General features: G+C 35.1%; 1 protein-coding gene and 1 long non-coding RNA gene across 3 annotated transcripts; both read left to right on the top strand.

Moving 5' to 3' along the window:
* The first annotated feature begins 37,115 nt into the window (after positions 1 to 37,115).
* On the top strand, positions 37,116 to 117,100 carry LOC111512606 (uncharacterized). 2 transcript variants are annotated; one of them, XM_023168747.2, is made up of 4 exons: positions 37,116 to 37,635; positions 86,532 to 86,664; positions 111,584 to 111,672; positions 114,006 to 117,100. In XM_023168747.2, exons 3-4 carry the CDS (start codon positions 111,590 to 111,592, stop codon positions 115,876 to 115,878), a joined length of 1,956 nt encoding a protein of 651 aa, XP_023024515.2. In that variant the 5' UTR covers positions 37,116 to 37,635; positions 86,532 to 86,664; positions 111,584 to 111,589; the 3' UTR covers positions 115,879 to 117,100. The 2 variants fall into 2 exon arrangements, with proteins under 2 accessions (XP_023024515.2, XP_023024516.2); XM_023168748.2 differs by having other exon boundaries at positions 86,532 to 86,668.
* Positions 117,101 to 131,766: 14,666 nt separating this feature from the next.
* LOC141485450 (uncharacterized) lies at positions 131,767 to 137,073 on the top strand. The gene is made up of 2 exons (XR_012467216.1): positions 131,767 to 132,220; positions 136,794 to 137,073. It is a non-coding gene; the product is annotated as an uncharacterized lncRNA (long non-coding RNA).
* The last annotated feature ends 7,106 nt before the right edge of the window (positions 137,074 to 144,179 follow it).

Here is a 144,179-nt window from a genome sequence, read left to right as displayed (position 1 = left end):
TGTGCTTGGCAATAAAGTCACCAGCAGCAATTGTCGGAATATGTTGCTTCCCATCAGCAGTTCATCCAGTGATTCTGGGAGTAATTGATTGTTCTAGGGGTTATAAACCGAGATTATTCTGTGACAACCCCTGCTCAGCTGAATTTCGACACCTACAGCCTCAGTTCCGTGTAATCGGGTACTGTCAATGCCGTACTGGACACACTGAAGGGATCGTTTGACAAAGATGCCAACTCCTCCTGCAGAGCGTCCATCACGTTCTCTGTGGTAGAATCTGTAATTTGGAATGACAATGGATTTGTTTCTCAGATGCGTCTCTTGAACGAGTGCCACATCGATGTTGTATTCGATTAGAAAATTCTCGAAATCGTGTCTTTTGGAACGAATTCCTTTAGCATTCCAAAAGACTATCTTCAGAGATCTAGGCAATGTTGGTTGTCTGGAAATTGACAGTTCTGGTTATCACGTCGGTATTCACCCTGAACATTTTCTATAGCACGGGAATTGTACGAACAATTTTTCCATCTGGTCCAATGCGGCACAAATGTCTGAGGTGAGGGCTCAGGTTGAGAAGGGGTGGGCTTTGCAGTACTGCTGGCACCCTTAGCAAAGCTGACCCCTTGCTGGACGCGTCTAGACCCTATAAGTCTTCCTGAAGGGGTTGGCTTCCTGGCGGAAGATTTTCCTTTCTGCTGTACCTTCGAGTACGCCGGGCAGCCACGGTAGTTGGCGATGTTGGCCCCTTTGCAGTTATTGCATTTCGGGGGTCAGTCATACCTTTTTTGCTGGCACTTGTTAGATGCCTGCCGGCGCACTTAACGCAGATGGGGCCTGCTAGGCAGTTGCGTTGACAGTGGCCGAAACGTTGGCATCGGTGGCACTGACCCACCAAAGCTTTTAGATGTTGGGGCTCAAGCTGAACATTCATGCTCAGGAGGTCTGTGACATCGAACATATGCTTTTGGTCCCTGCTCAACAGAACAAGGACCATTTTGGCATGGGCTTGTCGAAGCGCTTCATGCGCGTTACTGACGCGAGGTCACAGCCTCTGTCTTCAAGCTCCTCACGAACATCATCGGTCGCCAGATATTCTGGTACGTTCCTGAAAACGGCAGAGAGCGAGTAGGTGTGGTGAGAGATTTTTTCCTTCACCAGAAGTCTGGACAAGCGACGATAATCATCAGAAATCTCAGGCTAGACCTTAATGCCGTCATGCAGGTTGACGGCTTTGGAGAACTTGATGTTCTCTTGAGTCCTACTGTAGTCCAACAACTGTTTGGTATCAAGCTTCGAAGGGTAAATAAACACCTTGGAGTGAGCCACTCCTAGAAAATTCTGCCAGAAGTCCATAAATCTTCTTGCCATCCAGGTGTTCAATCTTTGTTTGGCAAAGCCTACAGCGAAGCCAAAGACAGGTTCCGATTCGATGGAGCTGCTTACAACACCATCCTTTGCAAGAGAGTCAGAAGCCTCATTGCCTTCCAGGCCAATATGGCCAGGAATCCAAACCAGAGGCAATCTGTTACGTCTTCCTATCGAGGGGAGTCGTTTTTAGCAATTTGCTACCAATTTAGACGTTGCTCGGTAGAAGCCAAGAGCTTTCAACGCCGCTTTACTGTCCGAGAATATTTTAATTGACTTGTGTATGAGGTTGGATTCTTCCAATCTCTCCGCACACAACTTAATAGCGTCAATTTTCGCTTGAAATACAGTCGTATAGGTTCCTAGAGAGATTGATATCTCTTTCCTGGGTCTGCGACTGAAAACACCTGCCCAGAACCGGAAGGTGTTTTTGATTCATCTGTGAACCAACAACTATCTGCTCCTAATATTTCTTTCTTTCAAATATAATACATAATAGAGTAGAGCATTGAAGATCCAGGGTGAGGTCATTGATGAACAAGAGGAATAAAAGAGGTTGGTGTTATTAAAAGAGCGATATTCTTGGAATTCTACATATTCTCGCCTATCGAAAAGATATAACTCACATAAAGACAATAGTTCAGGGGAGTTTCCTAAAAAGATTAACTAATAAAATTTCCAGGTCAATTCTGTCGAGGGCTTCCTATATATTCATATAAACAATATCTACTCTATGGTCCAAGATTTCGCAGACATATTCATTCATACAAGAGGTGTTTGTCACACAGGACTTTTTATCAACAATAAAACAAAATAATATATAAATCCAACAATTGTTCGAAATCTTGTTTCAATATACACTGCAAAATTGTGTTTTTGAGGAAAATGATCATGTGACATATTAGACCACACCCACTTATGCATCTCTGTGAAAGTAAGATCATTCTCAATCCTTATCAACTACTGAAAATCCATAATTATCTTACCAACTTCTCGCACACATAATTATCTTGAAATTGCTTGTATGTCACATCTGGAGACACGTAGTTCGAAAAAAATATGACTGAGATTCATATCATTATGTTTAAACAGTAAAATGAAATTTGCATTATCTCGAATCAATTGTTTCGAGACTCGTGAATATGTTTGGGTAAGATCCACATTATTTTGATGACCCATACTGAAATATGATCGTATACAAACCTATTAATCACACAAAACATCATCAAAAATGAATATTAAATATCACAAATTTCATTCATTATGACATCAGTATCGGTATCGAAAGCTATGAGAACCAAATGAATTTATATAGTTTCAATTTTTTACGTGAAGATACATCAAGGGATGAGTCTGAAACCAGATCGTCACCACGTGAAGAGATATTGGAGAAACAATTTGAAGCATTCAACATTTTGGAGTGGGAGGACCCCAATATTCTGGTTTATTGATTGATATATTTGATTGAAGCCTATGACCCTCATGATGAAGAAATCACTGTGATTATTACTGAACTTCAGAATGCTGATATAACATACCGATCTTTGAATAAACAATGTGAAAAAAATTCTTCGTCTTTCATTTCACGTACGAGAAGGGCAACATAAGTCTAAAGGTGGTAGACTTTTGATATTTCCAACAGCTAAATCGTGCGAGATAACTACGAAATAAATCATAAGATTATTCTCAGAACAAATGAAGTGATTCTTTGAATGAACGCTAAATATAGGAAACTGCTATCAAATGGCTTTATTAGCAAGACATTATGAAAAAATATTTTAAAAAGTTCATTTCAAACGGCATCGATGATAGGATATGATTCACTTTGAACATTACACAATTGACATCAGATTAAAATGATATTCCTTCAAATAATCAATCAGTTATCAATCGGTATTCAAATGTACTCCAAAATAATTCATTTTTCTGTTACAAGAAATTATAATCATCTGAAACCATATAGTTTAGACTCCGAATTGCATTCAAAAATTCTCAAATTGATTTCCTTCAAAATACATGTGAGCTTGAAATAATTCCTTTCAAAAATAAGAAGCGAGTTTGGATAGAATTGAAACCACCATAGAAATTAATAAACTCACTCTTCGAAATGAAAACAAAAACACCATAAATCTTGACTATTGTTTGTATTGTTCGTATTATTACTAGCATTGGATGCAACTGATTGCGTCCGGACCTAACGCCTATGACCTTTCAAATTTGAGGAAGGTTGAAAGGTTTTATTTTTAAATTACCGGCCAATTCTAGATACGCATTGGAAGCGGAAGTGATGCAAAATTTTGCTTCTCTCACTTTTATTGAACTAATTAATTCGGCAAAAAATGTTCAGAAAAGGTGGCGCCTATGCATATTCAAGATTTGGTAGCTACTTCTGAACAATTACTTTCTGTTTTATCGCCGCCTCGTCCAAAGCCTACTTGTTCAAAGTGTGCGTTTCGAAGTCTACATGGGAATGCACAGGGTGTCTTATAAAAAATAGTTTCCATCAATAATTATTGATAATTATTGATGATCATTTGAAAAAATAAGTTTTTATAGCATTGAATTCTACGTAAAAAAGTGCTTCGGAAATGTTTTCATTGAAACAAGATATCTCTGACAGGAAAAAAGTTACAGCAACTTTTCGAAATTGCACATTTTTGAAAAATATGGTGTAACTCAGAAACGATGATAGATATCGGTATGCGGTTTTCACAATTGAGTTTGACGTAAAATTCAATCCCCAGACACAGTCATCAATTTTCATCTATCTAGTTTGAAAACAAGAGTTTTCCTTCAAAATTGTCCAATTTGGTCCACTCTGTACAAACAACCATCCCAGAATAGCAGAAAATGTAGGAATTGACTACTATATTTCCACCGGAAATGTATCTTATTCTGGAGGAAGTTATGAGAAATTCATCAATTGAATCTATCTACAATTTCTTCTCGAACTTCGATTATTGCTTATCTTGTTATCGAGCAAAACAATTTTTTGAATCAATCCATTTTCCTTCTAATTTTGTTAGTTTCTCGCAGTAAGCCAATCGCTCAACAAGATGATAGAAACCTACGTTTTGATTACTTACTTATGTGTTGCATATTATTCTACTGGCTCAGAGCAGGTTATGTAACATTCACTCGTGAATTCACAGGTGAATTTATAACTGAAATCTACTTTTTCATTTCTCGATATGAAATTGTCTACCGAAAAAATAATAAATATGATTTACATTTTGGGTCAATGTGACAGGAATTGTAATATGATCCAGTAGAGTGTATGCTGTTCGATATCCTAACTCAAGGTCTATACGAGAGTTTTTGGAGGGTTACAGGAAGATTTGAGGAAACTGACAGTATCAAGCATTAGAGAAGGCAAGAGGCAAAATTGCACCTAACCTAACCTAACCTAACCTAACCTAACGATGAAAATGAATTAGCGGTGATGCTTTCAACAGTTGTATATTTCAATATATTGAATGTGAAACCTATTTTTGCACTACATCAAGTTTTCTGACAATATTCCAATGTCGTCACATGCATCTCAAGGCCAAGTCATAGGCGGAGACTGAAAAAGGGATTTCATGGTCAAGTCAGTGTGGTATCAATATTGAAGAGTATGTGAGAAGGCAGGACCCTAAGGAAAGAATTGCATTCACGAAATAACCTGAGAAAAAAACACTCGAACTGGGTACATAGATATTCATGTACCTTCGACAATGAGTATAGAGCATTCATATACACAAGTATTTACGAATGAAACCGTTATCGACAAATTATCAACTATGGAGCATGGGTGCCCAGAATCGAGTACATCGCACCTCTTGCTATCAAAGTGGCGAAAGGGACACTGCAATACATCCTTGCATCACTGGATCCTCGTTCTGACTGAACGACTGAACCCGGCCAGACTACCCTATCCACATTCCCCAACTGCCTGATGAGTGAAATACACGCGAGGCCTAGTTGGGTACCAGAAAAGGGCCCAGCGCGAACAATAACACAACAGAAGGGAGATGTTCCACCCCCGAAAGTGGCCGCCAACGTCAGACAGCGATCTTCCAGTCGAAAATGAAGTCTCATTCTCACGGCGGGACCCAGGACGCCATTTCCAAACCACCTTTCATTGATAGCGACAGAACCCGACTCCACAATTAGACGCAGATAATGAAATCACAAAATTGAGCACTCAAATATTATGGACTACCTGAAATACATTACCTAATATCAAACTGTGTACCTATTATTTCTTCCATCGATACTTAAAATAACGAAATTTCCCAAATGATTACTGAAATTCTTACTAATGCTCATAATTTTGAAAATTATTTCTACGAGTATATTGAGGATGATTTCTATTTTTCCAATTTTATAAATGAAAAATCATTACCACCAGGTTAAATGCGGATTAGCCTTGAAACTATTTTACTTTTCAGCAGTATACCTATAAACCTAGTAGAGAAAGGTATTATCAAGAGATGGAATGCTCAAGTTATTTATCTTTTGAAGGAATACTATGAACAAATTTTTGTACACCAATGGAGTTATTATTTCTACTATTATCGTTCAATACATGATAGATAATCTTATTGAAGGTACACTTCCTAAGCTAAGTTTTGAAATCCCTCATTTGAAGAAATACGTTGACGATGTCATTTGTGCAATACATTATGACAAGTAGAACACAGAGAATAATGACACTTTTCCTTTTCTTGATACAAGAGTCAACCGTAGAACTGATAACTCCCTGGTCACTGATTGGTATATCAAACCTACTGATTCATACTGTGTATAGCTCTCCAGTTTCCTGAAAGATCATTCCCTGCAAGTGGCTGTCTATGGATATCTTTCGAATACTTTCATCATCAACGCTGGTGTTTCCCAGGGATCCATATTGTATTCAACCCTCAAGGTGGTTTGTAGTACACCATACTTTATTGATGTCATGCAATCTTGAGTTGTGAATATACTTTGATAAATTTTCAAGTAATCAGCATATAATAGAGTAGAGCATTGAAGATCCAGGGTGATTTCATTGATGAACAAAAGGAATGAATGAGTTTGGTGTTGAAAGAGAGATATTCTTGGAATTCGACATATTGTCGCCTATCGGAGAAGATATGACTCACATAAAGACAATAGATAAGGAGAGTTTCCTAAAAAATAAGCTTTCGTAATAAAATTCTCATGTCAATTCTGACGAGGGGGAAATTCGTGGACAGAACACTCGAAAAATAGGGGCAAACCGCGGACACGTGTTTCTGGCTATTGGCCTCATCAGCGCGGTGCAGCCAATTGCAAAGATGGACAACTGGTTACCAAAAATGAAAACCATCACATATGCACGGTGTCACCAACAGGAGCTAACCGCACATTTGTGGTTTCAATTAGAAGACCTAGAATTCCCAGGCATCATCTAACATCACCACGTAGGCAGCTATAGCTACCTGCGTGACTTCCGGGTCCAAGATATAAATACAGAGATATAAATTTTAACGAGTGTGTATGATATAAATCAAAAGGGGGAAATTCGTGGACAGAACACTCAAAAAATAGGGGCAAACCGCGGACACGTGTTTCTGGCTATTGGCCTCATCAGCGCGGTCCAGCCAATTGCAAAGATGGACAACAACTGGTTACCAAAAATGAAAAACATCACATATGCACGGTGTCACCAACAGGAGCTAACCGCCTGGGAATTCTAGGTCTTCTAATTGAATACACAAATGTGCGGCCAATAGCCAGAAACACGTGTCCGCGGTTTGCCCCTATTTTTTGAGTGTTCTGTCTACGAATTCCCCCTTTTGATGTATATCATACACACTCGTTAATATTTATATCTCTGTATTCATATCTTGGACCCGGAAGTCACGCAGGTAGCTATAGCTGCCTACGTGGTGATGTTAGATGATGCTTGGGAATTCTAGGTCTTCTAATTGAAACCACAAATGTGCGGTTAGCTCCTGTTGGTGACACAGTGCATATGTGATGTTTTTCATTGTTGGTAAACAGTTGTTGTCCATCTTTGTAATTGGCTGCACCGCGCTGATGAGGCCAATAGCCAGAAACACGTGTCCGCGGTTTGCCCCTATTTTTTGAGTGTTCTGTCCACGAATTTCACCCCTTTTGATTCATATCATACACATTCGTTAATATTTATATCTCTGTATTTATATCTTGGACCCGGAAGTCACGCAGGTAGCTATAGCTGCCTACGTGGTGATGTTAGATGATGCCTGGGAATTCTAGGTCTTCTAATTGAAACCACAAATGTGCGGTTAACTCCTGTTGGTGACACCGTGCATATGTGATGTTTTTCATTTTTGGTAACCAGTTGTTGTCCATCTTTGCAATTGGCTGCACCGCGCTGATGAGGCCAATAGCCAGAAACACGTGTCCGCGGTTTGCCCCTATTTTTTGAGTGTTTTGTCCACGAATTTTCCCCTTTTGATTTATATCATACACACTCGTTAATATTTATATCTATATATATGTATATATATATATATATATATATATATATAATATATATATATATATATAATATATATATATATATATATATATATATATATATATATATATATATATATATGAAACAGTTAGTGGACACAACACTAGAAAGGTTAATGTAGTCAAGCTGCTGGAAAATAATTAAATGAAAATAAAAAAATAAATAGATAGGTGGTTCCACTTATGTTTCGCTTGCGTTTACGCAGCTATTTTTATCAAGTACTTTCTTGGTTTTTCTCATTTTGTCTTCAATCGAGGACCGCCTGCCCGGTACTGACGATGCCCAATAGGCTGAAACAGCTGTCTACCGGTGGCTCATAAATTGAAATCAGTATGGGAATGATCAAAAAGTACTTATCTATTCATTCATATATATATATATATATATATATATAATATATATATATATATATATATATATATCTGTAAATAACATCTACTTGACCTCTGTGGTCCAATATTTCGCAAACATATTGATTTATATAAGAGATGTTTGTCACACAGGACTTTCTATTAACAATAAAACCAAATAATATATGTTTGTTTGAAGGTGGTTGACAATGTTTGGTGGTGTATTTCATCAGTTCGGACTTCCATCAATTTATATTATATTAGACAATGGAAGTCCGAACTGATGAAATACAAATAATATATAAATTGTGTTTTCGAGGGTGATGATCATATGACATATTTAAACCACACCCACTTCCGCATCAAACCTACTGATTCATACTGTGTATGGCTCTCCAGTTTCCTGAAAGAACATTTCCTGCAAGTGGCCGTCGATGTATATCTCTCGAATACTTCAACCATCAACGCTGGTGTTCCCCAGGGATCCAAATTGTCTCCAAACCTCTTTTTATTGTATACCAACAACTTATTGGAAAAAACCATGAATCCAATATATTGCTTTGCTGACGACAGCACACTTGTCTCGTCATTCCATTTGGATTCTACGACATCGGCTACGGAGGCACACCTTCACCGGCAACAAGAGGTTGCATATCTAAATAGGGATCTAGAAGTGATTTCGAATTGGGATGATAATATCCAGGTTCAATTCAATGCCACAAAAACCCAGTCATCGGTGTTCTCCAAGAAGACACATTCTCCAAACTGGATATAATAATGGCAGGTCAGACAATTCCGCTTTCTGCTTCGATAAGTTTGTTGGGGATTAAAATGGACATCAATATGTCTTGGCACAATCATGTCGCTGGAATTGCAAAGGCTGTTTCTCAAAAGCTTGGAGTTTATTCAGAGATGTTGTTTGTCGATACGTTCACACGACAAGATGTGTTTAATTGTGCTTTGATATTTTGAGTTTAACAACTGAAAAACTGTTAGTGCCATTTCAATTTCTTCTCCATTGGAAGGGTAAATATAATCCACATACTAGCAACCAGCTGAAAATGATAATAGTCGAATGTGATGATCAATCTAAATATTTACTTGAAATTAACCAAACAAATTCCTATCGGAAATCCTTATCGGAACTCTTTTCGTTGAATTCATAAAGGGGACCACACACTTTGACCACATCTTTGATGAAATTATCAAGTCCAGAAATGAACTAAAAAATTTGATTTGAGCAACTGAAACACGACTCTTGTTGAAAATAGAGGAGGAGAAACAGAAAATAAACAAACTTAAACAGAAAAACGAAAGTTTGAAGGGAAAAGTAGAATCACTTGAAAGAGAGAGTAAAAAGAAAAATCTTATAGTTTTCGGATTGCATAAGCCAAGTAAGGACATAACGCCTGAATTCATTATCAATAAAATAAAACAACTAGTCGACGTCGAGATCAACCAAAGTGAAATTAGCGACCTGTACACAATAGGAAAAGGAAATAATCCTCCAGTGAAAATTGAACTGACTGATAATTTTCGAAAAGGCTCAATTTTGAAAAATTGCTTCAAGCTTAAGGGTACACACATAAAAATTGCGAAGGATCTCACAGTCAAACAAAGAAAGGAAGGACAAATACTGAGAAAACACCTCAATCTCGCTCGCTTAGACGGAAATAATAGGAACTGCTTTATAAGGAGAAACAAACTTATTGTTGATGGTAAATCATACTCATCAGAAGAACTGGAAAAAATCGAAACTGAGGAAGACGCAGCTCACTCAAAGCCAAACAGTGCTTCTTCTACGCCAATCTTTTCCAATAGGAACAGCAAAAAAACAGCGGATCAACCAGTACTAAACAAAACCAAAAACAGAGGTGAAACATCCACAAAAGTTACAGAAATGCCGAAGATTACGAAACAGGTAAAGGAAATTCGTCCCACCGGTATTCAGAAGGCTACTAGGATCCGAACTAGATCCACCACTAACAGGTCGTAAATAAACATTGTGCTCGAACATATTTGTGTCCTATCTGCAACTCTAGTATATAATTTAGACCAGCAGTCTCCAAACCTTGAAGCCTTCGGGCCATAATGATTTTTCAGTTTGTTCCAAGGACCAATTTCAGCCCTTATCTATATTTCTAGACTAGGATGGTCGCAAAGTGCGTGACCTAAGCAAACTTACGCTTTTTTTGCATTTCAATTATTATTGTGTATTGTGACACTTAACGACATCTAGTGGCGAGTAGTGGTACTATGTTCTATCTTTTTCAGCTACCCGCTAGGTGGCAGTAGGCGTATTACGATTTGGAATTACCGCGTTGGTTCGAGAAAGTTCTGGTTCTAGCTAGTGTATTCCGATCACCTCGAGATGGCAGTAATAATTGTATATAAAAAGGCTAGCGGCGCAACTGCGAGTTAGTCTGCGTAGGAAAGGCGAAGGAAGCGAAACTGTCCATTGTGAAATAAAGTAACACCCGTCAATAAAAGTATTTTGATTTGACTTATTGTATTTATGTGTGATTTGTTAGCATGGAAAAGAAGTGAAAAATAGACAGTGAATGCAGAACGTTCCAAGAAAAATGGAACTTTCAGTATTTTGTCATTAAGTCCAGTAATAAGGCGCTATGTTTAATTTGTAAGACTATAACATTAAACGACACTATGAATCGAAACATCTTCAAAGTTACTCCAAGTATACAGGACGTTTACGGAAGGAAAAATTTGAAGCTTTGAAACGCGGAAGCAAATCGCAGCAATCTTTGTTTACCAAAGCGAATACTGAACAAGAGTCTGCAACTCGCGCCAGCTTTCGTGTGGCTCTTGAAATCGGAAAACGTGACAAACCATTCACCGATGGAGAAATTATAAAAGAATGCTTGATTGCAGTAACCGAAGAAATATACCCCTAAAAGGTAAATTTATTTAAAAGTGTCAGTTTGTCAGCAAACACCGTGGCTCGGAGGGTGCAAGACATCGCAGAAAATGTATCATCTCAACTGTCTGACAAAAATGGACATCATGAGTGGTTTTCTCTAGCATTGGACGAGTCAACGGATGTGTCAGATACTGCTCAGGTGTTGATTTTTATTCGCGGAGTAGATAAAAGCTATGAAGTGTATGAAGAACTTCTTGATATTGATAGTATTCACGGCACGACAACTGGGGCAGGTATTTTTAAGGGTGTTGAAAATGCCATTAATAAAAAGAACCTTCGATGGAGAAATTTGAAATCTATAACAACTGATGGAGGCAAAAATATGTATGGTCAAAATAAAGGAGTGGTTGCACTTGTGTCAAAGGCTGTAGAAAATGATAGTATCAGTTGTTAACTTCATCAGATCCACTAGGCTGAATCACCGACAATTTCGCGAGTTTATTCAACAGATTGGAGAAAATGATTTACCATATCATACTGCCGTACGCTGGCTTAGTTGCGGAAAAGTCCTTAAGCGCTTTTTTGAATTTCGAGCAGAGATCGACATTTTTTTAAATGAGAAGCAGCGCTCTTTTGCCGATTTAGAAATAGTGAATGGATGTGGAAGTTAGCCTTCTATGTCGATTTGACAAATCATATGAACGAACTGAATTTGATATTGCAAGGAGAAAATCAGCTTCTTCCTGATTCATACACCAATATCAAATCCTTCAGGCAGAAAATAATACTATTTCACTCGCAATTACGTAAAAAATGTTTCACACATTTTGAAACATGTGAAATATTCAGCCACACTACAGAGACTGAATTTCCCGTCAATTTTGCAATCGAAACTTTGAGTGCTTTGAAGATAAATTTTGATACTCGTTTTTCAGATTTTGATGTCATTACGAATGAAATTAAGTTTTTTCAAAATCCTTTCGATTCTGACATTGAAACCCTGGCTCCGGAAGTCCAAATGGAAATTATTGATTTACGGTGCAGTGATATGCTTAAGAACAAATATCAAAATTCATCTTTGTTGGAATTTTATAAGAGTCTTCCACTGGAACAAATTGATAATTTGCATAAATTTGCTCGTGGATTGTTTTCTGTTTTTGGTACTACTTACTTGTGTAAGAAAACGTTTTCCAAGATGAAGTACACAAAGAATGTTTACAGATCTCAATTAACCGATGAGCATCTTAAATCTCTCTTGATAATTGGTACAAGTAAAATTGATCCACAACTACAAAGTATTGTCGTTGGAAAATCAAAATTACATAAATCTCATTAGTGTTGTTGTTTTACTGTGAATCATTTCAATTATTTGTTAGTTATTAATATACTCAAACTTAGATACTCAAGTCATCATTTCTGTCGTTAAGTTTTACCTTGCAAGTAAATAAAACCGAGTAATTATCATTCTGTTTTTTCTTCTTCAACTTATCACAGCAATAGTAACAACAATTAGGTAATCATTGGCTGTCGCGGTCCAGATTGATGACAGTAAATCATTGGCTGTCGCGGGCCGGATTGATGACACTGGCGGGCCGGATTTGGCCCGCGGGCTGTAGTTTGGAGACCCCTGATTTAGACTATAACGAATAACATGAAATTATTATAATAGTGAAAAACTTTTTCTCTTTAAAAAATATGAACCAATATATAAATGAAGTTACTGATGAAGATCCAATTACATTAGTAGCATCAAGTGTAGAAGAATGTAAGAGCCATTTGAACATCAATGCCTACAATAATAAATTTTCACTAATTCACTTCAACATTAGTAGTATAACAAAACACTTTGACGAGTTATTGGTATTTCTGAATGAATTCAAAAATTATTTTGATTGCATAGTACTAACAGAAACCTGGGAAATAAAAAATAAAAACTTTTTTAATATACCTGGATACGAAAGCATTTATAGTGGAAATTCAGTAAATCGAGACGATGGGGTAATTGTATATATACACAAGAAACATAGAATCGAAAACGATATTGAGGAAATTGGAATTCTGAGAGTAGTTGAGACAAAAATATTTTCATACAGGAAGCATATAACTATAACAGCAGTGTATCGACTACATTGTGTAGATAAAAACGTATTTATAGAGGATCTTGAAAACTATTTACAAACACCTCATAAATCTGATATTCAAATACTAGTTGGTGATATAAACATCAACATACGAGAAACAAACCAAATAGTTGAAAATTATCTAAATGTTCTTTCTCAGTTTGGATTCAAATCATACATAAATGAGCCGACACGAATACAAGGGTAAACCAAGACATGTATTGATCATATATTCATGAAAAATAATTTTGTTTAAGATAATGAGGTGGAAGCCATGATAATTGAGTCAAAAATAACAGATCATTATCCTACAATCATTAATTTCAAAGCGTCACAAGAAAAAACGCAACAAACCCAACACTTATCTATATGTCGAATATAAAATGCTAGAATTATTGGCAAGAAGGGAGGACTGGAGTAGTAATTTCAGTCAAAATACCAATGTTGATAATAGGCCTGAAAATTTAACAACAAAAATAAAGAATATAATGGAAAGGGTCACACGACAAAAAATATCACCAATCCTACATAGTAAAAGACCATGGATCACCTCAGAAATGATTTTATGGATGAAAACAAGGAACAAACTATTTATGGAACATACAAAATTTCCTAACAATGAAGAACTGTTTAAAAAATATAAAACTCAACGCAATAAAGTCACAAATACGATAACAAATGAAAAATACAAGTACTATAAGAAGAAAGTATCAGAGAATAGAAATAACTCAAAAAGTACTATGGTCTACTGTCAATGGAATTTTCAGGAAATCATAAAAATAGTCTAACTGTCGAACTGAAAGAAATAAAAACAGAAGATAATTCAATAATCACTAACAAACTTGATATTGCTAATGTATTTGTTAATCATTACTCAACCGTGGGTGAAAAAATGGCTAAAAAAATCAGACAAGAAGCACATGAGGTAATAACTCAAAATGTGAATACTGTAGATGAAACTATCTTCCTATAATATAATATAATATAATATAATATAATATAATATAATATAATATAATATAATATAATATAATATAATATAATATAATATAATATAATATAATATAATATAATATAATATAATATAATATAATATAATATAATATAATATAATATAATATAATATAATATAATTTAAGAACTAAAGACAAACACTGCACCTGGGTATGATGGAATTTCTGTGAAAGTTATCAAAACGCTATTTTGCCACTGGTATATGCCCCTCGAACTTCAAAATAACAATTGTTAAACCTGTATTTAAGTCGGGCGAAAAAAAGAAAGTAAGCAATCATCGCCCAATAAGCTTAATATCCAATTTGGCAAAAATATTCGAAAAAATCCTCAAAAAACTTCTAAATGACTTTCACAAAGAGACATCATATAATTTCAGATTTCCAATTTGGTTTTCAAAATGGAAGATCAACCTCTGATGTCATAGTTAATTTAGTCACACAAATATATGATCACTTAGATAAAAAACGACCATGCCTGGGCGTATTTATCGATTTGGCTAAGGATTTCAATACCATTAGTCATGAAAAATTACTATCGAAATTAAATAATCTTGGTATCAGAGGTCTGGCAAATGATCTAATCAGAAACTACCTCAATAGAAGAGTACAGATGTTTAAAATAGACGGTGTACTGAGCGACCCATCAGAAATTAAATACGGAGTTCTCCAAGGCACTGTTTTAGAGCCAATCCTATTTGTATTATATTCGAAATATATGATATTTCTGGAAAATGGTCTCATATGCTGATGATACAGTACTAATAATTGATTGTGCAATCTGGGAAGATGTAATATCTCATACAAAAAACGATATTGACACTATAGTAAATTGGCTTGATGATAGTTTACTGACAATAAATATTGAAAAAACATCTTACATTTCATTTTGTAGTAACAGTCATGGTTTTCCCAATGCACAAAACATCAATATTCATTTAAGTAGTATGTTTTTCGAACACTTAAAAATATATTGAGTATCAATGATTTGCGCAGTATATATTTTTCGTTAGTTCAGTCAGTATTAATGTATGGAAATTTAGGATGGGGAGGGTTCTATAGTACAACTGTACAACCGCTTATGGTACTACAGAAACGATTTCTCAAAATTATCTATGATTTAAATTTTCGTTTCCCATCGACACAAATATTCCAATATTGTGATCTGATGAGTTTGAGATATCTTTATTTTAAACAATTACTATTATTTATATTTCACAACAGAAATAAGTTCGGAAACCATCAACATGGATATGGTACTACAACCGCTTATGGTACTACAGAAACGATTTCTCAAAATTATCTATGATTTAAATTTTCGTTTCCCATCGACACAAATATTCCAATATTGTGATCTGATGAGTTTGAGATATCTTTATTTTAAACAATTACTATTATTTATATTTCACAACAGAAATAAGTTCGGAAACCATCAACATGGATATGAAACCCGACTCAAAGCCAGTAACTTAGATATACCGACAATGAACAAAGCTATTGGATAAAGATCAATTACATATATTGGACCCAAATTATTCAATCTTGCTCCAGATCATATAAAAACGGAATATGTGTTTAAGTTTTTCAAAATTTCAGTGATCAAATGGCTCAAAAATAAAATATAACATTATTATAAACAAATTCTACTGAATTGATGTATCAATTTTTCATATATATTTTTCATACCTACCTAGCATTTTGAATACTTTTAATTTCAGACGAGTTCGTTTTTTATATTGTAACATTCATATTTTTATACGTTTACACATTTGAATTTTTACGTTTTATATGTTTTACATAATGAACACGTTTAGAGATTTTATACTTTTAGATTTTATATTCAATGTGTCTTTTTTGTAATATACTGAGAATATTATTCACTTCTTTTTAGGAAAAGATAATATCGACATTATAAATACTATTTATGAATACAAGCACTAAAATGTTTTGCGCGAGTTACTCAAAATACAATATATCTTGACCATCTTCAAAGGAAATAATTTCGATATTGATGTTTCGCAGACAAGTTTTCCAAAAACTTAAGCGAATCATCAATACCTATGTTTCCTCAGATAAAAATTCAAAAATAAGACTCGCTTTGACAAACCTTTCCTTATATCTATATTAATCGCCAATTTGTTTTCTATTGTATGCTTTTATAAATACATGTAATTTGGTGATTAATAAACTACTACTAACTACTACTACTACTGTCCCGAACCAGAAAACTATACTATACCGAAAACTATATAATATACTCAACAACTTTTGATGCTTTATAAAGCTCAGATCAGACCTTCTTTGGAGTATTGTTCTCCTGTATGATAGCCTGGAACATCGAAGAAAGGTTGGAGATTCGTCTCTCTCCTATAGATATTTTCTTGTGACTTGGCACATTTGATTCCACCAATAGCGGTACATATCAGAAATACTAGACGGACTGTGGCCGCTCATCGTTTTGAGGTTCAGCTCAGTACACCTCGAACCTCACTGTTTAAGAACCCTTTCATCTAGAGAACTGCGTTTATGTGGAATAAACTTCCTGAGAACGTTTTTCCAAATGCATTTAATTTCCAGTGATTCAAATCCAATGTTAATCGCTATTTTCGCACAGGCAACGCCCTGAGAGCGCCTTAATGATTTTCCTATAGTGCTTGTGTTTTACCCTTAAAAAAAAGGAAGACATATCAATCACCATTCTTTTCATAAAAAAATCAATGAATATAAATTTACTACTCTGAAAAATAGAATATTTCCCTTTTGCTTCCCTTAAGCAAAAACAAATCAAACTCCTTAATGATATCTTGATTTTCACCAATCTTTTTCATAATTTTTTTCAATGCCATATTTCACTTCTTTCATCTGGAAAATCTCAATAAAATCCGTTTTAAATCTGTTTCAAATCTGTTTTTTCGTGAACCAGCTGTCGCACCTCTACGAACGACAATCCTCAGAAGTCAAAACTTGTGTGAGCTGAGGATTAACGAGGTCTCACCTTTTAACGTGTGATTCCTAAGTGATATTTTTTTTACTTTGACATGTCTCTTACTACCAAAAAATTTCGAAGATATTATGCTGTTCATTTTTCTGTGTCACGAAAAAAATCGAGTGAGTAGTTATTAACTAAGAATAATATAGCTGTTCTCACACGTTCACCTTTTCACTTGTATTAAAAGTTCAGAAACTATCACTTCCTTTTGAGATTTTCGAGATAAATGAAGAACGGAATTAACAAAATAAGGATTTTTGAATAATTGCAACTTCTTTTAAAATAAGGGAGACTGGGTACTGTTGAAATAATTTGGCTTTTACCGTTTATAATTTTTTTGTTAGCAATCCAAGTCACGATTATGATACGTTAAATTCAAATATGAAGTTTTAACTACGATATGGCTGTATCATCATAGTTTCCGGGTAACTGGTATCAATAAGACAGACCTTCCTGATAATACGTATATTTTGAAAACTACGGAATCGGTTTTGATGAAAATAAAGCAAAGTAATGAAAAATGATAGTCACAATACAACTATAATTTTCGGGGAAATGCGTGGACAAACATACACGTGGATAAACATGTACCAGATCCATTCTGAATTCATCAATCATCTTGTATGTGTGTAGTATAATTAGGTCATCATTTTTAATCACCCGAATGTCTTCACTTGAATATTCAGATTCGTGAGGTATGATGTTATTTTCCCGTCACATTTCCTAAAGCAATGTATGGAAATTTGAATATTAGAAATCAAATTTATGGACGAAAACGAAGAAGATAGCCTAGTTAAAACCGAATTTATATGAATTTAATGAATGGTGTTAGTACTTATCGTTATTTTTCTTGTTTACTGTCGATGAACGTGACACAGAATTCGTTTTCAATGAGTGTCATCGAAATTTTAATAAGTCATGAGTTAAATACGTTTTCAAAATGATGCAACATTTCTCTTCTTCTAAAAACAAGCATTTTTTCTAATGATCAGAAATGCAACACTCTTCTCAACGCGCCTATCACTAATCAAGTTGGTGTCTTCAGGAGATAAAGATAACTACAAAACAACTACTTCCAAAAATTAATATTTCATTATACGTGAATCACTTTTTTCATCTGTATGTCCCCTTAGGTGACACTGGGTGACATTAACTGAATATGCATATTATATTGGGCTGGAAAAAAAACTGTTTTGTTAGTTTTTCATCTCTACTTCTTCTGGATAACAGGCTGGCATGCCCGACCCATTAGGATCTTCATTATGGTAATTTTTTTATAAACTTTTCCTTCAAACCATCAGATATTGCAGCAGCAGAATATGCCCCCAACTATGATCTGCAAAAACTTTTTGAAATATCAAATGAACATTTATTGAAAATCAATACAAAAAAATCCATGGCTATACTTTTTGTAACGATAGAAACAGAGAAGAATTACAGGCATCTTTGGCAACATTAGTATGGCTAATGAGATTATTTCTTTCAGAACATCCGCTAGAAATCCGAGTTTTATAATTGACAATAAACTCAAATTCATGGAGCACGTCACGTCAAAGTTGAGAATTGGCTATGCTAATTTGAAAATGATCTACCCCCAGAGAAAATTTCTAAATCAGAGCACAAAGAAAGAACTATATGATTCAATTGTTCTCTCACACAAGAATTTCTGTGATAGTATATATGGGCTGTATTTAGATAATAGAGATTCCGTACGCATGTTTGAGGTTGATTTGGTATAAGATGAAGACAGAGAGTGTCGCATAAACTGAAGGAGATAAACTGGATGAATATATATAATCGAAGACTACTTTATACAACCTGTTTCTTCTATAAACTTTTGAAATACGAAAAACCTCCCCATTTACATGGAAAAATTATCTTTAGAAGCCATGTTCATAATGTCAATATTCGTAGAAGAGGAATTATAACTATACCCTCCCAAACGTTCCTTCACATACTGTACGGCAAATCTTCTGAATAAATTTCGGATCACTGACTTCATAAAATCGATGGCGACATTCAAAAGAATAATAAAAGAGAAGCTATCTCAACATTAATATATTTAGTACTCAACCGGCAGTTTTCATAATATTCGAAATATAATAATCTTAGTCGATTTCCATTTACTTAGATATTTGCATTTTCCCTCTGGGCCTCAACAACACCATATCAGAAAGCTGACAATAGGTCAAATAATCTGTATATTACAAAATATATGTATTATCATTCTGGTCAGGTAATTGTGAAATCGGATTAATAAACGTCTCATTATTTTTTTTCACCGTAGTGTGCGCTGGTCAGGCCCTATCCCCCGAAGTCCCGATACATTCGGGAGGGCGCGCCAGCATTATCAACCAATGACCACTCCCCACACCGTGAGGTAAGTGATCATTGGGTCCGAGAATCATGTGCCCTAAGCAAGCGCAGTGAGCCAAGAATGACAGCCTTCTGCCTCTGTGCGGCTAAGATTTCTGCCTTAGTGCGGCAAGCCGGTATTATTTTAAGATTGGCGAGTCGAGAGGGCATCATTCCACCAAGGACTCCAATAATCAGAACAACCATCTTGACAGAGTGATCTGGATAGAGTCTGCGGAGTTCTAAGAGAAAATATCGATATTTTATCCGTTTGTCCTCCTCTCTTCTGACGATATTTGTTTCGCCAGGAGCTGAAAACTCCACGACAAATAACGTTATTATTATTATTATTTTTTTTTTTCACCGTAGTGTGCACTGGTCAGGCCCTATCTCCCAAAGCCCCGATACATTCGGGAGGGCGCGCCAGCATTATCAACCAATGACCACTCCCCACACCGTGGGGTAAGTGATCATTGGGTCCGAGAATCATGTGCCCTGAGCAAGCGCAGTGAGCCAAGAATGACAGCCTTCTGCATCTGTGCGGCTACGATTTCTGCCTTAGTGCGGCAAGCCGGTATGATTTTAAGATTCGAGAGTAGAGAGGACATCAATTCACCAAGGACTCCAATAATCAGAACAACCATCTTGACCGAGTGATCTGGATAGAGTCTGCGGAGTTGGAAGAGAAAATCTCGATATTTTATCCGTTTTTCCTCCTCTTTTCTGACGATATTCGTCTCGCCAGGAGCTGAAAACTCTACGACAAATATGGTTTTGCTCTGGTGGTCGAGAAGGACCACATCAGGCTATTAGCTTGTATGAGCCTGAGGGTGGGGAACGAATAGTTCCAATGAATTTGGCACTTCTCTTTCCCCACAACGGATTCAATATCCCCCGGAGCGTAGGGCAACACCGGTGTCTCGTCAATACCGTAAGAGTGCCGTAGATGGTAATATAGCACTCTTAGGGCCGCGTTATGTCGATGGATATAGGCCGAGACCGCATATGCTGGACATGCTGATAGCAAGTGTATCAGCCCACCCGACCTGAGAAAAGCGAACGTCAGGCGCTTTGATAAGTCAAGTTCTCCGATGTTATTGAAGAAGACCCCATGCATTGGCTTATCCTGGTGTCTCCGCAGAAGTAAGGTGATCTTTGCGGCGTTTATCTGAGCTTTTTGTTGAACGGGTTCCAACTCGGTGACAGAGTTGTGGTCACCTCGTTCAGAGTCGAAAACTATACCAAGTTCATCAGCTGCTCGAGCAGCTGCCCTAAAGAGAAATGCTCCAATTCCTGCTCTCTCATGGTCACGGATCATGCAGAGAAGGAGATCCGAACTCCTGACGACTTTACAGGCTGTATCCAGTACCATTCTGTCATGTAGACACTCCAAACTCAAAAGTCCATGGCCTCCCTGTTGTCGGGGGAAGTACAACCGTAGAACAGACGATTTGGGATGCAAACTTCTATAGAGATGCATGATTTTTCGGGTCTTTACGTTGAGTTGATACAGCTCCTCCCGAGTCCACTTCACTACTCCAAACGAGTAGAGTAAGATTGGAACGGCAAACATATTCGTTGCAGCAACTTTGTTCTTCCCCGACAGTTCTGATGACCAGATCTGTCGAAGTTTGTGCTGATACTTGCCGCATCGAGAGTTTTTCACTACTGTTACCTCTTGTGAGTGGCGTTGTTCCACCCCGAGGTAAGTATACGTCTCTCCGGCATCTAGATGGTGTAGGATGCTTCCATCTACGAGCTGCACATCCTCTCCGTAGTCCCCGCATCGTCCTCTTTTGAGATGTACCATTGCACATTTGTCTATCTCGAATTTCATACCGATAGCATGCGTGTACTCTTCCACCACCCTCAAGGACTGATGGAGATCCTTCTCTCCAGAGGCATAAAGTTTAAACAGATGGGTGACCTTGTGCCTCCGGTTTCCGGGGTGTCACAGTTAGGCCCTCGAGTATTTCTGAGAGCAACGGATAATGGCAATAGTGAGATGCAGAAGAGAAGGGGACTGAGGGAATCACCCTGAAAAACACCCCTTCTGAAAGTGACCCACCCTGTTTGAACTCTTGCTTGACCAGATGTTATGGTGAAGCGAGTTCGCCAAAGTGGTATCAGTTGTTCAATGCATCTCACTATGTTGTCGGGTACCGCAAGGCATCTGAGCAAATGCAACATGAGCTCATGCGAAATCAAATGCCTTAAGGTAATCGATCCAGGACATAGAGAGGTTACGCTTGTATTGTATCAAGTCCTGCGTTACACATCTATCGATGAGCAGGTTCTCTTTACATCCAGCGACTCCTCTCTTCGACCCTCTCTGCTCATATATCCGTTCGAACACTCGGTCAACTGCGGTGAGTATTCGTGTGTATAAGATGCTTGTAAACAACTTATAACACGAATTCAAGCATGTTATCGGTCTGTAATTCTTAGGAATCGTCAAATCTCCACTTTTGGGGATGAGAACGGTCCGCCCCTCGACAAACCAATCCGGAATCGGCTGGTCTCCGTCTAGCCATTAGTTGAAAACTCTGGCCAGATGGCGGTGGGTACTTGGTAGTTTTTTCCACCAATAAGTGTTCAGCCCATCTGGGCCTGGAGCAGTAAAGTTCTTGGAAGCAACAAGGGCCCTTCGAACGTCATCCAGGATTATCGGGTTGAGCAGTTCATTGAGCTCAGGCTGTCGAAACTCTCTGTTGAAAGCTTCGAACTGCGCTAGGGCTGGAGTGTCTAAGTTGAGTAGCTGTGGGTGTTCATAGATATCCTTTCAGAAGGAATCCACCTGATCAGCGGTCGGCGGATTATCCACAACACGTGGAGGCTCCTGGAATAAGCGAGAAGGTTTCTCGCGGAACCTGAAGTTTTCCGCGATACTTCTCGCTCGCCTCACTAGTGACTTCTTAGCAGCCACTAGCATTCGTGTACTATCAAGGCAGTGCTATTTGGTGGTCAGCAGCACGCTTTGGCTTAAAGTGTGATGGATACGTCGTAGTTTGGCGGCTATTCGCCGCACTGTGGGCGTGAAAAACCTGTTAGCCGCCCTGTAATCCATCACACATTGGATACGAGACGCATGTTGTCTCGCCGACGTGATCTTAGCCTTCATCTTGTGTACACGCCGTTCAATCTTCCGAACCGCAAGGCCGGGATTTCGTCCTTCCGATTCTGAAAGCGATTGGACGACGTTATACACGGCGGTGTTGATTTGCCAGATGTCAGCCTCTTCTGTTAGAACACAAGGAACCTTCGCATTCAAACGAGCCAGTTCTTGTGGCTTCAGGGGCTTAATCCTGTGGAGCGCCCTGCGTGTTCTGATTGTCGTCTCCATTGGTGATATGATGCGAGTCTCCTCTCCAGCTGTGCCAACGGGTGGTAGAACTGTCACTTCTATCACTCCGTTAGCAGGCTGGGAAGGAGTTAAATAGCCCTGCCGCCGAAGATAAGATACATAATCCCTAAGGTTTTGGGTGGAAAAGGCGGCATGCTCCGGATGTGTTTCACACCACAGAACATGCAATCTCGCCATGTACCCTCTTCGCGCAGGCTCACTACTCTCGTAGCAATGCATAAGGCTATCTCTTAGCTCATGCGTCCACTCAAAACGTCCGTTTTCATTGCCAGGGTTGTCATCAGTAGGCAAATCATCGTTATGGGCCCCACCACTTTGCCTCTGACCCCTCCGAGCGGGTCGATTGTGGGGGCCCCTTCCTTGATTATTGGAAACCAAGTGTTGGGTCCACCGGGTGGTTAGCCCTGTGGACGTTTCTCACGTCTCGGTCCTCTTCGCCATCAAATTTTTTTTAACGGAAAATCATTTTGAAATGTTTTTCTGTAGATATTGGCAATGTATATCAAGTAGATTCTAGGCTTTTTGGGGTTTCCTCAATATCTAGTATTCCAAACCGTTTCATATATATGTTGGCTGTGAACGGTAAGAGTAGCGAGTTCTCTGAAAGTCCATCATTTTCGGGAAAAATTCGTTCCTCAGCTGGCAACAGCAGATCCTGATGAAGCATTTTAGTAGCTGCATGACTTTTTCATAATAGCAACCCCCGATCCTCGTTTTGTGAAGTAGTTTCTCGATATGAACTTTGGTGTATAGACTTTCCACGTGTAACTAATTGGTTGACTTCTATTTTCGTCGGTAACCCTAAAAAGTGTTCTGAATAACCAAAAAAGTAATTTTTAATGCCAGTGTTATCGTAATGAGGTGAACGTTTTCTTAAAAGTTCATATAACGCCCACCAGGAGATTGAGAAAATAGAAATCAATGGTTTTGTCATTAGTGATTTCAACTTACATAAAAGGGTTATTGAGCATCTGCATTGTGAAAATGTTTTCCAAAACGTACTACATCCATTGAAAGACATTATGTTCAATGAATTATCGATTGCAGTTCAACAGATTTTAAACAGATTTAAACAGATTTACGTTATTACCGTAACTTGTTTCAATTTTTATGTTGTTTAGCGTGCGGAATATTTTGTTTGATCTCGATGTTTTTTGTTATTCGAATTTTTTTGCTTTGGAGAATTCAATACAATTTGAAACAAACAGTTGAACAACATGTTCATATCATTGAAACTTTTTTTTTCTGGCTTTGAGAGCCACCTGAGCCTCATGAGTATCAACATATCTACTCAGGTTGCGCTACGCTTAACGATTTTATTATTTTTGTATCGAATTGGTGTGAAAGTAACCAGGTTCAATTCAGTGCCACAAAAACCCAGGCATCGGTTTTCTCCAAAAAGATAAATGTCTCCAAACTGGATAAAATAATGTCAGGAAAGACAATTCCGCTTTCTGCTCCGATAAGTTTGTTGGGGATTAAAATGGACACCAATATGTCTTATCACAATCATGTCGCTGGAATTGCAAAGGCTGCTTCTCAAAAGCTTGGAACACTGTGCTGAATGAGAAAACTGTACATACCTAAGCATCTTTTGATGCTTTGTAAAGCTTAGATCAGACCTTTGGAGTATTGTTCTCATGTATGGAGCTCTGTCCCTAGCTGGATTCCATCCAGAAAAGAGCCATCTCCCTGTTTGCAGACGCGAACATCACTTGCAACCTTGATATTCTGGAATATCGAAGAAAGGTTGGAGATTCGTCTTACTTCTATAGATACTTTCACAAAAAGTATTCAAGTGACTTGGCACGTTTGATTCTACCAAGGGCGGTACATGTGAGAAATACGCGACGGACTGTTAATCGTTTTGAGGTTCAACTCAGTACACCTCGAACTTTACTGTTCAAGAACTCTTTCATCTGGAGAACTGCGTTTGAGTGGAATAAACTTCCTGAGAACGTTTTTCCAAATGGATTCAATCTCCAGCGATTCAAATCCAACGTGAATCGTTACTTTCGCACAGGCACCGATCTTAGAGCACCTCAAGGATTTTCCTGTAGTGCTTGTGTTTTGTTTTAAAAAAATATTATCAATACTGTATTTTGCTCAGGAGAATGGTGTGATGACTGCTACCTAGGACCTTCCGAATTATTTTTCAACTTTTAGTACATTATCTACATCACTATCATCTTTTTCTTTCAATTAAACCGTTCGACATATATTTTTTTGCTTATTTTATTTTTGTTTGTTTTAGTTTTATTATTATTTACCATGTTGTTACCACGAGGCATTATATACAACAAAATGTACCTAAGTCTTGAGGGGAAAACGCTAACAACATATCATTTTTATCATCCCTAATTCCACCCAGTTCTCGGCACGTTTTAACCTTTTAACTTGCGTGGTTTAACGACGTATCATTTTTAGCCACCGTAACGCCACACATTCCTCGACGCGATACAAAATTTCGACTTGGATGAGAGATCCATGCTTTTATCCCGATTTTGAGTCGACGAAGTTCTTTTACTCCAGTTATTTAAGGTTTTATGCGCAAAAATTCCTACTGAACTGAATTTTGGTATACACCTTCATTATAACGTTTTAATGAAGATGTGCAAAATCGACATTGATATCGTGTCGGCTAAAAAAGTTATAAGGGTCAAAAGGTCACGAAAATAAGTTTTTCGGGAATATCTCGCTACCTATGGCTCGCAGGTCAATAAAGGTCATTATGAAAATTATTCCTCATACGATTATCTACAAAAAATGTCTGTAAAGTCAACCGTTTTCGGACTAGAGCGCTGAGAAAGCGACTACATTATGATGATGCACTCGTTTCCGCACCACCTTTGAGGTAGAATGCAAGGCGCGTTTTTTTACATGGTTTTTTTCCGTAGGCATAATCCATGAACTGTAATAAAAGTTTTTTTTAATTTTATGCTCAATAATTTTTTATCTGTACATTGAAAAATAGGGAAAAATTTTTTGTGTATACTTATAATTTTTTTTATATTCATTCGTCGTCGATGATCTCAATTTCAACTTCATCAAAAGTTGCTGGCAAAACATCGAGTGGACTTATTGCTGTATTAAAATCAACATCTTCATCATTTTCTTCACTAGTGGACTCTGCGTTTAAGCATGACTGACCACAACAATATCCACAAACTTTAGAACATCTCAATCCAATTTTTTACAAGCACATTTGCCGCCACAACCTTTTGTACAATTACAAAAGATTGTGTTTAGTAGATCATCGGGTGCTGGTGGCAATAAATTTGTTATTGTTTGTTATATATTATTTTTCAACTCCCAACCCCACTGTTCTGGATCAATTTTTTTTCCTAGCCAGGTTTGTATTTGCTAATAGACTTGATAAATATGCTGTTGATCTGCTGAAGAAGTGGGTTGTGATAATTGAAATTTCACAGCTGTGCTTTGTCTTGTTAGTTTAGCAAAGCTGCAGTATCTGTAATTGTCAATTGAATTTTTTGATTTTGGAGCACCGTACATTGTTAATAGAAAATGTATTCCGGCATTGACAATGGCATCTTGAGCGCAATTTTCTTATTGGAAAATTTCTGCAGAATTGTGTAAATCGGGTCTTTTTTCAAACATCTTCATGACTTTGATTTTTCCTTTCCCAAAAAGTGTTGAAGTTGTGTCACATCCGATCATAGCATGTAGAAACAGAATATTTTTCTTGCAGTGTGGATACTTGTTGAGGCTCTCAGTCGAGTGTATTTTTGTTTCAAGATTGCTTTTTCCTGGTTTCTTAAAAAAATGGATGTAGGTTGATCAAGTATTTGTGTGCGTGCTATGAGAAGTACCAATAGATCTATGTCTTCAGCAACGATAATTGTAGTATTATTTATTGATTTTTCAATTGCGGTTTCAACTATTGAGACGTCAGCATCATCACGTGATTGTCTTGTAGAAATACCAACTTTTTCGAAATTCACAATGAGCAATCCAATTAATTTTTTTTTGTTAAATCGATTCATTGAAGTGCACTTCACAAGGCGTAGAAACGGCTGCGGTTCGTCTTAGTTGTTCCATCGCTTTGATATATTTACTGGTATCGGAGTAACCATCAAAGATGACAACAGTATTTCGACCAAAACTGTTTGATAAATAATTGATATATTTGTTAATGATAATATTGAATGTATAATTTTTTTGCCATACAACACGATGCATAAGAAATCCACCATCAATTATCTATGTTGCATTATCACAAACCAATTGATAATTCATTGGTTCCAAGTATTGATATATTTTTGATTTCTGATTTCTAAATACATTAATAAAAAGCAATAGAGTTACTCGCTTTCTCAGCGCTCTAGTCTGAAAACGGTTGACTTTACAGAAAAATTCAAGAGACATTTTTTTGTAGATAATCGTATGTGAAATTTTTTATAATCACCTTTATTGACCTTCAAGCCATAGGTCGCGAAATATTTGCGAAAAACTGATTTTCGTGACATTTTGACCCTTATAACTTTTTCAGCCGGCACGATATCAATGTCGATTTTTCACATCTTCATTAAAACTCCATAATGAAAGTGTGTACCAAAATTCAGCTTAGTAGGAATTTTTCCGCAGATGAAGGCTTAAAAAACCTAAAATGACTGAATTATTTGCATAGATTATATTGGATTTGCATCTTTTTCATAGTGTACTACTATTCTAGTCAAGTCCTGCCATTTTATACCCATATTGAGGTAGTTTGTGAAAAAATATGCAATCCGCCATTTTGTAGCTGCGATCATCTTGGATTGACAATGATATAGAATCTACTTGTGATGCACTGTTTGTAGATGAACACCTGGTGATTGAAACACGTGTCGAGGTGTTAAAAATAACTGTTTGGTGTTGGGATAGAATTCCAGTAACATTCGATACGGAATTTATTAAATTGTATTGTCATCAAAACTAAATGTGTGTACCAAATATTAGATCAATCTGCTAACAAAAAGGGGTCAAAATTCAATTAGTAAATTTGACCCAAACAAACAGGGCAAACTGAATAAAAACGTTTAAATAGCTGAATCGAAAGTAATATATATATAAGTAATTGTTTCGAAAGGCCATTTTCTTCCAGTTTGGGTCTGAAAGTTACTTCTTTGCATGATCTACACATCTTTGTGAAGAGTTTATTCTGAAATTGATTGCTTTCTTCACTTTTTTGGGAGATTCCCACATTTTTGTAAAGAGATGAAAGAGTATAAAGCCAAAACCTTTCCTTTCCCAAAAATATACCGTTTTGAATTTTAATCTCTGATGTTTGATTTATCCATAGTATTCTACAATATTGAATATTTCAAATAAATCAACTGGCTACTATTTATGACTTCCTGTATTTCAAGAATATTTCTTGAGGCCATAACTGTAATATAGCAACCCGATTACACCGAAAGATTCCTGATAGCGTCCGATAGAAAAACTTTCATCTCAAATATGACATTGCATAATGCTATTAATTTCAAAAGTAACGTTCTTAAGTATGGTAAAACTTGAGCACGTCGAACACCAGTTTCCACGAGAAAGTTAAACAAACAAAAATATACAGGTGTCGGAATATTTACTGTTATAAAGCATCAGATTGATACAGCAGGATATTCCAAACACTAAGAGTTAGGTCAGGGCTTCAATTAGAATCTTTATCAAAGAAAAAAATATTTTAGCTGTAATATTGGCACATTACAAAAATCTGAATTCACCGCTACTTTAATTTCCCATAATATTAAATAATTCATTGACAACTTTTGAGTTTATTTATACTCTTTTTATGAAAACCCGAGATCCGATGAAATACAAAAAGACCAATTTATAAAAAAGCCTGAAACCAAAATTATGAATTCCTTTTTCCCAGAAAAAAACTGATGAATCTGAAGTCATGCAAGTTATTCAGAACTTGAGAACAAAAAATCTTCCGTGATTGACACTCTTAGAGCTGATAGCAAAAGAACTAGCAATACCATTGGCATACCTAATAAACTGGTCATTCAGTAGTGGAATATGTCCAGCTTCATTCAAATGTACTGTTATTTCACAAATATTCAAGTCTGAAAATAAAACAAAGTGGATAACTACCGCTCAATATCCGTAATCACAAACTTTTGAAATCACGCATTGAAAAATACCTAACCTAAAAGAAAATCAACTGAAGATGCAATAGCACCTTCACCAACAAAATCAGTATATATGTAGACGAAAACTTACCATCACTATGTATATTTGTTGACTTGAAGAAAGCATTTGATACTTGAGAGTATTGGATTCAGAGGAACATCCCACCAACTTATCTTCAGTTATGTCCACCAAAGGAATCAATCTGTGAAAATAAAAGACACTCTCAGTGAATCTCGAATAGTAAATGATGGTAAACCCCAAGGAACAGTTCTGGGTTCAATTGTCTTTGATATCTACTGAAACGATATCTTTGGGCTAGATGTGAATGGGGACATAAGATTCGCTGATGACACAATAGGAGCTGTCTGAAAGAAAGACTTGAAAAAAAATTCAAAGCTATAATTCAATGGTTTAAAAGTTAACTACTGAGTAATATTATATTTCACATCACCTTTTCATCTTATGCTAGTCATTTACCAAGTTTCATATTACTACTGTGATAATGTCAATCTCACTATTTCTCCAGTAAATAAAATGTCCCTTCGAAATGGGATGCACATATTGACTATTTGGTGAAAAAAAATTACGTAGTGTTTACATATAGATTGAAATACATGACAGATATAGCTCAAATGCGGATGATATACTATACCTTAATTGAAACTCATCTCTCCTTTGAAATAGTTGCCTGGGAAGCAGCAAGTTCTTCTCATATAAAAATCTTATAACGAATACAAAAATTAACTCTGAAAGTAATCACGAATAAAAAAAGAACTTACCCCATAGAGGCGCTATATGAGGATATATTGACTTTAGTTATAAGGCCACTTTAATTCCTCAAAACTGTTATGAGGCAACACAAAAATAAACATGAACTTGAAGAAATTGAACACGATTATGCGACTCGCCACGAAATGAATTCAACCTATGTGCCAAAATCACATAAAGACACTTTACAAAAGTGCTATATTTACTCAGATCCTCGGCTGTATAATCTTATTCCAGCAGATATCAAAACTATCGTTGGCATTAATATTCCAACATTGCCCTAACATTGCGCAATGTACCTATTGCGATTGTTTTATTGTATAACCTAAATGTTTTTATTTATATTAACTATATGTGATTTTGATGTGATATCTTTATACAATTTGTCTAGTGTTTGTTTTCGTTCATACTGAAAGAAACTTATTTTTATATCTCATTCATTATAATCTATTGTATATTAATAATGACACAACTCACGCACAGGTTTATCCTTCTGTGGGAACTTCATATTTATTTTTCGTTAACTATATATTTCAAATTGAATGACAAATAAATATTATTATTATTATTAGATCATTTATTTTTATTTGAAAGGATCACTTTTCAAATATTTTCAATAATATAACTTCTACTTGTGATGCACTGTTTGGAACCTTTGGTGTAGTAATGAATATTACTGGAGTTTTTTCCCAACACCAAATCGTTATTTTTAACACCTCGACACGTGTTTCGATCACCAAGTGACTTCTTCGAGAGGAAAACCTGGAAAAACTTGCAAGGTTAACCCTATTTATTTATACAGGTGTACCATAGAGTGGTATGTGTGGTATACCTGAAGGGTATACCACACATACATAATTTTACAATTCGCCTTATGTATTAATTTCACAATATTGCCTATCTACTTGTCCTAAATTTATTTTTACAATGTGTCCTTAAGTAATAGTCAGTAAATCTAATAATATTATTTTAACAAGCTATCTAGTATTCTATTTGGTATTGGTTCGATATTGTTATTCATAATATTATTATGTTTACTTATTTCTACACTCTCATAGGCTTCTAGTTGCCTGTTGTTAACTTGTCTAACTAATCTTAATGAACTGAAGTCTATGGAATGGTTTTGTTGCAAAATATGATGGGCGACTGCTGATTTTTCAGGTCTTCCATATTTTAAGTGTGCTAAGTGTTCCTTACATCTTACTTTAATAGATCTTTTTGTCTGTCCATAATATTTTGCATCGCAGTCCTTACATTCAATTTCGTAAATTCCAGACTTTGTCTATTGGACTTCCCAAAAGGCTCTGTAGTGTATGCCTTGTTCTAAAAACCACCTTCATACCTAGTTCCTTGAAAATCTTTCCAAAGTTCTTCGTGTATTGGTGGTATGGAACTGAGATATATTTATCTTGGTTTTTGTCCTTTCTGAAAGTCGAGATTTAGTTCATGCTGAACCTAAACTTCTTCTTCCTTATTATGTCATCTACAATACCCTTCGAGAAACCGTTTATGGCTGCTATTTCCTGTATTGACCGTTTCTCTTTTGTGAACCTATCATGTGTTAGAGGGAAAGTTAAAGACGATGCACTAAAAAATTCAACCCAGCTCGTTCACAGTGATGATGTCAGGAATATACATGTACGTGCTTGTTTCTTTTCTAAATATGTCGTATGCTAACTCTTCATATTAGTTCCTCATTACCAAAACGTCGAGAAATGGTAGTTGCCCTTTATCTTCTAACTCATACGTGAATTTTATTGATGAAAATCTATTATTTAAAAAGAAAACAAAGTCCTCAATATTCGATATTTTGGTATCGAATATCGCGAAAATATCATCCACATACATACCTTAGCCCTATCCTAGGAAAATACTTTGACTTTTCTTTGGTTTCAATTTCGAATCTGTTCATGAACAGATCTGCCAGGTAGGGGGACAAGGGGTTACCCATGGCCGTTCCTTCCTGTTGTTCATAAAAGCAACCTTTTACCTGGAACCGATTTTGTTTCATACACAAATTAGTTAAAGAAACGAAATCATCGATTTTGTTGTTATTAAAATTATTCTTCTCTTGTAATTCTCTGAGGGATTGCAAGGTCTGTGGAATTGGGACGCTAGGAAATAAAGAACTAACATCAAAAGAAACCAAAATCTCACCTTCTTGCAGAACGATGTTTTTTGTATGTTGTATGAACTCTAAAGAGTTTTTTATACTAAAACCTGGTTTCGCAACAGACAAGGTTTCAAATTCCTTAGTGAGCCACTTTACTATATAGTAGGTAGGAGCTCCAATAGCTGACACGACACGACACGAAAAGACAAGGAAAATCCAGCTGAAACAAGTATTTACTACAAAACTAATTAATGCAGTTTATTGTATGATTTTCACTATAAAGGGTTTTACAAAAATCGCGACACGTGTTTCGCTATACAAAAGTTTTCTCAAGCATGAATTAAAACAGATCTATTCAATTATTTACATTTTAAGAATATTATTTTTTGAAAACAAAAGGTTTTGGCTTTCTACTTCTTCATTTCTATACAAAAACAGTGAGAATCTCCCAAAGGAAGGAAGCAATTAATTAAAAAAAAAACTCTTCACCAAGGTGTGTAAATCATGGAAAGGAATAATTTTCAGACATAAATTGGAAAAAAGTCTTACACGAAAAAAAAACAGTATTCCAAAACAACTACTTGAATTATACAAAAACACTTTTTTGTATTCATTTTGTACTCCAAACTTTCGTTATGGAATTGAATCGGATATCATTCACAGGATTGGTACACAATGCAATATATGAAAGAGATAAAATTTGACTCACACGGAATGCATCTTCATAATCAATCTGGACAAAATTGCACGAATTTACGACTTGATGTCACGAATGAGTTGAATCCACTCATGTTATTGATGTTAGTACGCAATGATGTTAATTCGCTTATTTGATGTGATCCCAGCCATAGAAATCTTTTTTACATTGAAAGAGGTATAATTTTAGGAGAGATCAATTTTTGAGAAGAAGAGGTTTTGGTTCTTTACTCCTTTATCTCTATACCAAAACTTTTTTTGGATATTTTCCAAAAAAAGGAAGAAAGCAATTAATTTCAAAATTAATTGTCACAAAAATGTGTAGATCATGCAAAGATCAGCAAATATCTTTCCCGTGTAAATTTTCCGCTCTCTCTTTATATTCTTCCAATCTCACAATATCTTGAATAATTATCTATGAATGTGACAAAGGGGCTTCTTCTCTATTGAGACTTTGTTTTGGAAATGGAATTTGCCTCAGCTTTCCTTGATAGCAAATGGTACAATTTTCTTCGATTTCGTCACCTTCATCAGAGTTTTGTATATTTCCATCTTCTCTGAGCATTTTCTTAACAGTAGGAATATTCAAATGAGCGAGACGTCTATGCCATAATTTATTTTCTTTAGAAATGGCTTTATTTGCAGAAATATTAGCAAATGGCTCATGTTGTTTCGTATTAGTATTATTCTCTTTTATGTAAAATAAATCGTTGATTTTGATCGATTTTGCAACTAGTTCTCCACTTGGTGCAATAATTTTCGAATGATTTCCCTCAAATATTATTTTCAGGCTTTTTTCAGTTGCTACACTCGTCGACAATAAATAAGTTCTCAGTTCCGAAACATATAGAACATTTTTTAAGTACTATAACGGATCCTCCATTTTCTTCGTCCAATTTCAGTTCAATATCTCCAAAACCTGTTGATAGGATCGTCTTTCCACTAGCTATTTCTACAACTGTGTTTTGTTTGGTGAAATTTAAAAATTTCTCAAAATTTGACATCATATGATCGGTAGATCCACTGTCTGGTATCCAAGTAACCCAATTTGTTTTATTATTCACCAAATAAAAAAAAATATGTTCATTTTCTTTTTTTTTCCTTCGTATAGCACTGAATGCAAATTTTTGAAGTTGAAGCGTCTAACTTTTCCAACTCTTTGAAAGCTATGTATGGTTTCGTTTCTTTTGCTGTAGACAAAGGACACATTTTTCCAATGTGACCTATCTCCAGACATCTATAGCACCTCAAATGTTCGTGTGAATAACTGGGTTTTGTGGTATCAGTAGTATCTCCTCTATTCCGGTTCGAGTCTGCTTTGTTGAATAGCTTTCCACGTCTAGGTTTGAAATTTTCACATTTAAAATTTATCTGTGTCTTTTGCGTGGCAAATACTTTAACTACATGTTTTTCTTTTTGTCCATTCAGCTTACTTTCGATTCGTCTTTCTTCTTCTATCAGCTTTTACTTCAAATTGCACATATTCAGGTCATCTTCATCGGATCTCAGATTCCTTGCAAAGTGTTCATATTGATCAGGTGAACCTAATACCATGACTCCTGCTTGAACTTTCTCGCTAAATTCAAATCCAGCATTTTTAATTTTATGATATAACCCGTTTCGTCTATTCAGGTACTGATTGATCTTCTCGTCTGACCTTTTGGTGGTATTGATAAAATCTTTGAGTAACAGTAAGTCATGCCAAGTACCAAATTTAGTACCAATGGATTTTCTTCAAAGTTTCCTATATGTCTTTAGCTGTTTTACAATGCATTATGTCATCAAGACTGTCGTTATTCACCAATAGATAAAGAACAGATTTTGCACTATGATCTTTCTTTCTGTTTTCTTCAACTCTAATTTCATTTTCGTCAAAACCATCAGGATCAACAGCTTGCCACAGATTTTCAACTTCCAGGATTCCTTGCGCTCTCATCGACCAATATCGATAATTCTCGGAATTCAGTTTTTCCATTTTTAAGTCGCCCATGCTAAATGTCAATTCACCTCTGCGTCTAAATTGCTTCGTCGAAATTCACAACTCTCGTCGTCGATATATTCTTTCGATTACAGTCCTGGGCCCGTAACCTGTTGAACTTTTTGTAGCAATGGTTCAACTGTTTGTATATAATTGAATACGTTCGTAATCCAAAGAGGAAAATACAGTTGCGTAATGACTTTTTATTTATCAAAATTGACTACTTCAAAACAAATATTAACATCTAAAACACGTCTATAGGGCACACTCAAAATTAAATCAACCATTTCTAACAGAATGTTTTGGATAAAATCCATGTTGCTGTTCAGTAATGAAGTGTTTTGATCGGATAATCATGTAATCGTAAATATCACTTTCAAAGATTTTGCTGAATATATGATCGGCATATTTTCTTATAAAATAAGCCGGCAGGCCGTCTGACCAACCACCTTTTTTACCATCAATAATATTAAGTTCAGTATATATTTCATTTCCAAAGAAGAGGACTAACTGAAGGATATTATTATTGAAAATTTTCAAAAAGATAACATACATTGGTACCATTATTGGCAGTTACATTATTTTGGATCATATTTTTAGGAATACCACCATCGCGCTTGTGATTTGAGGCATATCTTCAAAACGTTTTGTGGTTTAACGAAAATTATTTTTTGTGGAGGAAAATCAGGTTTTAATCAACTTTTCTTGGGAATTTTTACCTTTGCTAGTCTGAAAAATATGAAAATAATAATGGAGAACTTTATAGAAGTGTAAAAAGTGCAAACTTTTTTGTGTATTCCGATAAGTTACTGCGTCAAATCAAAGTATTTTTCACAAAGAAAAAAATTCTATTCATCAGTAACTTGTCATATTTAACAATTTTGCCTATCAAAAAAAATTGCTAAGAAATAATACAATACTTATCTTACAAATACAAATACATTAAAAAAATTCAAATATATTTGCCGTTATTCCTTTGCTGATAATTTATTTCTCAACTTCTTCGATAGATCTCAAAGGAGTTTTGAAATGTGAAATTATGTCAATGTTGTTGACTGACAACTGAAACATTCGATGTAATACAAGGTGCTTTTCGATATCAGTCTTTTGTCATTTCGCCACTATCCAAATTTTCCTTCAAAATGGGTAGCCAAGTACGGCCTATTTCTAAGGAGCTGTACGAAATACATTTCTCCCCATATATGGTTAGGTTGTGTTAGATCCAAAGTGAGTGGGCCTATTCGACCCTCCACGGCAAACCGCAAGGGTTTACACTTTGGCTCACACATATTCACACTCGACCAAATAAATCCAGCTTCTTAACTAAGCCGGTTAGTTTGTATGGTTAGTGGTCTTCCAGGTCAGAAGGTAAGAGTACGGCCCTGCCGAACTCTAAAACCTAATTCGGTCCCCAGAGGGGCAGGCACAAAGTATGTGCTCTGCTGTTTCATAATTTTCCAAACAGGCGACACACACTGTCTTCCGACAGTCCGAGTCTCTGTATATGATAATTCTGCAGATATGAGAATATACGCTGATTCTTTCAGCTTACGTCTCTTAAATAGAGGCTCATTGATAATCATTCTTGTCTTGTTCCATTCAACTTGATGTTCAGCGTCTGATTCTAAAATGTGTTTTGGCAATTTAGATCCTGTCCATGGTCTATTTTTTATGTAATCTCACGTTTATTCTCACGCACTTTCAATGGTCTCGAAGTTTCACCAAAATAACTTTTACCACAAAACAAGGTATCTCATAAATGCACTTTTTTGTTTTTTCTTCAGTGTTGTTTTGTTTGTGTGAGTACAGATCTCAGTGTATTTTTTGTTTTGAAAGTAGTTCTAACATCATTTCTATTTTCAATTCGTCTTATTTTTTCTGATAGTCCTGGAATGAAAAGTATAACGTTAGGTATGGTTATCTTTTATATCTTCTCAAACTCTTTCAGATATAGCATATAGTAACACTAACATTCGTTTTTTACACCAACGTCTCAAAACTCCACTTTTCTGCATTCAATTTCGTTTTATTATGCATTTCATAGAAGCCATATTGGGATAGGGTGGAGAATTCTGGTTTTTGAGGAGACTTTTGGGACAAATAATTATTTAAGATAGTACTGAAACCAATTCGTCTATATCGTTGGACAATGAAAATTCATTCCAAAGAATGTTTTTCAAGTATGAATTGAGTTTTAAATAGTTCGATTTTTTAGTGTAAAATTCTGAAACTGACCTTTCCAGGGGGCTCATTACAGGACAAGCAATAATTAGATATTTATCGAGACACGAAACTCTTCTTTTTTGCGTTCGCTGTATTTCCGGGAATTCTGAAAGGAGTGACGCATTTTTGGAATATGATGCTATAAATTTCCACTGGCTTTCTTTAACGAGACCAATCTATATCAAACAGCAATAAAAACGTTCATCACATCGGCTCGGGTGAAAAACTTTCACATCTTAAAAATCCTTGCCTGTGGTTACAAGAGCTGCTGTTGTGCATCATCATCTCGGAGTGTCCCCACTGATAAGTTGAAAACTCGGCCAGGTGCTATGTCTTCGGTTGTTTACTGTGCCATGATCAGAGCTCGTCTGCGAAATATCCCATTCTCCGCGATTTCTCGTGCTCAAACTTGAATCAAGCAAGCGATACGAATAATAACAGTAACATGCTTCATACTCGTTGTTTTAACATTCAATACGTTTTGTGACACTAATAATTTCACACTCATCTTCTATACAAAAAACAGACAAGTGTGTGAGGAAGCCAGTCGAAATAATCGTGCTGAGTGTGCCAATTTATTGCAAGATAAGATTTAATAGTCAAGAAAGGTAGAATCAGGAATTTTGATGGTCAATGGGATAAGAAAATCGTTGAAACGGAGGTTGATTGACCAACCAGTGCGTTAAGTTAACAGTGTCCTTTAAAAATCATTATTCTTCCGGGAGTATATGTACAAAATACTGGAATATCTATGCATGAGACAGACTTGTTTATGGGAATGAGGTGAGTTATTGAATAGAATAATTTCAAAGAAGTGTTGACTTTTTTCACTATAGGTAAGTTCTCATTGTGAAGTTATTTCTGATTGATGATACTTTTACGTTCAGTGTTCAATATGTGTCAAACGAAAACTTAATATACTTTTAAGTTTAGCTGTGGATAACAATAATAACAATATAATCGTTAAATTACATCTCAAAAATATTTTGGTTGCTAATTTTGAATTGAAGAAAACTCACAGAATAATTATTGCTTCTTAATTATACTTACCTACTCAAGATTTCAATATAATGTTTGGTTATTTATTAATTATTATCTTCAGGTTTGTTAATCATAAAATTCTGTACAGAATAAGGATTATTGTTTCTTTCGAGAAATCAACAATTTCATTGAAAACCACGTCAATATCTTATAATAGAAAGTGATTCCAATTTTAAGTAGGGTACCTACGTGGTAAAAATCGAGGATGAACTATTTATGATATTCTTCATCATCCTCAACCAATTCGAACTTTAATTTGTAATTTGTGACCAGTGTTAAAATATCTCTAGCAACAATGAAGAGGATACTTCAATTGATATAGTGATGGACCTGCACTGATAGAACATTTCTTTTAGTTTCATTTTAATGATTTCCGAAATATTTTAATTTTTAATACAAGCGCTTAACTCTGTTATTAGGTGAGAAACAAATCTTGAAATTGAATTGAATTCCGAATCAGTTCACCTTGACCGAATGGGCAGACATTTTACATTTATTTCTCGTCATAATGTTTGATTATTTTAATTCCACCATTTTGAATGGCGGACGCTTCAAAATGGCAATTCATAGTTTTTAGATATGGGGTATGAAATGAAAGGATTTGATAAGCGAAATATGATGAGTGAAGTGTCGTCATTTTGAATCAATCGTGACGGACCTCCTAAATGACCCCTATGCTATGGAAATCAAACGAAATGATTTGATAACCGCAATATGATAAGCAAAATGGCGTCATTCTACAGATGTATAATGTGATATTGAACATGTATGTGATTCAAAGTTTTGCTCAAAGCTCTTCACGCAAATAAATATAAAGTGCATTTTTTCAATGTCTTCCCCCGTTTTTTATTTTTGAACGGTTCAACTCAAAAAATAGAAATTTAAGATAATGAAATTAATGCATGAATGCTTTATTTTGAAGTGAAATTAACAGATGAAACTCGCAAGATGGCGACTGGGCACCATGTAGGAAAAAAAATTGAATATACAGGGGGGTTTTATGACCCCCCTCCCGACAAATGCTTCATAACCCTAGAATATACTGTAAATATACAAGTATAAGGCCATCATCAACTGATGGCCTTGTACTGTTAAAACATGTTTCACCTTTACAATTTTTGCATTAAGATGAGCAAGGAAGCCCAGATTTTTCACATCCACATCTATTAGTACACTCTTTTATGCAGGCACAATAAACCAGCTAAAGCAAGTCGTCAGGCGCCAGGTTTTCCATTGTTTTTATTGGCAGAAACATTATTTCAGATTTGATCCAACCCCAATCTTCCGGATTCAAATTATAATTACCAATCCAAAAATGAGCTTGGTAATACGTTCTGAATGAGTATAAATGTGTTGCTATTGTTGTTGAAGATAAATTCGCTAAGTTGATCGCAGTCTTTGATTTCGCAATCATACACGAGAAACACGACACTGGCCTGATATTGTTGATGAGGTTCAAGGATCATCACGATAAGAAAATACAGAAGAAACCACAGATGCCACCACCACCACTAAAACGATCTAAAAGATTACAAAAAAAAATAATAAAAATTATTGAAAAACTCTCAACGGTACTAAGCATGATTTAATAAATTTCAAAATAACTTTCAGTACGTTTTTGATTTTGTAAATTCCCTGAAAATTTGAAAAACATTTTTTTTAAATAACAATCAATAATTAAAAAAATAATAGGGCTACAACTTCAGTAAAAAGCTTAAATTGAAGACTTGAAGCATATTTGTCTTATCTGCAATAGTTTAAAAGTTATTATGATTATAAAAGCGGAGGAGCGGATGAAAAAGACAAGTATCAAGGTAAAACAATATTAAAAGTTTTTTAAAAATAGAAAAGGATAAAAAAAAACATAGCTACTTTTATTACAGAATGGAGAATTGAAAAAGAAAATGAAAAAAAATTATTTTTTTATTACAAAACATTTTTCAAATAAATAATTAAAAAAAGAAAGAAATTTTTTATTCGAAAATTTTAAGAACAATAGAATTTATGATTTAAAAAAACAGTTTTAATATTTAGTCACAAAAAACAATTGTTAATTAACAAACGCATTTTTTAGCAAAGAAGAATTTTTTTTAAGGAATCAGTGTTTTCTAAAAATCATGATTTTTTTCAATTACCATGATGCATAAAAAAATTCGAATTGCTTATAAACAATGTATTTGTTTATAATGAATTTATTAACAATAGCAGTAAAAAATAAAAAAAAATTATCAAGTAGTTTTTAACCATGAGACATTGACACAATAAAAATGAAAAAATGTTTAAGTTTTTTTTTTAATTTATAATTTTTAATTGTTAATAAAAAGTAGAAAATAACAATTTTTGTATTTTGACAACGGTGATCTATTTTTTAGCCTATTAAGAATAATTTCACCAAAGGAAAAAATGCCACGGTTTTAGTTTAATAATTATAGGGGTTTTTATATTAACTTCCAATTCAAAAAAAAAATTATTAATCAACAAATGCACAATTAAAATTGAGATAAAATGTTTTCGACTGCGGATTATTGTTCATTGATGTATCCCAACATCACATGAATTTTTTCATTCCCTAATATTCGCCATTTAATATGTTTGAATAATTTTTTTTGTTTTTATGTCAGAGTGACGGAATGCGCGCGGCTCTATTTTCAGGACTCTGTAAACATTATAAATAATTGAGATACAGTTTCGGGAGTCGGGACTTTTTTTACGCAACTTCTTTGATCTTTTCACATCTTTATTCAAATTTCCAAAATTTTGAAAAGTTTTCGAAATATTCAAACAAAACTGAAGCCCTATTTTTTTTTCACTTAATTGTTTATGACTTTTGTAATTTTTTCAGTGCCTTTTCGGACCTTTCCTCAAACTTTCTAGATGGAAATACGAATCCAATGACACCTTGGTAGTAATTTTTGAACCCGTCTGTAAAATTTCACAAAAATAAGCAAAAAAATGTACTTGTCAACCAGACGCTATATTTCAATCACTAGAACTCAAAAATTGGATTATCTGAACCTGTTTACGGAAACAAATACTACAATAGCTGGTGAATATGATAATTCTAGATGAAAAATTCGGTGTTTACCCGTTCACTGTCTTGGTACCTACTGAAAAAATTGTTACCATTAATTTTTTTTTGTCAGTCACGTCCTCTTTTGTGGACGGTATAAGGGGTTATTTTTGTATATTTCAATTATACCAAGGAACAGTATATAGTGCGCGGACGTAGTCTCCCATTTGTCTTAACTTTTGAACGGGGCAAGTCATCAGAATCGGACAAAATTTTGGTAAAATCATTTTCAGTATGAATTTGTGCTAAAGCCAATAGTGTGACTTGCCGCCAATAGAGCCGATATTGTTTTTTTATGAAAAGGGCGGTCGTCTGAAATTTCGTATTATGAAACGTATTTCAATTCTTAATGACTTTCACTTTTTCAATTTTGTTAACCAGTTGCGGAGTTGTTGATGTTTGAATTAGGGACTGGGAATGAATGAATAAATAAATGATTCTTGGAAAGAGAAATGAATTAGTAACGTATTATGTAATAGAATGGATAAGTAATAATTTCAAGGCAAAAAACGATAGCATTTTGTTTCAACCTCGTTATTATTGATCTCATTGAAAAACATTCGAAGAAACCTCCAAAATGTTCTCCTTGAACTATGTGACAGTAAAACAGTCGAAATTATTTATGACATTTTGGGGATTTTCTGGGGTGATGCAAGCACAAGTTTCCCAGGATACCTAACACCAACTTTCGATTTGATCAAATCCCATGTAGAAGCAAGCCATTCCAATGGACCACGCCTACCAATCCACATGCCTGGGTATGTCTGATCTAACCAATCTATTACAGGCTAAAAATGTGGGGCGCACCATCTGGATTTTCGAGTTCATGTTGATTGTTGACCACAGTTTCTTGAATCCGTGGGTGAAGGAAGTTTTGGAGAATTCCCAGATATAAATAAATTGTCAGATTTTCCCCTAAGATATATGGGACCGAAAATATTATTTACCAATATTCCCACGAAGACATTTATTTCATTGGGTATTTGAGTATGAGCTTCTGAAAAAATATGTAAATTTATGTCTGACCATTTACTCACAAAATTGCAATCTTTCTGTCACGGTCATCTTTATTCAATTCATGTAATATTCTCAGTTCATAGGGGTTGACTTATATCTTTTGAAGTATTTTTTGACGTTGGTTGTTAAGACGTCATTCTTTCGAGCAACTGTTGTGGATTGCAGGGTTTTAACCCCGAGTTATATCTGTTTCTCGCCCGAGATAGATTTTCTTGCAGCTATTCTAGCTCTGGTTACACTTCCAGTTGTTTGAAAATTTTCAACCAATTTCCCGAAATATTTTCGCAGATCGGAATATCAAGAAATCTTGCATTGGACACCATTTCTGACTAATGAAAAATACGATCTGCAGATCTACGATCTGCGTAAATAAGGATTGCTTTTGTTTTTTCTTCTGAAGATCTGATGCGAACCATTTTTGAACATTTGAACGTAATGAAATGAAGTGAATTCTCAATATCAATAGTGAGAGCTGTTAAGCTAACACAGTATTCTCTATTACTAGGGTAACACGGTGTGGATTCTTATCTACGTAATCGATCACAAAAAATCGAAAAAACACAAATGCACTTCTTATTTAATTTCGAAAAATATTCAATGAACACCTAGTATGATGTCCACACACTGAATGAAGGCTAGTCCGGTTATGGTTACCCGTATAAAGTTAATAAGTAAGAATCTCTCTGACCTTCGTGCATGACGCGCATTCGAATGAAATCAATTCCGGATTCCGATAGAAGCGTTTCTTGTTTATTCAAGTGCAGTTGGTAGGCATGATCCACAAACATTTCACGAGTGTTCATGGTTGTAATCTGAGCCAAGGTGAAGAACATTCTACCAACGCATTTCAAGAATATTGAACGAAAGTCATTTTTTGTGGAAGAAATTAGAGCTTTTTATGAAAAGTTCTTTGGATTTACGCCGTAATTCATTGAATGAACTGGAGAGTTTGATCATTCTACAAGCTTATGATGTTCTCTATTACAATTCTCATATTTTTCAGATCGTGAAAGGTGAAAATATTTCATAGCTTTCATGAATTCATTACAAAAATTATCCTGATTTTTACAGGATGTTTAATAAAACATGCGGCAAAGATGAAGGGACTATTCCTTGGATTATTCTAAGGATATTTTGATAGGGCGCTTTGTTTTGAAGATACGGGTCGAAAAAAAATTTCAACAATAACATTTTCAGTAATTTTGAAATTATTAACGTAGCCGAGAAACAGTATAGCGTACTACACTGGACCTACCAAGTAATAAAAATCTCACAAGTCATTAGTTTATACTACTCCAGTGGAAGATGTGGAAGATTTGAGGAATCGGATAATTGCTGGCTGTAACGATACTGGTGTTTTTGAAAGAGTTCGGAAGTCGATGAGGAGAAGATTGGTTTCTTGCATTCGAACAGCGGCGGGGGGGTGGGGTAGTCATTTTCAACAGTTCTTGTAGATGAAAAAACATATTGCTGTTTTCATAGACCTTAGGAAAGCTTTCGACACCGTCGACCACTCTATCTTACTGAATCTTCTGGATGATATGGAAATTAGATGTATAGTGAATAATATTTTCAAAAGTTATGTTTACAACAGAAAACAAAGGGTTAGAGTGGGAAATCATATAAGTGGAGAGAAAATTATTACATGTGGTGTGCCCCAGGGGACGGTGTTAGGACCGATCCTATTCAATATTTACTTGAACAACCTTTTTTTACAAGACATTAACTCCAACATTCTGAGTTTTGCCGATGATACTGTGTTGTTTTGCGAAGACAAAAACTGGTTTAATTCAAACAGAAATTAGAACATGACTTTCATCACATCAAATTATGGTTCGACCATAGGCTCTTATCCATTAACTTTGAGAAAACCTATTACTTACCATTCAGTAGTTATGACAACTTTCTACCAGAATATGACATCAAAATCTTCAATACGAAAGTTATCAAACCCACAAAGAAAATAAAATATCTTGAAATAATTTTACATAGCAATCTCAGATCAGACCAGCACATAGACCACATAGTTGAAAAATTACGTTGCATACTTTACAAATTTAAACGAATAGCAAACATACTCAATCAAAAACAGAAAATTATGTTATATAAGCCCCATCTGAGATATGGTATAAATGGTTGGGGTTAAGTATCGAAAACTCATCTGCATTCTATTGAAGTTATGCAAAAGAGATTTATCAGATGTATCCTACGGAAAGGTTACGACCACCTTAGCGATCTACTTTATCCAGAATCTGGAATATTTGATCCCAGACAACTGTTTTTTATAAATATTACTGTTTACAGCATTAAAACGAAAAAGAATTAACTACTTATTCCCACAAATATGCTACACGTCGGAATCATACCATTAGTGCTCAAATCAGTTGGGCGGAAATTCTACCGGTATTTAGGACCAAAACTTTACAGTTTCCTTCCTGAAAATTCAAGATAAGAATCAAATCTCAAAAACTGTATGACAAAGATCAAATTATTTGTTTAGAATATACCACGAGTAGAGATACATAGACAAATATAAATTTAAATACTTACTTCCTCGATTGTAGATATATACTGTGTATTAATTTGTTTTTATTCTGGAATCATTATGATTAAAATCACCTTCATTTCATAATTCTATTTTATCAATGGTTTACTTCTGTCATGGATCCCTATACCCATTGATGGTTTTCATTTATTTATATTCTGTTCAAATGTGTCCAGTTCAAACTTATATTTTCATCCATACTTAGATTGGTTTATTTTTGATTATTCATATTCTGTTCAAATATGTCCAGTTTAAACTTATATTTTTTATTTATATCTAGTTCTTATTCCAATACATTGCTTGGTTTCATTTATTTATATTCTGTTCAAATGTAGCTATTTCAAATTTATATCTTAGTACTTAATTTAATGCATGGACTTCATTCAATGTCAGATTCAGTATTTTATTTGTTCACTGTTCATTTCTATATGCACATGTAGTTTTACTGTAATCAATATCAAGAAAGTGAATGAATACATATTATTATTATTACATTAGTGTCCGACCGAAAGTTCGGTTTCGGTTTCGGTCGAGTTTCGGCAAAAAAAACGGGTTTCGGTTTCGGCGGCAAACCTGCCGAAACTACGACCGAAACCGAAACGCTATTCGTTTTCGGTTTCGGTCGTAAAAACCAGTTTCGGTCGGACACTATATTAAATGTACTTTTTGCTAATAAATTGTTATTGTCGAATTTTTTTACTCCGTATCTTCAAAACACAGCGCCCTATCAAAAATCATCAAAGGACAAAATATCCTTAGAATAGTCCAAGGAATAATCCCTTGAGTTTTTGTTGCTTGTTTAATGAAAACCCTGTATAATTGTTTGTGAAAAGTTGTCAGTACATAATCGTTTCATAAGAAGATCAAATAATAATGTATACAAAAATAATATCTTGGAAGCCACTTTTTTCAATTTTAAGGAAACGTGATGTGAAAGACAGTCGATTCAATATCGAGATTATTCCACTGTTCCGTAACTTTCAAAACGTAGGCCAATTTCAAAATGAAATATGTAAAATGAATATTTATTGTACTGTGTCGGGGTATCTATTAAAAAAATATGTTTTTTTATTAACCAGCTGCCACCCCCCTACGAAAGACAACTCTCAAAATTCGAAACATGTGCAAGCTAAAGACTGACAAGTTCTTCCCTTTCAACGTGTAATTTCTAATACGATATACTGATTGATAGAGAATTTTGAACTCTATACACTGATGCTGTTCTTTTTTTTCCAAATTTTACTTTTTGACCTCTTTTCAGCTTATTACGTTTTTCGAACAATTTTTTTCTTCGAATTCAAATTGAACCAAAGCACTGTCGAAACAGCCCCAAAAATTACCCAGGTATGAGGCAATGATAATGTCAATGAACGCACTGTTAGACGTTGGTTTGCGAAATTTCCTTTCAGATATTTTAGCCTCGAAGATGAGCTCCGAAAGAGTGAAATGAGCTTCATGATTTGAACGATCTACAGAAATTGTCACGTTTCGAGGTATGTTCTTCTTTGATTTTTTCCAACCAAAACGATCCTTTTTTGGATTGGATCATCACGTGTGATGGAAAGTGGATCCTCTATGATGGCAGTTCAGAACAGTGGTTGGATACCAATGAGCCACCCAGGCACTTCCCAAAAGGCAAAAACCTCCTAGAAAGTCCATGGTTACTGAATGGTGGTCATCAGCTCTTACGATTCGCTATAACTTTCTGCAAACGGACTAAGCCATAACAGCAGAGTCCTATTGTGAGTAAATCGACGAAATGTACCGAATACTGCGTCAGCAGCAGCCGGCACCAATCAAGAGAAGATATCGGATCCTGTTCCATGACAACGCCTGTCCGAACATTTCACAAATCACCGTCTAAAAATGAAACGAATTGAGCGTCGATGTTCTACCTCACCCACCATACTCTCTAGACCTCTCGCCGACCGACTACCATCTTTTCAAGCACTTCGATAACTTTTTTACCGGTAGAACATTCGTCAATCAAAACTAGGCAACAACGGCCTTCATCCACGTTATCGAATCTTGAGCACCCAATTTTTATGCTGACAAAATTAAACGACGAAATAACGTTGGCAAAAGTGCTCTGATTCAAGTGACATTTATTTTGATGGAATTGAATAAGTAGTCTCTGAGAATTACTCAGAGAGACTCATAAAAACGGACAAAACTTTTGAAACAACCCATTATTTCATATTCGAGGCCTTTATTTCCAAAGAAATAATTTAAATGAAAACTTTTCACGACTGGCTGACCGGTTCCCAGAATATTGCTTGTCCGTCTGTATGATAATAGGAATAATTTTTTGTATAGCACAAGTTGAAGTATTTTGAGCAAGGAAGTCACTTTAACAGCAAAGATAGATACAGTACTTTGATTTTATATTGAACTACAACTTATTCAGTGAAAAAATTATTTCATACTTTCGACTTCACTCGGCTTCGCAAGGGTAGCCAAACATATATCTCAACATATTTTCATATCCATGAAGAAAGATCCCGTTTTCACCCGAAAAGCGTGCTGCTTATGAAAACATCTCAGATCAAGCTAACCTAACGTTACCTAACCCAAAGATGAAAGAAATCAAATTTTAGCATTTTAGAAAATTCAGAAAAGTCCAAGACAATCGATGGAATTCGCGAGTATTCAATAGAATCACAGATTTTTCTGGAACATTCTGGAGTGTCCCAGACTATTGACAGTTTTCACAAGTTTTATTTCGCAGCCACAGTCCGTCGCATATTTCTGATATGTACCGCTCTTGGAGGAATCAAATGTGTCGAGTCACTTGAACACCTCCCGTGAAGTAACTATAGAAGAGAGACAAATCTCCAACCTTCCTTCGACGCTCTAGGCTATCGAGGTTGCACGTGATATTTGCGTCTACAATCAGACGGATGGCTCTTTTCTGGATGGAATCCAGCAACTTCAGGGTATGTTTGGGGGCAGAGCACCATATATGAGAGGTATATTCCAAAAAAGGTCTGATCTGAGCTCAGCATCAAAAGCTGCTGAGGTGTGTATAATTTTCTGGTTCGGAACAGTGTTACAAGCTTTCGAGAAGCAGCCTTTGCAATTTCAGCGACATGATCGTGCCAACACATATTGGTGTCCATTTTGACCCCCAACAAACTTATCGAAGCAGAAAGCGGAATTGTCTGACCTGACATTATTATATTCGGTAAGGAGACATTTATCTTCTTGGAGAAAACCGATGCCTGGATTTTTGTGGGATTGAATTGAACCTGGTTACTTTCACCCCGAAACAGTTCTTGATTATCCATGTTTCTCTATTGCTTTATTCAAAATATGGGTGACATACGATAGAAGGTCGCCTGTTGATCTTTGTTAACGAAAGCCATATTGATGATCGTTTAAGATGTTGAAGGCTTCCAACTATTTGATAATATGGTAATTTACGACTCTTCCATGATTATTGATATCATTGATACTAAAGCGACTGGTCTATAGTTATTTGGAAGATTTTTCTTGCCCTTTTTAGCAATACACCACCCAAGTTAAAGTAACAGGTTGAAACGTGCCGAGATCTGTGTGGAATTAGGGTGGATAAAAATTCGAAACCAAAAAATTTTAAATTAAAATAAGTAATAAAAACGGTTTCATTGACGAATGTACGAAAGCGTTGAAGGGCCACACAAAAATATTTTTTTCGATTTGTATAATTCTGACTTTCATCTCAGAATTCTGACTTGTAAGTCAGTATTCTGACTTGTATCTCAGAATTCTGACTTGCAAGTCAAAATTCTGACTTGCATCTCAGAATTCTGACTTGCAAGTCAAAATTCTGACTTGTATTTCAGAATTCTGACTTGTATCTCAGAATTCAGACTTGTAAGTGACTTGTGTGTGCCAGTCTTCACTTACCTACACAGTAGTTCAATGGAGTGAGATCGTCAGAACACAACTACTCCCCTGGCTAATACTACGAAAGGCGTGGGATTGTATCCGATAGGTGTCAGTGCAGGATTCTTCGCAGAAGAAATGCCTGCATATGTTTTTGGCGATATCGCAATTGTATCTCCAGTTATATCGAAAGAAGCGATTCAAACAATGAGAAAAATTTTATAATCTTCATATTTTGATAAATGCAAAAAACTGCCTAATACTGAATGCATCATTATTATTCCCTGAGATACAAGTCAGAATTCTGACTTGTATCTCAGAATTCTGACTTTGTAGTCGACTAGCTTTATGCCTGTATCGTTGTCCGAGTTGATCTGTTATTCAACAGATAAAACGTCCTACCATGGTGTTTATTATAGTATTTAGAATCAGTATTTATTACAGTATGTTGTTCTGGGTAGGATGCCAATCATCACTCTCAAAAAAACATTTAGTTCTGTATTTGAGTTTGAAAGTGTAAGTATAAATTAATATTTTTCATTTATACTGTAAACCATTGAATATCTTATTAATAAATGTGCTTTCCGATTATTGATTTCTTAGTGATGCCGACCTAGACAACGATATTTTTTGAAAATGAACCAATAAAACTACAATGGAAAATCCTCAAAACATTACGAGGGGGACATGCTGAATAGCCAGTTTAATTTTCATTTACAAGGTGATCAATGGAAAAGTTAACTGTATTCAATTTTTATTTAAGCTATCTCCTAATTTGAAAAAAATAATACAACGTTCTTTATGTTTCTCCAACACCTCAGTCGAATCTAAGTCATAATAGTCCTATTTATCGACCTTGTCGGATTGCCAGTGAATATCTTGTTACAGCAGATTTATTTTTTGACGCAATCTCGATATTCAAAAAAGATATAAATGATACTTTAAACAGTGCGAGTCTCTAACATGGAACAAATTCACTAAATCAAAGGTGTTGTTTCTTTCGGAAATATGCTCGGACACGTCGATTAGTATTTTAAAGTGCCCTTATTTCAATGCAGCAAAAATTATACAGTGTGTCTCAAATATGAAATATAACGTCATCGATATTTTTTTTTAATGACAACCCTTTTTTTAATCACTTCAACAAGTTGCACATGCCTGCCAAATTTCATTTTTTTACTCCTTGGCCTTTGAAAGATATTCAACAAACATTATCTAATTCAAAAAATGAATTCAAAATCAATAGTCTTTCGTTAACAAGTGTTCAAAATGTCCATTTACTAACTGACATTCATAAGGTCCTCTTCTGCCAATCCATCTGCCTGGATATACATCATTCAGGTACTCACGGACAGGTCTTGCAAAATGAGGGGGCGTGCCGTCCTGTTGAAACCAGATGTTTCTATTTGGCACGTCAGCTTCTATAGGACAAGGGAACAAAATAGCCAAATTCGGAACTAGGTCCTTCTGCAAGAATTCTAAATATCTTGCTCCAGTAAGATATTCTTGGAAGAAAATCGGTCCTATAACTCGATCACCAACGATCCCTGCCCAAACATTGACTTTTTCTGGATGTTGAGAGTGGCCTTCGCTCATCCAGTGTGGATTTCTGCCTGCCCAATAACGACAATTTTGACGATTTACCACACCATTCAACAAAAACGTTGATTCTTCAGAAAATATAAGTTTTCCTTATGTACAACATTCCTGTCTAGTAGATCCATCATTTTTTCGCAAAACTGAAGTCTTCTATCTGGATCAGTAAGTTCCTGGAGGATTGTTATTTTATATGGATGACATTTTGCAGCTACAAGAACTCTTGCCACTGAAGACTGGCTAATTTCGAGTTCCCGAGCTATCTGCCTAGTGGGGACATGGGGATTTTCTTCGACAGAGAGAAGAACATTTATTTTGATCTCTTCACTGAGCGCACTCCGACGATGTTCATTTGTTTTTCTTAAATGCCCATTTTCCCAGAATTCTGAGATACAAGTCAGAATTCTGAGATACAAGTCAGAATTCTGAGATACAAGTCAGAATTCTGACTTGCAAGTCAGAATTCTGAGATTCAAGTCAGAATTCCGACATGCAACTCAGAATTCTGAGATGAAAGTCAGAATTATACAAATCGAAAAAAATATTTTTGTGTGGCCCTTCAACGCTTTCGTACGAATGTACTAAAAACTAAAAAATAATTCGGAAGGTCCATCACACCACTCCCCTTAGCAATCTACGGTATTGATCAGATAAAAAAGTAATAAAATCGTTCGGTTAGTATTTACATATTCACTCAGATTACGATATGCCCAACGATTTTATTATTTTTTCATTTGATCGATACCGTAGATTGCTGACGAGATTGGTGTTATGACTGCTATCTAGGACTTTCCGAATTATTGTTTAGTTTTTGGTATATTTTTCAATAAAAACGTTCAACATAAAAAAAATAAATATTTTACTTATTATCAAATCATTATTCGTGTGGTTAGCGGCTGGGTTGATTCACTTTCAGTTGATATATTTATCATCTCAACAATCTGACGAACTTTCAGTTTGCGGTTATGCGACTCGATTTCCAAAACGTTCCTAATATTTTTTCGGTGTTACTGTAACAACACATTCTTGAAAAATCCACGTGATTGAACTCCAGCCGGATAAAAAAAAAATGTGTTACGTCGTTTCGACAACCTGCCTGGGTTTCTTCGTTTGCATTCATTTATTCGATTTTTTAACATTTTAATATATCAAGGATTGCGCAATATGCATTTAACGAAGGTCGTCTATATAATCGTTCGAATAATCGTGTGAAAAATATTCGACCTACTTCTTTCTATAGGAGAGAGTATACCTAAAGAAAGAAATTTTTTGAGCTCTAATATTACTTGTTGTTGCCCGCGGCTTTGCCCGCGTAGGATTTGGTTTGTTACATTGGGTTTCCTGACAGACTATTTCAAACAAATAGTTACAAAAAATATTACTGGAGTTTTATCCCAACACCAAATCGTTATTTTTACACCTCGACACGTGTTTCGATCACAAAGTGATCATCTTCAAGAGGAAGATAAAACAGTTTTATCTTCCCCTTGAAGATGATCACTTGGTGATCGAAACACGTGTCGAGGTGTAAAAATAACTAACGATTTGGTGTTGGGAAAAAACTCCAGTAATATTCATTACTTCACCAAAGGTTCCAAACAGTATATCACAAAGATACAATAACTGAAAGATATGCCAACCGCACTAAGTAATGAATAGCTAATTATGTTACCTATAAAGAAATTCGCAAAACTAACACAACCGTCAACGACGTCTGTCCTCACGCGTCTGCCCGCGTTCGTGTCGCGTTCTAGGCGTTCATTGCTTAGACCGCCCTTCCACCCCCGCGCATTATCCACGGGACACGTAATGGCGTGCTGCGTTAATTTTATCGTGATAACTTCTAAATGATTGGTCCAAATTATTTAGTGTAAGAGACAAAGTTTATCCATATTAAATACGCAAATCGACTATTGTCTCAATTTTTATGAGAATTTGACAGATATTCAAAAAAGTGTCCAATTTAATCGTATTTATGTATCAGTATTTTGCATATAGTGGCTACCACATAAGAGGTTGATATATGTTGTCGCGGACTTTTATTTGGAACTATTTAAAAAAAGCATCCAAAACAATTGTATTTATGGCTCAGTATTTTGCATATAGTGGCTACTACATAAGAGGTTGATATATGCTATCGCGGACTTTTATTTAGAACTATAAGATAAACAATCTTACGGTAAATTATCTGCATGTACCTAACTCCAACGCTATAGGCAGCGTACGTCAAGATAGCTCTGAGGGAGCAAGAATTTTTTCGACTTTCTCAATACTTATCCTTATATATCACCAATATTACACTAAACCTTTGTAAATTTTAGCCTATATGTTAGTCTGATGTATAAGCTCTATTTAAGTAAAGTTTCATCTAAATCCGTTCAGTCGTTTAGGCGTGAAAGAGCCACGAACAAACATCCATCCTCACAAACTTTCAAATTTATATTAGAATAGATTGACATATTGTGATATTAATGGTGGAATGATTTCTTCGTCTTGATGTTGTACAAAACGGTACTAATGAGGTGATAACACAAGTGTCTTGTACGTCAAACGTCAAAGTGCACCATTGATGGTAATTGTATTCTATATAAATGACATCTCATATCAATAATATTTCATATATCACATTATGTAGCGTTCCTATGTATGAAATCAGTTTAAATTCCGTAACAAATGTTGTGGTATAAATCGTGCAATTCAATGTTCATGTGAAAATATTTTTTTTGAAAAAGTGTTTTCTTCCAGTTTATTTGAAAGAAACATCTGTGTATGTAGAAAGCCATAAAGCTTTTTCACAAAAACTATCTTCTATCTATCTTCTATAAGATAGCAGTTTTTGCAGTTATTCAATAGGAAAAACGTCTCAAATCGCTTTTGCGTAGACTTTCTTGCCAAGCATTTTGTTCATTAATTGTTTACTAAAGTTCTCTATTGAAATTATCTATTGAAAGAGTAACATTGACTAATCTGTGAATCATGCTATTAAAAGCTGCTACTTTGTATTGATAAGGATCGTAATGTATAGTAATATCCGTATAGGACGGTTTGTGATAAATTAAAAAATGATGTTTTTTGTTCCTTCTACTAATTGCTAAGTCCAAGAAATTGATTGAGTTGTCTGCTTCTATTTCGATAGTGAATTTAATGTTTTCATGAATTTTGTTAATATCCATATGAAAAGTATCGAATTGCCTCTTAGTACCTATAAAACATACCAAAACGTTATCCACATATCTATGCCAATACAAGAAATTCTTAATCAAAGGATGTTCAAAGATCGGCTTCTCTAGATTATCCATGGAAATTTCTGCAAGTGAGGGGCTTAATGGATTTCCCATAATTAAACCTTTTGAGGAGGAATACATATTGTTGTTGATTTGAAAATAATGTTGTTTGAGACATAAGGACAGAAGGTCAATTATTTCTCGTTTTATGACTGGGTTCACTCTATTTTCATCTAATAAATCTATTACTGAAGTAACAGTATCATCAGGAGGTATGCTGGGAAATAGATTCTGCACATCAAAGGATAGTAATTTTGCGTTGTCTGGTAGAGGTATCAAGTAACGGCCGAATCAATCAGAAAACTCTTCAGTTATGATTACCTGTAGCATATTACCTCACTTCTACAACAAAAATAATATTTCCTTGGTTTTTTAAGAAAACAAGTTCAATTATGTTGATCTATTTAAATCCAGTTGGTCATTCATTAGAATGTTTAAATTTTTAAGTTTATTAATTTCCATAGCTTCCAAATGATTCAGTTTCAAACCTTTATTTTCTATGTGTAACTATATGGTTTTCTTCTAAAAGATGATTTGAATATGTTGAAATTTTCTTATTTACATAGCTCATATGATGTTCCTGGATTCGATTCCTAAGTGACCAATATATACCTTAGGACACGTTCCACACTTCAATTCATATACTCCTGATTTCTTGAATTTCGATGTTTTGTCTTTATTATTTTTAACTAGCTTTCCCAACGTAATAATTGTTCTATATGCAATTTTAATATCTCGTTTCCTCACTATCGTTCAACCCAGGCTAGAAATCACACGTTAAATGGTAAAACCCCGTTAGTCCCTAACTCACACGAGTTTCGACTTCTGACAGTTGTCGTTCGTAGGAGGGAGACAGTTGGTTAACGGAAAAACAGATTTTAAATAGATCAATATATTTTATGAACATTATAATGATGTCTCAAATCAATTGATACAGGGTGTCAATTCTAAAACGCACCACCATCTACAATTTCTTTCCTTTAGACAACCTGAAATTATGCAAAAACACGTCAAACTAATTTTTATGGGAGGCACTTTGTAGGGCCGTTCACGATTTATTACATCGAAGAGTACTCTAGCGGATGCGGATATAACATCTAAAATCTTGAATAGAAAGGGGGATTGGATGATACTTCATTCGAAAGGTCGTTCAGCTACCTTTTTAAAAATATCATATAGTTGATCTTTGTCTTTATAAACTTTGGAAAAATAAAACCTTGAACATATTTAATTATGGAGTATTTTGCAACAAAACATAAAAAACAATAAAAAGTAGTTTATCATAATAAATGTTCGAAATGTTGTTCATTATTTTCTGAACAGTGATGAACTTTGCATTCAAAGTTTTCTCCAACATTCCGAAAAACTTCTACCTGAAATTATCTACACGCAACTGTTATTCTTCTCTTCAAATCGTTCAAGTATCGGGGCTATGCTTTATGAATAATCGATTTTGGATGTTTCCATAAGAATAAATCTAGAGGCAACGAGTCGGATGATCGTGGTGACCATTCTATTGCTCCTCCATGTGCCAGGAAATCTATCATTTAGCCACTTTCTAAGTAGAAAAATGTGTTGCCATAAAACTCCATTTTGTTGGAATTAAATAGAATTGTCCTGCAAAATTATGTTACCAGCCGCTTCAATTCTATTTTTCAAACTAGTGGTTATAAATGAGTCTATTATTTCTTCAAGCAGATTTAAGTTTCTCGTTGGAGTGTAAACAACGGTGTTAATAGTTATTTATATATCAAGAGCCTAGAGTAGGCTTTTATGGACTGCACGCCTAGGTCCATAAAAGTAAATTACGCCCGAAATACATACAAATTTTTATGCACGACCGGTATATTTGATGTCATGTAGTACATAGTTACCTCTTTATATCTAGAACACGATAGAAATACATCAAGGCTGCCGTGGGGCTGTATATTCATATCATGTCAGAAACGGAATAGATCAGGAAGTGGTGGAATTAATGTTACCTAGGCAACTCAATCAATTTTTCGAAATGAGATTATATAGGCTAATAGCCATATTTGCTGTCAATTTTTGTGATCACAGATAATTTATTATTGTTTTTTAAATGGATTCAAGCGAAGAAGAAATTGTGAAATTGTACTCCACCAGAAATAAGTAAAGCAGCTGAGGATGCGAAATTGAGTTCATTGCCAAGTAAATCCAAGAGAATATACGACAAAGTGTATAAAGAATTCGTGAGGTGATCTAACGGGAATAATGTAAAAAATAAGAACTACACAGGGTGTACGTCTTGCCTATTTTCTGAAATAATCTAAATATTGTAATACCTCTTCTATGTGGTCATATTATTCCATGCTGAAAGCTACTTTAAATGTACATGATAATAGAGATATCAGTAGATACGCAATTTGCCATATTTTTTGGTATGGATAATTCATTCAAGACTGCTATAAAAAACAATTGAAATGTTTGTCATAAAAGTATGCAGCACTTTAAACATCCTGATGTCGAATCTGACGTTCTACTGTATTTGTGACGTAATGCCAAATCGTGGATTTCTCTCTCAAGAAAATGCGATGTTATTCATTAGTTTTATTTCATTTCAACCACTGTGACGTTGTTTATCATTCATGTTTAGACAACAACGACAGGTGACGCATTCAAACAGTTCAGAATTCTTACATCAGGTTACTTTTTGGTATCAGAAGAAGTTCTTGAATTACACACAATTTAGCAGATTTGAAGTGGTTGAATATGTTTAATCGGTAAAGTTTTCATGCAGCATGCACCATTTTTAAAATCATCAAAATCATAAAATCTAGGAGTCCTTCCTACTTATATGAACATTTGTCTTATAGAACAGGTCATAACCTGAATTGACATCTGTTCAGCATTCAGAATAGCTAGGTTTGCGGCGAGAATCCTGAAAAAGGTTTCAGCCATTCATATATCTCTATATCTATATATTCTCTTTTTTCTTTTTTCTTTTTTTCATTCCTTATCTTCAAGCCCTAATATAATATTTTATTTTTATATATTTTCGGCATTGGTGGAAGAGCGATCTGAACCAAAAGTAATTTGGATTTCAAATACAAAGTGTTTTTTTTTATTTTTGATGGGCAATAAATTATTATTATTGTTTTATAAACCTAAGTTTCCGCTGGTCAGGCCCTATCCCCCAAAGCTCCTATACATTTGAAGGGCGCGCCAGCATTATCAACTAACGATCACCCCCCACACCGTGGGGTAAGTGATCATTGGGTCCCAGAATCATGTTCCCTGAGCAAGCGCAGTCATTATAAAGCTTACAGTAAATTCTACATTAAAAATTATGCCTAGACAGAGACGGACGTATAATTATTATCAATGGACGCTATCTGTGCCACAGATTAATCTTGTGTGGAGGGACCTAAGCAACATGTGATAATATTATTTGGACTTTTTTCACAAAATGACTGTATTTGACAGTTTTGGATGATTCCCGTTGAAAATGGTATTTTATTTACCTGGCTTCACATAAAGAACAACAGTGTTTCGACCATTATTAAGGTACAAGTAACTACGAGTTTGAAATTAGATTTTGTCCAATTGTTCTGAATTAGTAAATTTTTCCTTTAATGAGTCGTTCAGAACACATTTTTTACAGCAGTTTCTTTTTTGTTATTTGTGCTATAGTTCTGCCAGGTTTTTGAGATTTTTTGGTTAACTAAATCTATGAGATTCATTAGATTTATTGGATTTATTCAAGTTTTTAAATTTTATTGGTTATAGGAAAACATGTATTTATTGGATCAATTGAATTTATTCAATTCAATGGAGTTGAATCCCTTAAATCCGTACTTCCTATGTAGATTGAATTATGTGAAATTTTTTGGAACATACTGTTTCAAGTATATTTGAACATTACTGATTCCAAGATATTTTGGCTTTATTGGATTTGTGTATGGTAGCTCCAGAGACACTAGTAGAGAAATGTTGTTGGTTTCATTCATGGATCCCGAGGATAAACCCCATTATTTTGTTATTTTAATGTTGCCCATTTTTCAATTCTGGAATTCAAGCAACCCAGTGATATATTCACAAATGTCTATCAAAAAAAAATATATTTTGCGATACCTTTCTAAATCTTCCTAATAGACCATCTTCCTTGTTTTATTCTTGTGTTCTGAGTGCTTTTCGTTATAGTGCAGGCAAGTTAATCTTCAGTGATGAGAATTGAGAAGAAATTCCTTTGGTAGTGTAACCATTTTCGATATTTATGATCGAACTTCCTGAAAACTCATTAGATGGATAATTACCGAACTGCGCCTTTGCCTCCGCCATTAGACCTAGCTTGTTCAATAAAAATCTCACGAATGATTTGTCTAGGCCTCCTTTTCTACGATATGTGGATTATTGTATTCAACTTGTGAAATGTGGTAGAATAGGTAAGACGACCAAATCAGTAATTGACGTTTATTTCTTCATTTCTTGACAACTCTTCAACTAACTTGTCATCCGTGACTACCGCCACGGTAAATTACATTTTTTCTAATAATGATTTTCAACGGAATATTATACTTCTTTATTATTTTGATTGATATTAAAAGTGAAAATACCTTAAAAATTTACCATTATGTAACACGTGTTTCGTCACGTGTTTTCATCCGCTTGAAAACGCTTGAGAAAACTGTTGAATAGCGAAACACATGTTGAGGTTTTGTAAACTTCCTAGAGGAAATCTTACAATAAATTATTACTTGAATTAATTATATATTTTCGTCAAGTATCGGCCAATTCCATTATTTATCGAAGCAATGATTTTTAGAGTTTATATATATTCCTACACGCATATCTGAAAAATGACTTGACCGATTTTGTGACTGGTTTTCACTAGACATTCATAATTGAAAAAGTAGTCAATTTAAAAAATCATGTATAACATTTGTTGAAAATGATATAATAAAAATATTGTTCATTCGATGACCTTCGGTTTACATGAGAACTATTTGCTGTTGAAAAATCTGGATAAACCCAAAATCTAAGGTATATACAAAATAAGTCGTCGGCAACAGCTAGCGTAGACAAAGAACATGGAATGAATGGGAAATATTGATTTCACAAAAAATGTAAATGATTTGTTCAGGATTGTATTCTGAGAAATGTTTATTCAAGGTCGTTGATTCCTGATGTAATAAGAATAGGGGCCCATTGAGGATCTAACTGTGAATTTATGAAATATGTGAGTAATTCGTGACATGCTCCACTTCAGCATGAAATAGCGTCCACAATACTTATGCTCTAAGTTTGCTTAATCTATTTAAAATTGTGAAATGATGGGATTGTTTAGCGCAAAATAGGCAACGTTTTTTTTCAACGTTTTGGAACAAATGTATCATTATTTAACAGAGCATGATTAACAATAGTGGAACTCGCTTACTTAGAACCTAATTTTTGACGCTACGAAAAATGTTTGTGTATCAATTGTTTCACATGCACGATAACTTCAATTGAAAGTACATGACGATGGATTATTTGAATATTTTCATTTTTGGGATCATCAGTAAATATTTTACAATATTGTTACCCCTCTTCACTCTAAAGTAGAGCTTTATTAACGTTTCGTCTTGTGAAGGGAAAACTCAAAAAAGTTATTTTAGGGGACATTATGCTTATAGTGTATGATACATACTTGGGTTGAAACATTTCGAAGTTTCAAAGTGTTAGATTTGTAATAATATCTCAGTTCTGCCACTTGTCTTCCATATTTTCACAAATTATTTTAATAAAGCAAATCGGAAAATTCTTTGCTTTAGTAGAGATATAATAAAATCAACAAATTTCTGCGAATGAGTGAAATATATTTTAGTATATAATTTTTTATGTCCAAAGGTATTATAGGTAGTTTTTTCAAGACAAAACACAAGCACTATGAGAAAATCCTTTAGACGCTCTCAGAGCGGGGCATGTGCGAAAGTAGCGATTCACATTGGATTTGAGTCGCTGTAGATTAAGTCCACTGAGTTAAACTTCAAAACGATGAGCAGCCTCAGTCCGTTGCGTATTTCTGATATGTAGCGCTCTTGGTGAAATCAAATGTGCCAAGTCACTTGAATACCTCCCGTTGAAGTATCTATAGAAGAGAGACAAATTTCAAACCTTTCTTCGATGTTCCAGGCTATCAAGGTTACACGTAATGTTTGCGTGACCAATGGTATGTTTAGGGGCAGAGCATGAGAACATTATTTCAAAGAAGGTCTGAGCTTTATAAAGCATCAAACATTTGCTAAGGTGTGTATAGTTTTCTGGTTCGGAACAGTTTTCCAAGCTTTTGAGAAGCAGCCTTTGTAATTCCAGCGACATGATTGTGCCAAGACATGTTGGTGTCCATTTTAACCCCCAACAAACTTATCAAAGCAGAAAGCGGAATTGTCTGACCTAACATTATTATATTCGGTAAGGAGACATTTATCATCTTGCAGAAAATCGATTCCTGGATTTTTGTGGGATTGAATTGAACCTGGTTATTTTCACCCCAATTCGAAATCACTTCTAGATCCTCATTAAGATATGCAATCTCCTGCTGCCGGTGAAGATGTGCCTCCGTAGCCGATGTCCTGGAATCCAAATGGAATGACGAGATAATTGTGCTGTCGTCAGCAAAGCAATGTATTGGATTCTTGGTTTTTTCCAATAAGTTGTTGATATACAATAAAAATAGGATTGGAGACAATATGGATCTCTGTAAAACACCAGCGTTGATGGTAAAAGTATTCGAGAGATATCCATCGACGGCCACTTGCAGGGAACGTTCTATCAGAAAGCTGAAGAGCCATACATAGAAATGATCCGACAAGCCATAGCATCGAAGTTTGGCCAGCAAACCCACATTCCACAAACGGTCATAGGCCTTAGAAATATTAAGCGCAACAGCTCTTGCTTCTCCATATTTCTCGATTGCTTTATTTCAAATATGGGTGACATACGATAGGAGGTTGCCTGTTGATCTTTGTTTCCGAAAGCCATATTAATTATAGCTCAAGATATTGAAGCCTTCAAAGTATTTGATACTTTACGATTTTCTCCATGATTTTTAATATCACGGATAGTAAAGCGACTGGTCAAGAATCATTTGGAAGATATGTCTTGCCCTTCATGGGAATAGGCTAAACGCGAGCGATCTTTCAACAAAAAGGAAAACCCTTTTTTTATAAGACTGCAAAATACCGGTTCAAGTTCATTTCCGCACCTTTTGAGTACGATGACGGGCACTTCATCAGGGCCAGTATTCTCACTAGCAAGTGAACCCAGAAATACACTATTCTGTATTCACAATATTCAATGCCAACGTTTCAGCGATTATTCCAGCCTTCTTCAGAGCTGCGATAAAAATTATATTGAAAAATATAATAAAACTGATCGATACTTGATAAGAATCCATCATAACTTATTCAAAAAACACACTTCAATTACAGATTTTTACTTGAAAGTTTACAAAACCGCAACACGTGTTTCTCTATACCTATAATACGTTAACCAGCTGTGGCACCCATACGAACGACAACGAGGTTTTACCTTTTGACGTGTAATTCATAACACGGGATGATGATAGAACTGATCGATAGTTGTTGAAAATCCACTATAATGTATTCAAAAAATACATTGCAATGTGAGATTTCCAGTTGAAAGTTTACAAAAACGCGACACGTGTTTCGCTATACAATAGTATCTTCGGGCGTCACAATACACGAAGATGCTATTGCATACGGAAAAACGTGTAGTGGGTTTGTAAACTTTCAAGTAGAAATCTCACATTAAAGTGTGTTTTTTTGAATACGCTATATTATATTCTGAATCGACTAATGAGATTTATTTTGATTTTCTTTATAATATGTTTAAAAAACCGCGACACGATGTTCAAGCCTGTCATCATGTACACTTCAAGCGTCTGGGGACAAGCGGCTCCGTCCAACATTTCCATTTTGGAAAGGTTGCAAAATAAGTTAATTAGGATGATTGTGAATGCTCCTTGGTTCGTGTGGAATGAAGCCATCTGCAGAGACTTGCAGCTGCCTTCCATTCGGCAGTCCATTCAGTCGAGGAATGAGAGAGTTTTCGAAAAAACGGAAACTCATGAAAACCCGTTAGTTAGGGAAGCCACAGATTATGCTGTAGACGACCCCTCCCAATATAAAAGGCCCCGACACTCTGTCGAATGAGGCCCTCATGTCCCCCGTTAAAGGATGAATAACTTTTTCATCCATCCCACCCCAGCCAGGTAGGGGTATCCCGTGAAGGGCGGCACTGATGTCTAAGGACTTCATACCGTCATCTATCAGTTGTGTACCCATTGGTCCCTCTCAAGGCCAATAATCAGCCAAAAGGGTAGGGGAGCTGGTCTCCAAACCTGGACGAAATCAGGATGACTCGTCACGTTTTCGCTATGCAATAGCTTTTTCAAGCAAATCCTTCTTCGTACATCTGAAATAATAATTCAATCATTTCACGAAGCACCGTGTTAGGAATCACACGTTGAAATAACTGTATCCTTAGCTTGCACAAGTTTCTCAACTTCTGAGAGTTGTAGTTCGTATGGGGGCGACAGCTGATTAATGGTAAAACACATTTCAAACAGATTTTTAAACAGATTCGTTATCCAACACGACACCGCGCTTTTTCGACTTGACATCAGTGTCATCAGTGGTGCTAGGCTAAACAACGACTGTATTATTGGACTCAACTGTTTTTCAAGATTGGGTCTGAGTATGAGTAAGTATGGGAATTTCTTCTTGTCAAAATGCTATCTATGGTATCATCAGAAATCCTTGCAAGTCAAGATAAACAAAGGACAGTTTGAGGATAGTTGAATTCATTATTGCATTCGTGGCATTATTGTAAGACCTATGAAAATTCGAAGCAGTAATATCTGTTCAAATTGAAAGGGGTATATTTTTAAGATAGATTAGTTTGTGAGGAAGAACGGTTTTTTCTTTCTACTTCTCTATACAAAAAATGTGGGAAACTTCCAAAAGAAATCATTTGCCTTCTTCCTTCCCTTGGAAGTTTCCCACATATTTTGTATGAAGATGGAGAAGTACAAAGCCAAAACTTTTTTTCCAAAATCCCTAACTGATTTTGGGCTCTAGTTTATCTAACTGTCTTGCAGTTGAAGTTATAAATAAATATATGATGTAATTTATTAACTGTTTGTTGATGAAGCTTTGGTTTGCAACAAAATGCATGAGGAATCCTGTTCATTTTCGTGAGGAGACATGTCCTTGCTTACTAATACTCAGATTGATACGATGATTAGGGAGTTGATTCATATAACATATCACACTACCAAATAATCAAGTTAACGGCTGGTTTTCATATCTATTCCTTTCATAAAAAGTTCTCATCCAGAGTTTCGGAAACTCCTAGTTCGCATTCAACTTCAAAGCTTTTGGGCAATTGACTCAGATTAACAATAATTATTTATTTGTGTATCAGAAAAAATATTATTTTCATGGGATTTTCTGTAAACAAGATGTCATCCGTATACGAAAGATGAACCACAAATATCAGAACTTGTTCTCACCTTTCAATATGCATGGGTAATATGATTATCCAGTGAACACATGTCATCATACAGTTGGGATTAAACCAACGTTCACAATAGCATGGTTGATGAATTTACCAGACAGCTACCATATTGACCAGTCTGGTTAATAAACCATTAATGGTATCAGTTACCTTTGAATTTTTGGTTGAACTAAAACTGAGCCATCAATTTCGTCAACTGTCTTGAAAATGTTCAATCTATATAATAATTTTGTACAAATACTAATAGTTCAGCTTCCAAATTCCGAATCACTTAAAACTTTGAGCGATAGCTCATTGGATTCAAAATGGAATGTAGGAAAATAAATTTCAATGATTTTGAAGCAGACAACAAAATTAAAATTTGGATCTACCTTTTCTAGTATTTGCACCTTCCACAATCTGAAAACAGTAAAAATAATAGTTATGGAGAACTTTATATAGGTGTAGAAAAGGCAAACATTTGAGTTCTCATCGATAAGTAACTATGTAAATTCATAGCATTTTTCACAAACAATGATATTGATCAGTAACATGCCTTATTTGATGATTTTGCTAATCAAAAAAGAGCTAAGAAATTGCACAGATACTTACGTTTCGGAGACCAAATAGGTCAATAGGGCTCATCGCCTTGTAGTCTTTAATATATTGGCTACGAGACGCATGTAGTATTACCAACTGGATTTAAGCTTCCATCTTATGTATTCGCCATTCAAATTTCCGAAGAGACAATCACCTTTCCGGGTGGGAAAGTGTTCCAACGGAGTTATAAACAGCAGTATCAACTATATATCAGCCTTGTCTGTGAAAACATCATTAACATCTACATTCATCAGCTGTTCTGGCTTCAGGTGCCTGATTTTGTGAAGCTCCTTGCGTGGTTCAATTGGCTCCACTAGTGGCATGATGCGAGCGTTTCCTTCAGTCACTAGTACTACGTCAGTAGGTTGGGGAGGACCTATCGAAGATAGGTTACATACTAGTTCAAATTTTTGGCGGAAAAGATGGTATGCTTCGGTTGTGTTTCACATCATTGAGCATACATTCTCATCAAGTACCTCTTCGCTTGGGTTCCCTACTCCCGTAATGAAGCACTAGGCTATCTTTCACTTAGCCTGTCCACTCAAAGCGTCCGGTGTCATTACGGTCGCCAATAAAAGGAGGAAAATCGTCAGTTTGTGCCCAACCATCTTGCCTCTGACCCTTCCGAATGTGTCGGCTGTGGGGTCCCTTCCTCGTGATCTGGAAACCGAATACCGGGAAGTTAGCCCTGTAGACCAACAGCCGGTAGCGGAAGAGTTTCTCTCCCAGATATGCCTTAGCTGCCGACACGCTTCTTACTATTTAGTAAATGGTTACGCACCAAAGAACTTATACATTGAATGGTCAATCCTGTTATTTAACCAAAAAAGGTTAGTGTATGAAATTTTCATATCATCAGTTTCGTACATAGATGTTTTTATCATAAAATGAATCGGCAGGGAGATATTGTCGAAACTGATTTCAGTCGCCATTTTTCTAATACGACGGCGTGAACAGCGCAAAGATACGTGATGGCTAAGTTGGAATTCGACAAGGGGACATTAGAATTTATGAAATCTTCCGAAGAACTGTCCAGGTAATCTTAATTTTTAGCACCAAATGACTGTACTAAATATGATACTGAAAAAATTGTGGACTGAAGTGTGAATCATGTACCGATGATAACACGCAAAGATAGTAGGCCACAGTTAACATTCATTAGTGTTTGATTTTAATTGGGCTACTTAGCAATAATATTTTCGTTTTGATGTGATAGTCATGTGTTCCATCAATAAGTGTTAATTTTAATTTCGTTTCCACGGATGTAGGATTTTATATATTTATCTATGAGCTAATCATTGTTTATCATTGGTTCTCAAATAATTTTAAAGTTATCGAAGGTGGATGTTTTACTTCGTTTTATAATTGCAATGGTAGCCAAGATGAGAAACCGTCTAAACATTTTTTTCAAAAGATTGTGTTTTGAACCTTTATATTCCAAATGTCATATTATGCCATAGTCATAATTGAACTCATGCCCCTCTGCCAAGTGGAATTGGTCGTCACATTTAAGAAACTACTCCTATATTCATTAATTTTTAGGGAAAAGATTCTCACCGTTTGGCCAATAAAAAGTTTTGGGCAAGAATAACAAATCCACTTATACACTCCTGATCTATCCGACACTGAAGTTTTGTATTTATTTTTTATATGAATTTGTTACAATTTGTATTTGTTATATAAGCCACGTCCGAGTCTTTCTTCTTCAAAAAACGAGCGATGTTATTGGTGGGTTTACTAAAATATGTCAATGTCCTATAACGCTCATCATCGTTTTTTGAAGTGGAATAGACCTGGTGAATGGCTTGTTTTTGTGGTTTCTTCTTTTCTCTGAGAATTTCTTTTCAACAGGGTAATATTCAATAGTTTGTGAAGCATACTGAATGTTGTTGATGAGTATGTATTTAGGATGACAATGTCCCTATAAGATGGTTTGTGGAAAATTACAAAATCATGTTTATCATTTTAGGCTTGACTATAACATGAAATAGAATTTTTGTTTGGAGGTGATTGACAATGTTTCATGATGAATTTCAGTAGTTCGGACTTCCATTGTCTAATACATAAAAATGATTTGAAATCCCTATGGAATGCCGTTTTACGTTTTATTGTCACAAAAATCCCTGAAACAACTTAAAAAGAAGAAATAAAAATGAATAACTGAAAATAACTAATATATTAAGCAAAAATAACCTGAAATGAAATAGTAGTGAAATAAAATACAAGTAAAAATAGAACGATTGAACAAAAATTAAAATTAAAGAAATAAAAATGAAAACCATAATAAAAAAGTTAAGAGATTCCAAACCACGTTAGTTCACGACGTTTCGATTGTTAGTATCTACAATCGTCTTCGGGTGATGACTGGACTGATTCCTCCGAGAGATGACTATTTATGGGTCGTTCGAGTACTTTCACTTATCCCTGCTTTCCATTTTATCCGCTTCACTGGTTCAGTGGGAGATGACCGTTTGGCGGGAGTTGGTATTTTTCGCTTGATGATGGGTTTCCATATGTTGCGTATCTCTACGCTAGTGTGCTCTCTACTTCTCCACTGTGAAAGTGATGGAATGTCTTACGCTGTTGATGGAGAAGGAATGGAGAAGGAAATCCATAACGAATTGCCATTCTTAGACGTTCTGGTGAAGAGGACCGACACTAAGTGGAGAACATCTGTATACCGAAAACCCACTCAAACGGGACAGTATCTGAACCACGAATCCTACCACCATCAATCGACTAAAAGAGGAATTATCAAGACTCTATTAGACCGTGCTTTCAGGCTCTGTAATACGAAGGAAGGTCTCGAGAAGGAACTAGACATTATCAAAAATGATCTTCAACGGAATGGCTACTCCGAAGCGATGGTAGAAAAAACTTTGGCTAAAAGACAGCAGGAGCCTCGCAAGGAAGAGAAGCCGTCACAACCAGTACTTGCACTTCCCTACATCAGAGGATTATCGGAGAGGATAAGAAGAATCGGTTCCAAGTACAACATCAGAACCTGCTTCAGATCCGGTAACACTATCCGTAGCAGCCTCTCGAAAACCAGACCACCAAACGCGGACTGCGATTCCAAGAATTGCATCTACCGGATACCCTGTGGGTGCGGAAAATCCTATATTGGTGAAACTAAGAGGTAATTGAATGTTCGCATTGCTGAGCACAAGAAACACACACAGCAAGGGGATACCAGCCAATCAGGAATAGCAGACCATGTTTGGACCCATCAACACAACACCGAGTGGTCCCAAGCTGAGATCATACACAGAGAGGAACATTGGTTTAGGAGAAAATTCAAGGAAGCCGCATACATGTTGTCCAACAACGTATTCAGCCAAGCTAGCGTAGAGATACGCAACATATGGAAACCCATCATCAAGCGAAAAAGGACCAACTCCCGTCAAACGGTCATCTCCCACTGAACCAGTGAAGCGGAAAAAATGGAAAGCGGATATAAGAGAAAGTACTCGAACGACCCATAAATAGTCATCTCTCGGAGGAATCAGTCCAGTCATCACCCGAAGACGATTGTAGATACTAACAATCGAAACGTCGTGAATTAACGTGGCTTGGATTCTCTTAACTTTTTTATTTTTATTTTCATTTTCATTTCTTTAATTTTAATATTTGTTCAATCGTTATATTTTTACTTGTATTTTATTTCACTATTCATTTTCAAATCTTCTTTTTTAGTTGTTTCAGGGATTTCAAATCATTTTTATATATTAGACAATGGAAGTCCGAACTAATGAAATTCATGAAATAGAATGTGAAGAAAATCGAACGAAAAGTTTTCAGTTATTTTTGAAAAATTCAAAATTTGGGATGTCGCTTATTCAAATCAAACCTGTTTTTGGATATTTCATAACATATACTATTAAACATTACAAGTACTGAGGAAAGTACTCCATGGGCTGAAAAGTCTCGAGCCTAACACATAGATGGCGCTAGTCTTATTGCATTCACCGCTTTTTCAGTTAGTACTAACCTTCAAAAGAAAACTTCTGAATTCTCTTCTCATAAGTTTGTGAGTTATTGTGCTAAGAGTGACACTACAGGGCGTGCTAAAGTTACTATTTTTTCCATTATGCATAAAAGTGGTCAAAAGTTCATTGTTTCAAATGAAACCCCCTGCATATTACTCGATGAATTGAAAGATGATGAAAAATGCTTCAAAATGATAGATCATGTCCCTATAGGTACCTAGATTATAAAGTTTTCTCAATAAAGTCACTTCTTCTGGGATGAATAAAAATAACAATACAATAAATGCTTGAATTATTGTCGATAACATTCTGAACATTTTAAAATGTTTATTGTATGCGAGTTGCGGTTGCCTTTTCAATTTCATGGGGATCCAGATCTTCACCGTCGCAGTTCTTCTTTGGTAGGCACTAGACTACTGTACACCCTTTCTTTTAAAACACCCTATAATAAGTCAAGTGGCGTGAGACTGGGTGATCTCGGTGGCCAATTACACGGCCCTAAACGCCTAAACCAACGATCGTCAAACATTTCGTAAAGTTCCCTAGAAACTTCCTGGGTGGAATGAGCCGCCGCTTCGTCTAGTTGAAACTACGAATTCCTACATACTGTGAAGAAAGATTTTCGAGGAAATCGGCAACAGTCGTCCTCAATATTTGAAGATATCTCTCTGCATTTAGTGAGTCTTCATAAATAGAAGGGCTAATTTTATTGTTCTTGAAAATACAGAAAACATTCATGTTTTGACCCACGATTATTTTATCGTGAGTATGAATGCTTAATGCACACAAGAGCTCTTATGAAAAAATAGGATAAGAAAATTAACTGGCAAGATGTACTGTAAACAAGACAAGATTCAATTCTTACCATACTCTTACAAAGTTTGAAACGTAATGGCTGAATTTTACAAAATACAATGTTTCACATCGGTAGTTAGAGAAGGGGTTTCAGATTCATCATTGTAGGGATAGAGGTTTGGATTAACATATTAGAAGAGGTCATAATAGCGGGTAATTCCCAAGATAAGGGATACAAGGAACAATTAAAGAATTAAAAATCTAGCTATTTGTAGCTTACAATATTTACGTGAAATATACTCAAATGTATGGGTTGCTTGAGAAAATATATTCGAGAATATTGAATTTCATGACGATAAGTGAATTAGAAAAGTCCCGTAAATTAGAAGACCAACTGGAAAACACCGATTGGGAATAATGAAAAATTAAATAACATCAACAAGATTAGTTAACACTACATAAAATAAAAATGATGCCATAAAACATTCTGTTTTGTTGTACAAATTTTAGTGCTGGCAACTCTAGGCTAAATACTAAAAAATTAGGATCCACTCGAAAAACATAATAATTTTGATAGTGAGATTTTGAGACAGAACAATTCAGGTAAATTTTTTTTCGAAAATTATTTTTGACAAAAATTCTCGATCTTCATGTATATGTATTAAAAGGAATCCACAAAAATGCACTCTACGTTCAAAGTCTTCTGCTTTGAGACCTTGAACTTTGGGAAATTCATACGGATACATTTCGTGATTTTTCAAAATTCGTTGTACTGAAGCATGTGATCCACCCAAATCTTTTTCTGCACTGCGAATGGAAGCTTCTGGATATGCATAAAAATATGTCAAAACGTTAACAGTACTATCCTCATTCAAAGTAACAGGTTTTGGTAATGTTGAAGGCGCTTTTAACTTTGAGTTAAGGAAATCATTTTGTGATCTTCCAAATTTCCTCTCGTTCATTAGTACTGATTCAGGATATATTTGTTTGAATTTTATGCAAGTTCTGGCAATCATTTGATCACACTGTCCATGTATAATAAATATTTTCACAAGAACTTCGTTTGAATAATCAATATTTGCATTCATTTTTGACATGACATGAGGTATGTAGATGACACGTTCGTTATTTGGAGTCATGGATGTTTTAGTCATCAAGGAAAAAAGACACCCATATAGATACCTACATAATGGATCCAGCCATTATTCAAAACAGAAACGAACCGTCATCAACACCCTAGTGAACAGAGCTTTGAGAATATATGAAGAAAGGTACGTCGACGACGAAATGAAACACCCAATAACTGTGTTACAAGTGAACGGCTACAACAGAAAAGACATAATCCGCGCCACACGTCCAAACGAAAAGAAGAGAAACACCAGTGTAGACCAACCCCAAGACACTGTCTATCTTCCATACATAGAAGGTGTCATCAACCGAATCGGGAAAATTTTAAAGAAGGAGAAAATTAACACCGTCTTCAAATCAACTAAGAAAATATCTGAGTATCTGAGATCAGCAGAAGACAGCAGAAATCCACTCAAATCGGCAGTAGTTTACAAGTTTCCATGTTTACGCTAGTTGCACACACACCGATTTTGGACGGCCAGTATAAAATCGGCCGGTAGCGGGTGCTTGCACACTCACCAGATTTTTATCGGTCAAACAATCAGTTGCTTTGTTGTCGTAATCAGCACGCACTACCAAAACGAAGTTAATGCGTAGTAACTACAATTTCACCGAGCATTCGAGACTGGAATTGTCGGTAAAAAACCAGTGAGTATTCAAGAGTGTATTTAGTCATGTACGCCACTACTTCCCGGTACTGCTGGCGATATAGTGGCAGTGGACGGCTGCTCACCGGTATTTTACCGGCGACGATCACCGGTCGGCGTGTGGGCAAGGTCCCGTTCCCACATGTGGTTCACTATTGGAATTTGGACGACCAGTACTAGCGTAACGCTAGTTGCACACACACCGATTTTGGACGGCCGACTTTGTACTGGTCGTCCAAATTCCAATAGTGAACCACATGTGGGAACGGGACCTTGCACACATGCCGACCGGTGATTGTCGCCGGTAAAATACCGGTGAGCAGCCGTCCACTGCCACTGTATCGCCGGCAGTACTGGGAAGTAGTGGCGTACATGACTAAATATACTCTTGCATACTCACCGGTTTTTTACCGACCATTCCAGTCTCGAATGCTCGGTGAAATTGTAGTTACTACGCATTAACTTCATTTTGGTAGTGCGTGCTAATTACGACAACAAAGCAACTGATTGTTTGACCGATAAAAATTCGGTGAGTGTGCAAGCACCCGCTACCAATAAAATATCGGCCGATTTTATACTGGCCGTCCAAAATCGGTGTGTGTGCAACTAGCGTAACTGTGGTCTATATCGGTTAGATGAAAAGAAGCATTGGTACCCGCCTAGTCAAGCAGAAGCGGAATTGCCGATTGGGACAAACCGAGAAGAAGAATGCATTTAGAAGCCATATAAATACACAAACACCAAGAGAACTTCAACAGAAAGGAAGAGAGAACATATCTACCAAAGATCTGGCACACAGCTTTGAAAAGCGCCAAAACGAAGCCAAATCAACCAAATTGCGCGGGAAGTATTCGCGAACCTGCCATTATAGAAAGTGTGCAAAAAATTAGCACTATAAATGACGCGGCAGAAATGGGAGATTCAGTTTCAGTTGACATGTCATGAAGAGTACTTCAACCACGCCACTGAAGATGACTGCCGCAGTTGCGGTCGAAACGTTTGGCAATCATAACCAAAGAAGACCACGGCAAAACCCGGAAACCATCCATAACATTGACGCCAGCCGTGAAAGCCTACATTCCTACATTCATCAATTACTCATAAAAATCACCAAACTGTCATAAGCTTGATTTTCTTTCAATATGATTTTTTGTACAACTGTCATCAGAAATATCTCTAATAGAAACACGTAGAAAAGTTCACACATGCAGTTTGTGCAAGTGGTAATATTATATTCCCTGTGAAGTTTCTGATGGAGAAGTATTCAGTCCAACTGTAGAAAGTCTTTGATGACTAACCAATAATCACATTTGAAACAACTTGCGTTGGCGTATGTAGTTAAAACATCTGCCTTGTGATCTACCTGGACAAGCGCTTGAATTTTCATGAGCACTAGAGAGCGGGAGCGGCGATTAAACGCAACTACTTAACCTCTCATTGCAAGAAATTCCAAATTGAGTGTTGACAACAAGCTTCTGATATATAAACAAATTTTCAGGCCAGCCATGTTGTACGCTTGTCCTGTGTTCTGCAGCCTTTAGAGGACTCCGTTGCGGAGACTCGAGATGATGCAGAATAAATGCTTGGTATCGTGACTGATAACGATCGACACATTTCATTAGAGCATATACGAAACATAGCGAAGGACGAGCCGATTACGGATTTAATCCGAAGGCTTACTTACAAACACTTCAAGTGGTTCCTTCCGAAAAGTCCGTTGACTAGTAATATCACGGCAGTTAGAGTTTATCATAATCAACTCCGTCGTCACGGTGGGTTGATTTATTAAGCCCTCGATATTTTCCATGAGCGACATGTAAATGACCGTTTGTAAGTTCATGAAAAACTGGCATAGAAAACTTCCTCTAGCCATTCTGTCCTGGTTTTTTCATGAACTTTTTCCAGGAGTATCAAGCTAAACAACACATCGACAGCCATGTTTTCATTCGAGTGATCTGAAAATCAAAACCATGTAATGGCGTGCATAAGCCTTGGGGGCAGTAGCCACATTACTCAGTCGTTTTTAATAAAGTCTATATTTCTGGGTGAGCGTCAACCCGCTAACATCGCGTGGGCGTTTTCCACCGCCTCCCATTGGTTGGGACGCGAGGGAGCGCCACTTTGCTACTCTACCCTTAAGATAGAGGTACTTATGAAATGTAGGCATGTAAATAGTTTGTTTTGATAAAGAGACCTCTTGCTTTTGCCTTTTTGCAATTGCCTTGTGATCCAAAGATCGTGTGTTCGAATCGGGTTTAATAATATTTCTTTCATCACCAGCAATAACTGTTGTACAAAATAATTTGTATGATACATTTGTCAAAATTGATTTTATTTTGCTATGCTATATCATTTTGAAGCATTTTTCATCATCTTCCAATTTATTGAGTATAATATACCGGGTGTCAACGAATCTATTAGACAAGTCATAATTTCTAGACTATTAGGAGAATTGAAATGAGATTTGGTATAGTTGAATGGTATGTGGAGAGGAGAGTTTTCACATATTTTTCACTTTCCGGTCACTTCCGGTTTCAGCGGAAATGGCTCCGGTTCTGAATTTTTAAATGGAACACCCTGTATATTGTAACATTTTTGGATTTCTGAGACAATTCTGGATCAGAAACTGACATTTCCGGAAGTTTTTCAGCCTACTTGATTTTTTCAGAGTCACTTTTAAAATTGCATCTAGGTGGCCATGATCGGACGTAAACTAATCTATGGACCTCAGGTGATATCAGAAAATTGCAATAGCGGAGTTTTAGTGACTAGTGTGTTGAATATGAATGAGACAAGTTTACAAAATAACATTTTCGTGTCTAACTATTATTTTTCAAATGGCGACCATTTTTTGACAAGCAATTTCCGAAAAAAGGATTTTTTGACGAATCTAACGTTACTAATTTATTTGCGATTGGATCAACAAATTTAACAAATTTAACTAATAATTTCAGCGATGCACTTAGATTTTTTGCAATATCCTAAGTTCTTGAAAATTCCACTATAGTAAATTTTCAAAGTGCATCCCTCCTTGTTCAAGACACATTTCAGCTCGTTCAATTGTTTCTCTCAACACGTTTTGTAACATTTGAGGCGATATACTTCTAAATGCCTGTTGAATCCTTTCTTCTAAGATTTCGAGAGTGGCTGGGGCTGTTGCATAGTAGACCCTTTCTTTTACATATCCCCAAATGAAGAAATCTAACACAGTCAGATCCGGTGAGCGGGCAGGCCACCGTACTGGACCGTTGGTTGCAATAACTCTATTATTAAAATGCTCTATTAAAAAATCAAGTACGTCTCTGCTATTATGGGGTGGTGCTCCATCTTGCTGGAAGTAAATTTGCCGTAAAACTTCTAAAGGCATATCATTAAGATGATCCTCGATTTCATTTTGAAGAAAACCCAAGTATCTAACCCCTGTTAACTGACCTTGAAACAATATTGGACCAATTATTCTGTTTCCAACGATACCAGCCCAGACATTGACGCCAAACCTTTCTTGAAAATTGCCCTCTCTCATCGCATGTTGATTTTGTTGGGCCTAGTACCGACAATTCTGCTTATTAAACATGCCATTATTTGTAAACCGTGATTCGTCGGAAAATAGAATGAAGTTGATAAAATTTGGGTTAACTCTATGATTTTGAAGCAACCAATCACAAAATACTACTCTTCTATTGCCGTCGTCAGCATACAAATGTTGATGTAACTGATATTTAAATGCTCGATATCCGTGCTTTTTCAGTATTTTTCTTGCTGATTCGTGACTTATCTGCATTTCTCTACTAATTTCTCTTAAAGAAACCGTTTTGTCAACTTCTACCATAGCAAGAACGTTAATCTCAGTCTCCTCATTTATGACAAACCTCTGTTCTGCGTGTCGATTTCCCTCTTGCCTAAAACGACTCTCAACATAGGGAAAATACTGATGAGATGGGTGTTGCCGATTGGGATATCTCTGAGCATACAACTCAGCAGCTTTCCTTGAATTTCTGTGGCATTCTCCAAACAATAACAACATATCCACTTTTTCACTTTGAGTATACATTATTTCGACGAAAAATTAAACTAAAATTAACGAAAATCAAGAGAAACTTCTACTTTCTGCTCATAAAGCTTATGTCACTGTCATAACCTAGGTGAGCGTTTTGTTCTCCAAAGTGGACTTGATGGAAATAACCTCAAAATATTATGCATCATTCCTATCCATGGCACCCTTGACAAAAGTAAATGAATTTGTATCGAGTATTTTCCTCAGAAATATTTAATTTATGTTCTTATTTGTAATCCAATCGCAAATAAATTAGTATCGTTAGATTTGTCAAAAAATCCTTTTTTCGGAAAGTGCTTGTCAAAAAATGGTCGCCATTTGAAAAATAATAGTTAGACACGAAAATGTTATTTTGTAAACTTGTCTCATTCATATTCAACACACTAGTCACTAAAACTCCGCTATTGCAATTTTCTGATATCACCTGAGGTCCATAGATTAGTTTACGTCCGATCATGGCCACCTAGATGCAATTTTAAAAGTGACTCTGAAAAAATCAAGTAGGCTGAAAAACTTCCGGAAATGTCAGTTTCTGATCCAGAATTGTCTCAGAAATCCAAAAATGTTACAATATACAGGGTGTTCCATTTAAAAATTCAGAACCGGAGCCATTTCCGCTGAAACCGGAAGTGACCGGAAAGTGAAAAATATGTGAAAACTCTCCTCTCCACATACCATTTATCTGTACCAAATCTCGTTTTGATACACCTAATAGTCTAGAAGTTATGACTTGTCTAATAGATTCGTTGACACCCGTATAGGAGGTTTCATTTGAAAAAATGAACTTTTGACCACTTTTATGCATAATGGAAATAATAGTAATTTTAGCACCCCCTGTATGATATTGAGTCGATTTCTTGGGGGTAATTAAATATTTCGAGTTTTTCCAAACTATCATATATTTACTGTTCATGAATTGAGAGTACTGATGTAACTTACCTTCACCATCTGAAATTTCTCCGAAAAGAACGTGAACCAATTTCAATTATAGGGATATCGGTTGCTAATACAGAAGATCTGTGTGAGTTTGAATAGCATTGGTACACCTCCATATCATATTCTGACAATTCAGGAAATTCTGGTAAAAGGCAACATCGCCTGATTCAACTAAGTTGATTGACTGTCTTTGAAGGTTGAGCACGAATTTTTTTCTGAAATACTTTCATCAACGATTTCATAGAATGTTTTCATTCATTTGAGAAACATTATTATTATTCATTGTTTCTTACGCCTGTTAGACAGTAAACATTTTTTATTCGGGTTTTCAGTAAACATTTTTTATTCGGGTCTTTCAATTCGGAAGTGGGTCCCTGTACACCACATCGGTTTCAACAACACATGTTTTGATTCCATTTTCGGCAAGTGTAACGGTTATAACTTGTTTTGTATGAACATATTCTTCAATGTCAAGTTGTTACAAGTTTTTTTATACGATGACCTACTTTGCAGTCAACGTAATAAAATTGTTATTATATGGAATTAATTATTCACGCATATTCAAAACGAGATGCAGGATTGAAAATCAGGAAACTCTCCCGTAATACTTGTTTGGTGAAACCGTTATTCATGATGTTTATTTTTGAGGAATTTATAATACCGGTAGTCTGAATGATCATGACCTTTTAAAGAGCATCCGTAAACATTTGTATCTTGAAGGAGCTACAAGAAGTGTCTGAAATGTGTAGGTAATATGCATTGTGTAGGAACAAAAATGAAGCAAAGAGTAGTTTTTATGAATGAAATAGCAAATTTTCAGTATGAAGATATCTTCTTACGTGAAATAATACAGTATTGTGACGTCCAAAGATAATATGGTATAGCAAAACATATATCGCGGTTTTATAAACTCTCAGGTGGAAATTTCACTTCAAAGTGTGTTTTTTGAATACATTTTAATGAATGTTGATTAGATATCGGCCAGTTCTATTGTATTTTCTTCTATTTCCTATAGTTATTTATTGTTTCGAACATCAATAGTCTGAAATAGGTGGGATATGACATTATTTCTATGAGAAAATTCAAAGTAATGAATGTGAAATTTTCATGTGTTCAGTTACATGTGGAAGAATTTTATTGAAGTTATCAGTTTTACTAATAGCTCCTGATCTAATCATGTCTAAAAAATATTTTTTGTATAAATGAAAATAAATTACAATCATGTGTGAAAAAACATAAAAATTTTTGTTTGAGTGTCTTCTGTTTCTTATCGAATGAAATTGATTATAAAAATTTCTAGATTTTCAATAACTCTTCATTAATAACTCCTGAACTGATCACTTCTAGAAACAATTGTGCGTCGAAAATGCATAAAATATTTCGTTTTAACTTTTCCAATCTTTCGAAATAATATATATAAGACAAACAATGAATCATATTTAGAAATTATCAAATACTTAGGTATCTCATTTTGGCATTTTAAACTATATTTTTACCTATATTCAATAAATAATTCATTTTTATATTTTTCACTATCTGATCTTGAATAAATCAATATTCATCCACATACAACATGGGTTCTAGAGGTTAATTAGTTTCGGTGGTGAATAAGATAATCATTCGAAAATGGAGAATATGTTTTTTTCACTACTAACCTGAGAAATTGCTATTATTTACTCCATTCCCCTAACGAGAATTAATATTTCTCACCCTTGATAAATAATGATTAAAAAACACCTAGGTAAATAATGACAAAAATTCTATAATTTTAAAGATATTCACAGAAACTTTTGTTAACTTAATTATCAACTAGAAGTAGGAAATTGAATGTTGGAAATACGCTTGAAAATTATTTGAAATTATAATTAATTGTACAATTGTGACAAATCAGGCAGGGTGGGGTACACATCATCTCTAAATCATCGTCACCCATTTTTCAATTGACTTAGATCTTTTGACTTCTTCAAAATGACATCTAAATTTGAATTAAAACCGCATTTGGCAAACTGAAAGCAATAATAATCATTGTTCAGTGTTTGGTTGTCATGGAAACGCCGGCAAACGTTTTCATGGCCTAAGCATCGTCCATAGAATTAGAATATCTATGGACGATGGCCTAAGCCGAGAATACCTACCACAGAGAAGCGACATTAACGTCGGATCCTTTGATGTTCGGTGTCCCAACTCCGAACCGAAGATTTTGAGTGATAAACAACCTGGTTCACTGAGAAAAATGACCCCTCAGCGATATACACTAATAAAAATACATACTCTTACGTTCTAGTGTAGTACGTGGGCTCACTGTGAAATATAAAATTATAGTGTGAAGAGAAACTTACTCCATTCAATTTTTATATTGCTAATTGAACAACTTTCGCAGTAATGATAGAGAATATTCAACTATGTTGCCAATTTATTATTATTTATGATGAATTGGCTTTTAAGAAATAAATTAAATTACTTTATTTTGTAAATCCAATTCATTAGATAGAAAATTAAAATAAAGTTACGACAATAGAATAATGCTTATATTATATAATCATTTTATATCCTCTGAAATAAATAAGTCTGCTGAGGATGAATAGAAGTGAATTTTGTTATTTTATGTAATCTTAACTTGAACTTTCATTAACAACATCAATACAATCTGAGGGTTCTAATTAAGTAAAGTTCCGAATGAAAATATAATGAAACAAGATATTTTACCAAAACCTCTTAATTTAAAAATGTGACAGAATCTTAAGTTTCCTTTTTACAGTTTTACCTTTGGTATTACTGATATCTATATTAGTATATTTGATACTATACAAAATTTTCATTCTTATGAATAGCTTAATTATGTACATTTTTGGAAAATTTTCACAAGGATGAAGAAAATCTACATCCTTCATTAGGTTGAATGATATATTCGAAACTGCTCCCCCAGTAGAAATTTTTGTAAATCGATTGTTAAATAAACATTCCAACTGATATATAAAATTAATGAATTCATCTGGTGGTGAGCGCAAATTTCCAAACATGTTTTTTTCCGTAGTATAAGCTTTAAAATAGCCTAACAGACGATTCACATCAAAAGTCCTGCACTTCGTGCTTAAAGAGTGACATAACATGTATACACTTGAAGAGCTCTTTTTAAAATGTATCCACAAACGTAAATGAATGAATTCTGTGTACATACATCTTCATTTTTATAATCATAATCCGGAAGGGCAACAGGGCTGGAGAAAAGTGATTCTCATCTGATATAAATATATCATTTACGTTTTTGGATTGTATACTGATTAATAAATCATCTAAATCATTCTTACAATTTATATGATTGGAATGAAAATAATTTTGGCAAAACAACTTCCGGAATGCCCTTTGAAATTGTATGGGGGGTCGGATTAACATTATTTCCGCATTGTTGTCGTACAGCACCAAAAAAATTTTCAAGACAATCTGAATTGAGTCGTCTCGTTTTTAAATATTTATAATTTGATTTGGAAAGGTCATCCCATATTTTAATTACACTATTCATGAAAATAATCCAATATTTTCTAAATCTGACTCGTTTTGTGACATTTTGGTCCTCTGAATTGAAAATTTCAAGATTTTTCAAAAACGTTAGAGCCTCTTCAAAAAAATCTAATGGAATTTCGAACCTTCAAATACGTTTTTGTATTTATAGGGATGTCGTAAAGAACACGAATTCAACAAATCAAAAAGGTTATTGAATGTCTCTATTACGTGTATTGTACCAAAAGAAGAAGCAGGAAGTAAGTTCATTGCCACGAATGCATTCATTCCACTGGCAACTGTATGGCTTAGAACTATCTATAAAATTACCATATGTCTTGCTCATAAAAAGAGCGCACAAAAGACCAAGATGTACTTTTGCCTTCAAAATGAAATGAATGTTTTAAAAAATTGTTTCTAGTGGCTTTTATCAAATGACGTGGATCAAAAATATAAACAAGTTTTTTACCACCGAGCTCAAATTCAGATTCTTCTAAAGTGACCCCTAATAACTTTGACAATTCATAAAAGTTAGAGCCCACAATGCCATCAACATGCAGACCTATATTGGATAATTTAGAAATACACTTATCCAAAAAATCACGTAGATTTTTTGCTGGTAGCTGTGATTCAATGAAAAAAAAAAGCAGTCGGTTGTTTCCAGGGAGAATAAAGTCCTCTAGCCAGAATAACGAGAACATTTCTACATATGTAATTCCTCTTATTTGCCTCTCCAATATCTTCGAAACCAATAATTTCATCACATCCTGTATCAAAAAAATATTGCATTTTAAAGCCATCTCATCTATAGATATCACACATCGCTCGTCATGTTCGAGCATTGTTTTAATTTTTATTTCAAGTGCCTTAAATATATTGCTGAATTTTCTACTGTTTCTCTCACGATGGATTCTTCAAAACTAATTATCTCCTGAAAAGTCTTGCTTAAATAGCATAATTTTAATGTATACCGAGTTAGGTAGGTACCTTTTGTAACTAACTACCTATCTCATTATGTTTGCTCAGTGCTCACAGACTAATGGAGACAACTAAGCCCGAGAATGACGTGGAGACAACCAAGTCGACGCATGCGTCTACGAAAAAGGGACACAAAATGGCCGTCTTTCTCGCTTCTCTGTGGTAGGTATTCTCGGGCGTAAGTAGATGTTGCGCGCTTATCATCGACATCGCCTATTCAACATGGAAACTGTACCGTTTCAATTTGACATGCAACAATTCATAGCTGCCTTGGGTTGTCACATAACCAAGGACATTTTTTTCTCACTATAATGCAGAATTGAGAAATTCTAAGTTCTGAACATACAGAAGCGATGAGAAGTGAAACATTAAGATATTTCCTAGATTCATATCAAAATTTGACACATGCCAAATTTTTACATAGATAAATAAAAGTCAGTCTGATTAGAAACACGCTCCACTCTACTTGATATTCCGATATATTCAACAAATTGTTAGAAAATTACTAATGCCAAAATTAAAATTGTTAATATATCAATGTTAGTAGTGAAAAAAATTCTATTTATACCTCGGCTGAAAAAGCTATTATTTACCTCGCACATTATATCCCTCGGCGCTACGCGTCTTAGGATATAAAAATGCTCGGTAAATAATAGCTCACTTCTGACCCAAGGTATACAGGGTGTCCCTGGACTTCCTCTTTTCCTCTCGAGAATGTATAGATGGGGTCAAAATATCACCAGTACTTCATATAACTTTTTTTCCTAAAATCCTTCGTTACCAAGTAACGGGCCCTCGAAGTTACAAAATGAAAAACGTTTTTCTTTGATAACTTTTCAATTGAATATTCAAAATCATTCAAATTTTGGTAATTGACTAAACAAATGAATGCCTTCGATGAGCTTTCATGCAGGAGTCAGTTGTTTTGCTAAAAAGTCAGGAACGTACTACCCCCGATGGTCCACACCCCAAAACTTTGAAATGACAGATATTTTTCAATATTTTTCAACAAATTAAGGTTACTTGGACAATTTTATGAATAAAAGTACTCGTGTGGAAAGTCGATCGGAGCAACGAGTCTTGATAAAAATGTAGTTTCACTCGACGACATCAAACCCGCTCGTCCACCATTATTTGAAATGAATAATTATCAAAGCAGACTTCCGAGAGGAAGTCCAGGGACACCCTGTATAATATACTATTATCTTCAATCAAACAATTGTCAATCAGCAACCACATCTGTTTAGACATGGCATTTTTATTTTCACATCAATGGTTCAAACACATCAGATTATCAATATATTACCCTCAAATATCAGTAGGTTTCGCAAATTTGCCAAACTTTGTCCTTTAATTAGCATTTGCATTTGACGAATTCGGTAAAACACTTTTATTTAAATTATCATTTTCTACATTTGAAGAGTCGAGGTTTGGGTTTCATTTATATTCTATTTATGTTTACTATCTTGTTTACTCTTTATCACAACTGAATTTTTTTTATAAAAACAGTTCTCCTATCTTTTATTTCTGGTAGATATTTTGCATTATTGTCAAAAAATATGTTCAATTGTTTTATTTATCTTTCAATGTAATCTCGTATCTCGAACTTTGAAAGGCGTTGAATGAGTTTTCGTAACTGGCAAAATACTTTACAGGAATATATTGTTCAACAATTGACTAGGAGTATTTCCATATAATGGAGTATTAGGCAATTTTAACGGTTCTAGAAATGATTCACTTCCAGACAACACATTCTTACGAACGATGTTCTGAACAGTTTAGATGTTTTTTTCAACCAGAAGTGAAAATACCATTTATGTGCAAAACATTTGAATGTGAAGGAATGAGTTCATCTATATCAATGCATTATTGGTGAACTGTTTAAAAAACTATTGGTATATTGATGATTCTAATTGACATTCCCCCAAAAAAATATCAGAAAATTTTGGATAGTAGTCTACTTGAATTAAAAAATATTTGCACTAGTGCGAAAAGTAAATTGACCTATGGTACGTCCGCTTGGATACAGTGGAACTTATTTAATTCGAAACAATTCATGCACTGATTTGCCTACAAATCGAATATAAACAGTTCTGATATTATCCACTCACACATTGTACCCAAATTCACATATCCTCATATCCGAGCCCTGAAATTATAGATATTTAGGTTTTTTGACACATGTATTTTTTACGAAATGGATACGAATGTTTATAAATGTTTATATTGAAGGTGACCATGATGTAGTAATTTTGAATTCACAGCAGCAAGACTGTATACTATACTTTTTATCAAGTTATCTGTGTGCGGATTTTGACAGATACCATTTCCGTAAACATTATGAAGTTCACAATTTTTATATTTCGTTCAAATGCTGTTGAAAATTTCAAGTTCGGACAGTGAGAAGGAGATTAATACAGGGTGTTTCAAATTCGATCCTCACCATTGAGATTTCGGAAACTATGAGAGATACGAAAATGGGTAAATTGAGGCAAAATTGCGGATTTACCTGACTAACAATATGCCGTTGAAAAAGTACTGAAATTACGAGTCTATTCGGAAATATCCGGAAGTAACAGAAATTTCGAATTTTTCTCTGGATTTATTTTTCGAAGGATTCGGAAATAAGTTGTACTTTCACATTGCCACTTTTTCCCTGCTACATAATGGTGTTTTCAGATTTGCTATTCGACGTTTCGTCTTCCGGCCACCGTCATCAACTTTATTTTTTCTCGTGGGCGCTACATTGGATTCTTTCTGTTATGAATAAAACCAGACTTTATCTTTTCAATGATGTGTCATAAGTTATCATTCTTTTTCGAAAAACTGGATATCCTCAATATTTTGATATTCCCTCTGACCATAAACTGTATTTTTCAGTGTATCCCATAAGAATGTATCCATAACACTCAAGTCTTGCTGGACATATCACCCGCCTATTATTCCTTATACATTCATCATAAAACCTTCCAGTCAGGTAATTAGATACCCGTCTAGTAGTGTGTGGTGGAGCACCATCATGTTGAAACCAGATGTTGTTATAGTTAGCCAAAGGTAGATCACCTAAATAGTCTTCGAAAATCGACATTAAAAACTGGTGATAGCTTTCTCCATTCAGAATTCCGTCAAATGAATGAGGACTCAAAATGCTGCTCACACGTTAATACTAAATTGCACTTGAGGTCGAATTTCTCGGTTGTTTATGCTCCAAATGTGTTCGTTATTTCGGTGCAATATCCCACAATTCATAAAAGTGATTTTATCTGTCCAAATTACATTTTCCAGGAAAACAGGAAAATCAGGTCTTCTCATTAGCCAATTACAAAATTCCAATCGCCAAATCCAATAAATTGAACATAGTTCGATGTGGTTGCCGTCTTTCGGGATACAAGTTTGAATACATTTTCGATGTCTTAACACTGTTTCTATCATATATGTAAAATTTGTATCGTATCTCTTTTTTCTTCATTCGTGAAAGCCATTTTTCGCCAAAAATTTAATGACTATTATAATAACAAAATGTCAATGGGTGTAACAAATTGAAAGTCAAATTTAGAAACATCAAAGTCAAAGCCTATTATGATAAGAATTAATTTTTTCAAATTTTTTCAAATTTTTCGAAAAAAAAATGATAACTTATGTTACATCATTGAAAAGGTAAAATCTGGTTCTATTCAAATCCAATGTAGGGCCCATTAGAAAAAATAAAGTTGATGATGGTGGCCGGAGGACGAAACGTCGAACAGCAAATCTGAAAACACCATTATGTAGCAGGGAAAAAGTGGCAATATGGAATTACAATTTATCATCGAATCCTTCGAAAAATAAAGCAAAAAAAAAAAAACCATTTCCCGAAATTTCTGTTTCTTCCGGATGTCTCCGGATATACTCTGAATTTCAAAACTTTCTCAACGGCATATTGTTAGCCAGGTAAATGCGCACATTTGCCGTAATTCAACCATCTTCGTATCTCTCACAGTTTCCGAGATCCCAATGGTGAGGATCGAACACCCTATATGTAAACCACCTGATATAATTGAAACAGCAGATAGGACTTCAGTAGATTTATTATCCTATGAATCCTAGAAAGTATAGAGTCTTTCATTGAGCGCTTCCTATAAAGTGCGTGGAGATATCGTCGAAATTTTATATTCGTTTGAAAGACCTAATGATGCCATTATGTGTGGAATATAACATCGTTCAAATATTCGCCACGGCTTCTCTAGGCGGAGCGCAGCCGAAACGTTCAATACCTGCGACAAGAAAAAGTCTAACGGGATCAAAGAGCACGATCTTGGTGGCAAGTTCACATCACCTCCACGTGAGATAACAATGCCGTCAAATTGCTCGTGCAGAATATCCAATGTGGCATGAGCTGTGTGTCACGTAGCGCCTTCCTGCTGAATCCATATACTATTGGTGTCCAGATCATCCAATTCAGGCCAAAAGAAGTTGGTAATCATCGACCTATAGTGCTCGCCGTTGACAGTGATGGTCTAGCCAACGCCGTGGACCAATAACACCGCTAGTCCAAAATCCACTCCAAACAGTGACTTTTTCAGAATGCATTGGACGCTCTTGGATTTCATGTGGATTGATATCGTCCCAAATTCGACAATTTTGTTTGTTCACGTACCCATTCATCCAGAAATGGGTATCTTCGCTAAAGAGCCCATTCAGCGAACACACGTCGTTGTCTATGGTCGTTTAACTTCCTGGGTCGGTTGAATTTTGTACGAGTGCAGGCTCAAGTCACGACGCAAAATTCGCCAAGTGGTGGTCTGCGAAATGCAGAGTTCCTGTGAGCGACGCGAAATCCATTGCTTCGGATTCTCCTGTACACCCTCACAAATAACGGCGATTTTTTCGGCAGATCTTGCGTTCCTTCGACGAACGACTGTTGGTCGATCGTTTACCAAACCAATAGACTGAAATTTATCCACTAGTAGGACGATTATAGCGACCGTAAAATGGGCGAAGCGCGCGGAACGTTGCCCAAACATAACATCCATTTCGATACATCGATATTATTATTTGCACCTGTTGTTGAAAGCTTTATCTGAATGAATAAAAACTAATTCGACAGATGTAGCTTCAACAAGATGGCTAATATTAAACGATATTATTGACATAGATTTTATCATAATTGTTTAAAATATCCGATACTCACACAGGACGATCAACTAATTAGTTTCGACGTGGAAAGCCTTTACACCAACGTTCCGGTCGAAGAAGCACTCCAAATCATACAGAGAAAGCTATCTGAAGATGGGAACCTGAAAGAGAGAACGAATCTACCTATAGAAGTAATCATGGAATTACTAGGATGCTGTGTACGAAACTGTTATTTCCAACTGAAGGACGAATTCTTTACACAAGATGAGGGACTGCCAATGGGATCGCCACTTTCACCAGTCATAGCCAAAATATATATGGAGTGGTATGAAACTCTGGCCATTGAAGAAGCCCACAAGAAACCTCGTATCTGGTTGAGATGTGTTGACGACACCTTCATAATATGGAACCTGAACTAGACGCCTTCCTGAAACACATCAACAGCGTGAGACCTTCCATCAATTTCACAATGGAGAAGGAAATACAGAACAAATTGCCATTCTTAGACGTTTTGGTGAAGAGGACCGACACTAAGTGGGAAACATCTGTATACCAAAAACACACTCATACGGGACAGTATCTGAACCACGAATCCAACCACCATCAATCGACTAAAAGAGGAATCATCAAGACTCTACTAGACCGTGCTTTTGGGCTCTGTAATACGAAGGAAGGTCTCGAGAAGGAACTAGACATCATCAAAAAATGATCTTCAACGGAATGGCTACTCCAAAGCGATGGTAGAAAAGACTTTGGCTAGACGACAGCAGGAGTCCCGACAGGAAGAGAAGCCGTCACTACCAGTGCTTGCACTTTCCTACATCAGAGGATTATCGGAAAAGATACGAAGAATTGGATCGAAGTACAACATCAGAACCTGCTTCAGATCCGGAAACACTATCCGTAGCAGCCACACGAAAGCCAGGCTTCCAAACGAGAACTGCGATTTCAATAATTGCATTTACCGGGTACCCTGTGAGTGCGGAAAATTATATATCGGTGAAACTAAGAGGCCGTTGAATGTTCGCATTGCCGAGCACAAGAGGGGAAACCAGCAAATCAGGAATAGCAGACCCATCAACATAACATCGAATGGCCCAAACTGAGATAATAATCAGAGAGGAACATTGGTTTAGGAGGAAATTTAATGAAGCCGCATACATGTTATCCAACAATGTATTCAGCCAAGCTAACGTAGAGATACACAACAAATTCACATAAATTGTTTTTTCGCTAGCTGGAAATATGAACTAAAAAACGAAAAATAAATGTGCTGCCAGGTTTGCGCAGGAAAAAGGTGAATTCAAAAAATAGTTTTCATTAAAAAAAAAACAGTTGCTCATCACTTTTCTCTATAAAATAATTCAGCCTAAATTCCACACGGACGCCACTGACAAGAAATAAAAATATGTCGTACAGCAGAACAATTCTTTTGATCTATGGGAGATGAGAATTTCGTTTCGCAAACATATGTAGGGTCATACCAAATTAATAATAATAAGTAAAATATTATCGAAACTTAAACACCTTGTAATTCAAAGGTTGAGGCCATAATATGTTATCTCCTACATAGAATATTAACATGTTATTAGGTAACACCCGTTTTATGGAACAGCAAGAGATACGAACTGAAAACTCTTCACAAAATTCATATAATTACATGTTGGAGTTTAAAAATTATCTAACTCCTATACATACTTGAACGTATTTTAACAAAGTATAACCGTCTACGTTATTTACCACAATTCAGATAACATATTCTCTTTATTCATACTCTGAAAACTTCTTCACCTTCTGGAATACCCTGTATGTCTAATATAATAATATGTATTATTTTTCAAAATGATATTTGGGTATATCATTCCTTATGTATTTATCATGTAACCAATTATGTTACTGTTATTCGAATTTCATTCAAATGGCAAACCATAATTTTATCCACCGGTGTTTTATTATGCATTTTCAACATCGTAATAACTATGGAATGTCTTTTTCAGGTGTCGGCGATGGGTACCGCTATTCCAAGCGCTTCATCCGTTCAGGGCCTCAATCATACACCATCAGCAGTAGTAGTTCTTCAGATGTTACAGTGCCCGTTTAGTGTTATTCAAGGCGAACAGAATCAAATAAGTAGGTAAGTTTAACGTTTCGGTACAATATTTATTTACACATTGTCCAAAACTAATTAAGACGGAAAAAGATACGTGTGCACTCATTGAAATTCAAATGGTATCTTGAGCATTAATATCCAAACCTTCGTATATTCTTATTAGACAAATCGGTATGAAAGATGAATTCACGGTAAATGTGTGAATGAAAATAAAAACCACCACTAGTTTTTAAAAATAATTCAATTTCGAAACTGTTAAACTCTTCAAGACAGTGGTTCTTACTGCCACCTACAGGTAATTTCTAATAAGTATCAAAGAAAACACAGGGTCATGTTCAGATTGTTTATGCTTCTTTTCATTCTTCGAAGATTCTGAAGTATACTCAAGTTACTTGCTGGAAGGTTATTTAAAAATGTATACGTTTTCAATAATTCGATAATTTTTCTAAGCTGAAGCTAACTCGATTTAAAATTTGATAGTGTTCCATATGTGATATGTTTTATAGAAGGATGAAGGGTGAGCTTTTTCGAGAATGTATTAGGTTTATAAATGGAAACTGATTTAAGATATATGATTTGACCCTGTTTTATTGGAGGTTCCGTGTAACTAAGCCCTTAGTTCCATCTAATTTTCCGAACTGGATTCACACCTGGTCCTTACCATTTCAAAAATGGTCAGTTCAAGTCGTAAATATTGATTCCAATAATTCTGCTTTTTGTTTTTTGTTTTAACATTACAACACAACGAGAGAATACACATGTCCATGTGGTGGCTACTGCCAAAGCCTTTTGATGAAGAATTGGTTTTATTTTGAAATTTAATAAAAAGTAACTCCATGGTAAGACTTTAGGTCTATTTTATACAATTTGTCGGCACTTAATTATAAATTTTAATATTTCCTCACTTTTTTGTCAGCGTTTTTTTTTTAATTCTCAATGCAGTACTAATATGCGTGTTTTGCCATATCCTTGGGCTACTTCAGCGATTCGATTTTCATCTCCTCATTCGTCGCAAAATGGCGTCCTTTCATGGTTCTCTTTAATCTTGGGAACAGGAAAACATTGCAGGAGGCGAATCTGATTATTACGGTGGCCGAGGCATGATTGTATTGCTTTTCGCAAGCGAGGTATTTCTCTAAGATAATACCCTTTATTGATCGTACGACCATGTGGCAATAACTCCTGTCATTACCATATACCCATGATTCGGCAGATGTGGATCGCGGTTGACGTCATTCAATAATTCCTGAACGCTTCATACTCGAAACTTCAAAAAAAATTCATGACACGAGCCTACCAACCGACATCCTCAGCAACTTCTCTAATAATGATTCGAGTATTCTCTATAGAAATTTTATTAACTTCCTCAACATTTTCATCGGTTGTTGATATGCTGGGACGTCCAGGGCGAGCGACCTTCCGTGTAAAGCGTGTTTTCATACAATCATCGTATGTCACTGTCAACATTTCAAGTGTTTTTGAGCACTTAACTCTATTTTCTACATGGAATTTGATGCCAAACACGGAAAACACTTGTAACTTAACATGCTCAACAGCTGAAACTGCGAACATGTGTTCGAGATGAGTGTACCAACGTAAAAAACTTAAAAATCGCTATTCGAATGTACGTAGGTTGCGAAATAACAGTCTATGTATATTATATTATATAAAAGGGTAAAATGAGTGTTTATTCAAATAAATACTATTTTGGAGATTCGGTTAAGAACTTAGATGAACTAGATACAAATCAGAAAGCAGTTCCTGCGAAGTTAATTGTTTTCATGTTAATCTGCCTTATCCAACACTACTGTATGAGTCAAAAATAACTTGAAACAATAAAGTCGGTATTCACCCAATCACTGACTGAATTCTACCAATTGGAGCTTTATAAAAATAAAGAATTTGAATCATATGAATAATTTCACCTGAGTTTCAATGAAAAGTAATTAAACATTAGAATTTTCAACTTTTTTTTCATTGATGAAATGTATTGAATAACCAAACGTAAACCAACTTTATTTTCATTCATTACATGTCCATTCAAATCAGTTCCTAAAAGTTCTCTCCTAGTATTCTGAATGATAATTAGTTTATATGTGAAGTCAGGAAAAATCATTGGTATTTAATTCCATATCTTCTCATAGTTGCGTCCAGAAACAATAAAAAACGGAAAATGAAACAATTGGTTGATGAATGTGTAATTGAAGAAAATATCAGAAATACAATAACGCGAAATTCAACAAATTATACTTCATTAAAAAAACGGCAATATGCTGTAATGATTCAATTAGTTTTCGAAATTGCCATATGAACATATTTTTTTTCAAAATGGTAAAAACATTTCAATTCAAATTCCTTTAAAAACAATGAGAAATGAGAAATGAAATGTACCATGTTACTGTTAGAAACTCTCGAGCCAATATGCTAAAATGCGCTGGTGCATAAACTACATTACATTTCTTGTAACCAATGGTACATCCTTGAGAAACTGAGGTAGAATTTGTTCCAAAAAATTGCGGTATACCTCGCCGGAAAGTCTAATTGGCAGAAATACCGGTCCAATTAGGAAGACATCTGCAATCCCCACCCAAACGTTTAACTAGTACTGATATTTGAAGCGATCTTCAAGCACCCCATGTGGATTTTCTTCAGCGCAAACATGGTTATTGTGAAAATTCCTTATGGCATTTCTTGAGAAACTGGCTTCATCGGTAAAAAGAATAAGCATCAGTAGTTGAGGGATTCGAACCAATGTGCACAGAAGCCATTGACAGAATGCAATACGTGGAAGAAAATCTGCAGGAAAAAGTGCCTGAACTCGTTGTATTGGTACAACAAATAGTCTTTAAGAATGTATTTGCAATTTTTCTAATAGAGATACCTGGATCTTCTTTCATCATGGCCAGCACATTCTCTTCTACTTCTAACGTTTTTACTGTCATTGGCCTTCCTGATCCTCCATTACGCTTCAATGCTCCTATTTCACGTAGTTGTTGATTTATACTTTGGAAGGTTTTTCTATTAGGCATAAACGAAATGCATGTCAGCCACCTCTGCGTTATTAGATCTATTCACGATAGAGCACTTCACTGACAAGACTTTTATTTCGGCTACGTTAATAATTTTAAAATCACCTTCTTTTTTCGCCCCGTATCTTGGAAACAAAGCGCCCTATCAAAATTCATCAAATGACAAAATATCCTTAGAACAGTCCAAGAAATAGTCCTTCAGTTTTAAGCCGCATATTCCATAAACACCCTGTTTATCAAAACTGAAACAACTGCTTCAACTGCCTTGAAGCAGAACACACACTTGAAAACGGTAGTCATTCCAACATATGTAAAAACTGTACCAAAAAGCATAATTTAATACTACATCCCAACATATGTAAAAACTGTACCAAAAAGCATAATTTAATACTACATCATGATATATCATTTAGTCAATAGAACACCAAGATCACTTCATATAGGCATTCACCATTGGACAATAATGTACAAATCACAAAAAGATAACTTTCCAAACGGAATTTTTGAAACCTCGCATAAACCACACAGAAGTGTTTCGTTGTGTACGGTTTCAAGACGTGTAACACTGAAAAGCCGTTTGGATATGAAATAAGATTTTCCGAACCAAACGTCAAAAATATAAGAACATAGGCTTCCACGGTCAGAGTCATGGCTGAAGAGAACTGGATCCGGGTCAAAAGGCCATGATCGAATGTGACCTGAAATACCAAACGTCATCAGCCATTTGGTGGAATGGCCGTTTTAGATAAGTGAAGATGCTATCTCATGGCTGATCACAAGAATATAGTCCACCAAATACCTGAGAAAAAAAAAACAAATATGTTGGAGTATCATTAATCACAATGAGCAATAACTTATAAATTTTCGAATTAATTTAAAAATTCAAAACTTGTATCAAACAACAAACGTTATTATCATTTAATCCTTTCATAGACATACCCATATTCTATATAAACATAAAATTCCAGTTTTATTGTCTTCAAATGAACATAAACTCTGCATTCAGACACTCTCTTGACTGGCAGGCAGTTATTAGGCTCCGAATGGGCTCAGTACAGTTAGAAGTGTGATACGTCGATGTATCACATGTTTTAAGGATGATCTAGATGGGGTCACTGCCAGTCGTTGAAGCATTTGTAATTGGCCAGAAACATGCCACCTGAATCATTTCTAAATTGTTTGAGGTGATTTATTTCGCGAAGGGGATCTACAAATTCATTCTGATAATGGAACCAATTCAGAAAAATATTTCCAATTCATAAAATGAAGGCAATGCAATTTCGTAGTGACCTCACTTTGGTGGTCTCTGAGAGGCTTGTAAAAATCGGCGTAATATCATTTAAAATTGAATTCTAGTTAATCTTATCCCACATATGAGAAATTCAGTACAATAAAAATTGGCGTTATATCATTTTAAATGGATTCTATCCAATCTTATCTCACATATCAGAAATTCAGTACAATAATGGTACAAGTAGAATGAGTTGTCAACTCACGACATCAGTCCCATCATTCAATGAAGCCACGAAAGTTATTCTATCATGCATGGATGCATATATTCCTTTTTCAATGAAACTACCTTCTAATGGCAATCCTTGGCCCAACAAAAATTGGGAACAAGCTGTCTTCTCCAAAAATCTCGCCTACCGACAGTGGCGCAAAATTTCAAGTGCCGAAAACCGAACTAGGTTTGTTAATGCCGCAACAGCTTCAAACTTAGGATAAATGAAAGCAAAGAACTTCACAATCAGAGAATTAGGAATAAACTGCTTGGTAGTCCCACCGGGTTTAGATCCTTCCGGTTGGTAGCTGAAGCTGTTAATCAGAATTTCACAAAATCCACAGTTCCACCACTAATACAAGCGGTTAGTTCAATTGCAACAACAGCCATATAAAAAGCAAATCCACTTGCTGAACAATTTGCGTCCCATTTCACAGTTGATTTTCTGGGAAAGGTACCACCCACTATTTACACACTAGAATTGACAATGTCGGCGAATTTTGAAACAGCTCAATATCAACAAGGTGTTTGGCCTTGATGAAGTGCTCGAAAGGAATTTTTCCTTCTTGTAGTAAAAATTCTCGCGTTCAGCCTATTCCCAAAAGGGAAAACATCTTTCAAATAACTATAGACCGGTCGCTTTGCTATCAGTGATATGAAAAATCATGGAGGAAGTCGTAAACCACCATTTCCTCAAATATTTGGAAGGCTTCTACATCTTGAGTTATCATCAATATGGTTTTCGGAAACAAAAATCAACAGGCGACCTTTTATCGTATGTCGTATGTCACCCATATTTGGAATAACGCAATCGAGAAACATGGAGATTCGAGAGCTGTTGCGCTTGATATTTCTAAGGGCTTTAACCATGTGTGCCATAAGGGTTTGCTGGTCAAACTTCGATGCTACGGCTTGTCGTATCATTTCTGTGTATGGCTCTCCATGAAGATAAATGTCTCCGAACCGGATATAATAATGTCATGCCAGACAACCCCGCTTTCTGCTTCGATAAGCTTTTTGGGGGTTTAAATGGACACCAGTATGTCTTGCAAAGGCTTCCTCTCAAAAGCTTGAAACACTATTCTGAACCAGAAAACTATATACACCTTAGCAACGTTTGATGCTTTATAAAGCTCAGATCAGATCTTCTTTGGAGCTCTGCCCCCAAACATACCCTAAAGTTGCTGGATTCCATCCAGAAAAGAGTCATCCGCCTGATTGGAGACGCGAACATCACGTGCAGCCTTGATAACCCGAAACATCGAAGAAAGGTTGGAGATTTGTCTCTCTTCTATAGATACAATCACGGGAGGTGTTCAAGTGACTTGGCACATTTGATTCCATTGAAAGCGGTACATATCAGAAATATGCGACGAACTGTGGCTGCTCATCATTTTGATGTTCAACTCAGTACACCAGGAAGAGTACACAAAAAGGACATAATTACGTGCAGACCTAGGAATGCTGCCTCACTGGATGTTGGATAGATGGAATCAAATAACTTCACTCACAGGAGTAAACCCGTATCACAATCATACCTTTCCTTTTGAATGTTCTATACTTTTTTGAAGTGGTAAAGTGAATTTGGCTCGACCTCTTCACAGTTATACCTTTTTGACCACAGAGAGGCTGCGGACTCTTGAGTGTATGCATAATAGTAAAGTCATCAGGAATTTGGATCCCTTCTTCTGTGTGGTTCGCCACCATGAAAAATTGAAAAAAGCGGACGATAAACCTAGAGCTTCGTTTCAGAAGCTGACCAGGACACCGTCATTCAGTTGAAACCTGTTTGGCAAAATGCCCACATGAAAACAGCAGAGATCAATTCACTCTTGTAGCTGCAGAAACATAATCTAATATATGTGGTCTTCTTTAAAATGACCTTGACTGTTTTGCCTTTTGCTTCACAATATTGGTGTTGCTTCAAAATGTAGTTCAGAATGTAATCCTATATACAGGGTGTTAATTAAGTTTGTGCCATAAATTCAACAGACAATTCTTCAGGTAATTTTAAGACGAAATTTCCATATAAACATGGGTCCGCCAATTCTTCGTTCTCAAGATACATAGCCCGGACGAGATTCAATTCATTAAGTCCAGTGGCGTCTCGAGCGGGATTTGAACGAATATTTTTGACTTGAAATTGTACGTCGCTCACTTTTGTGCGCAATTTTTAATATTTCTATGGATTAGGCTATCAGAAATAGAACTTTTTTGTCTCTTGAATTTTTTTCGTATCTTGCTTAGTTTTTAAGAAAAAAAAGTCGACCTAATTGCATATCCCTGGACCTCACAAGGAATAATATGGGGAATTAAATGTTTCTTTTGGAATTATTATTTTTACAATTTTTCATTACTAATCATGTAACAAAAACAACAAATATCAAATAACATTAACATCTAGACTAACGAATTGCACTAAATTAAGTGTTGGAAATGGCCTTCTTCGGTTTCAATACAACCGTCTAGCGCCGCATCATTGAATTTCGCACTCTTCTGAAAATACCATAAATAATAATCAGGAGTTGCCTTGGAAAACGATTGCAGCATTTAATAAACAACTTGACAGTTGTTGTCAACTTTATAAACTTTTAATATATAATTGTTATAAAAAGTGTGTTTAGTGGTTATTTTTCGAACCATTTTTATAAAACATGGTTCAATTTACTAACAGTGAAATGGCAGATATGCATTTCTGTTATGGAATGGCTCACGGAAACTCGAATGCTGCAAGACGCATTTACCATGAAAGATTTCCTCAGCGTGTAGTGCCTAATAGAAGAACTTTTGTACGTCTCCATGCACGACTTTCTGAAACAGGCAGCTTTAAAAGATCGACGGTTGTCATTGGGAGGCCTGCAACGGTACGAACAGTTCAAATTGAAGAAGCTGTTTTGAATGAGATTGAAGTAAATCCTCATACCAGTACTCGGAAAATAGCTGAAGAACTGAATATTACCCATGCCACAGTATGGCATGGGTAATATATAGCCCATGGGTATAATATAGTCCAGCAGCTATATCCCTATCACATGCAACGTGTGCAAGCTCTATTGCCCAGAGATTTGCCTGTAAGACTAGCTTTTTCTAATTGGTTACGCGGTAAAATAAGAAGAAATCCAGGTTGCTTACAGATGAAGCTTGTTTTTCTCGCAATTCAATTCAATTCCACAACAATCACATTTGGGCCGAAAACAATCCACACGCCTTGATAGAAAATAATTTTCAAGAACAGTTTTCTTTTAATATTTAGGTTGGAATTGTCGGTGACCATCTCATTGGGCCTCACTTCCTTCCACCTAGACTTAATGGAGAAGAATACCAAAGATTTTTAGAATTTGTTTTACCTGGACTTTCAGAATAAATTCCAGTCATAGAAAGATTTTGTATGTGGTAAATGCACGATGGTGCTCCAACACACTTTAGTGTTGTGGCACGGCAATTTTTGGATGAAAATTACCATAATCGCTGGATTGGGAGAGCAGGCCAACACCCATGGCCACCTCGCTCGCCCGAAATGAATCCCTCAGATTATTTTCTCTGGAGACACCTTAAACCGTTGGTATACAAAACTGCTAGTCAAAGTAAAGAGCATTTACGGAATAAAATCATTAATTCATGTGACATAATAAAAAATACGCCAGGTATTTTCAGAAAAGTGCGAAATTCAATGATGCGGCGGCTAGACGGTTGTATTGAAGCCGAAGGAGGTCATTTCCAACACTTAATTTAGTGCAATTCGTTAGTCTAGATGTTAATGTTATTTAATATTTGTTGTTATTGTTACATAATTAGTAATGAAAAATTGTAAAAATAATAATTTCCAAAAGAAACATTTAATTCCCCATATCATTCCTTGTGAGGTCCAGGGATATGCAATTAGGTCGACTTTTTTTTCTCAAAAACTAAGCAAGATACGAAAAAAATTCAAGAGACAAAAAAGTTGTATTTCTAATTGCTAAATCCAAAGAAATGATGAAAATTGCACAGTCAGTGGCGTACATTTTTAGGTCAAAAATATTCGTTCAAATCCCGCTCGAGACGCCACTGGACTTGATAAATTGAATCACGTTCGGGCTAAATTAGCTCCTTAATGTTATAAATACCATTGCCAAATTACAACAAAATTAGTTAAAGAATATTTAAAACATTTACGAGTAACTTTTTCTTTATTTTTATTTTAACACCCTGTATCTTGAGAACGAAGGATTTGCGGACCCATGTTTAAATGAACATTTCGTTTTATAATTACCTAAAGAATCGCCTGTTGAATTTATGGAACATACTTAATTAACACCCAGTATTGTTCTTTGTTTTGCCAGTAGATGAACAAATATCACACATTTCAATAATGTTATGCTAATTTTAAATGTAAACATAAAAAATTATGAGTAATTCTGGTCACACATCTAATAGCATCCTAATTCAAATTTAGTTTTCTATTTACGTTAATCCGTTCAAAATTTTTACGAAAAGTCATCATATATTCTAGTGATTTTTTTTCAAAATTTTTGGTATGATGTCAGCCTCATAATCGGAATGAATGTGCGTAAAATAAGTTCGTTCATGAGAAATATACTTGTTAATTTTCATTGAGATCCTGATCGTCCAAGACTAATGATATTTCGTTAAGGTTTCGTTAACCAAATGGTAGTGTACTGCAGAATAGGGTGGCTCAATATTAGTAACTCCAAGACGAAGTAGTGCTTTTTTTCCATTTGGTATCCACACAAATGAGTTCACCAAATTTGACAAGTTATTCATTCACACCTATTTTATTATTATTTGAATTAATCCTAAATTAATAGCCTAACTCAAAAATCAAAAAGTTGTAGTATTTAAACGAGATTAATTGGAGTTATATTATAGATACAATTGTAGGAATATTCAGAAAAAAGGTTCCTGATAATAGTTTTTGAGTGAACCAATACTGTTTTCATAATTCTATCATGTTCTTCCACCAAAAAGTCAAAATGATGATTTTAGTCTATCCCAAAATGCATATTCAACCCATGACGTTTAGAGTTCAACGAATCATAAATGATAGCAAATTAAAATCCACTAGGAATCTCATTAGTCTTGAACCCGCATAATTATTTAACTGTATATCAATATTACCGAACAACATAACTTTAACGGTTTGGTTTTTAATGCATTATTCAGATATGAATGCTTTCATGAATAGTAACTCATAGGAGAGTGCTGTTAAAACGATTAAAAATATAGATAATGAAGTATGCAATGTTGATATTAAAAATGATTTCTATTCTGTTGTTCAAATCATCACCGTCCTGACTGTCAATAATGATGATAATTCGATTCTGAAGTATACGAATACACACAAAAGATGTATGCGATCAGGATTGACTACAGGGCGTCCAATGAGCTGGGTTTGTGAACCTGAAATTGAGAAGAATCGAATCTGAATCGAGATGTGCTTCTTGACCAATAAACAGTTTTTCCTTCTGGTGACTATAAAAGTGACCGATGATGAGAGTGAGGAGCAACTTGTTGCAGGCGCCTCCATAAATTCCTAATAATATCCAAGATTTTTTTATGGAGAAAAATTATCTAATTAGGGTTTCTATTTTATGGGTTCATTCATATATTCGATAAAGTGTCACTGGAAAAGATTTATCATCTTTGAAAAAAAAAACATTTGGCTTCTCAATCTTTATATCGAAAATGGAAAATTAAATACATCAAAGACAACTCCCCACAAAGGTGTGTAGATCATGCACAGAAGTTTATTTCAGATACAAACGGAAAGAAAAAATCTATCTGAAATAACTACTCTTGAATATTTGGGCATGAGATTACACGGAAATAACTTTTTCTCAGTCAGTTTGTACTTCAAACATCCATAATGGAATTGAAACAGATATAATTTATAGTTATACTATACAACGTGATATATAAAAGATAACTGATTTGAAATTTCACTTACATGGAAAACTTCCATTCATCAGGTGTATTTCGAAGTTTCGAGTGGAAACATTTATCAACTTCTCAACACCAACACCTAACTTTGAAAGAAGGGAAGATGGGTCCAACAGCTAAGCTCAGGATGGCAGTATTCCCAGAAGCTACGATACGGGATCACGTATAAACCAGATGGTGCTAACGGCATTACTGGTAGAGTGATTACGTAAGCTTCTTATGTGGCCAAAAACAAGATGAGGCTCTACTGTGTATACGGGCTCATCTAAGAAGAACTAGGTTGTCTTCTAGTGCAACAGGATTGAAGACGAAAGAATATTTTGAACCTCATGGCAATATTAGGCTCTGAATTACGTTAATGAAAACTCGAAGAGTTTAGAAACTGTGCTTTACGGCATACGATGTGAATGAAGTTGAATTAGGGAAAAATATGATGGGTAACGGAAAGTGGTTACCAAACCTTTAACAAAAATTCTGTTAACTATAAAAACCACAATCATATACTAATTTACGTAAAATAACTTTTACAACAGATGTATACAGGGGTGCGCAAAAGTCCGAAATAAAATTAATATCTTTTTAACCAGTATTTTAGGAAAAAAACTCGGAGACACGTCGATTGATTTCACGTTGTACGCATTTTTGACAATAAAATGAATTTTTTTTCAACCCCTTAGCTGCAACCCTCCCTAACTTTTTTTTTTCAAATGCAAACCTATATCGTGTATGGGATCATTGAAAAGCTCGTAAAAAATGGATTTTGACCATACCCTTTATATTTTTTTGTGGTGAATTAACGTAACAGATGCTGAAAATAGCCTCCACCGTCTACTTGACAGGCTCCTAGGCGATGGTAAAACCCATCTACGGAATTCCGAATGGCCTCAGCCGATATGTAATGTGATTCCACTCTAATTCTGCTTTTTAGATCTTCAATATTAGCCGGCCTATTTTGATAAACCTTGTCTTTCATATATCCCCAATAAAAATAATCTGATGGCGTTAAGTCTGGGGATCTTGGCGGCCATGCAATTGTACCACGGCGTCCACTCCAGCGTCCTGCAAATATATCATCGAGATATTCTCTGATATTGATACCAAAATGTGGGGGAGCGCCGTCCTGTTGGAACCAAAGTGTTTCAGTGGGGATATCTGGATTTGCTTCATTGGGGAACATAACAGCTAAAGCAGGGACTAATTCAAAGCGTAAAAAGTCTAAGTAGCGTGCAGCTGCAAGGTTTCCCTCAAAAAAGTATGGCCCCAATATTCTGTTCTTGATGATGCCTGCCCATACATTTACTTTCTGAGGACGCTGCGTACGAGCTTCGCATATCCAGTGTGGGTTTTCCTGACTCCAGAATCGATAGTTGTGCCTGTTAACTACTCCATGTAAATAAAAAGTAGCTCCGTCCGATGGAAACCCATTATTCTCGTCACATCGCCTCATTATTTTCACACAAAATTGCAAACATCTATCATAGTCATCTTCCAAGAGCTCTTGGACAAGACATACTTTATATGGGTGGTATTTTTTTGTTTTCAAAAACCTCCCAATCGTACGTCTAGACGCAAGATTGTTTTGGGGTAATGAAACCGTTGACAAGTGTGGATCTTCCTGCAGAGATACGACAATGTCCAATTTTTGATCTTCTTCTAAAATATGTGGCCGGCCACTTCTGGGCAAGTCCTTCACTGTACCATGTTCTTCAAATTTGTGTAAGACCTTAATCACAGTAGCCTGGAAAATGTGATTTTCCGGATATTTTGCATTAAATAAAGCACACACCTCACTTTGTCTCCGCATTCTATCCCCACATCCCAACAATATCAAGACTTCGATACGCTGCCTCTCTGACAATACCATTTTTGTTTAGCAAATTAAAAAAGAACACTTTGAAGGTACCCAATTAATAAACTAAACATACATACAATTTCAATTTCACCCAGAAATGACACAATTTTAAAACTGAGTCATGACAATAGTTCTTATCAGGACATTCATTTTGGTACAAAAAATGCAACAACCTTTTTCTCTTTTTGAGGTACACTGGTCAACAATTGCTTGGGATGGAACTAATTTTATGTGTAAGTTTTTGGTGAAAAAATAAAATCCACAGAATATTGATGCTACATTACGTTATCAGTTCTTCACACAAATCAATAAAATTTGTTGTGGTGCCTGGCCCTGTTGGTCTGTTCTTAAAATTTGTAAACTTTTAGAAAGTAGGTACTGGTGATCCTTAGCAATTGTTGAGCAATGTACATCATCACCACTTTTTTTTTGCAACGTTAATTCACCCGTAGATAGCACTAAGTAGGTATTTCTAATTTTTTTGGTTTTAAAAGAGTTTTTTCTCATTTCGTGGTAATTGCATGAGTAAAAAAAATGAAGGAAATGGTCAGATTCCATTTTTTAAGAACATTTCAATGAGCCCATACGTGACATAGGTTTGCATTTGAAAAAAAAATAAAATTGGGGAGGGTTGCAGCTAGGGGGTTGAAAAAAAAATTCATTTTATTGCCAAAAAATGTGTACAACATGAAATCAACTGACGTGTTTCATCGTTTTTTCCTAAAATACTGTTTAAAAAGATATTCATTTTATTCCGGACTTTTGCGCATCCCTGTATAAAATAATAGCTTAGAGATTGAAATGATACTGAAAGATTTTGCAATTGTGCTGACTAGACATAATTTAATGAAAAATACTTCAATGTTGAAGGTAAAGATAGTTACCAAATGTAATAAAACAAATATAGGTGAAAGGCAACGCTACAATACAGTTCTCACGAAGGCAATAAAATAAAGGTAATGAATTTGGCTCAAAATGACTCGCTAAAAGTTTAAGGAATTAAAAGGAGAATAATGTGTCTGTAAGTTACAATATTAGTCATCTCCTGATGATACTAACTTGGTTAGCGAAACGCGCGGCGAGAGACACTATTTTGGTTCTCGTGTAAAAAAGTGTTCTCAAAGGATTGTATAAGATGTTAATATGAATACTGAACACAAAACTATGACAAATTTTCAAGCTTCGGCTATGTTCATCCTGTATTTTTTTTGTTTTGAAACTCTTTTTCGTACAAATTCAAATAAAAAATAAATATTTATGATTTTTACAAATCTAGAGATGTACTCAAATATTAAATCATTCTGAATTTATTCGACCGAATTTAGCAGGTCCTGTTTCTGTTCTTGATAAAATCGTGCATAACATTTTGTACTTATTCATTGAATTGGATAATTGATTTTCTTATTCAGATTTAATTTAACTGATGACTATCTCTAACTGGAAGTACTTAAACTCATCTGGAAAACATCATATATATGCAAAGTTAGTAATCAAAAATGTTAATGGTTCACTTATTCAAATTAATAATTATTTAGAGATACTCTTTACGAGTCACTTTCTGTTAATGGAATGGAAGTATATTCCTTTTTTGCATATTGGCATCGAGAAATGAGTTGAGTAACCCACAGAACAATAACGTTGAAATACAGTTGTGAAATTAACCCTATTTCGAGAAGCAAGAGCTGCCACCTTAATTTCCGACTGATATTGAGCGATGGATATTCGATTTACTGTAGATTATATGGGTCTTCCAACATAAATTGAGAAATGCTAAGGTTTTTATAGTAGATCAATTTCATGGGGGGTCTGTTTATTCCATTAAGAAATTAGAACTATTTTCATGGCATTTTTAAATGAAGTGTGCCCATTCGCATTATCATACGGTTAATTGACTTTGTAAGATTTTTGGAACTTAGTCAGCATACAACATGAAGGTGAAAAGTACATAAATCAAAGGGACAATGTTTTTTCAAGGAGAAAATTTGCCTTTGGGCAATACAAGTACTACTTGTTATGTAAAAAAACCTTGCACATTGAAATTTTCCCATTATTTCCTGCAATAAATTTTAATATATTTTTTTGGAAAAATTTGCAACGTTTATTGATGTAGCAAAAATATATTCATTCTCAAAATCGACAGTATAAAATTCAAAATTACTCTTCAGAAGTCTTGAGGACATGTCTGTGAATCCTAGCAGTCTAAAATAAAACATTTCTCAAAATACATATTCTCGGCTAAAAGGTGCCTACTTAAATCTTCACTCAAATCCCAACATTTTTAGGTTCATACATATAAGATATTCTTGATTAATCAAATACAATGAAATCTGCTCTAATGTCAGAGTTATGTCAAACAAAACACGATGCGTGTCTTGTGATTGACATTTTCGTTCAGTCGCAGTGTCAACTTCAGGAACCCATGTATTCACACCAGTGTCTTATATGGATATACTCAAACAATATCAATTATTCTAAGGCAAATACAAAGTACACCAGAAATGTACATAATTTATCCATTGATATACCCCTTTACAAAAAAAGTCATACCCAACGTTCAGTCTACTATTTCGCTCCAAAACTGTATAACATGCTTCCACTTGAAATAAAGATAAATACCACAGTTTTAAAGTATAAAAAAAATACAAAAGAATTGATAATTGTGAATAATACCCGTATAAACAGTTTATTCAAACATACCCAATAACCCAGAAATATCACTCAGTACATTTTCTAATCTTCCAATGTGTCTTTCAGTGTATGTGTACCTATTTCCAATATTATGTAAATCTAGATGTATAGATAATTATAGGTACTTATTCTCATAAAATATACCAGCTTCTGTCCTCCGGTCGGGTCGCGGTCGGGTTCCTTCGAGGGGGCGTGTCCTACGACTCCGCCCCCGCCGACCACATGTACCCTTCGCCGTAACGGCCGGCTGGCCTCCCAGACCTGAGCCCTAGGGATTTTGGGACTCAGTTCCTGTCTGAGTACGACGGGTGGTTGATTTGCTTCGGTTCGCTCCTGTGGAATGTAGAACTCCTTTTGGAGGTACTGACCCCGCCATGAGGCCACCCCCAAGCCTCTCTCGGCTTCAGGGTGACTCTCTGGCATTCCTCCACCCCCTAGCGCTTCCGCTAGGTCGTCAGTATCCGGCTCGAACGAAGTGCGAGGCGCTCCTGTGCGCAACGCACCCCTCTCCTCCCAGGGATCGCTAAATGCTCCAACCTGGGGGCATCGCGACCCCTGGCGTCGGACGACCTTTGCTTCGACGCTTGGTTCCAATTCCGTATTGCCAGCATCTCCAAAGCCTTCTCTGCTTTGAAGACGCTGTCCTTCACCGCGCCTCTCGAAACTTTCCGTGTTTCGAAAGTCCTGTCCGGTGGTTCTTTCATCGAAACATTCGTTGTTTCGGAATTCCTGTAAGCTATGGCATGATCCTCTTGACGGGTTTGACAATGGCATGGTTTCTCTTACACTTTCCATTTCCACAGGATGGCTGTACACCCTGTGTATTCTGGGACTTGGGGCTACCACATAAGTGGGTAACTCCTCCATAGCGTGCCTCAAATGCTCGCATTCAGGCAGAACTACCGGTTTCGGAGGGAAAGCTCCTTCCGGTTGTCGCCGTCTGCAAAAATCCTCGATTTCTGCTTTTTGTTCCGGTTGGGAACAAAATTGCGATTTTGTTGATTTTGGAGCCGATCTCAGCATAGGGGATCGTACTCGCATTGCTAGCATCGCGCGAAGCCCTAATTGAGGTTCGCTTTGCGATCTGGCTGGTGCATCTCCTCGGGGATGATGTCCAGTTTCTTGTAATGACGCCTCCTGACGTTCTCTTACATTATTTTCCTCCTGGAAAATCGGTGTATTTTCCTCCTGGAAAATACTGTTTCGTCGACTCTGCGGAGTATTAAATTCCCTAATACGGTTTAATACTAATTGATAAGCCGAGTTGTTATCGCGATTTGAGGACTCTGTCCTTTGTGTCGTATCGAGTTCTCTAGCTGTTCGGCTTACTGAAAAACCATCAATGCCCAGGGTTTGTCGCTCTGCGACCAAGGGAGAGGTACTGATGTCCTCGTTCGTTGAAAGAATACGCTGAGTAGAACCTAGCCTCAGACTGGCTGATCCCACCGGAGTTCTAGGAATACTGTTTCCTGTGAAACCAGATTCCATGGGGTTCCTTGTCGGCTCGTCGGAGTCGCACTCAGGCGGCTAAAATTGTCTGACAAGAAATTGGTTTGTGGTCTCGCGGTTTGGCACTGATGTATTTTCTGCAAGTTGCGCTCGCGCGTATCTTGCCCTAGTCTGCATTTCGATTTCAAAATTCCCTAATATGACTCTGACGAGGAAATAGTCAGAGGGAAGGATTCACGGAAATCTAATATTTTTAAGTTCACCCTTGGATCGCGAAAGCTACTTTCCTATCCAAGGCCTACAGGGTGAACTGAGCTAGTGATTTAGGAGCAAGGAGTCTAACGGTTGAGCAGCACCCTAGGATGAGGGCCGCTCGCAGGATAAGGTAGGAAGGTGTCGTAATCCTGGAAGGTCCCAACGGTTAGGTTGAGTCGTTCGCCCGAAGGACATAACTAATGATGTCTTGACCCTCCCGAGTTTAATCTCGAAACACCTCGACCTTTAACACCGCAAGGTGATCGGGTGGGGTGAGACCGGGCAACTTTAGTAGGGACCTGCTCTTCCTTTGCAGGATTTGGGCTGCTTTCCTCTGGCGGAGTGCCAAAAGGAACCTGGACAAACGTAAGGTATGGTTATGTGCACTGCAATAATTATCCAACCAGTAATCTGCTCCAGTATCAGCTCTGATGACTCCCAAAGTGTCCGCAATGCCACTGGTCTGTCCTGATTTATTCTCTGTTGGTCCTAGAGATTCCTAATTCCGGTGAAAATTCTTCCAATTCCACTATTTAATGGTAACCGCAGATCCCTGACGACTCCTGTGTTGTGCTGTGTCTCTATTAAGTTCTGAAAAGAACCAGAGACTCGAATTCTTTCAATAAAATCCAACCGCAGCTTCAAACTTCTAAGAAATCTTCGAATTTTTAAAATTGCTACTACTTGCTCAATGTTCTATATGCCGCTGTTTCTGTCTCATTCTTTTCGTGTATCGTTTCGCTTCCTCAATTTGCGTTGTACGATAAATGAAATCTAACAGTCTTCGGCCTCACTCGGAAATCTTCGGAAAATCACGAAAAACCTAAATTTTTGTTTTCCTCGATTTCATATAGAACTCAGCATCCTGAGACAAAAAGTCTTATGCCGTGTCTCGATATTCCTATTCCTTCTTGCAAAAATATGCGTTTGAAAAATGTTATATTTTTCAAACTCAAATGCTAATAAAAATTGAACCACGAGCACTAGAAACGTGATCGAGGTGTCAAACGATAGCTACTAAGAATCTCTATCGATTCTTCTTTGAAGAAAGCACGATTTCCCTATCTAGATAGCTGAAAAAGCCATTTTCCATAAAATCAGCTTTTTCCCTATTTAAAAATTGGCGAAGGCTAATAATCTTGAAAAAGATTTTTCTATCGCTTAGGAAACGACATTTCACATCTTAATTTTCGAAACTAAGCTGAAATATCTTGGGAAAACCAATGTTTTTCCACGTTTTCTTAATGTTCATTCTGAGTGGGCGGTCCTTGTACTGGAGCTCGTGAAATTTCAAACTAGTTTTGTTTTACGACACTTCCTCTGTCTATTCACTAATACAACTGCAACAGTTATTTAATCTTTTGTTACTTTTGTGCCTGATATATTTTTAAAGTACTTCCACGGGAGACAGACGGAAGCACATTACAAGCCACCTGCGCTTAGGCTGCTTTCCTCAAACTCCTAGTGGTCCTAACCATAATATTAATAAATTGTATATTAACATATTCCAAATGAAATTGAACTGAATTGAATTGAATTGAATTCATTTTGAGTATCCCTGCCGGATGAGGTATCACCCGTAGGAGTAAGCGACCTCTTGTTCGAAAAAGATCTATGACTCTGAGCCCACTTAGTGTCATCAACGGAACCATCGAGAAACTGCGTCAAAAGCAAGACCTTCTCAAGAGACAGATAGCAGGATATCCCATGAATCCGCTTTGCACCAAGTTCTTGACAATCGAAAGCAAAATCTGCAACAGGAGAAGAACAAACTCACTCTGACTAGGTCAACAAACAATTATCCACCCAAGCTAGAGGTGGAAAAATCCCCACATGGCTGAATCTCATGAATCGTACCCTCATATGATAAAATTGCTTCTATGATGAAGATGTGAATATTGCCGCTTGAACGTCTCTTTAGTACATGACTGTCATAGAGGATATTCCATAAGATGGTCCGCAGGTACGTTTCCAGAGATGCAGATTCTGGCTAGATGACTACAGTTACATGAGATGATCAGGCGAGCATCTACTTGCTGGTGACTACAGTTATTACTTTGCAGCCATAAAAAGCCGTCTTCTTAAAATGCATCACAAGAAACCTACTTTTCAAGCTACACATTTATGTTGCTTACACTCTGAGTCACTCTTTTGTCAGCTGATTTGAAAGATCACTTACCAATTTGAGAAAACGCTGGATTCATTTGGATGATTTTGAATAGTTGTGAGCCACAATTAATTTTCTGGGATTGAATTGGAGGGCCGAATAGATTCACTCACTTTGGACCTACATGTCTACATACCTACTGCATTTGGCAGCATATAATATCATTCAATCAGCTAGGAGTGATAAAAGAGTGGGAGATTGTATTGAATTCGAAATCTATAAATTTTGCGCGGTTCTAAAAATATTAATTGAATTAATCCGACGAAGAGAGATTTTTATACTCCTTGGTTACATTTTTCTGCAAAAACACATTTATATAAGCCTTGACATCATGTGGGTAGGAGAAGGTATGTTTTACTATGCAATAATACTGGTACATTCTTATTTTGTGAATTTGATCTTTCAAGGTTGATCGAATATATTGAATGTAAGTCATTTTTTGTGAAAGAAAATCAGTTTTTATCGACTTCTTTGGGGTATTTTCACCTTCCATAATCTGAAAACTATGAAAATCAAAATGGAGAACCTCATACAGGTGTAGGAAGGGCAAACATTTCAGTTTACCCCGATAAGGTACTACTGCGTGAAATCAAAGTTTTTCACCAAGGAAAATGTTCTGTTTGATAGTAACTTTTCGTATTCAATAATTTTGTCTATCAAAAAACAGCTAAGAAGTAATACAATACTTATCTCAACGTTTCGAAGGCCAAAATCCTCCTTCGTCTTCAGAAATTATCAAAATTCAAATATACATGCAGTTATTTCTATTATCGTATATATTAAAGAGATGGAAATTGGTCATGAGTTAACGAAAGTCTCAATTGAAATAATAATAATAAAAATAATATCGTGTATTATGCATAAAAATACATTTATAAATAAAAGGAAAAGGGTAAGCCAAAGGCTATCTTCCACCCCTCCCAAAAATTATACAGTGAGTATAAGAAAATAATTATAAACATACTTATTCACTATCATGACAATAATAGAGAAGAGAAAAAAATAATACATCAAATAGTTGCTGATAACTCTTAATATTCTTAACATTATTTTGGTCAATTCAACAATTTCATTGCACTACCATACATTGAATTTCAAATTTTTTAAATTAGCACTGGGCAGTAAGCATGTGTGATTTTATTTCTTTCTCAAATTGATGAATAGTATGATTAAAAAGGGGTAAAATTTCATTCAGATAAGAAGGGGCTATATAAGAAAAACATCCTTGAAATTTGGAAGTACGGTGCCTAGGTATGTTGAATGCGTTAATTCTCAAATTGACCATATGTATGTCAGAATGCCTGCTTAATAAACTATATAAATAACTAGATGTTTTAGTTTGAAGCAACTTAAACAAAAACATTTTTATCAAATATTAGACTCTGTACCTCACATTCAGCTCCTCCATTTTTAACAAAAATGGGGTGACATGTTCACCATATGGTATACATACAGTATACGAATCTCCTGCAAGCATTTTGTATACGTTGTAACTTCTGCTTGTTATTATTGCGACAAAAAATTGTAATACACCGAACAACAATACTCGATATGGAGGTAAATAAGAGTTTTAACTAACCTGAGTTTCATTTCTTCTGATAACTGATACTTGTATAGCGATTTAAGTTTGAAGAAGGATACTTTGAAAATGTTTGTCACATGTTCATGGAAAGACAAAAAGCTATCTATGGTTTCGCCAAGATTTTTAGTAGCATAGTGTATAGTTATTAAATAATACCCAATAAACAACAATGGGATAACAATGAAAAATTTGCACTTTGTGGGAATTCAGATATTGTTTGAAAACAGAAATGGAATTATTGAATTAGTTTATGTTTCATTTTTGTATCGCGAACACTATCAAATAGGCACAGGAATATTTTTAGTAAAATGAGGGCGACATAAATAAAAAAGCACTTGGGAAATACCCTGTGACGTAAAAAGTCCATCATGGAATCAGTCGATTAATTCGCTTTGCGTTCGGAGTAGTTACACGAAGAAAAAAAATAAGAGAGATTTGTTCTGTGCCCTCGTTTCGTAAATAATAACAAGCGAGTCGGAGAGAAAGTCATTGACCGTAGCGGTCGCATTTTATGTATTTTACCTAACATTTCCACACAAGTTCAATGCCAAGTTTGTCATACCAAGTGGGTTATTAAAGTGTTCTGCCTCAAAATATGTAAAACGGAATTGCAAATCGTACCTATGTTTCATATTTTAAAATGTTAGGAGATATATTTGTATATGTGTTGGAATTGGCCAATACTTGATAAAAATACATAATTTTTTCAAGTTACACTTTATTGTGAGATTTTCACTGGACAGTTTACAAAATCGCAACACGTGCTTCGCTAAACAATAGCTTCCTCAAGTGTTTTCATACTCTTTCATACCACATTTTGAAACTGGGGTACGGGAATACGTCAACGATCCTTTCAATCAAAAATGGATAGGTAGGGGTGGGCCTGTGGCGTGGCCACCCAAATAACCTGACTTGACCAAAATGGATTTTTTCATGGGGATTGTTTACCAAACTCCTCCAACATCTAGGGAAGACATTGAACGAAGAATCACAGAAGCTCTCTGGGAAATACCAGATGATATGCTGGAACGTGTAGGAAAATCGTTTAAAAAAAGACTAACATTATGTGTTGCAGAAAATGATCGCCATTTTGAACATATTTTGGACTGAATTTCACCAGTTCGGACTTCCATTGTCTAATATGTAAAATGATTAGAAATCCCCGAAACAACTGAAAAAGAAGAATTAAAAATAAATAGCTGAAAATAACAATTATATTAAGCAAAAATAACCTGAAATGAAATAATAGTGAAATAAAATACAAGTAAAATTAAAAACGATTGAACTAAAATAAAGAAATACAAATAAATATAAATAATATCTACAATCGTCTTCGAGTGATGACTGGACTGATTCCTCCGAGAGATGACTATTTATGGGTCGTTCGAGTACTTTCACTTATCCCCACTTTCCATTTTTTTTGCCGAGCACAAGAAACACACCCAGCGAAGGGAAACCAGCAAATCAGGAAAAGCAGACAATGTTTGGACCCGTCAACACAATTTCGAGTGGTCCCAAGCTGAGATCATACACAGAGAGGAACATTGGTTTAGGAGAAAATTCAAGGAAGCCGCATACATGCTGTCCAACAACGTATTCAGCCAAGCTAGCGTAGAGATACGCAACGTATGGAAACCCATCATCAAACGAAAAATGGCCAACTCCCGCCAAACGGTCATCTCTCACTGAACCAGTGAAGCGGAAAAAAATGGAAAGTGGGGATAAGTGAAAGTACTCGAACGACCCATAAATAGTCATCTCTCGGAGGAATCAGTCCAGTCATCACTCGAAGACAATTGTAGATATTAACAATCGAAACGTCGTGAACTAACGTGGCTCGGAATCTCTTAACTTTTTTATTTTTTATTTATATTTATTTGTATTTCTTTATTTTTGTTCAATCGTTTTTAATTTTACTTTGCTTAATATAATTGTTATTTTCAGCTATTTATTTTTAATTCTTCTTTTTCAGTTGTTTCGGGGATTTCAAATCATTTTACATATTAGACAATGGAAGTCCGAACTAGTGAAATTCATCATGAAACATTGTCAATCACCTTCAAACAAACATATTTTGGACTCCTCTATTCAATAAAAATTATAGGCGTTATTGTTTATATTGAAAAAAAAATTTGGGTATAATTTGTAAAATATCTGTTTTTTGTATAGTGTACTTCTGATGAAAAATGTAGTGAATTGTTGAAACATTCATACAAATGGAAAAATACAGGGTGTTGCATTTGAAACGTTTGAATTATGTCTGTTTGTAAATTAATTTAACTTGACCGTTTTTACCGAGCACCCTATATATTATTTCCGAAAGTTGAGAATCCCGAAATTCATAGTGATGTTGACTAATTATTCCTGAAAAATCCACTTGATTGCTATAGACACGCAAGTGGTGAATCAAAAAAATATTGTCTGCAAAATAGGTTTTTCTCGAATAACTTGGCAATGCCGCAATGGAAAGTCGAAAACAAAAATTTCTTAGAGAACTAAAAAAATATGGAATCGAATGACTCATTCATATACTGGGTGTTCTATTAAAAAAATATAACTTTGGCTGGCCACGCTCGGCTGAATCAAACAGTAACCGAGAAAATAATTTTAAAAGATAGTATTTATCAATATGACTGCGTAAAAATTGAGCAATTCGAAAAATCGTTTTTTCTGATAGTTATGGCCCCTTGAGCAAATCTGGCCCGCCGTTGACGTCATTCATCAAATGGTTAAAATTCAACAATTTTGGAACGAACATTCTTGTCACATGCTTCATGCCTGAATTTCCAAAGAAATGCATGTCATGGGCCAACCGATGTTCCGACATCCTCAGCAACTTCTCAGATAGTGATTCGACGATTCTCCATAACAATTAATTCTCTTCAATTTTGCAACATTTTTATCGGTTGTTGAAGTGCTGGGGCGTCCAGGGCGAGTGTTTTCATCCTCAAAAATAGATATTGAATAAACACTTCATTCCAGTTGATAATCATAAATATGTGAAAATATAATTATTTTCTTAAAAAATAATTGATTTTCAATATAAACACCAAATGTTGCTATTTTGATTTTGAGCTCATGTTATAGCATAAAATAGGCATAACTTACTGTTAGTGAGATTAGCCGTTTTCAGAATGATATTTAGTAAACAGCACATGTCAAAAAAATTAAAATATGTATGGAAAAAATTGTTATAGATTCACATGATACGTTATAACCTCAATAAATACACAAACTGAAACAATTTGAATATTCAACATATAGATAAAAAACTTGACTGATCACCATGTTGTACTATAAAAATTGAAATTGGACAGCATCCTAGTAGAACAAGGTGGTCATTTACGTGTATTGTTTACTGTGGAATAAGGGTCTTATTCAGTCCATCTATTTTTGAACAACGACGTTTCGACATTGTCTATGTATTCTTCAGCTTTTAAATAAAGTAATCGAACACGATTACTATTTTGTACTCATTTTGTTTTCCGGTTTGAAATGATAGCCTATATATATATATATATATATATATATATATATATATATATATATATATATATATATATATATATATATATATATATATATATATATATATATATATATATATATATATATATATATATATATATATATATATATACATATATATATATATATATATATATATATATATATATATATATACATATATATATATATATATATATATACATATATATATATATATATATATATATATATATATATATATATATATAGTGGATAATCTTAGCGACTGGAGAAATGTACAATAAAATGGATTACCAGGATCTCTCAGTCAAAAAATCAAAAATCAAACTGTTCTACTTTGCCATGATTTCGCTTCTATTGGGAAGCTTCTTCAGGGCCTACAATTTAATTAGTTGTGAATTTTTTCGCCATTGAATAACATTACAGTTCATACTTACAGTAAAAATGAGTGAAAAACAATTATTGAACAAATAGATTGACGAGATATATATATTTTTATATATATATATATATATATATATATATATATATATATATATATATATATATATATATATATATATATATATATTCATCAACTCACGGAAAATAGTATATAAGACATATTTATATTGTGAAATATTTTACCAAATATCTGAAGCATGAAAAAGTTTACATATGACATCCTGAAATAAACCTCATAGACATATCAGATCATGCCATTATCAACAAAATTCTTCAGTACTACATTGATCCATTCACAGACGTCTTGTAGAAACCATCATTGACTGATATTTTGCAAATGTAGTGTCCATCGTAATATGAATAATTACCGTTCACTGCCCTCCATCCTGCCTAGACACGGATATAACAAAAATATAGGCTAATATAACTTGAATTGAACAATTGAATAAAGTTTCTTATAATTATCTTTTAACGTTCTCAGAAAATATTTTTTTATTAATTTCTTTTTTATTTTATTTTCAGGTGAAAATGAAGTGCTCACGGCCAGTTGGCCTAGTGCTAGTGACTCTTGTGACAATGACGTGTTCGATGCCACCAGAGACTACATCAAGGTACATCTCCCAGGAATACCATAAGTTTTCTTCCAAAATGTTAACCGAAAACTCGTTCACTCCATTAAATTACCGACATACTTCAACCCATTTTTCAGACAAAACCACAAATGGATCGTTCAATAGTAATGAAAATCGTGAAGGAAAAAGGACAGCATTTAAAAAAGTAAAAACTAAAATACATTCTGTAGACAGTTCCTCGAAAACTAAAATAAATAGTACAGACATTCTCAATGTCAAGCCTTCCAAAGTAAATGTATTCAAAATAGTGTCTAGTTCTTCAAATCACATAAATAGTCCAGCATCGAAAAACAAAATCAGAAATGAAGCTACGAGCAAAGCTCCATTTAAAATCAAAGTGAAGAATGTGAGTTCTCAGATTACCCCTTCATTGAAAGTAACAACACCTATGCCTGCAAAATTCGTGGCAGTTCAAACAAAAGTAACTACTCCCAAAATAAGAATCAAGCATCCTACCCACATGATAAATATTTCGAATATGGCTAAAACTACAACTTCTCCTATCAGGAGAAAAAAACCAACTGTTCAGAAAGTCGTTACAAAATGGTCAGATACAACCGATCTCAGCGAAATTAAACAGAACTGGTATGAGGAGGGAGTGCCATACCCCAATCCCAATCCAGAAATCAGTTCCTCTTCCCCAAGCTTCTCTTTGAACGACTTGAGTTCGATATCCCCGTTAAGTTCTGATTCTGTGAATTACGTTTCCAATTTGAATCCAATGCCCGAAGTTAGTTCCCACTCACCCCCATATTTTTTAAGCGACGTGCCCGATTATTTGCCAGGCATACCCTCAGTTTCAGATGTATCATCAGCAGCTCCGGAGCCAATTGACACTGTTAGCAACCCTTTAAGCGTGTTCAACTTGGATATGATTCCAGATGATACCAAATCTTCAGATGGAATCAGATCTCCTTGTCCTTCGGTTCATATATCTAGTTCAGTTTTAAATCCTCAGCAACGACAAGAGTGTTCTGACCTGAATTTGGTGATAAATTCACACATTCACCAAAACGGTAATGTAGGAGGAACGAGAAATCCAACAATTAGTACTTATGACTCTGAGGCTCCAGTTGAAGATGTCATTTCAGCAGCAGCTGAACCAATAGCTGCCGATCCAGTAGCTGCAGATCCAGGTGTAGCTAACACTGGCATTGGTGCTCCTCAAGCTGCGATTCCATCACCTGGAGCCGGTGGTTCTGGTGGATCGGGAGGTTCTGGGGGGAGTGGTGGTAGTGGTGATAATGGACCATGGAAATTTCCTGACCTGAAACACTTATTTGAAGCTATAGGTTATATCTGGAATGGACTCGGGAACTTTTTCAGTTTTTTAAGAAATCCATACCTATACATCATTCCCGCAGTTTTGTTTTTCCTTTTGGGTTTTTTCAAAGTTCTTGCCTTATTTCCATGGTGGATTCCTATACTACTGTTGTATTTGGGTGTGAAAAAAAATAAACCAAAACAAACCATTTCTTTTTATAAACATGTGCATAAGCCCGTTCATCATGCGGATGGATGGTTCTGGAATCATAGAACGAAAACCTGGCAGAATGTTCAGGATTTTTCACTTAAAAAGAGGCAGGACTTTGGCAGTATCGATTACGATGCTAGTGACAGCTTGTCTAAGGACCTCAGTCGTATCCATAAAATATACTCAAGTGACACTAGTCCAATTCAGACCTGGAAGGTCAGGAAAAGAACAAAGCGGTGAATAAGAAAGTTTATCATAGATTTACAATTATTATCATTTATTTATAAGTTATCCAAAACTTTGAAGAAATCTACTCGACCCTGGAACCTTCACGAATTTCATCTGGTCTCACACTTACCTAGTCAGCCGTGAAACAGTTAGATGAACAGTTGAATAAATTGAAATATATGCGCAATAGATCATTTATTGGTTCTTCCATACCATTTAACACTTTCAAATCGTCACGTAAGTGAAAACAGTACAATTTATCAGTTTGTTGAGATTGTCTGTTATACACTTCTAGTCAGTTATTTACGACGAATGGTTTTGGTTACATGTATGTGAAAGTATTATAGTATTTTGATGAGAATCAATATCGATAAGTTTTGAGTATGAAAATGTCTGAAAAATGAGACGAAGTATCTTGGTTATAACCAAAAAATGGGTTAATTAATGAATAACCCTTTTTATCAAAACGTTAATTTATTTATTGAGTTATTTATTCATTAATTTCGCTGAATTGTTGAATTTTACTCCAAAAATAAAAAAATTCAAATTGATTTGTTAGTTTTATTACGTCAATTCAATCTTAAACATTGTATTTTTTGATTCATTCTAGATCGTCACCTTTCCGAGAAAACCAGAAAATCACTAAGAATGATATTTTGGATGTCAATACGACATCTTTAAATATACTGGATGTCAGAACTCCACCGAAAATTAGACAACAGCTCCAGAATAAATTGAAACAGAAAGAAGAAATTGAAAATTCACATGCTGGTGTTGCAATTCCCGTAGATGAGACTGCAGTAAAGTTAGAAGAAACTACAAAAAAATTGAATTTCTATAAAATTGAGAGACCTACCACCGATAGTGGTTTGTCAACTTGGATCTTAGTAAGTGGTAACACCTCCCCTCCACCAACGAAACCTCCATCGAAAAATGCCGTTGCCGGCTACAATAATGGTTATAAACCTAAAGAGAACTCAACAACAATTTTGCGGAAACCAGAAAAAATTGTTAAACCAATTTTCAGAAAACGTACTCCAATCACTACAGAGAAAACATCCAGACCTCCTCCAACTACAACAACTTCTATGCACGAGCTGCCTAAACTTACAAAAGTCAAGGCATCAGAACTGAATAAGGCGGTGAATAAGAAAAATAATACTGCAGGTGTAATGAAGAAACCTACAACGGTATCAAATTCAACAAAAAAGTCAACATCAACACCAAACCATCCAAAAATTTCATCAACAACAGAAGGTGTCAAGAATATTGTAAATTCCATCGCTAATTCTGACTTGAAAAATTCTACAGATCTCAGTTCTAGTTCTTTATCAGCAGAACCTAAAGAAGGAGATGCGGATTTATCTAACAGTGATGGCAAAAAGAAAAAGAATCCAAGTAAAAGGAAGAAGAACAAAAATCGCCGTCGGAAACCTGTAGAAAAAAATGGAAACAACACTAGTGTATCTAAGCCAGCAAAAGTTAAGAAAGAAAAACCGATCAGCACCCAGCTATATAATTACTTATCTAGAGAAATAATGCCTACCGTAGGAGTTGGTTTGGTAGGTTTGATGGTGACCGCAGGATTAGCAAGCTATTTTCTGTATCCATTTGGAATTGCAAGAAGGTCTTACGAGATAGACAGAAAGGATAAAGAAGGAAATTACTTCTACAGCAACGATTACTCCAATGGTATTCCTGAGGAGGAAGCTATAGGAAAAGTTATAGCAGGCATGCCATCAAATTCTGAGAGCATGGCAACAAACTCGTACTCCAACACAAGATACAGGTTAGTAGACCGCAGAGCACAAATAAAACCTCAACCTTACGAAGGTGTGGTGCAGGGTTCGGTAGAGGATGTGCCATTGACTTTCGACAGACAGGATCAGGATAACACATATAGTAGCAACTATCAGACGCTCGATTACAGTACTAATCTAGACGATAAGAAATTCGTTGTTGGAAATGTACCCGAAGAGCTCGTGAAAGAAGTCACGCCTGTTTCTGTTCCTGAACATGGGCCACGAAATTTAAATGTACTTTCTGCTGTTGAAAGTGTGAACAAAGAAGAGAAGGTCCAGGAGAGAGTTAATGAATTACGACCTGCTTTTGGACCTAGAAGTTTGAGAATAAGAAGAAAAAGAAGTGGTATATCTAATGAAATCGAAGATCTGACACCAATTGAACCAATCGATGTCACTGAAAGTGAGTTTATTCAGAAAATCGAGAAAAAAGTATCTACCACTACTGAAGGGGTAACAACTGAATCACTAATAACTACCACAGAAGTTCCATCTACAACAACTGAAGGATTTCCTCAGAAATTCGCTTCATTCCTTGATTTGATGCAAGATTTGATTCATGTGAAAGCAAGATTGAGTTTACAGATTCTTCAAAATGCCAGCCATAGTTTCTCCCGATATATTTCTAGAGCTCAGGCACGACTTGATGAACATATACGTAAGAGAGCGAAGAAAGATTGAAATTTGTGATGTTATAGGATAATTGTTGATAGGTTTAGATATTTATTAATATAGATGTAGCTTTTGAGAGACGCAGTGATGATTTTGTATACCGTTACAATCATGTTGTTTTGTGGGAGATGTTGTATAGGGTGAGCCAACGAAATGAATGAAGTATGTTCTCGTATTTGTTGAGAGACAGAAATCGACGAGACGAGTAATTTTTCCTGATCGCAAATTATAAGAATTCGGTTTCTTTTTCCATTTGCTCACTCTCTATAATGTTTCTCGATAATGTATGTCAAACTTTATTTGAGTTAATCTTTGTTCGCTCTTTTTCAATTCGATTCAATATATCTGATATATTTCAATTTTCATACTTCCATCTCGATCTTAATCTAAAATATCATCAGTATCATCATTTTAATTGTTTTGAAAATTTGTGTACTCTCGGGATTACAAAAATGAATTTTGTAGTTGGCTTGCGGAACGAAAACCAAATGAATTTTGGACGTTGTCAACATTTTTTTGAAATTGTCGATGATTTACCTATATTCTTCAAAATTGTATTGGCTTTGCAACTGACCAACTTCAGGAGCCCCGGTTATCTTTGATATCCGAGGATTGAGTTTTCTTTGGATCACTAAGGCTTTTACTTAAGGACAGTTGAATCAAGCAGCAACTTCGTTGTTCAGCCTAGCCCCTCTGATGAGGCCTATGACGGTTAAAAACAGCGCTATAGTGTTGAATCATGAATGCGTTGAAGATGGAATCTTCGTGAGAGGAGATGTAATCTTTTACACACTCAGGCTTGCCCTTTAAGGACAGTTGAGTCCAGAATGCATTCGTGGTTCAACCTAGCATCACTGATGAGACCTATGGCGGATCGAAATAGTCCTGTCCGGTATTAGATTACGGATGAGTTGTTTTTTGGCTGTGATTTCAGCAGCTGCTTCTTTCAAATTCCAAAAAAATCACGATTCTTCAAAATTGCATTTCTTATAATTCATAATATCATGTCGAAAGGTATATCCGTCAATGAATATAGTGAAATAAAATAATGTGTAATTACGAGAGTACGTAGATGAGGGTTTTGGAAAATCATTGCATATTCAAATGGATTGTATGAATGACTAACTGAAATATGAGACTGTTAATAAAAGTTGGGAAATTCACATATTATAGGTCGTGTGTGCTCTCTAGTTTTCAATTTATATATGTAAAATATATTCACTATGATATATTCAAGAGTATTGCATTCCCATTCCTGTCCATCTATTCAAAAGTGAAATATACTCATAGTTCTAATAAAACATTCTCTCACATCAGAATAATGTTTGCCTGGTTTCACCTACTAATTCCTTACTTATCTGAAATGAAGTTTTATGAAGGTTTGAAGAGTTTCAAAATATTCAAGGCATTAAAAAGTTTTCAGTTTTTTTTATTTTTTAGCTCTCTTACTGGATATAGTCAATACCATTTACATATTAAATATTGAAACATTTCATTGATGGAAAATGAAACAATATAAGGAAAATTTGAATAACTTTTTACGGAAGAACTGTAATGAAATCGAAGCAGGTTAAGTCATGAATGCTATCCAATAAAAAAAAATTGATAAACCATACCTTCGGTGTACGGATTCATCCTACGGTACTTGGGGTATTCGTAAACATAGTAGGTACAAAAATCACCAAGAACATCTTGGATGAGCTGGTACCTCATATGCAGTTCTCAAGAAACCAAAAATTACTTTTGTGGTATTTTATCAAATTTTCCTTAGAAAGATTGTCATACCTTTTATCACAAATCGGGCAATTCAACACTCAATATAGAATAAACTTTTGTCTGATTTCTACTAAGTTTATTATTTGTTTTGACCGGTTTCAATTTGTTAGACCATCAGTTCCACAAGTAACTGATACATTTTGTCAAGAAAAATCCTTGAATATAAAATTATACAGTCAAGTATCGGTAATAGGTACCTGAAATAACAAATGTTACTTGAATTATCAATACCAATACCACAAAAATAACTAATTATCTTCTATAATATATCAAGATTACCAACTATTGATCCCCAAGAACCGATTTTTCCAACTACCAATGGATCCTAAACTAGGGAGAGCTGCATAGTTGATCCAATGCTTACAACAAATTCATCCCTTTTTCTTTATTGCACGTATAAGAATTTTCACTCCCGTCGGCATTTTTGATGTTTCGGGTGACCATGATCTGACTTCATCATTACTACGAGAAGCTCACAGTAAATATCTCATATGATTGTGAACCGTTTAGGAATCGATGGAAAATACGACAAGGTGATGAAATAAACATATTTTGTATAGTAAGATTATACAATTTAGGTCAAAAACTTATGCTGATCTATTCTGAAAGTTTTTCAGAATGTTGAGTTTTTGATTTTTTATAACATTTGTTTTCAAATTTCTATTGTCAAATTTCAAAGTATAATAAATTCTTTCCCTTGTGAAAAGATGAAATGAATAACCCAAAGGACAATTAAATGAGTAGAACCGGCCGATACTTGATGAAAGTCCATATTTAAACTAATAAATACAGTTTATTGTATGATTTTCACTATAGAGGGTTTTACAAAAACCGCGACACGTGTTTCGCTATACAATAAATAGCTTTCTCAAGCATAAACTAAAAGTTACTTCCAAATTACAACCATTTTATACTCTAAACGATCAGGTATGAATTCATCAACTATATCAATAAATTTTTCGAAAGTACCGTAAATATACTAACTATTTTACCTGGAAATGAACAGATTCAATAATGGCGAATTATAGTTATAAATATAATATAAACATTACATGCTTCATATCGACCTCCATCAACAAATATAATTAGCTACATAAATGATATTAATAATAACTTGGAGAAACTAAACAAAAATGATTTAGACGTATTTATGGGTGACATAAATATCAATTTACAAAATGAGGAATCTCTTGATGTGAATAATTACATAAATGTCCTCAATGAAAACGGCTTTATGTCCTATATCAATACAACAACAAGAGAAACCGAAAACTGTAAATCTACAATTGATCACATTTTTGTCAGAAAAAATAAGAAAACAACTAATATCAATGCATATGTTATTGAAACGAATATATCTGATCACTATTCAACATTCTTATCTGTATCATACAATGAAAAACAAAAAAGGGAACAAAACAAGGGAATACAAAATAGCTTTTTGGATCACACCAAGCTAAACCACCTCTTACGAAAAGAAAACTGGCAAAATATTTTTTTGAATGAAGATGTTCAACATTGCTACAACTTATTCATAGATAAAATTAATGAGAATATAACGAAATGTACAAAAACTAAAAACTGTTTTCTATATTCTAAAAAAATTAAACCTTGGATCACAACAGGGCTCATTAAATGAATCAAATATAGTGACCGTTTAAAAAGAAAATGAATGAAAAATTCTTCAATTGAAAATAAAACAGAATACTCACAATATCAAAATATGCTAAATAGATTACTGAAAGAAACAAAAAATCAATATTAAAGAAATAAAATATACGACGCAGGAAGGAACTACAAACAAATTTGGGAAATTATAAACTGCGCTTCAAATAATATTAAATCAAATAAACATGAACTGAAAAACATTCCAATCTATAATAGGGAAAGCATTGAAACTATAACTAATCTAGATAAAGTAAACATACTGATTGATTTCTTCACTAACATAGGCAAGAAAATGGCAGAAAACATGAATAAGGATGATCAGCTGAAACCCAATGAATTAATAGAAAAACAATATGTTTCGTCTTCAATTTACCTGAGACCTGTCACGGAAAATGAAATCATTGAACACATATCTAACTTAAATAATAAAACTTCAGCTGGTCCTGACGGGCTGACCGTGAATACAATCAAATTAATACATATGCACATAATTTCACCACTGACATACATCATTAGTCTATCCTTTTCAAAAGGGGTGATACCAAAGCAATGGAAGGAAAGTGATATAACACCTGTCTTTAAATCTGGAAAAAGAAAGGATCCTAGTAACTATCGACCAATTTCAGTTATAAATAATTTAGCATAAATTTGTGAAAAATGTTTAAAATCTAGACTTATGGAATTTTTTGAGAAAAATCAAATAATATCAAACAGGCAATTTGGTTTCAGAAATAATCTAAGCACACAACATGTCATAATTGATCTTACAAAAGGGATTGTTGACTGCTTAGATAAGTCAGAGAAACGTTTGTTTGAAGGTGATCGACAATGTTTCGTGATGAATTTCACTAGTTCGGACTTCCATTGTCTACTATATAAAATGATTTGAAATCCCTGAAACAAGTAAAAAAGAATAATTAAAAAAGAATAGTTGAAAATAACAATTATATCAAGCAACAATAAACCTGAAATGAAATGATAGTAAAATAACCTACAAGTAAAAATATAATAATTGAATGAATAAAAATTAAAGGAATTAAAAAAGAAAATAAAAAAAAAAAATAAAAAAAAAAAAAAATGTAGAGATTCCAAGTCACGTTAGTTCACGACGTTTCGATTGTTGGTATCTACAATCGTCTTCGGGTGATGACTGGACTGATTCCTCCGAGAGATGACTATTTTATAGGTCGTTGAAATACTTTCACTTTCTCTACTTTCCATTTTCCGCTTCACTGATTCTGTAAGAGATGACCGTTTTGGCGGGAGTTGGTCATTTTTCGTTTGATGATGGGTTTCCATATGTTTCGTATATCTACGCTGGCCTGGCTGAATACGTTGTTGGACAACATGTATGCGGCTTCCTTGAATTTTCTCCTGAACCAATGTTCCTCTCTGTGCAAGATCTCAGCTTGGGACCACTCGATGTTGTGTTGATGGGTCCAAACATGGTCTGCTATTCCTGATTTGCTGGTTTCTCCTCGCTGTGTGTGCTTCTTGTGCTCGGCAATGCAATGAGATATGTTGACGACACCTTCATAATATGGAACCATGGGAATACTGAACTAGACGCCTTTCTGAAACACATCAACAGCGTGAGACCTTCCATCACTTTCACAATGGAGAAGGAAATCCACAATGAATTGCCATTCTTAGACGTTTTGGTGAAGAGGACCGACACTAAGTGGGAAACATCTGTATACCGAAAACCCACTCATACGGGACAGTATCTGAACCACGAATCCAACCACCATCAATCGACAAAAAGAGGAATCATCAAGACTCTATTAGACCGTGCTTTTGGGCTCTGTAATACGAAGGAAGGTCTCGAGAAGGAACTAGATATCATCAAAAATGATCTTCAACGGAATGGCTACTCCAAAGCGATGGTAGAAAAGACTTTGGCTAGAAGACAGCAGGAGCCTCGCAAGGAAGAGAAGCCGTCACAACCAGTGGTTGCACTTCCCTACATCAGAGGATTATCGGAGAGGATAAGAAAAATTCGTTCCAAGTACAACATTAGAACCTGTTTCAGATCCGGTAACACTATCCGTAGCAGCCTCACGAAAACCAGGCCCCCAAACGCATACTGCGATTCCAAGAATTGCATTTACCGAATACACTGTGAGTGCGGAAAATCCTATATTGGTGAAACTAAGAGGCCATTGAATGTTCGCATTGCCGAGCACAAGAAGCACACACAGCGAGGAGAAACCAGCAAATCAGGAATAGCAGACCATGTTTGGACCCATCAACACAACATCGAGTGGTCCCAAGCTGAGATCTTGCACAGAGAGGAACATTGGTTCAGGAGAAAATTCAAGGAAGCCGCATACATGTTGTCCAACAACGTATTCAGCCAGGCCAGCGTAGATATACGAAACATATGGAAACCCATCATCAAACGAAAAATGACCAACTCCCGCCAAAACGGTCATCTCTTACAGAATCAGTGAAGCGGAAAATGGAAAGTAGAGAAAGTGAAAGTATTTCAACGACCTATAAAATAGTCATCTCTCGGAGGAATCAGTCCAGTCATCACCCGAAGACGATTGTAGATACCAACAATCGAAACGTCGTGAACTAACGTGACTTGGAATCTCTACATTTTTTTATTTTTTTATTTTTTTTTATTATTTTCTTTTTTCATTCCTTTAATTTTTATTCATTCAATTATTATATTTTTACTTGTAGGTTATTTTACTATCATTTCATTTCAGGTTTATTGTTGCTTAATATAATTGTTATTTTCAACTATTCTTTTTTAATTATTCTTTTTTACTTGTTTCAGGGATTTCAAATCATTTTATATAGTAGACAATGGAAGTCCGAACTAGTGAAATTCAAGTCAGAGAAAGTTTATGTATATATTTCGACTTAGCAAAAGCTTTTGATACGGTAGGTCACGAAATATTAATAGAAAGACTAAATGAGGCAGGCATTCGCGGTCCAGCATCGAACATTTTACCAAACTATTTGAAACACAGATATCAGAGAATAAAAATTGATAACATTTGAAGCACACCACTTGAAATAACAACAGGAGTACCGCAAGGAATAGTTCTAGGCCCAATTCTTTTCCTTGTTTATATCAACTTGATAGCAAAAATTAAAGATTTCCAAGGACATCTTGTCTCATACACTGATGATACGGCAATTTTGTTTATTGATAATAACTGGGATAATCTATTCAATAAAGCTGAAAAGGATCTTATGAAAATTTCACAATGGCTAAATTATAGCAAGTTGTCTCTGAATACGTCTGAAAGTAAATTTATAACATTTTCTTCAAATGTCGACACTCAACCAAACAGAAATTATATTATGCTTCATAAGAAAACATGCACTCAACCAAATTGCAACTGTCCATCTATTCAAAAAACCAGAGAAATAAAATATCTTAGCGTAATTGTCGATCAATACCTTAAATGGAACGCGCAAATATGTAAACAATAAAGCTAGGCAAATGATTCGAAAATTTTACATACTTAGGTACATTTTAGACAATCGTAACCTAAAACTTATATATACATCTTTAATTGATCCATTATTTAGATACTGCATAGTAATATGGGGAGGATCATATAATAATGCATTACAAAATTTGAAAACTACTCAGAACTGTATACTAAAAATAGGTTTCAGAAAAAATAAACGTTTCTCCACTAATAAGCTTTACGAAGACCTAAACATCCTTAACATTGACAAACTACATATGCACCAATGATGAGTTTTAAATTTTTAAATTGATTTTAACATTTGTTTCCAAATTTCTATTGGGAAATTTCGAAGTATAATAAATTCTTACACTTGTAGTGAAAAGGAAAAATAAATAATCCTAAGGAAAATTATCACAATGGTGAGAAATGTTGATTTTTGAAAACAATATTTTGAACTGGTTGTCCATGCAATCATATGGCACATAAATTATAGAAATGATAAGGAAATTCTGTCTCTAGATGGAAATGGCTAGAGTTCTATAATCATTTGTCTCTACTCTCAAATGTTTATAGGGATTTTTTTGGAACTTCCACAAGAATCTTCACTCTATTCATTTCAGCATCTGTAATATTAGATAGAATCTCACTAGTAACTTCTAGACAGTAAGTTCCTCCTGTCTGTGTCAAATATTGAAGAGTAAATGTGTTTTTGACAGCTCTGGTAACTTGAACAGGAGTTGGGTTTCTGGCATTTCCACAAGTATTTCTCTGTTGAACAAAATAATTTTCCACACAGTCCTGATTTATATTCCTCGTCAATATGTAGAAGTGTCCTTCACTATGTAGGTTTTCTTCTCAAAGTTGCAGAAATGCCGAAATTGTTATCTGCCACCCCTCGAAAAATCTCATTTGTTCAGTCGAATTTTTTCCTTTTTTTGAAATTACAGTTAATTTGCTGAGGAATATTTTCATTTCTTTAAGAAAATCAATTTGTTTTGATGTTCCGAAACAAGGTTTATTGAAATGTTTGACATCGATTTGAATTCAAAATATCAAACACTTTATCCATTTTTTCAATGAATGTACCCGTCCTTATTGCTGCTGATGGTATCTGATTGAAACTGGCATAAGTATTCATCGCTCTAGTTACCGAATGACTGAAAACTTGACTTGCTAATTTAACCTTCATTATTTGAAACTTAGTTGAAAATGAATGAGATCAGCAAGTTTGGGTGCTAGTCTATAGGTATTGCTTTTCCTTATCCAAGTTGTAAAGTTGTCAAAGATGACTCATGTTCGTTGTAAATTCATCAAATTTCAAAAAATCATCGAAAAAATGGTTTCTGCTACATTTCAGCAGATGAGGAGTATCAAAAAAGTAAAATAAGGCAAAGAAATATGGCAGCTCTACAGTCACTTCGACATCTTTTCTGGCAAGTGTATAAAAATCAAAACCTAAATCTGAAATGATACCCCTAACTCCTAATCCAATTTTTAATCATTGCCTAACAGCTTCAATCATAATACTTTTTATATCCAGTATTGATGTGGATGAATTGGTAAAAAAGTATGCAACAGTAGGCTCCAAAAAAGGTTATTTGAATATACATTTGATACTTTGGTTTTGCAGAGATTTCAGTGGAAGTAATATTTTTCCTACGGATACATATTAGTCAAATGAAAAAATGTGGTTCAACAATTATTTTCCTTTGTGGATTTCCAATGGAACTCCGATTGTTTTGTCATTTTATATCATTACTTTTGAGGCATCTACTATTCGTAAAGTTCAATTTCATAAAAAAGGTCTGCATATATTCGGTCTACAACAATTTATTTTATGATTTTCGTTATATGTTCATTCCTACAATCTTACATCATGAATACTAGAAAAACATACATTTTTTCGTCAATTGGAAATCGAAAAAAAATTAATGCCGACATCTCCCTGCAAATTACAGCAACCCACAGTTCGACACTTGTTCATTTTAAAACTAGCCACGAATTTTTCATAAATACAAAACCACTACTTACAACGACTCACTTTGTAATAATATTCCATGTCTCAACTTGGCTCGCTTGGTAAACCCATCAGATTCAGTCGGTTGCGCAGTAGGTTCGAGGTGGGGAATCTTGACCCAAATATGGCGGAGAGTGAACTTACTTGTGTTTACTTCTATATGGTGGTAATACAGTGTCTCCCCGTAACAGATAAGTATGCATTTCCTTCCTCTCAATTGTTATAGTGCCTCTTCCACTACTTCCATTGACTTTTGGTGCTGAAATCCTTGGATTTAGACTTCAGAAATACCAGTCTCGTGAATATTGTTCAGCATCAAACTGAAGTTTTGTTTTCAAGGCTCAAAATTGCTGATATAATTTTCACTCCTGTTTTATTAAAATATGTTTTTCTCACTCATAGTAAGTGGGCATGTTTGAAAACTATCTATAAATCAAATCATCTGACGAACAATTTGTTCAGGCTAGTCGTCCCTTACCCACCTACACAGAAATAATTTTATTTTTGATTATGCGTTGATTGACTACCTTATACTGGCGAGAGGCCAAATAACTTTTCAATAACTGAAAATCGCTCCAAGCAGTTGTACCGCCAAAAGCATATGCAGGAATTACTTCTGTGAAGAATCCTGCACTGACACCTGTCGGATATAATCCAATGCCTTTCGTGGTATTAGCCAGGGGAGTACTATTATTGCTATCCACACTAGGAATCGCGATGTGGAAGGTGAGAACTCGTCAATCCTCAACAAGCACTTCTAAACGTTGTCGTCCTTGGTTGGGAAGGTCGAAAGTTGATTAGCGGAAAACAGGTTTGTTCAAATAGATTTGAATTGATAGAATACCTATTTTTAATCCTCAGAAATCTGTGTCTGCCATTCGAGTTATTTGAGTTGATTGTTCAAAATTGCTTCAAACTATGTATTTCAACAAATTTGCAAGCTAATTTCATCACCAGCTGTATGCTGAGACCATAGAATATATCTACGTGTTATGATGTGTTCTTTCAATTCCTATTCTTGTTCATCAGAAAATATAGCCTTCCACCCAGATTTTGGTTTATTCAAAACTTTATTTTTGATATTGTCATGTAAAATACTTTTAGGAGCAGAATAGATCTGCTTTAGGAGCAGAATAGAAACACTGTTTTTGGTGTCATTTCCAATGACACCAATAACAGTGTTTCATATCTTTGTTTGTCTCTGGTAGTTTTGAGGTATCTGAAATAGGCATATTTGAATCAGAATATAAATTTTGAATGTGAAATGAACAAAAGATTTTTGCATTCTACACTATGTATAAAAATCTTAACTTTCAATAGCTGCTTGTGATAATTCCGGTCGTCCGAGATTACCTGATTTAAGACGTCCGTCATTTGCCGACACACACAAAAAAGTAGAATTATATTTTCCTTTGAGGTTAGAATCTCTCAAGAATGGTGACGAACACTTAAAGATATTGTTGCATTAAACGTTGATTCAATCAAAAAATACTTATATTATACTTAAAATATTATACCATTATGTATGTATGTATGTATGTATTATGTATGTATGTATGTATATATGTATGTATGTATGTATGTATGTATGTATGTATGTATGTATGTATGTATGTATGTATGTATGTATGTATGTATGTATGTATGTATGTATGTATGTATGTATGTATGTATGTATGTATGTATGTATGTGTGTATGTATGTATGTATGTATGTATGTATGTATGTACGTATGTATGCATGTATGCATGTATGACTGTATATGTATGCATGTATGCATGTAACCTACTTGATATTTCTTGATCTATTCGCGGGCAGATGGCGCTGTACGTAACCTACTTGATATTTCTTTATCTATTCGCGGGTAGATGGCGCTGTACGTAACCTACTTGATATTTCTTGATCTATTCGCGGGCAGATGGCGCTGTACGTAACCTACTTGATGTTTCTTGATCTATTCGCGGGCAGATGGTGCTGTATGTAAGCTCCTTGATAGGTTGTTCAAAAGAAAATCAAAATAATAAATATAGTTTGAAAAACTAAAAAACACGCTTTTGAAGAACATCGAAATAAAAAGTTAAAAATGAATATATTTTGAATAAACTAAAAAACACGCCTTTAAAGAACATCTAACTAAAAAGTAAAAAATAATTATTTTTAAATGAGCTTGAAACAATAACGATCGAAAATTACTAGTATTATTGTGACAAAAGCGTGGGCGCTTTGTGCCATATTTTCTGTATATCTAGTGCCCAGGCTTTTTTTACAATAATACTAGTATTTTTCGATCGTTATTGTTTCAAGCTCATTTAAAAAAAAATATTTTTTAACTTTTTAGTTCGATGTTCTTCAAAAGCGCGTTTTTTTAAACTATATTTATTCTATCATACCTCAATCGAGCCATTCGTCATTATGCACCATCCGTGATTACCTTCACCCTTCTGTAATAACTGAAGAAGTATTCATCATAATGATTATTTTGAATATCTGAAAAACAATTCTCATATATATTTCAAATTTTCGTTTTGAAAAAGTTAAATGAACTTTGTGACTCCCTTCTACGATTTTTCTAGAACAAGTTTTGGTGAAAGATAAGTTTTCAGAAAAACAAAACATTTTGAAAATATGTATTCACTATGGCATCAATTATGCAGGTTTAACTATCAATAGTGGGTGATCAGCAGAACGGAACTAACACAAGTTATTCCAATATTTCGATAAAAATTTATTATCATCTTCAGGGAAAAGTTACAAAATTTGTATGTATTTTCCTTATGTATCTTTATCTGTGCATTGAGTTTTGGTGCTTTTGGGTTGTTGACTGTGTATCTGTTCAATGCTTTGTTGTTGAAGATCTGTTTGTTGGATTTTATTAGGCTATTAATTTGTCTTTCATATTTTGTGGTTAGATCGTGATTCATCGTGCTAAAATCGTTTTCCGTTATATATTTGTTCACTTTCATATTGTTCTCGTTCGACATAAAAAACATGTACTCCAACATACCAGTCAACGAAAGTATAAACATCATATCTGAGAAACTAAAACACCAAAACATAGACAGAACTTACATTAACCAAGCGGAACACAGTCTTAATACAATGCTTAATCAAAAGTATTTCGAATCTGAAGGGAAAATTTATAAACAAACAGATGGACTAGCGATGGGATCCCCACTATCTAGCATTATATCCGAAATATACCTGCAAACCTTAGATGAAAAAATCTTAACAATAATAAAAACACATGATGGAAAAGGAGAATGGTTCAGATACGTTGACGATGGACTGTACATATCACAAAACAATGGAATAAGAATAGAACAAATAACAAAAGAAATTAACGAAATAAATCAAATACTATGTTTCAGCATTGAGGAAGAACACAACTCAAAACTTAACTACCTGAACATAACCATAGGATATAACCACAACAAAACACAATTTCCAATGGTAATATACAGAAAACCTACACAAACAAGCTCCACCATACCCGCAAGTTCAAACCATCCACCATCACACAAAATGGCTGCCTATAACGCATTCATATATAGAATGTTGAGGATATCACTCAGCAATGAAGCCCGAAACAAAGAACGGAAAATCATATACCAAATAGCGAACGAAAACGGATACACCCAAAAGACAATTGATAAACTAGAAAACAGAATCAAACAAAAAATACAGAACAAGGATCAAGCCACCCCAACAGACAAAACAACACAACGATGGACAGCATTTACGTACGTAGGATACCAAACCAAAAAACTAACAAACATCTTCAAGCCACTGAACATCAACATCACATACAAGCCGAACACGAAGATAATACAAAAAATAAACAACTATGAAAAAGAAGAAGACAAAGACCAAAACGGGATGTACAGTATACAATGCTCGGACTGCAACAAATTCTATATCGGCCATACCAAGAAAAAACTGATCCAAAGGTACAATGAGCACAAAAAGGCATACATAAATCCAACAGTATATAAATCAAACCTTGCAACACACGCCATACAAAACAAACATAATTTCCCCCCACCAGAGAACATAAAACTAATAAAACAAATCAACAAGGGAAACCGCATGGACATTTGGGAAAACTTGAACATCCATAAATTCAACAGTCATAAATTACTTATCGAGGAACAAGTACAAATCAAAACACAACAAGATCTCACATTCAATATATTAAACAATACAGGCAAATTCACCTAAAGTACCTGAAATACCTGAGTTAAGACGCTCTGACCGTATAAAGAGACAGACAACAGGATGACCAGTTCAGTTTGAGGAGTGCCAGAAGATGACAGTACTACCAACTGTCGAAAGCGCTCGCAGATAATTAATAGAAAATATAAAGCTTCAAATCCTTTTTGTAGAATTTAATATTGAAATATATATATAATATATATATATATATATATTATATAATATATATATATATATATATATATATATACAAATAGAGATTTTATCGAGTGTGCTTGATATAAATCAAAAATTAAACAATTTTTGGACACAACACTCAAAAAAGGGGGGCAAACCGCGGACACGTGTTTCTGGCTATTGGCCTCATCAGCGCGGTGCAGCCAAGTGTAAAGATGGGAAACACTTGTTTGCCGAAATCAGGAAACAACACAAACGCATGGAGTCAACAACAGGAGCTAACCGCACATTTGTGGTTCCAGTTAGAAGACCTAGAATTCCCTAGAAATCTGAAGTTTTCACGGATAGGAATATGCTGAACTGGTTTTTCCGAGTATTTGATCCGTGTATGTGATATTATCTTTAATTTCGATACCTTAACGGGGAGATGAGGTCAACTAAGAAGAAGAAGAACTCAGGTAAAAACAACAACATGTAAGTAGTAGGTAGTAGAGTTTATGGACTACTCTATCTCTGAACTCGTAACGAATACCATTTTACCAGTATAGTAAGAAGTGAGTTGAGCAAGGTCAACAAACTTCTGAACACGTAACAGCACACCTTGATAACGACAAATGAGATTTTGTCGAAACGTTGGTGAAATTAGAGATAATATCACATACACGGATCAAATACCCGGAAAAACCAGTTCAGCATATATATATATATATATATATATATATATAATATATATATATATATATATATATATATATATATATATACAGTGTCACCGATAAAATCCGCATCAAATGGGAAACTTTTTTATTTATCGTTTTATGTGAAATTTGATTTTGGCAGTAGATTTTGCTTAAGAAATGATGTCAAATGGCGTCTACAAAATAGGTCACGTGATTTCCTTAACCTGTCAAAATTGACATTTAAAAAAAGAAACATTGAAAAATGACATTATTCTTCAAAATATCCAAAAATATCAAAGGATAAAAACATTTTCTTTTGTAATTTTATACCCACACACCAAGTTTCAAACCCATAATAAGTATTTTATATTTTCACTATTTTTCCGCACTCCTGCTTTTTCTACTTATCAAAATTTAAGCACACCCGTACTAAATCATTTATTTTAACTAAACTCGTCACCGAATTTCTTTTTTTGTAATATAATAATATTTTAAGAGCCTCTTTGATGTTAAAAACAAATTTTGAAAAATAAAAGTTGTCAAACTTGATGCAAAGTTCATCTAGTTTCAACGGGGCTTCCCAAACTATACAGTACTTGAGTTTTTTAATGGCCTCACAATATGAATTAGAACAAAACGGAACATAAGGAAACATCATTTCGTGATTCTTGAAGCCCATTCAATAAAAGAAAAAAACTCATAGTATTTACATTTACCTACTCCGCTAACAACACTAATTTAAAAAAACTGGGTAGGCTGTGAAAAAATATGAAACTACATAATGTGTTTTAGAAAACGTCACTGTCACTGAATAAATTAATGCCCGTTAGTTCAATGTAATGTATGAAAATTAAAATAATATGTTATCTTTACAAGAAAAAATTGAAATTGTGCTAATTTGTGGTGAAAACACATTGCATCGACAAGTGGCTGATATTTTTAACGCAAGACATCCTGGTAGACATGTACAGCAATCCACTGTAAGTAGGATTTAAAAAAAAATTAAACTGACTGGTTCAGTTGAAAATACTTTTAAAAAACGTCATAATCCATCACGCAATAATGATGAGGTTCAGTTGGCTGTCTGCCTGGATGTTATTGAACAGGGAAAATCAAGTATTACCAATATTGTAGATAGAACTGGCGTTAAAAGAGAAAGCGTAAGAGCAATTTTACACAAAAATAAATTCAAACCCTAAAAACCCAAACTAGACTAGATTTCTCTTTCTGGTACCAAGGAGAAGTAGAATTAAACAGAAAATTTCCTTACAAAATCCTATGGACCGACGAAGCTACCTTCACATCGAACGGCGTAGTCAGTTCCCAGAATTGTAGGTGGTGGGCTCAGGAAAATCCTCATTTTGTGATAGAATGTCGGGACCAATATTCATTTAAAACAAATGTGTGGTGCGGTGTTTTAAATAATCAGGTAATGGGACCATTCTTTTTTAGACACAATTTAACTTCTCAGGATTATTTGCAATTACTAAATACTGAGATCAGTGATATAGTGGACAATATGCCGGTTGAAATAAGACACAGTCTGTGGTATCAATGTGACGGGGCTCCTATTCATAGTTCAAGTCAAAGAGAAACTATTAGAAATGTTTAGGGGCAAAGTTATTGGGCGAAATATGGAGCAAATATGGCCGCCTAGGTCGCCAGATTTAACCCCCACTAGATTTTTTCTTGTGGGGTTACTTAAAACAAATCGTTTATAAACAAAGACCTTTTCGTGACGTGAATCACCTAGAAACTGTTATTAGAAACTCTATTTTAAACATAAACCCTGTGAGTATCAGCAACTCAATAAAAGATGTATCAAGAAGGACAATCATCTGCATAGATCGCGATGGAAGACATACAGAAATGTAGTGTATTTAATGTCGTGAATCTTTTTTCGTGTTTTTTTGCTATTAGGTATTGTTAGGAGATCGACTCCGTGTGTCTACCCTCTGGGAGAGTTGCCTGTTACGCTAATGGATATCAAAGGATAAAAAGTAGCTGAGCGCGAGTACGAACTGATAACGGAAAAAAGGCTAGCAGGCGATGAGTAAGATGGGACAGCGTTTGGCATGGTCGATCGCGGAGAATAAGTTTAATATGTATTGGTGGTGGTTGCGGAATATTTCAAATAAAACATTATATTAATCAGTTTACTTTTGATTCTTATTATTTTACTACAAGTCAGAAGTGGGATAGTGATCTACGTGAGAGAAGGTAACAAAGCTGTTAGAGGCCGAAAATTTACAATGCCGAAAGGAAAATCAAAAAAAAGGAACCGACGTATTTCCACATCATCATCATCCAGTGATTCTTCGTCGGAAGTAAGGAGGTTAAAAAAAAAGTTGAAAACAACTCAAAGAAAATTGAACAGAAAAACCGTGAGTAGAAACATTTATAGTAGTCTGAGTATTGATGAATCGTTGATTCCCGAATTCGATCCGGCATGCCAAGTCATTGACTCTGTGAGTTGGGTAGGGAAAGTTGATAAACTGAAAAATATATATCAGTGGGACAATATGTTAACTGTAAAATTGGCAACTAGCAGATTACGTGGGAATGCGAGGAAATGGTACGACTCTTTAATAGAAGAGTTTTCTTTGTGGGAGAATATGAAATCATCTCTTATCGAAACTTTTCCTAGTGTGATGTTAAATTCGGAAAATTGTTTATTGAAGCTGCAAACTATTCACATGAGAAGGGACAAAAACTGAGTGATTATTGTTTCGAAAAACTTGCCAAAATTAAAAAACTGAATTTAGATATCAACGAGACGAATATCATTGATTCGATTATTGAAGGTATAGGAAATGAACACATTAAACTTTCCGCTAGGGCAGCTAAGTTTACGTCTATAGGACATCTGGCTAATTACCTGGACAATGCAAATAGTATAGGGCCTACTACGAGTATATATAACAAATCATTTCGCCGTGATATGCCCGGTACATCGAAGAGTTCTTATTTTGATGATAAAAAAAATATGCGGAGTTTTCAAAAAAATAGCAGAGGAGAATTGAATAAAAACTTTGTGAAAGCCATACGTTGTTATAACTGCAAGGGTAATCATTTAATGAGAAATTGTCCAAAACCATTAGTTAGATGTTCAGTTTGTAAAAGAGCTGGACATTCACATCAACACTGTTTGAGTCGAAATGAAACAAAAAGCGAAGATGTAAATTCTACTAAGTCCAAGAATTCAAATGTGTTTTTGAAAACTGCGTATATAAATAATTGTGCTTTGAAGAATTGTTTAATTGATACAGGTAGTTCGTGCACTTTGATAAAAAAATCTATAGCTGGAAAACTTAAGCTGACCCTACAAAAAATGCGTGAAGGTATAGTTTTGCGCTGCTTTATGGGTTATATGATGTTATGTGATGAATTTGTTCATATAGATTTGAGTGTAGATGAAGTTTCATTCCAAGTAAATGTATATATTGTTGAAGACAAATTGCTGCAATATGATGTCATTATCGGCTGCGATTATTTGAATAATGCAGATATTGCCATCGTTAAAATTGGGGATTCCATCGTCCTTAGACGAATTTCCTCTTCAACCTGTTGTGAAATTAAATCAATAGCTCCAATATCCGTACTAGATGAAAGCACGATAAAAATCGGCGATGTAACTTGTTCTGAAAAGTCGCTTTGCTTTGAATTATTGAAAACTTTCAGAGATAGAATAGCGTTTACGTTGAAGGACCTTGGAAAAACTAATATCATTCAGATGCACATTAGATGCAAATCCGAAGAACCAATTGTCTATAATCCTTATCGTATGTCAATTCAAGAAAAGGATATACTCAATGGGTTATTGCGGGAACTTCTTGATAATGACATCATCAGGGAGTCTAGTTCTGCATACGCTAGCCCAGTTCTTATGGTAAAAAAGAAAACAGGTGATTATAGGTTATGTATAGATTATCGACGCCTAAACTCTGTTACTATTAAGGACAAGTATCCTTTGCCGCTCATAGACGATCAGATAGATATGTTGGGAGGAAATAAATACTATACGGCTTTAGATTTGGCCTCGGGTTTTTATCAAATACCAATGGCAGAAGACTCAATCGAAAAGACTGCTTTTATTACGCCATTTTCACACTATGAGTTTTTGAGAATGCCGTTCGGGCTCACTAATTCGCCGTCCGTTTTTCAAAAATTGATAAATACTGTGTTGAAAAATCGACTTAATAAAACGGTGTTTGCATACATAGATGACTTGATAATACCTTCCATTTGTGTTGAACAGGGAATCGAAAGGTTAAGAGATGTACTAAGTGATTTACGAGAAGCTAACCTAACACTGAAGTTGAGTAAAAGCAGTTTTTTTCAAAGTAACTTAAATTATTTAGGACAAGAGATTAGTTATGATGGAGTTAGGCCAGGTGAGCAGAAAGTGATGGCCGTTAAAAACATGAGATCTCCCAAAAACGTTAGAGAAATTCGTCAATTTCTAGGCCTATCAGGATACTTCAGAAAGTACATTAAAGACTATGCCAAAGTTGTGGCACCTCTTACACGACTACTTAGGAAAGGTACACCATTTCTGTGGTCGGACGAACAAGAAACAGCTTTCAAGGACGTCAAGGTGGCATTAACGACCCGGCCAATATTGTCTATCTTCGATCCAACGCTGCAGACGGAACTGCATACAGATGCAAGTTCTGTAGGTTTTGGTGCCATGTTGTTGCAGCAGAAAGACGGGAAGTCCAGGGTAGTTGCCTATTTTAGCAAACAAACGAGCCCTGAACAGAAACATCATCATTCCTATGAACTTGAAACTTTGGCAGTTGTACTAGCCTTTCAAAAGTTTCGAGTATATTTGATTGGTATTCAGTTTAAAGTTGTCACAGATTGTAATGCACTTCGATCTGCATTCGCAAAAAGGGATCTCGTACCTAGAGTCGGAAGATGGTGGTTACAGGTTCAGGAGTTCGATTTTGAGGTTATCCATCGACCTGGATCGAAGATGGAGCACGTCGATGCACTTAGCCGCGCTCCGGTTGAGAATTATATTGATATCATGAGTATCGACGTTACCGAAGGTGATTGGATTCTTGCTGCTCAATTGCAAGATGATCAGTTGAAGATAGTTAGAAGTATACTACAAAAGGGGGTTATCAATAGAGACACTAAGCAATATTTTGATATGTATTTGTTGAAGGACGACAAAATCTACAGAAGGATGGCAAATGGAAAAGCTTTGTGGGTTGTTCCTAAGTCTTCACGATGGCAAATTTGCAAACTTTGTCATGATGATTGTGAGCATTTTGGATTAGAGAAAACGTTGAAAAAAATCAATGAAAATTATTGGTTTGCTGGCATGCGAAGGTTTGTAAAAAAATATGTCAATGCTTGTTTGAATTGCCTCTACTACAAACAGAAAAGCGGAAAAGAAGAAGGCATGCTACATCCGATTGTAAAGGCTCCAATCCCATTCCATACACTACATATAGATCACATAGGACCATTTGTAATCAGCAGTAAGAAAAACAAATATATATTTGTAGTCGTAGATGGGTTCACAAAGTTCTGTTTCGTCGAAGCTGTAAGAGATACTACCACGAAATTGGCTGTAAAAGTTTTGCTGGATATAATACACATTTTTGGAGTACCGGTCAGAATAATTTCGGATCGAGGATCAGCTTTTACTTCAAAGACTTTTGCAACATTTTGTAGTACCTACGGGATTAAACATATTCTTAATGCTGTAGCTACTCCACGTGCAAATGGACAATGTGAGCGATATAACAGAACTATTTTGAATGCTTTACGTTGTACTGCGGCTGGTGCCCCCGAAAGCAAGTGGGACAGCTTTATTAAACAGGTGCAGAGTGCTATAAACTCCACGTATAATAAAGCAATAGATATGTCCCCTATGGAAGCCTTGACAGGTTGTAGGGGTAAAACTATGGCGGAGAGCAAAATTTTAAGAGAAGTACAGCAGGACTTAGGACGAGCTGAGTTACCTTTATTGAGGAAAAGGGTTCAGAAAAGACTAGCAAAGGATCAACAGGATCAGAAAGAAGGTATGATCGCAGAGCGAAAGAAGCCAAGGTATATTCTAGATGATGTGGTAATGGTGTTTGATAACATTTCTCCAAGTACCGGTTCCAGTAAAAAGCTTCTACCAAAGTACAAAGGTCCATTTAAAGTCACTAAGGTTCTATTCAATGACCGATATGAAGTTCAAGATATGAGAGAGAATTTCAAAGATTAAAGACAGTGACTGCTGTAGAACAAAATGAAACCATGATAATTCTGAAAGGTGAGACATTTTCAGTGGTCATCATAGAGAATGTGTGACTGTTGAGATGTAACAATATATGTGCAAGGCCAATCACATATGAGAATGTGTGACTGTTGAGATGGTACAATATATGTACAAGCTCAATCACATATGAGGATGTGTGACTGTTGAGATGGGTACAATATATGTACAAGGCTCAATCACATATGAAAATGTGTGGCTGTTGAGATGGGTACAATATATGTACAAGGCTCAATCACATGTAGGTTGTGTGTTTGTGACTGTTGAGATGGGTACAATATATGTGCAAGGCTCAATCACATATGAGAATGTGTGACTGTTGAGATGGAAACAATATATGTACAAGGCTCAATCACATGTAGGTGTGTGTGACTGTTGAGATGGGTACAATATATGTACAAGGCTCAATCACATATGAGAATGTGTGACTGTTGAGATAGGTACAATATATGTACAAGGCTCAATCACACATAGGATGTGTGACTGTTGAGATGGGTACAATATACGTACAAGGCTCAATCACATATATGGGTATGTGTGGCTGTCGAGATGGGTACGATATGTGTACAAGTCTCAATCACTTATAGGATGGGTAAATTATAAGTACAAAGCTCAAAAAAAAAACTGAGGAAACTTGTGGTATTCTATGAAATTAAATATTTTTTCTCTTCTTATAGATGAAACTGCTGAGAGTTCGCCTGAGGACAGGCTGAACGGTAGGATGGCCGAATGTTAGGAGATCGACTCCGTGTGTCTACCCTCTGGGAGAGTTGCCTGTTACGCTAATGGATATCAAAGGATAAAAAGTAGCTGAGCGCGAGTACGAACTGATAACGGAAAAAAGGCTAGCAGGCGATGAGTAAGATGGGACAGCGTTTGGCATGGTCGATCGCGGAGAATAAGTTTAATATGTATTGGTGGTGGTTGCGGAATATTTCAAATAAAACATTATATTAATCAGTTTACTTTTGATTCTTATTATTTTACTACAGTATAGGTACATGTTTATTTTCAGTTCCTTTTAATTAAGATTAAATTCCACCGTATTTTTTGTTAAAAAAACAATAAACACTCTAAGATATTGTTTCCTAATGTTCCGTTTTGTTCTAATACAATGTAGGTTTTCACGGATGGTAGAATATGATGTGTTGTTTTTCCGGGTGTTCATCCGTTGTGTACTATTCGATAGTCGACGTTTCGCCATCATCTCAGATGGCATTATCAAGACGAGTTACTGCTTCGCTTCGAGAGGTGTAACTGATGTTAGGTTCTTCTTGTGGTGTTTTTATACGGTTTCGCTTGCGTAAGTTGTATGGATTTGTTACCTGTTTTTCCACCTGAGGGTTGTTGATGGATTTTGGTAGTTCTCCTACCTGTTTTTCTACCTGAGGGTTGGCTTCTGGCGGTTCTCCTACCTGCGATGGTTCATTATCAATTTGTGGTTGTCCGTGTATGTGATATTATCTCTAATTTCACCAACGTTTCGACAAAATCTCATTTGTCATTATCAAGGTGTGCTGTTACGTGTTCAGAAGTTTGTTGACCTTGCTCAACTCACTTCTTACTATACTGGTAAAATGGTATTCGTTACGAGTTCAGAGATAGAGTAGTCCATAAACTCTCTACTACTACTACTACTTACATGTTGTTGAGTTTTACCTGAGTTCTTCTTCTTCTTAGTTGACCTCATCTCCTCGTTAAGGTATCGAAATTAAACATAATATCACATACACGGATCAAATACTCGGAAAAACCAGTTCAGCATATTCCTATCCGTGAAAACTTCAGATTTCTAGGGAATATATATATATATATATATAAATAGATAATATATATATATATATAATATATATATATATATATTATATATATATATATATATATATATATATATATATATATATTATTGTGTAGAATCTTAGCGACTGGAGAAATGTACAGTAGAATGGAATAACGGGGTCTCTCAGTCAAAAAATCAAAAATCAAAAATTCTGCTTTACTTTATCAAGCTTTCGCTTCTAGTGGGAAGCTTCTTCAGGCCTATAATTTATTGAGTTGTGAGTTTTTCTGCCAATGAATAAAATTAACAAATCATACTTACAGTAAAAATGAGTAAAAAAAAAATAATTGAACATATAAATCGACGAAAAAAGTTAAACATTAATGGAGTTTTTTTTGGTTTGACAAATGTCAAACCTTCACATAAATGTCATTTTTCAATGGGCATGATGATTTGATAATCTTTGACTCTAAAGGGAAAGTTGATTGATACAATTTTCATTAATTTCAATATGAGTTTTGGTATAGTTCCAGCAAGTTACTGTATATACTGCTGAGATTATCAATGTCAGTTCTCTTTTTCATACAACTAGAAGACTTATTAATTTCAACCATTTCAAAAAAAAGGCGTTTGGAAATATTTTTTTCTGTATGGAAAACTGTGATATTAGAGTAATTTGGTTTATGTCCTGTTTCTATAGAATGTTGCGCTAATGAACATGATTTCTTACTAAGCTTTATATCACTTTTATGTGAAGTTATTCTATCTTTAAGAATTCTAGATGTTGTTCCAATATAATCCAAATTACAATTGTTACAAGGAATGTTATAAATCACATTTGACTTTTTGGTAGCATCCGTTTTATCTTTTAATTTGGTATTCAAATTCTTTATAGTTTTAATATTTTTTTGGCATATTTTGATATTTTGTTCATTATGAAAAAGTTTCATGATATTTGAAGATAAATTTCCAAGATTAGATATAGATTTGTAAGTAAAATTGATAGGTGAACTATTATTATTACATACATTTCTGCTGATTACATTGGAATTTGTATTACTGCCAGTATTGAAAATTATTTTATTGAGAAGTTTTCTGGGATAGGCATTTTCGATCAATATGTCTCTAAGAAATATATATATATTATATATATATATATATATATATATATATATATATATATATATATACAGTGTCACCATTAAAGTGCGCACCATATGGGAAACTTTTTTTCGAAAAAGTATCAATGAAGTTTAACTTCGGCACTTGTTTGTGCTTTGAATTTAACTCAAAATGATGAGGCCAACTGCGACCCACTGACGTTCAGTGTTTGTCAAATCCAACTTTTTTTTTTTTTAAATTGAAAAAGTGCATTTTTATATATATATATATATATATATATATATATATATATATAATAATATATATATATATATATATATATATATATATATATATACAGTGTTACCATTAAAGTGCGCACCATATGGGAAACTTTTTTTCGAAAAGTATCAATGAAGTTTAACTTCGGCACTTGTTTGTGCTTTGAATTTAACTCAAAATGATGAGGCCAACTGCGACCCACTGACGTTCAGTGTTTGTCAAATCCAACTTTTTTTTTTTTTAAATTGAAAAAGTGCATTTCTAGATGAATTTAACAAAAAGTTACTTGAAAAAGTTGTGTCTACGGCAACTTTATAGCCACATGCCAAATTTCATGCAACTAGGATAAAGTTAACGTTTTGCTTATTTTTGACAGATATCCCCTTTATTTAATTGTCAGTTTAAGTTCGGTAAGGGGTACAAAAAATTATTTATTGATCTGAATGAGTTTGTCAAACACTTATAGCCTACATTTCAGTATGTCGTCCTCCACGTTCAATACAAATTATGGTCCTTCTACTGACATCTGTAACTGCATTTTCAACAAATCGGGGATTTATATTTGCTCAGCACTCGCGAATGGTATTATTATTACTATAAATTTTAAACAACAATAATATTGAAAGGTTGAAATAACCGACGGAAGATAAATTTTCCATAAAGAAAAATGGCCCAATTATTTGGTCGTTAAGTATCCCACACCATACATAAGTTTTGAAGGAATACTGATCACCACATTCAACTGACAAATTGGGATTTTCCTGGGCCCACCATCGGCAATTTTGAGAACTTACCGTTCCATTGGAAGAGAACGTTGCCTCATCTGTCCATAAAATGTTATAAGGAAACTTTACATTTTCTTCTCTCTCTCCTTGAAACCAGAATGAAAACCCCAAACGGAAATCAAAATCTCGTTCTTTCAATGTGTTGATAAATTTTGCTTGTAAAGCTAAAATTTATTCTTTAATAAATTTTTCCAACACTTTCTCTCTTGTAATCGGTATTTTTTATAATATCGGTTATGCTCGTTTGCCCGTGTTCAATAACTTTTAAACAAATGTTAAGTTGGGCCTCCTCATCATATTTACTTGGAGTGTGCTTTTTCTTGAATTGATTTGCTACGGATCCTGTTTCTCTGAATTTCGACATTATCCTTGACACAGTAGTACACATTTTTTTTCTGGATGCCGTTCATTAAAAATGTGTATTCTGGTGGTGTATTCTCACCACATATTAAAACTATTTCTATTCCTTCTTTTCCTCATTCTTGCTCTATTGAAACTGGTTTTCTTTGGAATGAAAAATGTTTTAAATTTGTTGCTCATCAGGAGGGTACTCAAATACACCTCGAGTATCAGCAACAAAATAGTTGAAACCGAGCGGTCGATTTTTATTTTCTTTTCATAATTTTCCTCATTCTTGCTATCTTGAAACTGGTTTTTCTTAGAATAAAAAGTGTTTCAAATTTGTTACTCACCAGGAGTATATTCAAATACATCTTGAGTATCAGCACCAAAATATTTGAAACCGATCGGCCGATTTTAATTTTTTTTTCATTTTCTATGTTCTTGCTATCTTGATACTAGTTTTCCTTAAAATAAAAAGTGTTGTTGAAACCGATCGGCCGATTTTTAAAACTTTTTTCATTTTCCTCGATCTTACTACCTTGATACTAGTTTTCGTTAAAATAAAAAAGTGTTTCAAATTTGTTTCTCACCAGGAGTATACTCAAATACACCTTGAGTATCAGCAACAAAATAGTTGAAATAAAAAAAAATGAAAATCGGCCGATCGGTTTCAACTATTTTGTTGCTGATACTCAAAGTGTATTTGAGTATACTCCTGGTGAGCAACAAGTTTGAAATACTTTTTATTCTAAGGAAAACCAGTTTCAAGACAGCAAGAAAGAGGAAAATGAAATAAAAAATAAAAAATCGGCCGATCGGTATCAACTATTTTGTTGCTGATACTCAAGGTGTATCTGAGTATACTCCTGGTAAGCAACAAATTTGAGACACTTTTAATTTTAAGGAAAACAAGTTTCAAGATAGCAAGAACGAGGAAAATTAAAAAAAATAAAATAAAAATCGGCCGATCGGTTTCAACTATTTTGTTGCTGATACTCAAGGTGTATTTTTGAGTATACTCCTGGCGAGCAACAAATTTGAAACACTTTTTATTCTAAGGAAAACCAGTTTCAAGATAGTAAGAACGAGGAAAATAAAAGAAAAATTTAATTCGGCCGATCTGCTTCAACTTTTTCGTTGCTGATACTCAAGATGTATTCGAGTCCCCTTCTGGTGAGCAACAAATTCATAATACTCCGTATTCCAAAAAATACCGGTTTCAAAATAGCAAGAACAGGAATAATAAAAAAAAAATATATTAAAAATCGGCCGATAATGGCCAAATATTTTTTTGCTGATTTTTTGAGTGTATTTTGAGTCCCCTTCTAGTTAGCAACAAATTCATAATACTCCGTATTTCAGAATATACCGGTTTCAAGATAACAAGAACAGGCAGAATTTAAAAAAATATCAATAAATATAGTTTAAAAAAACTAAAAAACACGCTTTTGGAGAACATCGAACTAAAAAGTTAAAAATATTTTTTTTAAATAAGCTTAAAACAATAACGAACGAAAAATACTAGTATTATTGTGGAAAAAGCGACGTGCGCTCGATATATAAAAATATGGCACAAAGCGCCCACGCTTTTGTCACAATAATACTAGTATTTTTCGTTCGTTATTGTTTTGAGCTTATTTAAAAAAAAAAACAACTTTTTAGTTCGATGTTCTTCAAAAGCGTGTTTTTTAGTTTTTTTTAACTATATATATTTTTCACTTTTTAGTCTGATTCATTGTCAAAAATACTTTTTTTTTTAAGTTCTAGTCACCAGTATTATAAATCTTTAACAAACGGCGCACGAAGACGGCATAAAATTCCTCTCAAACAACATAATGAAGTTTGAGCATTAGTTTGAGGTCTTAAATTCTATAGTAATAATGAGATGCAGTAAGTCTCCAACAGAGGGCGGACAGTTGTAAAATTTGTTTCGAAGTAAAGAGAAAATTTGCAGTAATAATTTCAAAAAACAATTCAGTCTTGATGTTCTGATTTGAAATTTCATACAAAATATTAATGGACTAAAAATATTTTTTCAGTGAATAATTTCATTTTTCAAATCAATCTTTTGATTCGCAAATAGATCAAGCAATAATTGATAGTTACGTACACCGCCATCTGCCCGCGAATAGATCAAGAAATATCAATTAGGTTACGAACAGCGTCATCTTCCTGCGAATAGATCAACCAATAATGGCGATAATTCTGTCAATACAGATCCCGATCTTGAGAGTTACACACAAACATGCATACAAACAATCATTCATGCATACATATGTTATATGAAAATATACAATGGCTCATTATCCAGAACTACGTCGTATTAATGGTGCAGTTATAGAATAACCTTGAAATCAGCAAAGACTCAGCATTTCCTGTTTACCAGTCTAGAAATAGAACACAAAGGACTTCCAGTAGGAATTACCTATAAAAGCAAGCAAGACCCGAAGCCAGCGTTCATAAGTTATTATTACTCGTATAATTCATTTCAGCTCATGAAGCTCAATAATTGTATTTGTATTTGTGAACCAAAATAAATTGTTTTTAAAAAGCTTATATTTGAAAACCAAATATAACAAAGTGGCGCAGTCGGTAGGATTTCTAAAAACGTAGAAACTCCAAGCCAAAAAGAAGAAAGCCACCAGAGAAGCTCCTACGGTGATCCCCAGATCTTCAAAGAAAAAAGAACCAAAAAAGCAACCCAAGTGGAAGGACGGTCTCTTCAACACTGAGGAAACACGTGTAAGTCGCAAGCCGTTACTCATCCGCAGTGGAGTTCTGCCTTATGAAGTAGGATTTCATCCTCCACAACGAAGGGAAGCCCAAGAAACGAAACCGCATATATTTAAGAAGAAACCAAACCAAAAACCCCGTCTTGAGAGTCCTGTGGATTAGGAACACCTAGTGAAGCCCCTGACAGCGAATCGCAAGACAACCCAATCGTCAAAACCCTGTTGAAACCTCCTGTGGATTAGGAACACCCAGTGAAGCCCCTGACAGAAGATTTCAGCAACCCAACATCGTAAATGTAAGTGACTTTGAATTATCATCTTAATTGATTGTAATCGAAGTTCTCTTATCCATTCCATTCTCACCCAACTTCATCCAAAACCAACTCGAAACTATCTTCATACAGCTGAAGATAAAAGACAACTGAAAAAGAAATTTCTTCATACTGCTGAAGAAAAGTGAAAGTAACATCTGAAACTTTTATATTACATAACTTTCTAAAATGGCAAATCAAGATCCAGAAGTCGAACCATACAAACTGTCCGAATTATTTTCACTAATACCAGATTATGATGGCGACAGTATTTTATTGAACACATTTTTAAATGCATGTAATCAAGCGTTCGCGTTAGCTACCAACGATCAGAAATGTCTTCTCATCACACATTTCAAAAATAGATTAAAAGGAAAAGCAGCAATTTTGGTAAATTCTCAAAATCCTATAACATATACTGCTATTAAACAATTATTAAACACTCATTTTGGTGATTCTCGTGATATCAATTCACTCATTCAAGATTTGCAACGAATGAAACAGTCCAATGGAGAATCAAGTATTGCTTTCCACTCACGCATACAAACTCACAATGCTAAAATGATTTCTTGCGTTAATAAATCAAACCTTACGCTAGAACAAAAAGACGCACAAATTACATTAATAAATAATATGTCATTAAACACCCTTTTGACAGGTTTAGAACCACGAATTGGACAAATAATACGTGCAAGCAACCCTCAAAACATGACAGAAGCCGCACAAAGAA

The sequence above is a fragment of the Leptinotarsa decemlineata genome, unplaced genomic scaffold, assembly GCF_025532065.1.
Source record: "Leptinotarsa decemlineata unplaced genomic scaffold, Ldec_3_MD MMD2_tig00026328_RagTag_RagTag, whole genome shotgun sequence".
Classification (NCBI taxonomy): domain Eukaryota; kingdom Metazoa; phylum Arthropoda; class Insecta; order Coleoptera; family Chrysomelidae; genus Leptinotarsa; species Leptinotarsa decemlineata.
Note: the sequence above shows the minus strand (reverse complement) of the source record. Positions and strands in the feature narration are given on the sequence as shown.

Excerpts from the sequence above, each read along its gene's own strand:
- LOC111512606 (XM_023168747.2), top strand. The coding sequence starts at position 111,590 with ATGAAGTGCTCACGGCCAGTTGGCCTAGTGCTAGTGACTCTTGTGACA. Across the intron at positions 111,673-114,005 it reads CCACCAGAGACTACATCAAG|ATCGTCACCTTTCCGAGAAA; the intron begins GTACATCTCCCA and ends GATTCATTCTAG.